At 49.1% G+C, this 119,116-nt stretch overlaps 1 protein-coding gene and 1 long non-coding RNA gene across 4 annotated transcripts; both read right to left on the bottom strand.

Annotated features, from left to right (window-relative positions):
• Positions 1 to 28,555: 28,555 nt before the first annotated feature.
• Positions 28,556 to 32,026, bottom strand: LOC129152163 (uncharacterized). 3 transcript variants are annotated; one of them, XR_008558898.1, is made up of 4 exons: positions 31,973 to 32,026; positions 29,593 to 29,740; positions 29,110 to 29,476; positions 28,556 to 28,617 (listed from the first exon to the last, which is right to left on the bottom strand). It is a non-coding gene; the product is annotated as an uncharacterized LOC129152163 (long non-coding RNA). The 3 variants fall into 3 exon arrangements; XR_008558896.1 differs by lacking the exon at positions 28,556 to 28,617 and having other exon boundaries at positions 28,836 to 29,476; XR_008558897.1 differs by lacking the exons at positions 28,556 to 28,617; positions 31,973 to 32,026 and adding an exon at positions 30,369 to 30,474 and having other exon boundaries at positions 28,836 to 29,476.
• A 14,615-nt stretch (positions 32,027 to 46,641) lies between these two features.
• IL17RD (interleukin 17 receptor D) lies at positions 46,642 to 109,170 on the bottom strand. Its single transcript, XM_008146316.3, has 13 exons — positions 108,947 to 109,170; positions 67,191 to 67,248; positions 62,858 to 62,983; positions 58,603 to 58,721; positions 57,962 to 58,082; positions 54,940 to 54,984; positions 54,698 to 54,849; positions 53,589 to 53,654; positions 52,577 to 52,631; positions 51,992 to 52,102; positions 51,603 to 51,787; positions 47,943 to 48,870; positions 46,642 to 47,225 (listed from the first exon to the last, which is right to left on the bottom strand). Exons 1-13 carry the CDS (start codon positions 109,070 to 109,072, stop codon positions 47,113 to 47,115), a joined length of 2,205 nt encoding a protein of 734 aa, XP_008144538.2. The 5' UTR covers positions 109,073 to 109,170; the 3' UTR covers positions 46,642 to 47,112.
• Positions 109,171 to 119,116: the final 9,946 nt, after the last annotated feature.

The following is a 119,116-nucleotide window of genomic DNA, read 5'->3' on the forward strand; positions in this document are numbered from 1 at the left end:
AGGAGACACTCTGTGTAGGTGGCGGCCTCTGAGGAGGGACCTGGGACTGGCTGGAGGTTACGATGGGCTTCAGTTATACCTGTACTGCTAGCGGCTTTACAAGAACAACAACGAAAGTGTTTATGTAGTGTAGGGTTGCTAAAAACGTTGCAAAGTTAAAAAAAAACAAAAACAACACCACACTGATCATGACAGTGCAATGTGATTAAGCGGCAACAGGGATGCACAGTTTCAGGGGAGCGGCACCTCCACCAGCCTGCGGGCATCACGGATGGAATCTCATCCCCGTGGGGCGTGCGCCCCTGGGTTAAAATGAGATCATCTACGTCGAGTGTTTAGCCAAGAAGACGTGCTCCGTCAGTGGTTGGCGTTATCTATTTTATTTGTATTTCTACCCCATCCTTCCTGGAGGCCGGACACTATGAGAGTTTTGGGGGGATTGTTGGGACAAGACATCCTGCACACCAACTGCCCACGGTCCCGCAGGCTCTCCCAGCGCCCCCAGGCCCTCCCCAGTGCTCCCGCGCACACCTTCCTCACCCACATCCCACCTGTGTGCCGTGTCTCCCCAGCTTCTCCAGGGTTTGTGCCTCCCCAGCTGTGAGCACACTGACAAGTACAATACTTGCTGAACAAATGAACACATCCGGCTAACTGCATTCTGCACCCTAATGAGAGATGACACAAGCCTGCTCAGAATCAGGATGCCACGGAGGCCACCACCACCCAGCTGAAGAAATAAACAGCCCCCAAGTGGAGCTGGCCACCAAGATTCACAGAAAAATGAGGCTCCACGCCACAAAACCCCACAGTACCCACCCGAGCCCTTATGTCGCTCACTCTCTCCAAGGAAGGTGTATGATGGGGACTTAGCTATATTTCTAAACACAATGTCAAGATGCCCCCTGATGAAACAGATGCAACAGGCTAAGGCCACAGTCATACTTGCTCCAGCAAGGACTTTGAACACCCCTGCCAGGCAGCCTTCGGGCTCACCCTCCACATTGAACTACAAGGACAGGCTGGGCCCGGCGTGCCTCAGGGCGGGTAACAGCCCAGGTCTCGCTGCGCGTGTGGAGGCTGGTGGTGTGGGCATGGGCTCCATCACAGGCTCGTTTGGGGAGGGGTGGGGAGGAGGCTGGGCCAGTCCTCAGGGCCTCGTCACGAGTCTCCAGTGTCCCCCGGGAAGATCAGATCCCAGATTCTAGAACGAGGGTCCACTGGGGACACCACAGGGGTCCAGTCCTGTCCAGCTCCAGGCTGCCTGTCCTTAGGCCAAAGGGTGTTCTGTTTTCAACCGGGGCATCACCTCTCCTATGTGATTCAGGTGCGGGGATGTGGGGTACGTTCTCATATTACGAAACAGTTCCAGTGCAACAAATAAGCTTGAAAAATCTTACTTCATGCAAAACTACCACCACCTGCCTGCCTCTCTCCAGGGCTCTTCCAATAACGTCTTCAGTGGACACTCGGGACCCTTTTGTTGACGGACAGGGACCATGCTTATCCATTCGGGGAGGACCCAAAGGCAGGAGGAGGGGGACTCATGGCCGGAGCAGTCTGGGGCCTCCTGTGTGCACTGGCTGCTGTAAGATGGACACTGTCCAAGCAGAGTCGGTCTGAGGGACGCACGCAGGCTGCCCGGGGATCTGGGAGCCGTGGCGTCATTGTCACCACCGTCAGCACTGTCCTCTTCCTCACCACAGGCTACGGGGATGGCGCAGGCACCTGCATGGAGCCCCAAACGCCTGGACCCATTTGCCGCTTTCGGCGACCTTGTGAGGCAGGGACTCTCATCTCCTCACGGATGAGGAAACCGAGGCACAGAGGGGCTCGAGTGGCTTGCCCACGGTCACAGAGCTAGTGATTAGAAGAACCGGGGCATAAGCACAAAAGACAATGGCGCTTGTCCCTCCTCCCCCAAACCAAGTCCACAATGGAGAAGAGTCATGCTAAGTGACCCTAGAAGGCGCCTCGTGTCAATTTCCCCAGCGGGGGATGAAACTGGAATTTTTGGAAAGTTTTCCTGACCTGACCTTCGCCAGCCCGGTTCAAACGGCCTCCACAGAACAGATACACTCCACACCCTCCAACTCGGCTCCAGGCTGGCAGTCGGGTCGCCTCCTCCATCATCCCGCACTGCCTGCGGGGACAGGGCTGCAGTCCTGAGCACCCTGCATGCCCAAAGGGAGCTTCCCAGCGCCTGCAGAACCGTGCGCTCTCCTCCACCCCGGCTGTAAGCGATGCTTCATGAAACGGTGTGTAGCCAGCCACCGGAGACCGTTTCAAATTCTCTGAAATCTCTGGGGCTTTAGCTCAAGGGAGGAGATGACCAAGAGATATCAACAACCTACTCCGAACGTCATTAAGTCACACACGGACGCCGTGGGAGCCACACTGTTGTGCACGTTACAGAGAAGGAGGTGGACTCCGGCAGACGCCGCCGGGCCGTGCTCCAGCAGCCAGGAGTGGACGGCGGGGATGGAACAGCTGAGTGTGCCCGACCCCTGGGTCCCCGCCTGCCAACGTCCACGGTCCCCTGGGCCCTGGTACCTGAGTAAGTACGCAGCCCGACTCCTCAATACAATAAACCTCTCTGGCTAAAGCTTGGCTCCAGCTCTGTGCTCTGACACCAAGTGTCCCCAGAGAAAGACCCTGAGAAGTGGGGACCAACTGTAGCTTTGTGGGGGGCAAATTCTAAAGCCAGTGAGAAAATCCTGCAGAGTCCAGAATCCCCCTGGAAAGCCCCTCAGGAAGAGGCAGCTGGAGAGGAGCTCTCCCCCCCCCCCCACTCAGGAGCCCAGCAGGGCCAGGGCTGGGGGAGGGGGCTGTGTGTTCACCTGCCCTCCAGGTAAAGTCAGCGGTCAGCACAGAGGGGACATACAGACCTGTAACCCCGAGACTCACACACGGGACTGCCCACATTCGTTGGGGCACGTGGGGTGTGGGGCCAGCTTGGAGGACCTGCAGATTCACCACCCCCAATCTCCCACTCTCTCCAGAACATACACTCACTTACATGGGACAGTGGGGTTAAACCGCTGTTTCTTCTTTCTAAGAGCTTCTAGTTTAGTTTACATAACCTAAACACAAGAGAGATGGGATTCCGTGAGGCCATAATGCCACAGTAACATGATTTTCCCTAGCTCCTAAAACATCTACGCTGTAAGTTATACAGTAAAAGCATTTACAATATAGACAACGATTGAGGCCTCGGGCTCTGAAGTAAGACGGCTCTGTCTCTAATTTGAGGCTTCAGGAGCTGGGATGCTGAGCAAACAGGAGGATGGAAAGCGGGGGAAGCACTTCCCGAGAATATGAAATACCCAGGGAGGAACCATTCCAGACCCACCCAGAAGGCAAGACTGTACAGGCTCAGGGATCTCACGAGGCAGCAAACGGGCCGCCTCAGCCACAGTGACAAAGAAAGTGACTTGAGTGACAGGCGCCCCAGACGAGCCCTTGAGCCCCGGCCCCTCCTGCTGGCCCAGACAAGCAGAGGCTGCAGCCCACCGCCCGCTTCCCGGCCCAGACGGAGACCCGGACCGGCTCTGCGAGAGGCCCTCCGGGGCTCCAGACCGCTCCCCGCCTCTCTGAGAGGCACACGCCCACAGCACACACGAGGAATGACAGTGAGCAGTGAGCAACCTGGAGCCCAGCCGGCCACGTCACGTGTGCAGCACCGCCTCCTCCGCCAGCAACTGAACCTTCACCCACTGCTCGGGCAGGGAACACAGCAGGGACACCCTGACACGGTAATGGGACCCTGTCCCTCAGCAGACTGGCAGCGGTCAAGAGCAAAACCCACCCAGAAGTGTGCAGGGGGCAGGGAGAGAGGCATGAAGGAGGACCCGTCCACGTGGTTACAATCGCTCCTGTGTCCAGGGAGGAACAGACCACGGAAGGGGCAGATGCTCCGAAGGCAAAGCCCAGCACTTGAGTTCCGGCCTCTGCTGGAGTCAGAGAGGCTGGTCCCCATCACGCCTCCCAAGGGGCTAGCAAGGTAAATGAGACCACAAACCTAAGCACACTTGGGGGCACAGGCCCCCAAGTGGTTGGGGCATCAGCTGTGATAAAGACACTTGGTAATCACTGGAGGAAGCAGCAGGACATTCGAGTTCAAAACCTCCGGGCAGTTCAATTCCTGCTGATTGCAGGAGGGGGCAGCTGCTGCCGCTACCCAGAACCCCCACCTGGTGGCCTGGCACCCAGAAAACCAACCTTGCCCAGCAGGGCAGGGCCTGCAGACCAGGGTCTTTCGCTGCCATGAGAGTCACAGGATGGCGGAGCCAGGAGGACCCGCAGTCCTCAGAGCCCGCAGGTGTCCTGACGGGGCGGGCACAGGGCCATCCAGCACAGCCACGCTGCGCCCCAGCGCAGACCTTCTGAATCAGAACCTCCACGGCCAGGCCTGAGAACCGACACGTCACAGGCCCTCCCAGGCGACCGAGGCAGCTGGCCCAGCCCCTGGCTGCGGTGGAAACTGGATGGGTCCAGCCTGCTGGCTTATCTGTGGGAGGTCAAGGCCATGCAGGGGTTGGTGGTGCGTTCATTCCCACGCTCCTTCATTCCAGCAGCACCTCCCCAGGGGCGCCCTTGTACCCAGCTCTGAGGAGACGGTTCCTGCCCTACGGGGAGCGGCTGGGTCCACCGAGGGAACTCCCCAGCAGGTGTCCAGGCTCCAGCACCTGTACTCCGGGTGCCGAGGGACCCTGAACCCAGCGGGAAAACAAACGCAAGGCTGACAAGAGGAGGAATCCAGAAACTGACGACTGGACGGCAATGCCAACAGAGAGGCTAGGTCTGGGGAGGCGGAGAGGTGGCTGCTTGGCACAAGGGAGGGAAGATCTGCACCGACTCAGCACCCAGGGCGTGCCAGCCCCTTGGCCACGGTTAGCACCGTCAGCACTCACAACCCCCCAAGGGGGTCAGCAAGCCCCCATCTTACAGACAGGCAGCGAGGCGCAGGGTGTGGGGAAACGCCCGCCCGCGGACCTGGCGCCAAGTGCAGAGCTGGGGTTTGAACCCCGGCAGCCAGAGCGCTTGCTCTTTTCACTATCATCCCTCCCCCTCCTGAGGCAGGACCCCTCCATCCACCACAGCCGAGTCCAGAGGCCCTGAGGGGTGCCCTTGACCTTCCTCTCTTCTTACCCCTTATGCACAAAGGCCTTCTCCCTCCACCCCCTTCCCTCCAGCTCAACTGCTCACACTGCTTATCACCTCCATTTGACCTGCGGAATTTAAACACAAGCCAGTCAGCCAGGTCACTCCCTGGCTCAGCCCTCTGCAAGGGCTTCCCACAGACCTGAAGATACAAATCTTCCCCCCAAACAACTGGCCTCGGCGCCTTCCCACGGCGTGTCCCCACCGTGCCTGCTCCCTCCAGTCCCTCTGAGCTCAGAGGCCTTCAGTGCCCTGACAGGACTCCCAGAACTGAACTGGGTCCCCAGCTCTCCCCAGAGGCAAGGCCACGAAGCAGACGCAGCCCTGTGCTGGCTGAGCCCCTTCCCCCCCCCCACAGGGGCACACAGAAGGAGGAGGGGGCGGTCACTGACTGACCACGGGACTCTGCAGCTGGTCTGAGGCCCAAGGATGAGAGGCGTGAAGGAGGACCCGGGGCGACACAAAGGCCAGGGAGTCAGAGATTGGGAGGACAGGCCAGACTGGGAGAGGACGGCTGTGGACACCACAGAAAGGAGCTAGGATGCGAGCTGTGGGCCTCGCAGCCCCGGGCAGCCGCAGCGGAGGCTCCCAGGAGCAGGGGAGTGATAGGACCAAACTTGCGTCCACACGCTACTGGTGGGACTATCATTTCCTCTCATCTCTTTGTTTGTTTTTGGTGTTGTTTTTTTAATATATTTTATTGATTTTTTACAGAGAGGAAGGGAGAGGGATAGAGAGCTAGAACCATCGATGAGAGAGAAACATCCACCAGCTGCCTCCTGCACACCCCCTACCGGAGATGTGCCCGCAACCAAGGTACATACCCTTGACCGGAATCGAACCTGGGACCTTTCAGTCCCCAGACCGACGCTCTATCCACTGAGCCAAACCGGTTTCGGCTCCTCTCATCTCTTTGGAAGGCACTCTGCCAATAGCCACCAGGACTTAACACCTGCATGCCCGGTGGCCCAGGAATGCCAAGTCTATCCAGGATACGCACTGCAGCCTCCTTTTCCTATTCGCCAAAAGGACCAAACGGCCTCACTGGCCAGCTGGAGAATAAACTACAGCAGACAAGCCCACCATCTGTCTTCCCGACCCTCGGGGCCGAATGTGTTTCAGCGTTCATAACGTCTGCGTTCCAGAAAGGCAATACCAAATACATACGGCACGGGATGTTAAACCCGAGCAGGGTCGGGCATCCGTAGTCAAACACATAAACATTTCTGCCGCTGAGCATGTGACTATCTCTGCCACGTACCAGAAACAGCCTCCTGTTAAATCAGGTCAGGTTTAGTCATCGAGTGAGTTTGCACCGAACTTTTTTTTACAGTTTCTCGATCTGTAACTGTAGATAAGGGGTGCTTTCCACGCACGCTTCCCGGGCCCTCGGGCGCTGAGGCACGTCCACGTGCTCTCCCCCATCGCCGGCCACCACGGCTGACACCTACGGGCGCTGACGGTGTGCCCGGCACTGAGAGCTTTATGTCAATCACCTCAATAAATCCATGTAACAGCACAGACGGTGCCTGGTTACCACTCTCAGGTTGTCCCGATGTGTCCCTCACGGACCCTCTATCATCCAATGAAGACACCGAAGCACCGAGGGGCAGAGCGACTTGCCCGAGGCCACCAGCCCATGGTGCCCCTCCCCCTCTCAGTCCTCGGTGCCTGAGCACTGGCTGCCACCTGCTCCTGGTACAGTGTCATGTCTGGGAACCCAGGCATCCTGGCCTTCACTCTTAACCCTGACACTTTCCTCGTCGTCTCCTGGTGTCTTAACACAGAACACAGCAAACAGGTCACGAAGAAATAAACACGCGTAATCCATCCACGCTGGCAATCAGATCCACACCAGGGCGCGCGTACTGTCCCCAGCAGCCAGCCCATCGGCCTGGAAGTGAAGCAGGACCTCCTGCATCAGAGAGAAGCCGGCAAGAGCACCCAAGCACAAGCACAAACCACCTGGGGCACAGGCCCCGCTCCTGGGCACCACGGTCCATTCAGCGTGGAGCTCTGCCCCAGCAGACCGCGGGCTGCCCCGGGCCATCTGCATGACAGCCTTTAATTTGTTGTTGAGGATCGGCCAGGGTGTGGGTGCTAAGTGATGTGCCTGGGCAGACAGAGGCAGGTTCTTCCTGCTCCCTGGATCCCCTCCAACCACCATCCAGTCATACCAACCACCACCATTTAATCCTCGGCTCCCTGGAAAGCTAGCCGACAGGCAGGCTCTGTTCCCTCCAGGCGAGGGCATAACAGAGAGGCCAAGGAGAACCAACTCGGCAAGCACCAGCTCGATGCACCTCTCCTTTACACCACACAGAATCTTGGAAGGCCACCCTCCCTCCCAAGTGCTGATTCTTTCTGCACCCTTTGGCTGACCTTGACCGGAACGAATGGCAGCTATTGCTCACACGCTACAGGAACACACAGATGGGAGCAATAGCCACGGCCAGCCTCCGGGGCAGGGAGCAGCTCAATGCAAGGGAAACTCGGGCCTCTCACGGGGCCATCCTCACTTCCTCGCCAGCCTGCCCTGCCCTCTGACATTGTTTCATCTCCCCACCCTTCCTCCAAGGACTAGACCAAGGTACCATCCCACTGTACACATCAGTAAAGTAGTTTGCAACATTCATAAAGTACACAGATCTTAAGTGTACAATTCACTAAGGTTTTTAGATATTTACATTCCCATGCAATCACCAACCAAATCAAAATCTACAACATTTCCAGCCCGGTCAGAAGGTTTGTTCATGCCCCTCCCAGCCAACGCCCTACCCTAAGGCTCTTTATTTATCATGGCTGAGTATATTCCACTGTACGGCTAGATCAGTGGTTGGCAAACTGCGGCTCGCGAGCCACATGCGGTTCGAGAGCCGCGGTTTGCCGCTCTGTTGACTATGAGTTTGCCGACCACTGGGCTAGATCATGATTTGCTTATCCATATGGCTATGGATAGGCAGTTGGGTCGTTTCTATTTTGGGGTAATTATGAACAAAGCTGCTATGATCACTCCTGAGCCCACAAGGTCTTGGGGGCTCATGCACTCATGTCTCTTGGGTATATACCCAGGAGTGAAATGGCTGTGACACAGGTCGGCATAGACACTGCCAAAATGTTTTCTAAAGTGGTCGTACCGATTCATATCCTGGTAGCAGTGTATGAGAGTTTCAGTTGCTCCATACCTTCACCCACACTTTTATTATCAGCCTTTTTCATTTTAGCCATTCCAGGTAGACATTTGGTGGTATCTCATTATGGTTAAATTTGTGTTTCTCTGATGACTACTGAGGTTAAGTACCTTTCCATATGCTAATCGGTCATCTGGAATCCTCTTTGGTGACATGTGTGCTCAAGTCTTTTGTTTTTTTAAAATTGGGTTGTCGCCCTAGCTGGTTTGGCTCAGTGGATAGAGCGTCAGCCTGCAGACTCAAGGGTCCCAGGTTCGATTCTGGTCAAGGGCATGTACCTTGGTTGCGGGCACATCCCCAGTGGGGGATGTGCATGAGGCAGCTGATTGATGTTTCTCTCTCATCGATGTTTCTAACTCTCCCTCTCCCTTCCTCTCTGTAAAAAATCAATAAAATATATTTAAAAAATAAAATAAAATAAAATTGGGTTGTCTATTTCTTATTGATTTGTAGAAGTTTTTTACATATTTTGGATATGAGTTGGACATATGTATTTCAAATATCTTCTCCCAGACTTGCTTTTTCCTTCTCTTAATATTGTCTTTTGATAAAGAGTTCTTATTTTTAACAAAGTCCAACTTATAAACTTTTTCCTTTTTGGTAGTGCTGTTTGTGTCTTGTTTAAGAAATCTGTGGCTACCCTAATTTCATGCAGATATTCTTCTCTATTATCTTGTAGAAGTTCCATTGATTTACCTTCCACCTTTAGGTCCTCAACTCCTCTTGACATTTTTTTGTGTATAGCATGAAATAAAGGTGGCTGAGGTATACTTTTAGGGTAAAATTCTATCAGATGTGACCACAAGCCAGACACACAAGAAAGACTCATCTTTGTCACCCCAGAGGAAGATGTGGCTTCCCAGACACCCCCATCCTTTACCGGAATCCTGCAAAGGCATCTAATTCCACATCGCCTCCTGCAGCCCAACAGAATTCAGATATCGATGTTCCTATTGTTTGAATTTCTGGACACAAACCAAACACAAAACACTCTCATCTCATATGAAGTTTCCACAATGTCCCGTAAGTCCATTTTGACAATTGTACATGAGTAAAAATCTTTTAAAATGCAAAATCACCAAGTAGGAATATGCACAGGCACAATGTAAGGTAGCAGCTGGCTGTCAGATCTGCTGATTGCCCACTATCTGCATCTACAGGCTGGGAGCTAGGCCACTGAATGTGACCAGGCATAGCCCCGCTGTCACCATGCTCACAGCCTGGGGAAGAGACAGCTTAAAAATGAGCCCCATCCAGGTGGCTCAGTTGGTTGGAGTGTCATCTCGTACACCATAAGGCTGCAGGTTCAATCCCTGGTCAGGGCTCATGCAGGAGGCAACCAATCAATGTTTCTCTTTCACATCGTTATTTCGCTCTCTCTTGCTCTCTCTCTCTCTCTAAAATCAATGAACATATCCTCAGGTGAGGATTTTAAAAAGTGGGGGAGGAGAGTAAACAGGGAAAAGTACTCAGGAAAGGCCTCCTTTGTAACATCTGAGCCAAGACATAGAGGAGCTGGCCCTGAGAAGGGGGCAATGTTCTGAATAGGAGGAGTAGCATGCTCACAAGCTGAGAAAGGAAGGGATGGGGATCTTGCTGGAACATTTAGGGAATGTAGGTGAAGGTAAAAAGTTTCTTCTAAGAAAGAATCACAAGCCATTGGAGGATTATGCTAGATCTCCGTTATCTTCTTGAACCTGTACAAAAAACGGAGACTGAAGAGCAGTCGGTTAACTAGTCTACCCTAAAATGCTTCTATCACACCATGATTCAGGCAGGCAAAGAAACATAAAGATTCCTCTTGGCCTTGACCATGCAGTGCACACATGTATGCGCGCGCACACACATACACACACGCACACACACACACACACGCACACACACACACACGCACACACCTGCCCCCTTGGTGGTACCTCCAGCTGAGAACTCAGTTTATCCTCCAATCCTGGATGGAACGGGGTCTATACTCAGACTTCTGTATCTCTGCTTGTGACTTCTCAGCACTTATCCCAGCTGTAATTAATGTTTCTTGCATTCATGTGACTATTTGATTAATATCTGTTTCCTGAGTGAGTCTGTCTGTTGACTCCAGAAGAGCAGAGTCTGAGTCTGTCTTGGCCACCAAAGCTTCCCCAGCACCCAGCACACATACCAAAGTAGAAAGAATGTGCCCACCGTACAACTTCAATGGTCAACTCATTTCTAATCTTTTATCTTCCATAGCTTCCCAGTGAAGTAAACCCCAGCCATCATACCACTCATACATACTTGTTGGATGAAGGAATGAATGAATGCCTCCTACTGTAATGAACAAAAAGTAGGTGCTTAATTTTTGCTCTTGATATTAGACAGATGGAGAAAAGGTGAGGAGAGGCCACCTAAACGAATCAATTTCGCCACCAAGTTAGCCCCTCTGATAAAATTTCAGAAGGCAAGAGTTAAACCATTAGCTAAAATAAATTTCCTTTCCCCTGTATTTATCAGGCTTTAACTTTTTGGCCTGTCCTTAACGCTGCCCCATTCACCAAGAAGTGACTGTAAAGCAAGAAAAGGTTATATATTTCCCACAATCTTCTATACTAATAGAAGGGTAATATGCTAATTAGACAGGGCGTCTTCCAGATGTCCTTCCTGACAAAGTCGGGCCTGGGTGAAGCCACCCACCCGCAGTCCTGGGCGCCAGCGGCTGCGGCTGCGGCCCAGAAGAAGGAGAAAAGCTGCCTGTCCCGTGGTACCGGGCACCTGTGGCTGCAGCCTGAGCAAAGGCACCTGCCCACGGTCCCGTGGCTGCGGGCAGCCCCGGCGAAGCCGGCCCGGGTCCCAGGTGCCTGCGGCCAGCCAGAGGGAGGGAAGCCCGGGTCCCAGGTGCCTGCGGCCAGCCAGAGGGAGGGAAGCCCAGGTCCCGGGTGCCTGTGGCTGGCCTGAGGAGTGAATCCTGGGTCCCAGGTATGGGGCAGAGGCAGAGGTGGTTAGGGACGATCAGGCCAGCAGGGGAGCAGTTAGGGGTGATCAGGCACACAGGCAGGCAGAGGTGGTTAGGGGAGATCAGGCCAGCAGGGGAGCAGTTAGGGGTGATCAGGCACACAGGCAGGCAGAGGTGGTTAGGGGAGATCAGGCAGGCAGGCAGAGGGGTTAGGGGTGATCAGGCAGGCAGGTAGGCGAGCGGTTAGGAGCCAGCGGTCCACGATTGCAAGAGGCATGTCTGACTGCCGGTTTAGGCCCTGGTGCCGCCCCAGATGCGGCTGGCCTGGGAGGGACCACGGGAGGTTGGCTCCAGGGTGTGTTCGGCCCATCTCGTGCCCTGCTGGCCACCTTCTAACTAATTTCCTTTCAATGTGCACAAATCCGTGCACCGGACCGCTCATCTCAAATAAAAATCTTAAAAGAGATTTTTCTGTAAAACAAGGCATGTGCCCTTTTACATATAGAAAAACAAAGAAAGCTTTGGAAATGACCATTACAGCTTGCTCCCTAATGGAGCAATCTACATTATACCTATTTTCTCTATTGTAACATTTATGATCACTTGTTCCCAATGGGCCTGGTTTTTTGTTTGTTTGCTTATTTGTTTTAAGCAGGATGCATTATGTGTGTGTGTGTGTGTGTGTGTGTGTGTGTGTGTGTGTAAGTTGATTTCAGAGAGAGGAAGGGAGAGGGAGAAGAAACATCAATGATGAGAGAGAATCACTGATAAGCTGCATCCTGTATACCCCCTACTGGGGATCGAGCCTGCAACCCAGGCATGTGCCCTGACCAGGAATCGAACCCTGACTTCCTGGTTGATGCTCAACCGCCGAGCCACACTGGCCGGGCTGGGCCTGGTTTTGAAATGTCGTCACAGTTTTACAAACATTGGACAGAACTGTCACTACCGTACTCTCAGTGTCCAGCACAGTGAGTGGCGCTCAGTACTCAGTGGGTCTGTTTCATGTCATCCACTCTTCAGCACCTGAAATGCGACACTGCAATTGTATTTAATGATGTCCTTTTTGTTGTAAAACATCATTATCTGTATTTTCCCACTTTTTTTCACAAGCACAAGGAAAAGTTGCTAAAATTCTCTTTAAACCTATGACCTAGAGATAAGTCACATTTTGGAGTCTGTGTGAGAGAGTGTATTAGCATGGTTACCAGTCCAGGCTCCTGAGTCAGCAACTTGTTCAAATCCAGCTTGCCCGTTTGCCACCTGTGTAGCCTTAGGCAAGTTGCTTAACCCTTATAAGCCCATTTCCTCTGCTGTAGAGTGAAACTGATGAGGCCAGCTGAAAGGGCGAGAGTGAGTCTGAAAGGACATGAAATGCCCAGAGCCCTGAGCCCAGGAGCAGCCCAGCAGGTGCTCAATCAATGCAGCTGCTATCTGTGTTTTCAAAAATGAAGCTGCCCAAGGACTCTGGACAACTCCCAGGTTTGCTGGGGAGCCTTCCCAGTGGCCTGCCCAGGAAGTAAGCACACCTGCCTCCACCCCACAGGGAGAAGCAGATCCAGGAAAGGAGGGGCGGGAGGTGCCTGGAGGAAGCCCACAGCAGTGGCCTCTGAGTCATAGCCCAGCCCCTCCCTGCCACATCCCTTTGTCCACTGGAGGCTGAGCTGTGACTCACGGGCTCCAGACCTGGGCTGGGCCATCTGACCCGGGACCCGAGTGACCTGCCCACGCTCACCAAGAACTCTCTGTTTCCGTCATTCTTCACCCTCTGGCCTGGTGGCCTGCCCCTGCCAGGCCAGATCTCAGCCTGCAGTGTCAGATCTCAGCAGGACCCTCTGGGCTCCTGTGGGTGGTTTACGCCCCTCCCCCACCACCACTTCTTTTTCGGTTTGTGCCTGTTTATTCACTGTGTGGTCCACTTTGATTTAACTTCAACCTGTAAACACACGTCCAGGGAGCTCAATGTAGTCTTCACACCCATTCACTCTCTTACACTTTTTTCAAAGTGTGGTGAAATATACATTACATGCAAATTGCTTACCACGTTCACCATTTTTAAGTGTACATTTCAGTGGCATTAAGTGCATTCACAATGCTGTACCACAGTCACCACTATCCATCTCCAGAACTGTCTCATCACAAGCACAGCTCCGTCGCACCCATTAAACAATAACTCCCCATTCTCCCTTCCCCTGGGCCCTGGCAACCTCTGGTCTACTTGGTGTGTCTATGAATTTGCTATTCTAGGTACCTCGTGGGAGAGTAATTACACGACATGTGCCCTTTTGTGTCTGGCTTATTTCATTTAGCATAATGGTTTCCAGGCTCATCCATGTTGTAGCATGTGTCAGAATTTACCTCCTTTCTATGGCTGAGTAGCATTCCCTTGTATGCATATATCACGCTTTGTCTATCCATTCATCGGCCAATGAGCTATTGTGATACTGTGAATAATGCTGCTATGAACACAGGTGGTCAAGAATCTGTTTGAGACCTTACTTTCTATTCTTTTGGGTAAGTACCCAGGAGTGGGACTGATGGGTCATATGGTAGTTCTATGTTCAATTCCTCTTACACTTTTAAGAGTCTGGCACCATAACGCAGCAGCTGCCACGGCTGATGCTCAGGAGCGCTCTCTCTGTGCCACACCACCCTAAGGACGTTGTGTGCATTAACCCACTTCATCCTCAAAACAGTTTTCTGAAGTGGGCTGTGGTTATTTCCATGCCCATTACACAGACAAAGAAACTGAGGTTACCCTGTCAGATGGCAGTGCCAACATCTGAACCCAATGCTTTTACCTTGTTTCTCCAGTTGTGACCCCCCCCAAAAAAAAAAAAATCGAGCTGCTCTGCCTACATGCATTTTCAACCCTGAACAAGGCTTTTCTCGGGTCTTTAACACCTTTCCTTGCTGTGGACTAAAGAAACAACTTTAAAAAAACGGAATGGGGAGATGATCCACACCATGTCTTATTAGTCTAGACCAGTGGTTCTCAACCTTTCTAAGGCCGCGGCCCTTTAATACAGTTCCTCATGTTGTGGTGACCCCCAACCATAAAATTACTTTTGTTGCTACTTCATAACTGTAATTTTGCTACTGTTATGAATCGTAATGTACATATCTGTGTTTTCCGATGGTCTTAGGCTCTACAGCAGCGGTTCTCAACCCGTGGCTCGCAACCCACAGGTTGAGAACCGCTAGCAGAGAACCGCTAGCAGGGTCGCCTAAGACCATTGGAAAACACAGATATTTACATTACGATTCATAACAGTAGCAAAATTACAGTTATGAAGTAGCAACAAAAGTAATTTTATGGTTGGGGGTCACCACAACATGAGGAACTGTATTAAAGGGTCGCGGCATTAGAAATGTTGAGAACCACTGGTCTAAGACTCATTCCTTACCGTGAGAGATCCAACTCCAGCTAGGTTGGTGAAAAGGGAGCAGCTCAAACAGTCAAGCGACCGGATCCAGAGACGATGCGCCCAACCTCCCCTCCTGCTGTGGCCACTCACACTCAGAACCCGGTCCTTACTGCTCTGGGCCCAGGTGCCTCCGAGCATCTCTGCTGCTTCTGGGCGAGTTAGGATGACGCTGGGGAAGCCCACAGCCCGGCCTGGCTGGGCTCCTATGTGGCCAGTCACCACAGGCAGGAGGGTGGGAACCATGACGGGCCAGCCTGGGCCGAGGCCCCCAGCGGGCCTGGGAGAAGTGGGACTCCCTCCAGAGGAGAGGGAGGGAGGCTGGGCACATGCCCAACACTGACACTCACTGTGGAGCAATCTACAACAGCAAGGAATTGGAAGCCGCCCAAGAGTGCTGACCAAAAAAAAAAGGTTAAATAAAGTTGCTACATCCACTCAATGAATCATTTAGCTGTTTAACAAGTAATAATCAGGAAGGCTATGTAGCAACTTAAAAAAATAAAAGGAGGCTTGTGCAGGAGTATGTTGTGGGAAAAGACAGGGAACACACACACACACACACACACACAGAACAATTTACAGGTAAGAAAAAATGCTGGCAAAATTGTGTCATAATAGAGGAATCATAAAATGTTTGTTATACCTATTTTCCAAACTTGCATTTATTGGTTCAACAAATACTTATTGAATGTCTGTTCGGTGCCAGGACAGGTGCTGGGATATGGCAGGGAACAAAATGTAAAAAAAAAAAACACCAGCCCTCATGGAATTTACATTATGGTGGGAGGAGGGGAGACAGACCACAGGCTGAATAAGGAACATACACCCTGTATTAGTGAGTGACAGCAGGAAGGAGGCGGGAGGAGTGTTCACAGAAGCGGTAACAGTTATACGATCACCCGGGACAGTGCGTAGAGGCTGAGGAACATTCTGGTCAGGGGGACCGCAGGTCAAAGGTCCTGAGGAGTCCGATCAGAGGCCAGCGTGGAGGCCAGCGCGGTGGGAGTGGGGTCTGAGGGGAAGAGAAGTGGAGGGGGCGTCAGAGAGGACACGGGCCAGGTGGTGGGGGCTTCCATGCCGACACGAGGACGTTCGTTTTCGCTGTAAGAGGCGAGCTTCCGCACGGGTTTTGAGCAGAGCAGAGGCAGGTGACCTGCCCGGCCCTTGAGAAGGACCCCTCTGGCTCTGAATGGAGAACACACTGGAAGGACGTCAGGACAGAGACTGGAGACCCGACAAGAGACCACCACAGTCACTCAGGTGGGAGGGGAGCGAGGCTGGGACGGGTGGCGACAGCAAGGGCAGGGAGCACTGCCACATTCTAGGTGCATTTTGAAAGTAGACAGTGGGATTTTCTGATGTGTGGGATGAGAGATGCAAGAGTCAAAGATGCAACCCTATCGAAGCATCAGTGGGATGGAGTTGCCCTGAAATGAGATGTGGGAAGAGGACCAGGAGAGCGAGGTGCCCTGGAAGCCAGGTGAAGACAGGGCTTCAGGGAAGAAAAAGCGACCAACCGCAACCAAGGCAGGCTGGGGCCAGAGAACGGGCCATCGGGATGGACAACACGGCAGCCCCTGCAGACCCGGGCCACAGAGGCTCGTGACAGCATTGTTCATAACAGCCAGAGGCGGGAGCAACCAAGTGTCCCTCAACAGACGAGTGAACAAAATGTGTTCTGGATACAATGGAATATCATTCAGCCTGACACAGGCGACAAGATGAACCTTGAGGACATTATGCTCAGTAAAATAAGCCAGTCACAAAAGGTAAGTGTCTTATTTACACGGATTCCACTCATCTTTGGTACCTGGAGTGGTTGAACGCATAGAGAGAGAAAGCAGAATGCTGGTTACCAGGGGCAGGGAGAGGGAGAACGGGAAACTGTCGTGTAAAGGATGCTGAGTTTCAGTTTTGCAAGATGAGAAGGTTCTGGAGATGGTTGCACAAAAACGTGAACACGCTTAACACTACTGAACTGGACAGTTACAATGGTTAGGATGGGAAATGTTATATTGTGAGCATTTTACCAGAACGTTTTTAAGTGAGAGAGAATGGGAGGAAAAGAACTGGAGTCAGCAAGTCCAGACAATTCTTTCAAGAAGTTTGGCTCTAAACTGAAGAGAAATGGGGACAAAACTGGAGGGAGAAGCAGGAGGGAAGAGGGTTTGGGTTGTGCTTTGTCCTTCAGTTGGGAGAAATAACAGCATATTTGTCTGCTGATGGGACCGATCCAGAAGACAATGTTCTTTCACGTTTAAATTACGTTCAAAATAAAAGCTATATTTTGGGGTGATGAAAATGTTCTGGAATAAATAGTTGTGAATATACTACAATCTGTATATTTTAAAGGGTCAATTTTGCAGAATATAAATTATATCTCAATACAAATAAGATGAAATAAAAACTGTAATAAATTTGATGTTATCTGGATACCATGTTCTCATATATAGCCTGAGGTCCCACCCAGACAACCCAGATCCAACAATTACTGGGACCAGTGACCCACAGGGCCCCACAGCTGTGTGGTGGCTTGTGGCACAGGAGAGGGCAGCAACGTCTCCTATGCTTAGGCTGAGACACAAATGCTGCATGAGCACACATGGGCCCCTGCAGAGAGATCCACGGAGCAGATAATGGCTCTGTTTACTTAGGGCCACGAATTCTCAGGTGTCTGGTCTACAAGTGAAAGGAAAGAAAAATCCATTCAACTCAAAGCAAGAAAATCTGTTCCCCCTCCATCTGCCAACCCAAGTTGCACCCCACCCCCTCCTACCCCCGGGGACATGGGAACCGGAGATGGACTCATTTTGCAATCCATCAAAAGTTCATTCTGAAACGTTCTCCTGTTGGTAACACATCACACCCTCGCTTCCCACTGCCTTTTTCCTTTCTTTCGAACAACTTCAAACGGTATCTTACCCCCTGCGATGCTTAATTTTTTGTGTCAACGTGGCTAGACCACAGTGCCCAGGTATTTGGTCAAGCATTATACTAGATATTTCTATGAAGGTGCAGGTATTTTTTAGATGAAATTAATATTTAAATCAGTAGACTCTGAGTAAAGCAGATTGCTCCTCATAATGTGGGTAGGCCTCAACCAATCAGTTGAAGGCCTTAATAAAACAAAGACTGACCTCCCTTAGCAAGAAGGAATTCTGCCAGCGGGCTGTCTTTGCACTCAAACTGCAACTCCTCCCTGAGTCGCCAGGCTGCTGCTGCCCTGCAGACTTGAACCCTCCCCCAAACCTCCATAATCACCAATTCCTTAAAATTCCTAGGAAGAATAACATCTGTCTATATACTGATCAAAGCCATCCCACTGGATACATTTGTTTTTGTATGCAACTTTTAGGTTACAAAAGGGATATTAATTTTGTATCCATTTTGTCACTACTTTTTCAATATATAAGAACTCATTAGGATATTAAATTACACCCTATTCCCTAATCACTACAAGAGAGAGGTATGTGACCTGGATTCACACCAGGAACCTTTTACAGGGCTCAGCCTTTCTGGGTTCAGTCCCAGCTCCACTCCTCACTCGCAGTGTGTGACTCTGGGCAACTTATGTCTCTGTGCCTCCGCCATAAAAATGGGGCTTAGTAAGACCCCTCCAGGAGGTCACTGTGAGGACTAAATGAAATAGTAACATGTAAAGCACATAGTAAATTGTCTAGCAGAGTGGTTTTCAAGCAACAGGTTTTGACCCATTAGTGAAGTACATTTAGTGGGTCTCACAACCATCCTTTTTAAAAAAGCATAAATTCACTAACGTAGAAAAGAATGATCAGAGGCGGCCTCAGACAGGAAAAAAAAAGAAAATAATTATCTGAGGACACACACTAGACATTCACAGGGTAAGTACTGTTTTACCAAACTTTTGCTTTAGATCTGCACAAGGGCATGTTCCAGTCTAGATGTATTTCTTACCATGGGTCACTGCCAAAAACAAGTGTGAAAAGCCGGCCCCCTGCCGAAGCCGGTTTGGCTCAGTGGATAGAGCGTCGGCCTGCGGACTCAGGGGTCCCAGGTTCGATTCCGGTCAAGGGCATGTACCTTGGTTGCGGGCACATCCCCAGTAGGGGGTGTGCAAGAAGCAGCTGATCGATGTTTCTCTCTCATCGATGTTTCTAACTCTCTATCCCTCTCTCTTCCCCTCTGTAAAATATCAATAAAAAATATATTTAAAAAAAAAAAAAAAAAAAAAAAGCCGGCCCCCACTGTGTAATAAGTGCTCAATAAAATCTGGCAGCATCATCATCTCACTCTAAGAGATAAAATAACTTTATTAGCATAATAAAGTAGAGCTGCTAACCTTGGTATCAGCTCTGCCACTCATGTGCTGCAGTGCTGTGGACGAGTCACTCCACCGCCCTCAATTAACTTGCCAACTCTCTCTCCTCAAAGGATTCGGGCGGTCATTTAAATATTTTCTGACTCACAATGCTGGCCAAGGATTAGTGAGGCCCTGCCCAGCCCAGAACTCATGAAATGTGCGTGATTTAAGAAAACCACTTGAGTCTGCAAGACTTCACAGGGCTTTTGTAAAATTAAAGCCATGCTGGAGAGAAACAGTCCCCCCACCCCCGTGGGAGATGTGTCATAGACAGAGGTTGCTCCAGGTCAGCTAAGCTGCACCTTCTGAGGCTAGAAACTCGGCTCTGTAACACGCTTCCTTGTTTTGGGGTTGGGTTATATCATCGTGTTTTTCCCCTAACTTTCCAAGTGCACGTACATGTGCACACCCCCCTCACTGAAGAACGGAAAATAAAATCCCTACAAACCGCCTGTTCTAACAGCTGAGGTAACGGGAGCCTGGTAGACCAAAGGCGCGTAGATTATAAAGATCTCAAAATAATTTCTGCTGCAGCCCTGCCCAGGTGGCTCAGTTGATTGGGAGCATCATCCATACACCAAAGGCTGCAGGTTCGATTCCTGGTAAGGGCATATACCTAGGTTTCAGGTTCGATCCTTGGTCAAGGTTGCATACTGGAGGCAACCAATCAATGTTTCTCTCTCACATCCGTGTTTCTCTCTTTCTCTTTCTCTCTCTCATCCTCTCTCTCTAAAAATCAATAAACAGCCCTAGCCAGTTTGGCTCAGAGTTCAATTCCGGTCAAAGATCGGACCTCAGCTGTAGGCTCCTCTCCAGCCCAGGCCCTGGTCGGGGTGCATGCAGGAGGTAACCAATCGATGTGTTTCTCTCACATTGATATTTCTCTCTGTCTTAGCCTCTCTCTTCCACTCCCTCTAAAAAAAAAAAAAATCAATGGAAAAATATTCTCGGATGAGAATTTAAATAAATAATAAAATCAATAAACATATTCTTGGGTGAAGATTAAAAAAAATAATTTCTATTGCATGTAACTTTTTCCTCTCCAGAAACAAGCTAAAAACTCAGCCCAAATTAATGCATTTTTAATTGCTTCTTTGAAAGACCAGTAGGAAACAAGTCCACCCACCCACACACACTAGCACCGTTGTGTTTAAAATGGCGCTCCTCGCCCCAGCTCAGAGGAGGCTGAGCTGTGAGTGGATTTGCAGGTTGTTCCTGAAGTTTGGGAAACCTGGTTTCTATTAATACTCATGTAGGCTCTTCACTTTTTATTTCTTCTTCCATGAGGATACCATCTTGGACTTGTGCCAAAGCATTACAACTGGAACGTGTAAGTGCATATAGGGGTGTAAACTAATCCTATCTAATAAAGAGGGAATATGCTAATTGACTGTCATACCCTCACAAAGATGGTGGCGCCCACAGCCAATAAGGAGGGAATATGCTAATTGACTGTCACGCACTCAAAGATGGCAGCGCCCACAGCCACAAGATGGCAGTGCCCAGTCCCCTCAGCCCCACCGGGGCCGCAGGCGCACTGCATGGCCGGGCCCACCCCCAGGCGGGTCTGGCCACTCCACACGCCTGCCTCTGGAGTCCCCCAGTCCCCTCAGCCCCCCAGCCGCCCAGGGCCAGCCCGAGGTGCAGGCAAACCTCGGATGGCGGCTGCCCAGCTGCCCAGGGCCACCCAAGGCTCAGGTAACCAGGGCCGGTCGAGGTTTGCGCTGCCGGCAGTGGCAGCAGCAGAGTTGTGATAGGGGCATCACCTTCCCCTGATCGCCGGGTCACCTCCTGCCCCTGAGGCTCCCAGACTGTGAGAGGAGGCAGGCCGGGCTGAAGAAACCCCCCCAACACACACACTCAGTGCATGAATTTTCATGCACCGGGGCCTCTAGTATTTTAATATGTGATAGTATTCCCTTCTTATTTTTTATCCCTTCCTATTTTTATTCCATTCTTCAAACTAAAATGCCAGTAAATTGGGGGCATTGAGGGCACAAAAGTTGCTTAAGCAGCAGAACCTTTTCCTTAAATTAAATGCTACATCTTTGCCCAATAGATAAGACTAGTCAAAATGTGGCCTCAGCCCAATACTGTGAGGGCCCCCAGGTCTCACCAATCTTCCCGAGGCAAGGAGGCAGGGGAGTGTGGGAGGACCAGTAAGGATCTCCATCACGCCCTCCGAACAGAGAAACCAGGTCTGTCACAGGCTCAGCCAGGGCCAGATGGACTCCTATTTCTAATTCAAGAGTTAAATGTTTTATCCAAGGTCTCCAGCCTTAAATTAAACAATACACCGTATTGTGTCACTTTCTTTATCAAGGAGAAGAGAGGCGGACGGCCCTAGTTTTTTGCACAGCTTGAAGGCTGAGCTTCTGAGTGTCTCCTCAGGAGACTCACTCGGGGAGCTGAGTGACTGATGCACGCAAGAAAAAGGTACTTCAGGATCCAGACTTAGTGCTGTTGAGAGGGCAACACTACCACTGACCTACAGCCTCAACACAACCCCTGTCAAAATCCAGCTGCCTGTTCTGCAAAAACTGACCCGCTGGTCCTAAAATTCTTATGGGGACCCAGAAAAACCAAAACAATCATGAAAATGGAGAAAGCTGGAGGACTCACACTTCTTGATTTCAAAGCCTGCTACAAAGCGACAGTAATCAAGACAGTACAGACAGTGGCACTGGCATAAGGACAGACATCTAGATCAATGGAATAGAACGGAGAGTGCAGAAATAAATACTTTCGTTTATGGCCAATTGATTTTTGACAAGGATGTCAAGACAACTGAATGGGAAGAATAGCCTTTCCAACAAATGGTGCTGGCACAACAGGCTATCCACATGCACAAGAATGAAGTTGGACCTCTACCTCACACCACACACAAAAAAAATTAACTCAAATTGGCTAAAAACCTAAATCTAAGAGCTAAAACTACAAAATTCTTAGAAGAAAACTTAGGTATAAATCTTCTTGACCTTGGATTAGGCAAAGGTTTCTTAGGTATGATACCAAAAGTACAAGCAACACAAGAAAAATAGATAAATTGGATTTCATCCAATTAAAATCTTGTGCTTAAAAAAAACACCATCAAGAAAGTAAAAAGATAACCCACAAAATGGGAGGAAATATTTAAAAACCATGTATCTGATGAAGGACTGAATCTAGAATATATAAAGAACACTTATAACAATAATAAAAATATAAACAACCAATTTTTTAAAATAGGCAAAGGGTCTGAATAGATATTTCTCCCCCCAAAAAAGATATATAAATAGCCAATAAGCACATGTAAAGATATTCAGCCAACACAATACTGAAGAACAAAACTGGAAGACTGATACTATCTGACATCAAAATTTACTACAAAGCTACAGTAATTAAGACAGTGTAATACTGGCAAAAGAATAAACAAACAGAACAATGAAACCAAATAGAGAGCCCATATATAGACCCACACTGAATACAGTCAACTGATCTTTGACAAAGGAACAAAGGCAATACAATGGAGCAAAGCTAATCTTCAATAAATGGTGCTGGAACAAACGGACCTCCACATGCAAAAAGTGAATCTAAACACGGACCTCACACCCTTTACAAAATTAACTCAAAACAGATCATGGACCTAATTATAAAATGCGAAAGTATAAAACTCCTAGAAGAAAACCTAGATGACCTTGGGTATGGGGATGCCTTTTTAGATAAACCAAAACACGATTCATGAAAAAAAGTAATTGAAACACTGGACTTCATTAAAATTAAAAATGCTCTGCAATAGATAGCACCGGAGGACTGGAAGACAAGTCACAGACTGGGGGAAAATATTTGCAAAAGACACATGTGACAAAGGACAGTTACCTAAAATATACAAAGAACTCATAAAACTCAACAATAAGAAAAAATAAAGGCCAAAGATCTTAACAGACACCTTACCAAAGAAGATATGATAACCAAAGAATTTATATGCAAATATGCATAACCCATGGACATAGACAATAGTGCGGTGAAGGGCTGGGGGGGAGGGGGGAGGTGGAGGGAGTCAATGGGGGGTAAAGGCAGACAGCTGTAATACTTTCAAATAATAAAGATACATTTTTTTAAAATATTTTTATTGAGGTATTATATGTGTACATATCTTACTATTACCCCCCCACCCCACACCCACACATGCCCTCCCCCCCCCCCCAGAGTTTTGCGTCCATTGTTTATGCTTATATGCATGCATACAAGTCCTTCGTTTGATTTCAAAACTCCCCCACCTTTCCCAAACTTTCCCCCTGTAATTTGAAAGTCTGTTTGATGCTTTACTGTCTCTGTATCTATCTTTTTGTTCACCACTAATAAAGATACATTTTTTTAAAAAAGAAGATATAAAGATGGCAAGTAAGCATATGAAAAGATGCTCCACATTATATGTCACCAGGGAAAAGCAAATTAAAAACAACAATAAGATAGCACTACACACTTATTAGAATGGTCAAAATCCAGAACACTGACACCACCAAATGCTGACAAGAATGGGGAGCAACAGGAACTCTCATACATTGCTGGTGGGAATGCAAAATGGTACAGCCACTTTGAACGACAGTTTGGTGGTTTCTTACAAAACTGAACATGCTCTTAAACCATATGATCTAGCAACTGGTCTCTCTAGTATTTACCCAAAGGACTTGAAAACTTACGTCCACAAAAAAACTGCACATGGCTGTTTGTAGCAGCTTTATTCATAATTGCCAAAACTTAGAAGCAACCAAGATATCCTTTAGTGAGTGAATGAATAAACTGTGGTACATTAGACAATAAAATACTACTCAGCACTAAAGAGTAATGAGCTATATCAAACCATGAAAAGACTCAAAGGAATCTCAAATGCATATTACTATACTAAGTTTAAGAAGCCAATCTGAGAAGACTACATACTGTATGATTCCAAGTATATGATATTCTGGAAAAGGCAAAACTATGAAGACAATAAAAAATATCAGTAGCTACAGTGGGGGTGGGGAGGTGGGATGAATAGGAGGAGCACAGAGAAGTTTTAGGTGAAAACCCTCTGTACAATATTATTACACATTTGTTCAAACCCATTGAAAGCCCAGCACCAAGAGTGAAACTTTGGGTAAACCACCGACTCTGGGTGGCTATGACGTGTTAACGTATGTTCATCCTTGGTAACAAATGTATCACTCTGGTGAATGACCCTGATGATGGTGGAGGCTATGCATGTATAGGAGCAGAGGGTATAGAGGAAATTTCTGTACCTTTCTCTCAATTTTACTATAAACCCCAAAACTGCCCAAAAAATAAAGTTAAAAAAAGATATTCCACACCACTTCCCATTAGGGAAATAAAACTCAAAACCACAATGAGATACCACTTTAAGTGCACTAGGATGGCTGATAAAAAGGATGGACAATAACAACGGTTGGTGGGGATGTGGAATAACGGGAATCCTCAAACATGGCTGGTGAGATTGAAGATGGTGTAGTCACTTCAGAAATCATAGGCAGATCATCAAAATATTAAACACAGGGCTATCATACGACCTGCAGTACCACTGCTAAGTATATGGCCAAGAGAACTGAACACGTATTTCCACAGGAACCTGTACACTCTTCCCAGGGAAAGGGGGAGTCAAGGCAGGTAAAAAAGAGGAGCGATGCTATGGACACTGTGACTAAATGGAAAAAAATTAGTTGGAGAATAAGACTTGTAAAATGAGCCCGTTATGTTGGTTTTCAAAGCTACTCCCAGGTACACACACCTAAATGCAAAAACATAAGAGGAACATACAGCCACCTGATCATAAATGTTCCCTCTGGAAGCAAGCTGAAATGGGGAAGGTGGAATTATTATTTCCTCTACAACTTCCGACTTGTTTGCATTTGTGTATACTAAGGATATAATTAGGGTTTCTCATGCAAAAAAAAAAGCACTTTTCTAGCTGAAACGGAAGGGAAGAGGGAAGAGGCCACTGGAGCTGGGCGTGTGGAAGTCTGAAAGTGGACAAGAGCAGAGGAGGATTCCGAGTAGAGGGACAAGCAGGAGCAAAGATGTGAACGTGGAAACCTCTGGGGTGTGGGGGGGACTGTCAGGCTCAGTTTCATCAGAGGGTCCAGCGGGTGAGGTGGGGTGGGGTGTGGTGAAGATAAATCATTGGAACAGGGAGTTGACGCAGCCAGGTTGCAAGGGTGTTGCATACCCTTCAGGGACCAAGGGCATGGGTACTCGTAAGGACCACTGTAGCCTGGGGGCTGGGGAGACTGGTGTGAGAGCACCGTGTGAGAGGATGGTGGGCTGTTGTGATTGGGCAGGAAGCCTTGATGGCATTTCACACCTGGCTTCTGACTCATAATAAGCTGACCCCAACTCCATTATCCAGATTTGGCTCCTAGTAAGATTGTCTCCAAAAAGGAGAGTGGTAAAATCTCCAAATCTGGTTGCAGGCTCAATCCCCAGTCGGGGGGCGTGCTGGAGGCAGCCGATCGATGATTCTCTCTCACCATTGATGTTTCTATCTCTCTCTCCCTCTCCCTTCCTCTCTGAAATAAATAAAAATATATATTTTTTAAAAATCTCCAGCCCTACCTGGTTTGGCTCAGTGGACACAGCATCGGCCTGTGGACTAAAGGGTCCAGGTTTGATTCCGGTCAAGGGCACATGCCCAGGTTGCGGGCTCGATCCCCAGTAAGGGGTGTGCAGGAGGCAGCTGATCGATGATTCTCTCTCACCATTGATGTTGGGTTTTGTTTTTTTTCTCTCTCTCCCTCTCTCTCTCGAAATCAATAAAAATATATTTTTAAAACATCTCCAAATCTGAATGATGAACTTCCATCGTGTGAGCACACCTTTCCGACAGGAGCACAAAGCAGTGATGCAGCGGCCTGGGCCAGCTTAGTCATCAGATGGTGCCACAGCCAGCCCTTCCTGCAAGCTAGCTGTGGCAGGGACTAGCACTTGTCAAATAATTCTCACTTAATCCTCACAGCAAACCTGTGAGGTAGAGCCAAACATCGTCCCCATTTACAGATGATGAAACTGAGGCTCGGAGAGGCTGGGCACCTTGTCCAAGGTCACTCCGCTAGTAAGAGCGCGGCTGAGATTGGAACACGGGACCCTAACTGTGTTCCAGTTTCTACAACCTCCAGACATTTCAATTTGCTTCAAAGGCAGCCAGTGCACTGCTCCGGCTTCCAGGAAAATATTACTGAGCTCAGAATTGGAGAAGAATTCAGGGCTTGGGATTCTATCCGCAGGAACAGCAAACCTCCATGTGCTGGCTGGAAGTGGAGGTGGGGTTTGGGGACAAAGAACCAAGTTAGACTGTCAAACAACTATCTTGGTCTTTACTACCTGAGCCAGGCAAGACACCAACATGCCTCCTCTGTTCTTCTCCAACTCTGGCCAGGGTCCCCAGCCTCTCTCTCTCTGGAGCATTCTGGTTTTGACTTGGGCTCCATATCCAGCTCTGCCCTGACTTATGGGTCCTCCTTGGAAAAGTCGGGAGACATGTGAGAAAGGAAGGCAATGACTTGTTGTTTCGTGGCCACCAGTGAGCCTGCAGCACCCACCCAACACCCCGCCGAAACCTCACTGTGCCAGGGACTGCGCGTTTGGCTGGGAGCAGAGCTGACTCCATGGGGATGTGCACCCAAGTGAGGCCTGATATTAAACACACGCTTCTCTGGACATCACTGGATAACTCTTCTGGAAAGAGCCTCCTCCCCTCCAGCTCTCCTGACACGACTGAGCAGAGCCTCAGGGAGACACACAGCTGGCTAGTTATTCATCACTGCACATCTCAATCTCCAGGGCCACACGACAGGGATACGAGGGCCTGTGCCACAGGAGAGCTGCAGAGTATGTGAGGGTGTCAGTGCAGAGGCCTCAGCACAGGGCACAGCCAGGCAGACCCACTGGCTGCTGCGCCAGTTCCGTTTCCACAGCACACTGCGCACACACACACACACACACACACTACACACACACTACACACACACTACACACACACTACACACACACTACACACACACTACACACACACATACACACACACACTACACACACACATACACATACACACACACACACATACACACACACACACACTACACACACACTACACACACACACTACACACACACACACACACACTACACACACACAAATACACACACACACACACACACTACACACACACTACATACACACACACACACACACTACACACACACACACACACACACACACACACACTACACACACACTACATACACACTACACACACACACACTACACACACTACACACAAACTACACACACTAGACACACACTCTACACACACACACTACACACATACACACTATACACACACTACACACACACACATACACACACACTACACACATACACACACTACACACACACTACACACACACACACTACACACACTACACACACACCACACACACTACACACACTACACACACACTACACACACACACACACACACACACACACACTCACACACACACACATACACACACACACACACACTACACACACCTCTATCTGGACCTCTCTTCCTTCCATCCTACCCCACCCTCCCTCCGCTAAGGGTGATCTGTATCTTCGTAGATGTTACTTTTTCCAACAAGCTTCCCTGTCACACCTCCTCCCCAATATTACAGATGAAAAAACCAAGATTCAGAAAGGTTCGGCTACTGCTTCAAGGTCACACAACCAAGACCTCATGTCTGAAGCCCCAGGAATCTTTTGCTGTGGTAAATAACATCCATTTATCGATTAATTAACCAATCGATGGGGAGAAGGGAGGCCTGCATCTCCCGGTCCACAATTCTATACATGCGGATCTCATCTTTCCACCAAAGCCTTGCTAGGTGACTCCTTCTAGGTGATGAAGCGATGTAACCGAATGACACAGAAGAGTCCATGTCCGAGACACGTGGACGAGGCCAGCCTCACTGTGTGTAGAGTTTTGATTCCAGCAGTGCCCCCGTAGGCTCATGCACATGGCCCAAAAGGCAGTTTTAGGAAACATCTTCACTCCAGGTCCCACCCCCTGGAAAAGAAGGCACAAGCCTTACGGTCAACCACAAAACACACAACGCTGAGCTACTATTCCAGCCACTCACCCGGACTTGGGAGGGGACGGAGAGGTCCTGCCCACATGGCCTTATTTCCCTCTCCCTTCCCCCGTGAGACAGACTGGCCACACCAGGGATTCAGCCACAACCTGGGCTCCGTATGCATGGAATGGTCTCCCCCAGATATCGACACAACTGCTTCCTCGGGTTTCTGCTCAAATGCTGCTTCTCCAGAGAGACCTTCCCTGATCAAACCAACACTGCCTCCATCCAGTCCCTCTGGATCCCCTCGCCCAGCTTCATTTTCTTCATTACACCGATCACACCCCAACATCATAAATTAGATTTAGTTGTCTGCTGTCCATCTCTGCCACTGGGGTGTAAACACCACAAGGGAGGACCACAGTTGGTTTTCTTGACTGTTGTGTGGCCCAGTGCCAGAGCCCTCCCTCCATAAATGATTCTGTAACAGACGAAGTAAACAAGCTGAGTGGCTAAAGCACGTGTATAGATATGACTTTAACTACAGTCCTCAGTCTTGTTTTTTTTTAATTATTAAAAAGTGTTTTCATATCTAAATGGACAATTTTAACTAAAGTGAAGAAGAAAGAAAAGCTTATCTCCAAACCCCACTCCACCCACCACACTGGTGATGCCCCACGCAGAAAGTTAAACTGACTCAGTGAATCAGAATCACATATAAAAACATTTCACTTTCACTCGAGTTTCAATCTGTACATGCAAGGTGATATGAATCAGACAATATTTGTACAAACCACCAGGATAATGGGTCCAAGGGTTACATTTTTTTAATATAGCTAGAGCCACAATGAATAGATTGATTAAAGAATGATTCAGAAAACCCAGGAGAAGAACAAAAGAGTGAAAGAAACAGCCACACCCTCCGTTCCCGGATCCGCACTCACCCCCACTGCCCAATGCAGTTACAAGTTACCTGAACAACAGAACTTGCCCTTGAAGATCCCTAAACTACAGCAGTTTTCTCTTGATGCCTGAGGCCCCTTCTGATGACATAGGACTCAGTAGCACCCAGAGAGCTCAAGAACCTCTGTGATGGCACAGAAGCGGAGGCAGCTCGCCAGGATGGGCAGTGATGGAGGACGGTGATCGGGCTGCAGAGCAGACCAGGACTGGAGGGGTAGCGTGCAGAAACCTGGAGGCCACCTCTCATCCTCGTCAGGGCGGACACAGGGACTATCTCTGGTCCTTTGCATCCCACATCTTTCCTCCAGTGGAATGGGCTGTCCTGGGAGGCAGTGGTTTCACTGTCACTGGAGGATTCAAGCTCCAGTTAGCAATAACTGGGAAGAAAAGTTGCAGAGGTGGTTTAAGCACAGGTTGAACTAGATGTTAAAGGTCACTTTTAGCCCAGAGCTCCTGACTAATGGCCAGTTCCTTTGCATTTCACTGCTCTTACCAGTTCCCAGTCGCACCTCATTTCACTCAGTGGATGCCCATTCATTCTGTCACTCTGGGGACATTTACTGAGCATCGACTGTGTGCCAGAGGCCAGAGTTCAGGGGTAAACAGGGCAACACTTCTGCCCTCTTGGATTCTGCATTCTCCTGGGTGGAAGCAGACAATAAAACCATAAATAGACACACGAGTAAGACCATTTCAGGTAAGCTCTGTGAAAAAAATGCAATGAGAGAAGGTGACAGAAACAAATGGGGGAAGGGACTGCTTTGGACAGAGGCGCCATCGGAGCGGAAGGGCAGGAAAGTGCCAGACATGAGAAGTGGCGGAAGAGTGTGCTCAGCAGAGGGAAGAGCGTGTGCAAAGGCCCTGAAGAGTCTCCTGACAGCTTGAGCTCAAATTTTCATAAACTGCCTTCCAGCCTAAAGGCCCACCATAGGCCAACATCCCCTACCCCCACGCCCTGCCTCCTCCTTTCCTCAACACGCTTCTTTATCAGATTTCCTCAGGTCAAGCTAGATCTGAATTGTCCACTGGAAGCTGTGCTCTGAGCGAGGGCACGAAGGAACACGTGTGCACCTCCATGTCCAGGAGGCAGAGGTAATACCGACATCTTGACTCCCTAAAATTGTGGGCCTGTCCTGTCCAGGGGGTGAGAACAAACATCTCCGCATCAGCAGTTCAGGGTCCACTTTTGGGGGTGCGCTGGCATTTTGCAGAATATGATGAAAAGGGACCCCTCTGGAAAAACATACACCCGTGCTTCAAGCCCCTCACCTGCATTTCAGGAGGTCCCTGGACCCCCAGGTTCAGAACTCCTTTCTGTGGTCACCACTGCGGTAAGAACCTGAGCTGGTGCCGCCCAGGGAAACTGATGAGGGGGACAATCTGCTGGAGGTGAAAGAATGGGGGGGCTGGGGACAAGATCAGGCCCTTGAGCACCGAAATAGACTCCTACACGCACAGAGACTAGAGAATGTCAGACTGTCCGGGGGCCCAAGCCTACAGGAATTCAAGTGCAACTTTATCCACTCCACCCCAGAGAGGCAAACATCCAGTTACACCCCAGAGCTTCCAGAGGAGGTAAGAGACCCCATTTCTCTTGACAAAGGCCATCTCTAACCGCACATTCTGGGAAACCTTTTGCACAAGGCTGGTGAACCATACCAACGGCTACTGCCAAGCCCCGTGTTTCAGGGCTGAAGGGGACACCACAGCTCCTGTCTGAAGAATGCAGCTCCTCCATGGGAGAAGGGGAAGGCGCAAAAGCTTGCTCACCCTCCTCACTGGGGAGCTAGGGGTGAGCATGCCCTGTCGCACAGGTGTCAGCCGTAACAATAAGAGCAGCTCACACAGGGAGAACTTACCTCCTACCGGGCACAACTTTAGGAACTTGGACCTTCCACAGCCCTTTGCCGTTTGTATTACCATCATCCCCATTTCACAGATGAGGAAACCGAGGCACAGGTAGGTGAAGTAATTTGCCCAAGATTACACAGCTAAGACAAAAACGTGGCACGGCTCTTCACCTGCACACCCTGGCAAAGAAAGCGACTGCACCTGGGTGGTGCCTCGCGTTCTTAAAGACAAGTGTCTGCCGGTGCGTCCGTCCGTCCGTCCGTCCAGGCATTGAGTGAAGCAAGCGTCCTCTAGGAACACGCCGCTCCGCTCAGCAGCGGTCCGGTCCGGCCCGGGCCTGGGCCGCGGAGAAAGCCCGGGCAGCTCCTCCTCGTGCCAAAGCCCAAGGGAACGCCTTTCCGCCCCGGTCAGTCCGCTTCACGCTCAGAAAACGCTCGCCCTCCCCGGCCGCGGGGCGCGGAGGTTCACCTTACCCCTGGGTGTCCGCCGCCCTCGCTGGGGTCTCGGGATCGTCGGGCCGCGCAGTTTGAAAGATGCAGCCCGGCCCCCGGGGGGCCCGGCCCCGCGGCGCCGCCCGGTTCCCCGCGCGCAGTGACCAGTGGCCTTGCGAGCCGCGACCCGCAGCGCCCAGCGCGACGCTGAGCGCGGGCGCCCCGCCGAGGCCGGGAGGCGCCGGGAGGGGGGCTGCGTCCCGAGACAGGTGGCGACTCGCTCCCGGAAGTGGCGCCGGGAACTGGCGTCCAGGAGCTCCAGAGCCAAAGGGACGCCAGTCAGGGTCTCGGCGGGGCGCCGCCCAGGGCACCTGCGAGGCTCCCGGTCCCCCCGCCGGGGAGCGAGCAGAGCCCGCCGCGGGCGCCGAGACCCACGCGAGCGCTGGGAGGTGAGGGCGGGGGTCCAGCTCCGGGGCTGAGAGTCAGGCAGGGGAGGAGCCAGCCCGACTGTCCGCTCCGGGGTGTCTAGCGGGGTGTCCAGCCGGGAGGTCCCGGAGGACGGGTGGGGTCCCGCTCACCTCCTGCACTCACCTCGGCGCGGGGGCAGCTCGGCCCTCGGGGCTGGAGGGCGCACCGCGGCGGCGCTGGTGGCGGCGGCTGCGGGGGCGGCACCCCGGGGCGGGGCCGGGGCTGGCGGCCCTGCGGGCCACGTGGGCGGGAGGCGGGCCCAGGACCCCCGCGGAGGCCGCAACTGGGTGGCCGGGGACCCCGACGCAGTCGCGCCGGGCCCCCGCTGGGCACTCCCTCCTCGCCACGTCCCGCCCGCTCCCGGGAAGGCTAGGAAGGGAGGAGGGAGGACGGGCGATCTGGCCCCCGGGGCATCCCCCGCCACCTAAGCCAGACTCCGGAGGAATGTACCCCACCGGCTCCCGCTCCCCGGCCTAGAAGGCGCCGCGCAAACCGGCTCCTGGGACAGGTATGGGAGCGGGAGGGGACACCCGCGCCAACAGCAGCGGCGGCTGCCCAATCCGCGAGTGCGGGCGCCCTGCCCGCGCCGCCGGGCTGACTCGGAGCGTGCCGGGTCTTGCCCAAGCCCCACTTTCCTGACCGGGGGGTGGAGAGTGCGGACGGGCCACCAGCTGCGCGGGTTTGTGCGCGGGCGCTGAGCCTGACAGAGCTGCAGCCAGACGTGGCGTGGGTCAGCCGTGGGGAAATAAACGTGGGAATCTAAGTAAAACTTTTTTAAAAATATATTGTATTGATTTTTTACAGAGAGGAAGGGAGAGAGATAGAGAGCCCGAAACATCCATGAAAGAGAAACATCGATCAGCTGCCTCCTGCACACCCCCCACTGGGGATGTGCCCACAACCAAGGTACATGCCCTTGACCGGAATGAACCTGGGACCTTTCAGTCCGCAGGCCAACGCTCTATCCACTGAGCCAAACCGGTTTCGGCTAAGTAAAACTTTTTTAAAAATATATAGAATTTACTTATTTCTTAGAGGAAGGAAGAGGGAGAGATAGAAACATCAGTGATGAGAGAAAATCATTGATCGGCTGCCTCCTGCACGCCCCCCACTGGGTGGGGATCCAGCTACAACCACCGGGCATGTGCCCTGACCAGAATCAAACCTTGACCTCCTGGTTCATAGGTGAACACTCAACCACTGAGCCACGCCAGACAGGCTAAAGAAAACTTTTTCATTCATTCATTCACTCATTCATTCATTCATTCATTCAACAGATAAACGCTTACTGTCCTCACAAAGTCAGGAATAAAGAATGCCCTCTACCACAGGCTCCATGATAAAAATACAACATTCATTAGTTGTTTTCATGTGCCAGGTGTGTCTTTTTGGTGTTTCCTCTACTTGAACATTCATAACAGCCCTGTGAGGTGTAGGGCTGTGTGGGCCCCCTTCTCAGGTGCAAGAACTGAGCTTAGAGATGTGAGGCCAGCCCAGGTCAGAGGAGCCCGTGTTGGCTCCGGGGCCAGGGCTCTAAGGGGACCTCACTCTCTCCTGGGGGTGAACTAAAACAGCCTCCTGGCCCCAATTCCACCTCGTGGCACAGTGGGTGAGGGTGTGGGGGGCTCCCTGGGAGGCACCTGTCCTGACAGCTGGGATGTAGCTCTCCCAGCTCAGGCCCTATGACCAGCACGAGGTGTTCAGAACTTGCTCTGGCACAGCTGAGACTTTCTTCGTTGCAGCCCGTCTCTCCTTGCAGGCACTCGGCCTCAGAGTGTTGGGTGGCCTCTTCCTGGCCCACAGCCTGCCTTTTGGGCCCCAAACTGAGCATCTTGAGCAAACCAACATTCACTTCAACAGCTGCAACTTCGTTCCACTTCAGTGTCAAAGGGGCTCCTTGACCCCAAACTCAGTGCCTCTTGACCTATCTGTTTCCTGTTCAAGTAACACACACGCCCTTCCCCGCACTACAATTCCCAGGGCAAAACCTGTATCCAGAGCCCCAGTTCTCAACCTTTCCCAAAAAACTTTGGTAATTCTCCCTGCTCCACACTGTGGAGGATCCCTACTGCAGCCAGCCATGTTGATTAAGTAATAATAACCCAGAGCTCAGCAGGCACTTCAGACCTGCACACCAGCACCTGGTGTTCTACCAGCAGCCTGGTCAAAGATGAAAGTTTTATTTCCATTAGATTCCATGTAACAACGATTCGAGCATCTGCTACATGCCACTGAATTCTGTCACTAAGACAGACACAGTCCCCGACCTCAGGAGCTCACAGCTGATGAGGAACAGACCCCTCCCCCCTTGGGCAGTCAGGGAGGAGGGTGTGGCGAGAGACAGACTGCAGGAAGCGGGGCCCAGATTCAGGCACAGGGAGGCTTCCTGTGGGAAGTGGACCTCGGCTAAGCCCTGACCAGCCTAGGGAACGAGGCAGAGCAAAGGTGGAGAGAACAGAAGGTGTGGACGCCGGGAGGTGAGAGAGCACAGGGCACACTCCTGGAGAGGGGCAGGGAGGGGAGGAAAGGGGCTGGAAGGCCCTTGATGGCCAAGGTGAGACAGCAGACCTTGACCCTTGAAAGGTTCAGGCTGCTGAGTGAGGCACAGATGTAGTGGCTGAAAGTCCCCTGTACACAGCAATGGCAAAGTGCATTTCCATTATTACTAAGGGCAAACTTCTCAACTTCCCCTATTTAATAATTCAGGGTTTCCAGAAATCAGAATAGATCTGCAAGTTGAATCTCTAGATTAAAACAAATCAACTTAATTCCATACGGGTTTATATGCAGTGCCCATCCCCTCCCCTCCCCTCCATGCTTGGCCCTGGGGTAGAAAGGGGAGGGGGAGGACTTGGTCCCTGGATGGAGGTTGGGACTCGGGGAATAGGTGATACACCCAAAGAGAGTCCTTTGGTGGAGGTGGGGAGGAGATGGGCAGGAAATGTGGATTACTCTCCAGTTTGGAAACTGGTAGAGAGGCCAGAAGACATTGATGATCAGTTCATAAAGGTCTCTTCTCAAATTCAGTTCATCACCCCAAACTCTAAAAGGATAGTTAGGAAGGGAGAACCAGGGCAGTCACCTCACTAAATCATCAGTTGAGAAAGCCGGGGTGTCTGCAGGGGGGCCCTGTATGGCCTGTGGGGATAGTGGACAACGCACTTTGACTGATGCCAGGTGGAAAGTAGGGTGAGGGCCTGGAGGTAAGGTACCCAATAGCACAGTCAGAGAAAGCAACTGCATGAGAGGCATGACCAAGGGCAAGGGCAAGACACTGAGACCACCGTCCTGGCCTCCTGGTGCTCATCGGGTCCCATGTTGTGAACAACCAGACATTTAAAACCCACTGATAGCCCTAACCCATTTGGCTCAGTGGATAGAGCATTTGCCTGCGGACTGAAGGGTCCCGGGTTGCTGGCTCGATCCCCAGTGAGGGGCGTGCAGGAAGCAGCCAATCAATGATTCTCTCATCATTGATGTTTCTATCTGTCTTTCCCTCTCTTCCTCTCTGAAATCAATAAAAATATATATTTTAAAAAATAAAATAAAACCCAATGATGATACAATACCACTCATTGTAAAATAATGTAAAAAATACTGAGTATACTGAGAGTGAGAGAAAACCTACCATAATCATACCATGCAATAACCACTGTTAATTTATACCGTTTATTTTTTATTTAATGTAGTGAGTCTTTTTCTTTGTCATGAAATATTCTTCTACAAAGTAATTGTTAAGGGCCAGTTGTTGGTCTACTGTATAAATGTGCCCTCTTCTTTTTAAATTTTATTTTATTTATTGATTTGAGAGAAACATTGATTTGTTGTTCCACTTATTTATGCATTCACTGGTTGAATCTTTTTAAAAACATATTACATTCTTTTTTCTTTTCTTTTTATTGATTTGAGAGAGAGGAAGAAGAGAGAGGGAGAGAAGAAGGAAGAAAGAGAAACATCAATGAAAAATATTGATTGATTGCTTCCTGCACACCCCCCAACCAAGGATTGAACCCACAACCTGGATATGTGCCCTGACTGGAAATCAAACCAGGGACCTTTTAGTGCACAGAAGGAGGCTCAATCAACTAAGCCACACTGGCCAGGGCCATTGGTTGATTCTTCTATGTGCCCTGACCGGGGATCAAACCTGCAACCATGGTGTATCAGGACAGCACTCTAACCAACCGAGCTATCTCGCCAAGTCAATGTACCCTCTTCTTATAATCAAGTAGGAGCCCAGCGTGCGATTCGAAATCGTGCAGCGCTGCCCACCCTCGAGTTGCTGGTCTGGCCCTGCCTCGCTCTCCAGGCCCCACAGCAGCCGCAGCCGCTGCTGATCAGGCCCTCCCCCAGCGCAGGCACCCCTGCCGCCCCACCCCTGATGCTGCGCAGGCAACCTCCTCCTATCCGGTCAACCCGTTACGGTGTCCAGGTTAATTAGCACATTTCTCTATTTTATATATATAAATATATATATTCCAACTGATACTTGGTTTATTCCTCATTTCTCAGTATCAGAGAAATGCTTGGTGATGAAAACCTTTGCACAGTAAACTTTGACTGATATTTCTGGTTATATTCTAAAGAGAAAACCCTAGAAGTGGATTTACTGGAAGGGACATTCAACTTTTCTGCCTGTAGCACTGCTATGGCTCCCACCCACCCTGCTTTGGCTTCGGGAAGATGTGGAGCATCATATTGATGTAGCAACACTAACCTGGTACAGTCTTTGTCCAGGGGATGGTGATGCCTGTGTAAGGATTAAGGTCTTGTTCAGGCCTAAGCAATGCTCTTCAAGTAGCTAATAAAAGGCTTCTTTTAAAGCAAATCCTTTCTGCTCACATAACCCTGGTTCGAGGAACACGAATGGGTTCAATCCAACCTGCCCAGAGGGTAGGACACTTACATAATCACACAAGCTGAGCTAAGCGCTCCTAATGGCATCTGGTAGAACCGAGACCAGGCTGGACAGTGGTCAGGGAATGTTGGACTGCAACAGAGGAAAGGAGACAAGGAGTGGGTGTTTCAGGCAGAAGAAACAGCATATGCAAAGGCCTCAGGGCAGGAACAAATGAGTGAGGAATCTTGATAAAGTCTGGTGTGACCATAGAAAAGAAAGGGACATGGAGAGAAACAGTGTGCAAGGGGCCAGGTCAGAACTTTGGTGTTCACCTCCAGGGCCTTGGCGGTTTCAAACAGGGCACTAGTGCCACCTGATCGAGTAGCCATCTCCTGTGAAGGCCACTGCCAGCTGCCCTGCGGTACCGAGACCTCCAGGAGACAGGAAATCCAGTTCTGTTATCTAGTCCATCAGCTACCCAGGCCAGGGTTGAAGGAGACATATGGAGATCCTACTTTATAGCTACACACCCCTGACCTACTCACTGTGTGCCAGGCTCTGTGCCCAGAACTACACCTAGCCTCACATTCAAGCCTCACAACAGCCCTGTTAGGTATATGACTATGACTCGTTTTCCAGAAGGGAAAACTAAGTCCTAACCAGACCTGCCTACCAGCACACAGCAAGGGGGAGCTGGGATCTAAATTGAGAATACCTAAGACCTCTCTAATCATAATGCTGAAAATTATATAGTAAAATAATCTCATCAATAAGAATGCACAAGCACACACACGTGTGCAGAACATTGAAGTGCATCTAACTTCACACACCAAAGGCAGGACTTGACCGGTTTGCATTCTGCCACCAGGCATGCTCCAGTCTTTCTCTGCTGCAAGTTCTCCATGGCCTGACCTTGCCCAGCCCAGTGGGAAACATTACATCTTGTCTGGAAGCTGACACCTGCCCACTCCCTGGAAGGTTCATGACCAGTAGGAGTGGAAAAAAACAGGAAGGGGGGTCTCCTCCTGAAGGACCATTATTGGATCTCTGCCCCCTTCCAACTTCTGAAAGTCGGAACATTCCCCTGGCCCCATACTGATAGTTGGTTACAGAAATGCTTTTGTTCACATCCAGAGTGGAGTGTGGTCATCTGTCTGGCACAGGGACCTTGAAGCAGCAAGTCTTGATAAATGTGTCTCTATCAGGGCTAGAAGGCAACCAGGAAAAGAGAAGCCTGGTGAATGGAACGTCAGAAGATCTCAAGAGTTCAGGGTCAACTGTCACAGGCTATGTACAGTCAACTATTAATAACCCCCGAATTACTGTCTTAATTTTGCTAGGAGCACCTCCTCCTCCTCAACACCCATCCTTTCCTTTCTAAACCACCACCAAATCAGCTAGGCATGGTCCCTGGGCTGAAAATCCTAAGAAGAGGGAACACTCTCCCACCCATCTCATTATGGCTCCCCAAGTCCAAGACCTGCTCTTGAACAGAATATCTAATAGCCACTATTTACCAAGTACCTAGCGCTTGTGAAGCATGGCCTTGGGTACATTATAGACCTCATCACATTCAATCCTCACAAAATCCTCTGCAATGCGTATCATTACTATCTTTAAAATTAAAACACACACACACATACACACACATATATACACCCCAGAGGCTCAGAGCAGTTTTGCCACAGCCCCATACATAAAAAAAGGTGCAGTCAGGACAGGGATCATGTTATTCGTCACTGTCCCCAGTACACCCTTTAGACCAGGCGTCCTCAAACTACGGCCCGCGGGCCACATGCGGGTGTTTTTGCCATTTTGTTTTTTTACTTCAAAGTAAGATATGTGCAGTGTGCATAGGAATTTGTTCATAGTTTTTTTTAAACTATAGTCCGGCCCTCCAACGGTCTGAGGGACAGTGAACTGGCCCCCTGTTTAAAAAGTTTGAGGACCCCTGCTTTAGACTCTCAAATGTTGTAAAAGGTTGCATCATCTATAGATGTGACAGATGGTGCAATACCCCTCCAGAAAGATGCCAGGGAACCAAGCCCAACAATCTTACTTTCCCTGAATCCAAAGAATCCACTTGAATTTTTTCTCATTGAAAAAGGCCTTGCTCATGTTTTGTCCATCTTTCCCTTCATTGTATTCTCTTCCTATCCTGTTCTTGGACCAATTCTGTTTTTGTTCCTGTGGATGGTGAGCACAGGTATAATGGAGTGAGGTGAAGAACAGTCACTGAGGACCCACTACACCCAAAACAGCAGCTATATTTTGTATCTCCTCCCTTTTCCACCTGCTTAGCTTACTGCCTGTAGTCTCTTACTCAACAAAAGTAAAATGAGGTTTTTTTCCTTCTTAAAGCCTGCATGGGGAAGCTGGTCTCTGCTCCCTCTAAAGTGTGGGCTTCAAAAAAGCAAAGTAAACCCAGTAGGGAAGCCCCACAGATGCTGGCTACTGTAAGAACCCTAAGCAGCTGTAAAAATGGACTGCTTTCTAACACCATGGTAAAAAGTAGGGTTTCTCATGCTGCCCAAAGAGGACCGCCCCACCCCACTAATAGAAAGTATTAGCTATAACTTCTAATGTAAGAAAAGGAAAGGAATTCACTTACTGCAGCACATGCTTAATGAGACTCTTCTAGACGAGTCATTTTAGAACAAGTTGTTTAACCTTGAACCAAATTTACCCACAGTATTTGGATTGAGAAGTGAACCAAGTCACCATAACTTGCTACTAAAGGTTCTTTCTTTCCCCTATAGACTATATTGAGGGACAGGGTAGCCTGTGGGTTAGGAATAAGGATGCTTCAGACATCTGAATACCAGTGCTGCCAATTCCTTGCCTGTGCCCTCAGTAAAGCTACCTAATTTCCAAGCCTTAGAATCTCAAAAATGAGGATGCTATGCTAATAGTACCTTCCACGTGGGGTTGTGGTGACAAAAGGCATGAGGAGCACTCAGGGCAGGAATTAACCATGCTAACATTCAAAGGTTGTCATCGCTTCCTCTCTGCCGTCACTGCCATCACGGGGAAGCTCTCTGTTGCCTTTGACCACACACGGACACTTGGAGTCCACCACTACCTAGATGACTAGACCTTTTCCAAGGTGACACCTGAGCAGCCTAGGCAGGGTTTGCCACAGCGGATATCCTGGCTCTGCCCCTCACCAGCTGTGAAATCAGGAGTCCGTGGCCACCTCTCTGAGCCTTGTCTATAAAGTGGGGACAGCAAAATTACCCACCTTGAAGAGTAGCTGTGAAGATAACTGAGATGATGGCGTGTAAAGCACTTAGCACTCACACCCTGGCTCTCAGAAATAAGGAGTACCAGCAGAGAGCATGGGATAGAACTCAATATTCTGGATGAATAAACAGGAAAAATGAAGGCTATGCCAAGGTATCTGAGGCAAGAACTGGACAGGATTCTCTCCTCGTGGGAACCACGGTGCCTCGTTGGGAGCTGTTTTACCGCTCCTTCTGTTGGAAGGAAGAGAGGGGGAAGGAACAAGTGAACAAGGAAACCTGATTTTTCAAGTCTTATGCTCCTAAGATCTGAACTGCCACCACCATATTCTTTTCGGGTAATGGCCCTCCACATCTGTGGTTGCTTAAATTAGCAGATGCGAAACTCAGAGATATGGAGGGATCATGTGTGCATCTTATCTGATATACTTATGAAAAAAATCCAGATAAGGGAATTCTCCGTTCAAACCCATGTTGTTCAAGGGGCAACTGTACTATGTGCCAGAAAGCACTTCACATTCATCACCCTGTTTAATTCACCTCGCTGGGAAGTAGGGCCTTTGACTGGTCCAGTCTTTGGATGAGAAACTAAGACCCAAAGATGCAGTCAGAGAGTCACAAGGATAGTAGCAGAGCTGGGAACCGGCCCTGAAGTCAATATGCACCAAGAAGTTAACTCAGCACAGAGCACAAAGGAGACAATGTCTGTCAGAAGAATGAGCAGACACCTCTTTTTCTGTGAATGACAGGAAACGTGTTAGTGGCTCCCAACTTGCAATGGCTCTTGTCAAATTTCTGCAAAGAAAGTCCATTTATTCTGAGAGCCAAGTTTCTTCCTGATGTATTCCTGTTCCTGCTCCAGACACCACACAGGCAACAAGCAACTGCCCACAGGAGGGTGAGGTAAATGGTCAAGGCAGCAGCTTCCTTTCCTCTTAAAGTACAAGGCATACTGACCACCCTCGCCTCCTCACCCTGGATACTCTCTCTCCTTCTCAGAGGGAGAGCCCTCAGAAAACTGGGTTAGCAACCCCAGCTATTCAGGAAACAGGAAAGATAATCTAGAATAATGAATCACCACACTCTTAAAACAAAACACTTTATTTGATGCAGAAATTCTAAAAGTACAAAAACAACATTTTGCAAATGTCAGCTGTGATCTACTGTCACCTATTCAGTTATGTACAAATCGAAAAAGACATTGTTTTCAATGTAAAATAATGCTACAGTCTGTCAGTGCTCACTATTCCACCAGACCCCACAAGGGACAAACTTAAAGATGAAGCAAAGACAATGGCAATAACCACCATGTTCCACAGGTTTTCTCCCAAGAATGTGCTAACAGGGAGCTTCTGTAGTAGGAAAGGAAAAAAACTAACCCTGAAAACAGAAGTTACCTACTCTCTAAGTGAACACATTTGATTTTTACAAGTTTTTTCTGTTCACACTCACTTTTTTTTTTCAAGACAAAAAAAACACATCCTTTAAAAAAAATAACAGATGATTACACATTAGTATAATCCAATGGTAATTTTTTTGTCGAATGAATAGAGCAGTCAGCTTTGTCTACATCACTTACAAACAAAAGATTGCTTCTTTGCATCTGAAGTTTTATGTGGCATAAACAGTCATAATGGTTTGCTTTTGTTACGTCTTCTGGGTGTGAAAACACAGTGCTTGGTCAATTCAGAGCCATGGCTGCAACCTTTTAGAACATAAAAGGCCCGTGGGGAGTCTGTGGTCCCAGCTGAATTCTGGAAAGGAACCAAAGAGCAGGAGAGAAGACACTAACCAAAATTCCCAAGAGGTCTTCATTCGACCTCTGCAATTTAGCCTTTAGCAACTGCTGTCTATCTCACCAGTGGTCAAACTGAAGTCTGAACCATTTTAATAATATTGTGAGTCATAAAGGTAATGTCTAGAGATATAAAAATAAAATCCAAAATTGGGAGGGAGTAGTAGCTGCCACTCAGAAGGTAAGAGCTGGTCTTAAAGAGTACCTTGAAGAAATTCAGGAATTACATTAAACACATTAAGAATGTGCACCAAATGTTTAAGCACGGGGGGAGGGGGGCACATACGATTAAGAGTACTGCCACCAAGAAAAAAAAACCATGACAACAAAAATGGCAATCAAACAATCCCCAAATGAATATAGGTGATACATCATTTTATAAAGTGCCATTAAATTTTTAAGTAGTAAATGAAGCTGGGCACAGAAGAATTTCCTTGTAATCCCCATCCTGAGCTTGGCCTTCACAAAGCACCAATGTGAATAAGGCACCTCATTCTATTTGGGCAGTTAAACTGAGTGTGAAGCTAAGAAACAGAATAGCAGGGAAAATTACTAAGTCCTTGGAAAATAAGAGCTATGAAAAATGGCTTAAGTAGGTGGGATTATTTATCATTGAAATAAAAACTCCAGGGGAATGACTTCACTATGGTTTTCAAACACAGGGAAGGTGACCAGCTGTTCTTTTTCCACTGCACTCGGAACAAAAGAAGGCTGGTTTGAATTTCTATAGGGAAGACATACAAAGAACTATCTGATCAGCAGAATAGGTTACAGAATCTCCTTTGCTGAAAATCCAGAATCCCATCCACAGCCATATGTCTGAAATAATTCAGGCGCAGCCTTGTCTGTCATCAGGGGGAGCATGCTAGATAACCCAAACTTTCACCAACCCCCAAAACTCTGAAATTGGAATCAGAGCTATTGGCTTACAGTCAGACTTCCTTTTGTTTATTTTCACCCTGAGCCTGGAAAGGAGGAGATATAGCAAGGATGACCCAATACTCCATGAGGACTCCTAACTACTATCTCAATACCAAAAAAAAAAAAAGCTTTTCTTGGTATATAATTTCACACCTCCAAACCAGAATCAATTCACAGGTCATTTAAAGCAGAAGACGATGCAAATAACTGGCTCTAGTACACACTGAATTCCTTGCCCTATTCCCCACAATGCCTGCTTTTCCTTATTCAGTCTTGGCCTTAGTTCAGAATTGTACATCATCTAAAAAACTTTTTAAACCAAGAGCTAAAATTACAAATAAGGTCCTTCAGGTTGTACAGTTTAAGTGAAATTGTTTCAAATGTCTTATTTTTTAATTGGAAGAACATAAATCTGATTTTAATATTAACAACTGGCTTGCCTTTCTCTGAAAACACAAAATGTAAATAAAGCAATCAAAACTTTTCAAATACATTCACAATCATATCACATTTCTTTGGGGGAGCAATGAGGGAAAGCAGCACTCCAGCCACTGACTGCATTTAGCAAGAGCATTTTCCGGTGGTACCAGAAATCCGTCATTACCGTGCATGCCTTTCATTTCAAATCTTACGAAGCAGAGACTGGTGACAAACTGGCAGCTAGTGGGCCAAATCAGGTCCACCCATGTGTTCTATTGGGTCTGAATGCATTTTAAAATGTTTTATAATTTAGTTGCCAATTCTAAACAAATCAGAATTTTTCATATAAAAACCCAAATTCTCAGCTTCTCTTGAAAGATGGGAAGATCAGGAAACACTTTGTGTCACAATTGGCTGGAGTACCTGCGGCCTGTAGGTAGGAGAGGAGCCCTTCAGTTTACCATGGTCCCCACCATACCCCATGTCTCCCCAACACTGAGAGGACATGTCACTGCCATTTATAATCACACCTTATTTACCATTACACCTGGCCTGCTACACTGGTGTCCCCTAAAGACATACCATCTACTAAATAAGAGTAGCAGTTTTCACCAACAAAATAGAAAAGTCTAATGACCTTCACATTGGCTTGTCCACTTCTCTCCAATAAAGACATGAAGAGTAATTCCTCTCTCTAAGAGAGCCGAATTAAGTGTTTGGGCAGTTGCATACTGCTATAGGGTTTTCTCTCTTTGGGGAGGAGGGTGTGTTACTTCTTCTCCAAGAAAATAGCTGTTTTTTCTTCCTTTTTTTTTTTTGAAGAAAAGCTGCTCAACCCTTTGTAGGGGGAGGACTCTGAAAAAAATCACATAAACCCACATTTTTAGAGATGGTTTTCCTGTTTGTTTACACTTAAGTCAGGAAACCTGAGACTAGAGGTTGGTTAAAAAAATAATAAAAAAGACACATGTGGCTATGAAGACTAAACTTTGACAAACATACCTGAACTTAAATGACTATACATTGGATTCCAAAGATGTCCGTGTTGCTAAAGACATAATTTTGAACTTCTGATCTGGCACTATCTTCAGTTACTGTTTATGTGTCAATCAAAAACTCTGTCTCTTGACTTTATAGGCTGCCCATCTCATTTTTGTCTCAAAATATTTTTACCTGGCTGAGTCACTGACCTGGGCCTGGATCTGACCTGGATCTGAATGACTTCTTTCTAGAGATCAGTGTGGTTCGAAGGCCCAGGACTTGGCCCTCTGGAGTACCTTATGCCGACAGTGTGGGTGGGCTGGTTTCTCCTAGGTGGTCCCTTGTAGTTGACCTGAGAGAAGAGCACACCTTGACCTGGGCTCTCTGTCACCTTTGATCACTTACTCTCTTGGCAAAGATGACTGTGTCAGATGCTAAGTCCTTTCTGTAGGGTATTGTGAGTTAAGATAAAGAACCAATCTTCAACTACCTGCAGGCTTCTTGGTAACCTGGAACCTTGGACTTATACTTGTCTTCCTGTCCAGAGGACACCACCTGAATTAGCTCCACAAGCCACTGACTCAGGATCAAGGACTTCAGATCATCCCTGTACTCTACTTGTTTCCCCAATGTCTAAAAGCCTGTGACTTACAGAACCTTTATCTGAATTCTGGCTTATCGTTTCCACTGTCCTGAACCATGTGAGAGTCAAAAAAAATGGAGCTCTGCTTAAAACAGATGTTTTGCCTTAATCTACAAGGCAATTATTCCCATTCCCAGGATGAGATGGGGGGAGGAGGAAGTGAAACTAATAAGGCAAAACAAGGAAGTTGGACTTACCAACTTATTCTGAGTTGGACATTCCCAGGGTACAACAGTTTGATTTTGTTGATCACAAATATCTGTGTTTTAAAATAAGTGCCCAAACCTTAAATCCAACCTAAAACAGTACCTGATATTTGGACTAGCACCTTTTTTCCCTCCATTTTCATAAGTGAGTTCACTTAGCAAGCTCTCTGCCCACATTAGGAATGCTCCCCTGGCCCCATCCTCCATGCCGTCACTGGGGCCACTTTCTCATAGATGCCTCCTTTCACAAGCAAGGCTGAATATCTATCCTAAAGTGGCCCTTAGCAGTTCCTTTGGAGCACACACCACTTGGTCTCCATAGAAATCTCTCATAACGTTCTGTTGGCAAGTGGAACTGCCCAAGCTCCTTCACAGGCACGTCGAGAATGGGATGGCAGGACGGTCACATGTGGGCAGGAGCTCTGAGCTTGTCCTCTATTTCACGGTGACAACACGGAACGTCTCTTCTCCAACAACATGCCTGGTTTTATGGGGGAGGCAGTTCTGCTGCTCACTTGTCTCTCCCTCAGAGCAGCTGCAGGAAACTCGATGCCAGAGAACAGACAATCACGTTCTTCTCCCAAGAAGCTGCCAGCTGCCTTTACAGAGCAGGAAGTGTGGCATTTGCATCAAAAATATACACAAACCTTTTCTTTTTCTTTCCAGGAGCATGTAATCTTTCCCTTCCCCACCTGCCAAGCATGTGCTTGGAAAGAGAAGTCCTGCCCATCCCACCTCCCACCCCTCCTCGGGATGTTTCTCAGTGTCCCCTTTAATATCAGTCCTTTTTGCTGGTGTCAAAAACATGGTCCCTGGTGTAAATGCTGAGAAAATAGGGTGCCAAATCCAACAGCACCTATGAAAAGGGTGGAAAAGGATGCTCACACCCCGAAGGGCACAGGGAAGAGAAGGGAACTATTTTCCCTTTGGAAACAGAAATTCTATAGGGAAGTCATTCATAAAAACAGAACATTTTCTTTTTCTTTTTATAGAAAATTCTTTCCTTCTAAGCTCCAAATAGCTGTTTTCGATAGGAAGGAGCACGAGAGATAAATCTTTCATTGGGTGAGTACAAAAGAAACACAGAGTGAAACATGAGTCACAGGCTGGGTTGTGGGGAGAATACTTTCAGATTCAAGAACTTAGTGATTTCAGGTCCCATATCTTCTTTAGACAATATTCGAAGAGCACATACATCTTTGGAACAGTTCCCTCCTTTTCACCTTCTTAAAAAGAGGCTTGTCATTAGTCAAAACCAGTTCAGCAGATTAACTGGCCGCCACCTCCACACACTGCTGTATTTCAGTGGATTCTGACCCCGAATATTCTGGACACAGCTTTTTAGACCAGAAGCCAAATGACACATGAACCTCAACTTCCAGTACTAGAGTCCAGTTGTGTATCAGTACCTCAAAAATAAAATTCCAGGCACCAGCATCTGAGATACAGCGCAGTTAAATGTAGCCCAGGAAAGCTGGGCAGGCAGATCGGGCCCTCGCGTGGTGCTACTCAGACCCAGAGGTGGTCCTGGGAGCTGAGCTCTGGTGCCATTGCATGTTGACCAGCCCAACTCAGACAGAATAGTCTAGACAGTCATCCTGGCCCTGCAGCCCCCACCTCAGCCAGCCACGCCACCCACAAATACATAAACACTCATTTTATAAAAGGTGATCATATATTCAGTCACCTTCTTGACCTTTTAAACAACGATGGCATCATAAGTTCCACACCTAAAGTGGGCAGGAGTATCATCTCTAATGACATGGGTTCCAGATAGACTGGCACTTGATTTCTGTGGTTGTGAAGGTATTAAAAGTGCTTTTTCTACAAAGCATTTCAAATCAAAGTAGCCAACAATGAATAGGCAACGTTTGCAGAGATAAATTAAGTCTGAACGATCAGTGCAGGTATTTTCCTGTTTCTTTTTGTATGTTTCCTCTCTACCTCTCAGTATTGGCTCTAACCCAAGGTCTGACCTACCATGGCAAGCTGTTGTCAGATCTTATGGACATGCCTTTCCGAGCTCCATATGGTTTTAGAAAATTGGAGACTTTGCCAAGATATCTGTTAGAGGATAAGGGCAAGGAGAACAAGTACTGGCACGAATTTCACTCCAAACATCCTCAGCTCCAAGTGGGCTACACAACCAGAGAGATGAGCTGGGGAACCAGAGAGGCGGCAGCTAAAGTGGCAATGCTTAGACTCTTCCGTTTTGTTACAAAGGGGCGACTGCGTGGAGTTCACCAGTGTAGCTGCAGCAACCAGGTTCTGCTTTATACACCCCAGAGGTGAGGAGCTTGGACGGAAGGGCAGGAGGGTCCTCCTCACCTAAGAAGAGAAGAGAGAGCAGAGACACAGGTCACTACACCTCACTAGACTGGGCACTCAGACCAGAACATGGCAGACCCTGGGTTTGGACTACAGGCTTCAGGCAAGTGAGGCAGGCATCCCAACCAGCTCAAGCTGCTAAGAGGTCCTAGTTCCCTTGTGGTGAATCAAGGGTTTGCATGCCTGACTCCAGCTAGTCACAGGCACAGTAAGGATGACACGGCATCCTGCAGGGGCTCCCTGGGGAAACGGGGCCTCCCATAGGGCTCTACTTGGATCCTGTGCTGAGCTGTGGGGAGAATACTGCATCCCTAAACCCAGGTTCAACAGATGTGGCTTTAAAGACATGGGGATAGTGAACAGTGTAAGTCCCAACGAAAATCCGGACGCTCATCTAACACTGTTGGGGACCACTGCATTTTGGTATTCGGATGTTTTTGGAGTTTAGGAAGGTGGCATAGTGCACATGTTGTATATTACAAAACAGGGAACTGAGAGCAGTTCACCGTAATTTAGCATCAGCTCACACATATGAACATTCCCATTACCTGGGAGCAACTGAAACTATCAATGCAGTTGTGTTACTTCCCATCAGGTGTCACTGCCAAACAGGTCTGCACCCAAACTAGGAAAGCACTGTCACGGATATCGGAATTAGGAGCAAACGCTGGGCCTGCATGGGAACGGACCCACTGGCACTTGGGGCCCCCGCCTTACCCAGGCCTGAGGAGGACGACACGCTCTCGGTCAGCGAGGACGTTTCTGTTTGGTCCGCCGAGAGCCCTTCCATGAGAGGCAGAGACAGCTCGGAGGAGGGCACGGAGGAGTCGTAGATGCCCGAGTCCCGCGGCATGCCCGAGGCGCCCACGGCCTTCCCGGCGCGCAGCAGGGGCTGCAGGACCGGGGCGCCCGCGGCCTCCGCGGCCTCGTCGGGGCCCAGCTGCTGCCCCTCTGGTGACCCGGGGGCCGGTACCTCAGCCTTGAGGTCACTTTCGGGCCCCAGTTTGCACATGACGTCATTCAGCACCAGGCCCGAGTCGAACTTCTCCAGGACTGGCTCCTGGCAGCGGAGCGGGGGAGGCTGCGAAGGCACAAACTGCTTCTCAAACCAGTCGGGCTCCTCGTCGATGTACTGGTGCATGTTGCAGATGGCCACGTACAGGGACCGGCCCGCCTTGCTCCGGAAGTAGTTCCTCCTGCTGACGTGTCCGAGCTCCGGGAGGCCGTGGTCTCGCGGGAGGCTAGGGTCTCGCGGGAAGCCGTGGTCTCGCGAGTGCAGGTGAGAGCAGAGCTGGGGCAGGTGGTCCATGAGCTTGTACTTGGTGCTCAGGTCCAGGACGCCAGGGACGTCTCCCTCGCAGGAATAGTCGAAGTAGACGGCGATGAACTTGCTGAGCGCCGCCGAGGAGCTCTGCTTGGCCTGGCGGAGCTTTTCGGCGATGGCGGCCACGGCCACCAGGAAGAGCTCCCCTTTCCCCGAGCCGCGGCCGCCTCCTTTGTGCTTGTAGTTCTTCTTGTCCACGAAGTACTTCATGCCTTTGGAACAGACCACGATGATGAACTGGGACTCGTGGATCTTCTGGATGACCCATTCTCTCTGCCCTTCTCGGCAGAGGCTGAAGTCTTCCCATAGGTCCAGAGCCACCTGGAAAAACAGGACCCACACTCACTCATACAGCCTGGAGTGTCGCACAAGGATTGTTACAAAAGGGCACATCAGCCCTGGCTGGTTTATCTCAGTGGATAGAGCGTCGGCCTGCGAACTGAAGGGTCCCGGGTTCGATTCCAGTCAAGGGCACATGCAGGGGTTACTGACTTGATCCCCAGTGGGAGGTGTGCAGGAGGCAGCCAATCAGTGATTCTCTCTCATCACTACTGTTTCCATCTCTCTCTCCCTCTCCGTTTCTCTCTGAAATCAATATATATATATTATTTATATATTTTTTTTTTAAAGGGCACATCATCTCTCCCTTAATCATTAGCAGTTCTAAGGGGACCTGGCCCCGAGGAACAGCTAACAGTCCATGGGTGACGGTCACACAGCAGACCCTCTGCATCATGCCCTCAGTATAGCATAATGTGGGGTCATTACCACTCCTGTCCTACACGTGAAAAGAAAGAAGCACAGAGCTTCTAGCAACCTGCCTAAGTCACACATCATGTGTGAGGCCCTCAAGGGACTTATCAAGTGTGATGCAGAACATTGAAAACGTAGGCCCTGGGGTTGGTCTACCTGATGAGCGAGGCTGCCTACATGGGCGGCAGGTCCCAGAGAGAAAGCTGGAAGGTGATGGAGGGACGTGGGTGAGGGACCCCAAAGTGGGTTGAGAAATGGGGCTCATGTCTGGATGTCAGTCACCCACAATGTTGGATGACTCATGTCCACAGAGTATGACTGACAAAGAGGACCTCCCCAGCCATCTCAAAGCCATGCTATTTACTACTTGGTCAGTGGCTGGAGAGGAGGGTGAACTGCAGTAACATGGCCGTTATGGTTAACTCATGAGTGACCAGCACTTCCCACCATGACTTCACAGTGGTCTACACAGTCACATCCATACACGGCCTTTAACCCCAAAGGGGGTCTGGTAGGGAGGTTGAGGATGGGAGAAGAAAACCAGGCCCCCTCAGAGGTCTTCACCTCCTCAGACCATTTTCATCTGATTCTACTGAAATCATCTCTTGGCAAGTGTATCTTTCTCCTCCTTTCTTTTCTTCTTCTTCTTCTTTTTTCTTTCTTTTTTTTTTTTTTTGGCTAATTCTCACCCAAGGATATTTTTCCACTGATTTTTTTTAGAGAAAGGATGAAAGGGACAGGGAGAGACAGAGAGAGAGAAACATCAATGTAAGAGACACATCGATTGGTTGCCTCCCGCACATGCACCAACCAGGGCTAGAGATTGATCCTACAACCGAGGTACATACCCTTGACTGGACTGAACCCAGGACCCTTCAGTCCGCAGGTCAACGCTCTATCCACTGAGCCAAACCAACTAGGGCTTCTCTTCCTTTCTATAGCTCAGAAACTAATTCCCGATGGTTATGCCCAAACACAACAGCCCAGTCTGTTGAGGGGGGAGGGGATCTGAAATGACTTTGCCTTCTGCTCTACAGTGTTACCAAAGGGAAGAAACCCTCAACATCTATCTATCCACTTGCTGAAAATAATCCTGAATTGTCTTACACATGCCCTAATTCTTCCAACGTTATAAATTTTAAAGTCTAACAGATTATATACCAAGCATTTTGTAAAATGTTCCTATGTTTAGTCCAGCAATTCCATTTCCAGGCATCTGTCTTTGAAAAATCATTAGAAAGGAGGCAATATTGAAGTACTGAGATGTTTAACAATTTGGAATAACATGGATCACGTGGCTGTTTAAAATTGCAGTTTACATAAAGCTGCTAATTGTGTAAAAAGTTATTAAAATGAGACAGAGAAAATAACTCCGACCTATTCAAAATGCAAAACTGTGTGTATGACTTCATCTATGCAGAAAAAGACTGGAAGAAAATATACCAAATAGTAACCATCATTCCTCATTTCTCCAAGTGGAGATTACAGGCCATTTTTTTGTCATATTTTTCTAGTTTCCAAATTTTCTACAGTATTACACACAATTGTTTGCTGTTGTTTTTTAGCACATGTGCTAATCTGCCAACCTCTCTCTCCACCTTCCTGCATTAGGAAACCAGCCCAGCCTTGTAAATACGTTTTTTGACACTAGGGGGCAGCCTCACCACATGGAGAGATTCTGAGAAACCCGCCAGCAGGCACAAATAACCCAACTACATAATTATTGTACAATTCTTGCATTCGTAAGAAACGTGTCCATGAGAGCTTCAAACTTCGCTCTAAGATTAAGACTATATCATTATAGAATAGCTACGTATGAAGAGCTTAAGTCAAAAGAACAGGTAAGAAACCAGAGCAGACCATTTGAGCACTTGATGCATTATTATTTTCCCTTCTTAGCAAAGCTCCCCCACATTGTCAGACCTGCTGCTTTTCTTGCCCTGATCTCTTTGACCTTCCAGTGCTCTGTCGAGTGACCACCTCTCCCGACCCCCACTACATGCTCCCAGGGCAGCTGCCCTTTGGCCCCATACAACTTCCTGCCAGGTGGGTGCCACTCAAAGCTTCTGAGCAGGAGTGTGTCGGGGATAGAACTGAGCATGAGAAAACAGTTAGTGCTGGTGATGAGTAGAAGAGACTGGAAGGAGAGTGCGAGGCTGACCCCAATTTGGAAGCCAGGCACTGCTGGAGGGCAGGTACCACCTAAGGAGGCCTGGAGGCAGGGAGAGGGTGCGGAGCATGTGCCCCATTCCCCCCCCCCCCCCCCAAAAAAAAAAGGTAAGAGACTTGAGATTCCTTACCTCGCAGCCACAGAAGTCCTGGAGGAAGTAGGCGAAACACTGGACAACGTTCATGTGATTCTGGCCATCTTTACTGGAATAGCAGAGGAAGACCTTGGGCCGCGGCCGCAGCCTCTCTCTGGGGAGTGCCGTGGTGTAGGTGGAGGACTCAGAACTCTCTTCATCTAAATGTGAATATATATTTTCTAAATTTGGAAAAGAAGATAAGATGGATAGCTATGAGCAACGCTTTGTCCTGTTCCCTAAGACTGGGGACCTAATGTCATCTTCAAGAAACAAGAGGTGGCACTTCCACACAGAGTCCAGGAGCTATATGGCCTCCCAGATGCCCGCCTGGAGGGACCAAGCACTCGGGCCCTGCCCGTTGGCGGGACACACCACCCACATACCTTGTTGCTTCTTGCGGCACATCACAGTGAAGAGTGTTGCGAATGCCGATATGACGACCAGCGGCACAGTAATGGCAACAGCTCGGATGGGCCCAGCCCACGGGGAGTGCACTGGGAAATTCCAAAGGGAAGGCTGTTAAACTCAAGCAGCGTAACAGCTTCAAAGAGAAACTGTGTTTTCTTTTTCAGTCTAAGCCACATAACAGGTTCTAGGGCCCCTTGACCACCTTCTCTAGTATTGGTTTGGTGATTTTAAAAAGGATTCATTTTGAAGAAACAGTTCAACAGTTAGTTTGCTAACTGTAAATACCTTTGAGTGAGAATTTTGCCTAAGGAAACCTCCCACCACCGCTTTTCTTCCGAGGACAATTGACTATTTATTTAGTTCCAGAAGACACACACCACACTGCCTTTGATCTTCCAGGCATCCACATTAGAGTGGAGGGAAGTCAGATTTGATGGAACAGCCCTTAAGAGAGAGGAGCTCAAGTTTTTGTTGTGTTTTGTTTTTGTAAAACCATTAGGTACAGAGATACCTTGGTATACTATAGTCCAGAGCCACCGTTTCAAACAAAAAAGCCTTACCTGGCTTTAAAGCATAATGCACCACTTTTCTTGTTGTATTAGTGTCATCCACCAGCTGCAAAACAGAGGATGCTATATTATTATTTTAAGTGATAGCATCTCAACAGATTCCATGCTTTTGTCATCCGTGGGCAGTGCGGGGCGGGAGGAAGGAGAACGGGGTGAGGGAAGGGCTGCCGCCTGCGATCATTCACCAGCAGAGGTAGACACGAATGGTCAGACACATCTCTGCTCTACCAAGTCAAAAGTCGTGACTTCTTCATGAATCAAAGGGTTGTTTGTTCACTGATGAAACCAGCTAGTGATTCCACGTTCTAACAATTTTCAACTGAAATGGCATCTTACCACTGATCTCACTGAATGCTTTAAGAGGGTGTGTCTGCTCAAAACCACACATTGCTACAGAGTAATGCAAGAACTAAGTGTTTCTACCAAAATGTTAAGACATGTTGGTTGTCTTTGAATAGGAAGGCTATGGACAATTTTTAATTTCTCTTTCTATTTTTCTTTTACTCCTGTTTTTGCAGTATGTTTGATACTGGCAAAGAAATTACAAGAAGAAAAGAAAAAATTCTTATCATTTACATGCTCTTTTAAGCAGAACTTAGAACTCATGTAAATCTATACAGGACAATGTCAGCAGAAACCTAGAAAAGTATAGGCAGATGTAATGGACATAGCTTTTGCTTTGCTGTTTCATTACTAAAACAAGACATTTTAGAAGCTAAAGTTTTAAAAATATACCTTTGTAAGGAAGAAGGAATATAGAAGTTTTAAATCATGGTTATGTGGACTATATGGTCACATAAAAATATTTATTTTGAGATATTTAATTAAAATAATCAAAGATCAATTTCATATAAACTTTTTAAAAAGCATGTTAAGGACCATGTAAAAATATAACTGCACACCTTCAAGGGCTTGAAATTTAGTGTTGTAAACAGTTGGGATTTTAAATGAACTGGACTCGTTCTGTAGAATTAATAATAGGGCTTTCTTGAGTTATACGTACCTCAATTATATAATCACCTGGAGATACATTTTGAAGGAGGCAGCTGGTTGTCTCTGTATTTTGCTCCTGTAAAGAAACAATACTTTTAAAACTTGCTTCTTGGATAAAGGTCATCAGGACCCCTCTGTTCCCTCCAGAACTGAAGATCTCATATAAACTTTTTATTTTTTTTCAGGAGCCGTCAATCAGACCAGAAAGCAACCGTGCTTATTTGCCACATTATCTGAACTTCACTTTGATAAAAGGCCTGGGAGAGCCTGGGACCCCTGTCATCCTACACACTTGGCTGGTGGTACCCTCAGCAGGAATATTTTATTTGAAAACAAAGAAACTATGTAGTTAGAATACCCTTTACTTAATAAAAGGGTGGGGAGAGAAATCACCCGCCTGTGTTTGTGTTTATTTGCCATAATTTTAACGTGAGCAGAAGGTCAAAGGAGGTGACAGCCAGCAGGAAAGCAAAACTGCACACACACAGGAGCATGCCCAGGAAGCCGCTGGGGTCTTCGCCCACCGCTAACCACCTCTCGGGGCTCCCGGGGCGGCCCCGCAGCCCTGTGAACTCCCATGACACCTTTCCTACTCCCTCTGACCGCCTCCAGTGTAAGAACTTGGTCGCTGAGTTTCTACTTAACCTTGGCCTAGGTGGAAAATCAGTAGCCACTGAAATGCCAGTGACATGGCTCCTACATGTACTTTTTCCACTTACAGCTGTGTGACCTCAGGTTCCCCATCTGTACAGTGGGGCTGACAGCAGCCTGTTTCACAGGGTGGTAGGGCTTCCGTGAGCATAAAGCTTGGTGGCTGCCACACAGTGAGCTCCTGATTAATGTTTGAAATATAGAAGAACAAACTAGAAATGCTTCATTACCTTGGGTCCTTGGTAATATCCTTACCGGGCTACATCACCACCGGGATAGCTGGGGTGTAGGTAATTGGGGAGTGAGGGATGACGGCAAAATGACACACCCAGTGATAATATTCTGGAATATCTACCCACTGCTGAGAGTCAACAACACCTAATGCTCATGCGGAACCATCCAAGTTCCAGGGGCTCAGGGGTCACTTTAAAACACGGAGTGTTCCTTTATGTACACCTGGTGGCCCACCTGTTTACAGGTCTTTCGCTTGAAGGGTCCCTCATGCTTGAGTTTGTAATGAAGATAGAAGAAACGGAAGCCAAAGGTGTGTGGGGCGTGGTTGAAGGACACCTGCATATCCGAACCGTGCTGGGTGATATTCAGGTTCCGAGGCTTCCAGACTGGGAGGAGAAAGGACCCAAGTGAGCACCCCAAGGCCACCCGACACCACCGGGGTGGCCCCACGTTGAGGCAAGAACAGCTCTACTTACAGGGCTTGCAGGCCAGGTTGTCCGGCTGTAACAACAGGTCACAGGCTGTTAACAGAGATACATATTTTTGGTTATCGGACAGTTTGACATTTTTCTTGCCCAACAATTCAATAAACATAAATATGTGGCACTGGGTGCAGCTGGGAAGAGTATGAAATACATCGATTCAACACTGATTTTCAGTGCCGTTCAGCTGTATCTTATGAAAACTTGAAAGTGTACAACCTAAACATGTTAATGCAGTTCACTTTATGACAACAGCACAAAGTCACCCAGATTTTAAAAGCTTGCCAAGCGTTACGCAGTGTCAAGGCCAGCAGCCAAGGGCTGCAGGAGTGTTCGTGCTACTGCCACCTGGAGCCTGCTTTCGCTGTAAACAGAAATGCCGCTGGCCCTGGCCCCCTGTGGAGGTGTTTGGGCACAGGAGATCGAAGTGAGCCCGTTAACTGTCTCCGGCTATTTTAACCTTCACTAGCATTCTAATTTAAAATCCTTTTGATTGAGTCTAAAAGTGACATCAGGCATTTACTAAGGAGTAGTAGCATCCACCATGCTGAAAACCAGGCACCGAAGCCAATACTTTGAAACTATTTCAATGCAATAAAAACACAGTGAGAGAGGCCAAACAGCTAGTTCAATATGCCATGTTACTAACCCAGGGAGAACCTTCTGGAAAAGGTCCATACAATTCCAAGAAAACCAAAGGCAGCCTCAAGGTCACTGTACTGAAATAGTGATAAACACATCTCCTGCCTCCACCTCAGACCCCAAGAGACACACTGACTGATTCCAATGGGAAAAACTAATCTTAAATTATGCCAAGTCTGCCCAGCTGGTGTGGCTTAGTGGTTGAGCGTCAACTCATGCACCAGGTCACCGGTTTGATTCCTGATCCGGGCACATGCCTAGGTTGCGGGCTCGATCCCCAGTGGGGGGGCATGAGGAGGCAGCTAGTCATTGCTTCTCTCTCATCAATGTTTCTATCTATCCCTCTCCCTTCCTCTCTGAAATCAATAAAAATCGTACTTGCCTGGCCAGCATGGCTCAGTGGTTGAGCGTCAACCTATAAACCAGGAGGTTACGGTTCGATTCCCAGTCAGAGCATATGCCCGGGTTGTGGGCTTGATCCCCAGTGTGGGGCATGCAGGAGGCAGCCCATCAATGATTCTCTCATCATTGATGTTTCAATCTCTTTCTCCCTCTTCCCTTCCTCTCTCTGAAATCAATAAAAATATATTTTTAAAAAAAACCATACTTAAAAAATTATGCTAGGTTTGATTTAGGCAAGTTTTTCATGAACACATGCTTTGGATCCTCCCTCTGGTTGTTATGTATGAGGTATCAAGAGATATTGTTAGGTGCTAATGGTCTTTTTCCACTGGAATCTTATTTAATTAAGAAAATGAGCCTAATGGTAAGATATGTACACATACAATACCTCAATAAAAAAAAAAATGTCAAAAAAAAGAAAATGAGCCTAGCCGAAACCGGTTTGGCTCAGTGGATAGAGCGTCAGCCTTCGGACTGAAAGGTCCCAGGTTCGATTCCGGTCAAGGGCACATACCTTGGTTGCGGGCACATCCCCAGGAAGGGGTGTGCAGGAGGCAGCTGATCGATGTTTCTAACTCTCTATCTCTCTCCCTTCCTCTCTGTAAGAAATCAATAAAAAATATATTTAAAAAAAAAATGAGCCTAGCGGGTGTGGCTCAGGGGTTGAGTGTCGACCTATGAATCAAGAGGTCGTGGTTTGATTCCCAGTAAGGGCACATGCCCGTGTTACGGCTTGATCTCCATCAGTGATTCTCTCTCATCTTTGATGTTTCTCTCTCTCCCTCTCCCTTCCTCTCTGAAACCAATAAAAAAAATGTTTTTAAAAAAGAATATGAGACCAATTATTATAAAAATAACTTTGCTGCATAGAAAACAAAAAAAGAAAGACGGACTAGAAGAAAATAGCCAGAGTAAGAGTTCCACAAAGGGAACACTGATGAAGACTGGAGTTGAGAATAAAAGCACCACCGAGGAGGAAGATGGCAACCAGGTCACATAGGAGGGCATGTCGGATCATCTGACCCTGGAACGCCAGACAGAACGGCTGACAGGAAGGTAAGAGAGAACTGCTGCAGCCCTCAGGGTGCCTGGGCACCAAAGCAGCGGTTCAGGGAGAGGAAAGAGACACCGTGTGCAGAGCACATGAAGAGGAGGCCAGGCAGCAAAGAAAACCAGCATGCTTAGGGCTGGAGAGCGTGGATCTGAAGTCAGACTTCTGGGGTTCCAGCTCCAAAAAGCCCTTTGACCTCTCTGTGTGTGAGCCACATCTCATTACTGAGATGGTATGATTAAATTCTTTGTAAGGCTGTCACAGGGTAAGCTGGGCTAATATTTGGAAAGCATTTAGAACAGGGCCTTAGCACATAGGTGCTAATAAATAAGTAGAAAGAATAAATAAATTTCCAGGAAGAAGTGATCACGGGAACATGGCTTTATTTTCTTAATCTAACCCTACAAACGACAGGGAATCACTCACTGAGGCCACCTCCTGATGACAAAAGATGAAATCATTTCATGCTTTACCCCAAAACCAACTTATACTTCTTATTCCTATTTTTTAAAACATATTTTATTTATTTCAAAGAGTAAGGGAAAGGGGAAAAGAGATAGAAACATCAATGATGGAGAGAATCATTGATCGGCTGCCTCCTGCATGCCCCGCACTGAGGATTGAGCCCACAACCCAGGCATGTGCCCTGACCAGGAATTGAACCCTGACCTCCTGGTTCATAGGTCAAGGCCACTGAGCCACACCAGCTGGGCTTATTCCTATTTTTTTCATCAAATGGTTTTAATATATGACTAACAGCATCCTGGGCCAAACCTCAATTCTAAAGGTTGCTTTTCTGGATGTTTTTCTCTGCACCATGCTGGTTTCAGACCAGTATCTGGTGGGTTCTTAAACACAGATCTGTTGAAAATTAAAAGCGGAAGTGTCACCATGGGAACCAGGCAGAAAGACCAAACTCACCTCGAGTTCTGAAAAAGAAAGGGTGATAATTGCTTTCATTTTTAATGGAAGGAAAAGGAACAATCTTTACAAAGTAATCCGTCTCAAACTTCATATTCAGGAAAGGCTGAGATTCCATTCCCTAAAAGGGAACAAAAACACATGTGACGTCATGGAGAAATGACCCACCCTCCACCTACCCAAGAGAGCTCGGGCCTCCCGGACAGTCACCGGACACAGCTCCAGAGCTGGGGACGGGTCCCAGGGAAGGAGGAAGTCAGGGCCATATTTTCTGGATCCAGTTTAGGTTTGGATCCCTCACTAAACATGAAGATCAGCAATGCCGTCTGTTCTTTGGCAAGGAAGCCAGAGCTCGTTAACTCTGAACTTCGAAGATGGTGGGGAGGAGCCCACAGACACTCCCGGGACGGCTGTCCAGCGCGTAACCCGAGAGACGTGTTTACCAGCAGAGGTGCTGGAGGCTGCTCGGAGGCTGCTCGGGCAGTGTGCAGCAGGCTGGCGGTGTTGCCCGCCATTCTCGCCCACCTGGGCAGGTGGGGCGGACCCCACAGCCCCTCCTTCTCCGGTTTCACAGACTCTGAATAGCCCATTCAGACCCCGGAACAATGGTCTTCAGGAGCACATTCCCGCGTGCGACTCACAGTTCTTTTGAAGCTACTGTTGAGCTGCTTCGGGTCCTTTAGAATCAGTTGCTGGCACTGTCTTCCCTCTGACTTCAGCTCCTCCAGTATTACCCGAAATCCTTTTAGGAATTCGATGCCTGAGCAAAGCAGAATGCTTTTATTAAAGGTGGACCTAATTACTTTGGAACACACTTTCCTTCCTCCAAGATTACTGTCCTCTCCACCTGCACAGCAGTTGAAGGAATTCTTACTCTGGCCAGCACATCTGCGTTCACAGGAAGGAAAAACACATCCTCTGCATCCCTCTGGTACAGGCCAGGTGACCTTCTCTGCCACACCATCACTGTTAATTAACCTCTAACCCTTTCACAAGTGCCCACTGCCTCTGTGACGATAGGGTTCAAATGCTTAGACTCAAGTCACAATTGGTCATAAAAAGTCTGCCATGGAATGCATAATTTCTAGGTCATTAGCCAGGGTGTATTCAACTGATAAATCATGGGGCTGACTAGGGACTCTCCCTAAACTATGTTTCCACTTTAAACTTCAGTCCTGTATTTGCTGGCATGTTTCAATGAGCAACATACAAAATTCCCAACAAAGTGTGTGTCTGCACCCAAGGGGTTCCTAGGCCTGAGATGAAATAGACTGCGAGAATGCCAGCGTGATTTACAAAGCGGTTCTTGCTCTAATCTTGCCTGAAAGGCAGGCACCCAAGAGCTGCCCAGTGTGTGCTCTTCATACAGCACAGAGGCCCCAGACGCCCACAGCGCCGCTGAAAGGCGCCGGCCCAGCCTCCCGCCACCTGAGCTTCCCCCGCTACACGTCGGACTAGATGCTTTCAAAAGGATTAAGCTCTGATGTCCACAAGAGCCAGCACCGGGCTCTGTATCCCATGGAGACTGGAGGAGTCCGACGGCAGCTGGAGGCCCCCCCAGCCGGCCTCCATTGGCACGATATCGATTTCGCATTCTTTCTGCACACTAGACAAGGAGACGTTTTCAACCCTTCCCCTCCCAGGGCCAAAGTAATTACACAGGATGCAATTAACCAGGTGGGAAAATGATGGATGGCAAAGGCCAGGGAAATCTTTTTCTCTTTCCAATGGGTTCTCCAATCCTATAACTATTTGATTAAAAGCACATATTTTATGGTGGGCTGGGCAAAGGAACGACAAGTAGAGCTTCCTGTTTTAGGGAGTCTGCACATGGTGTGTGCAGGTAGTGACTCGGTTGTATTTCAAGTACAAAGCTTCCTGCGGGGGTGACACCCAGCTGACCAACAGCCCGAGGTTCGAACATACTGACAAGGTCCGGCAACCATTCAGTAGATTTCACAGAACTCGACTTTTGCGACTCTTCCTCCCCAAAATTTTTTTAAATTTTTTAAAAATTTTTATTGATTTCAGGGAGGAAGGGGGAAAAGAGATAGAAACATCAATGATGAGAGAGAATCACTGATTGGCTGCCTCCTGCTTGCCCCACCCCCAACTGGGGATCGAGCCTGCAAGCCGAGCATGTGCCCTGACCAGGAATCAAACCTTGACCTCCAGGTTCATACGTTGACACTCAACCACTGAACCATGCCAGCCGGGCCTCCCCAAATTTTTTTTTTTAACAAATTCTTATCATTTATATTAAGACTAGAGGCCCGTTGCAGGAAGATTCCTGCAATAGGGCTTCCTGCGGCGGTCTCCACCGCCCTGCCTGCTTCCCTCCCTTCTCTGCCGCCCTGCTTGCTAGCTTCTCCGCAGCTTCACTACCTTCTGCAGTGCTTGGCTTCCTTCTACGCTGTCTTCAGTCTTCGCTCTGCACCTGGATATGCAAATTAACCACCATCTTGGTTGGGTTAATTTGCATACTCACTCCTCATTGGCTGGTGGGCGTGGCTTGTGGGTGTAGCAGAGGTACGGTCAATTTGCATGTTTCTCTTTTATTAGATAGGATTTAATTCATGCAATGCCCCCTAGAACTACTACTTTAACAAAAGCCAGGTAATGAATATGATTTAAAGACCATACATGTCACAATTACATAAAAATTAATGTAATTAATTACATTAATGTACAGGGTGGGAGTGGGTGGATCTAGTCCTTATTATTATTATTTAATTGATTTTAGAGAGAGGGGAAGAGGTAGAGAGGGGAAGAGGGAGAAACATCGATGTGAGAGAGAAACATCAATCAGCTGCCTCCCATATGTGCCCTGACCAGGAATCGAACCTGCAACCTAGGTATGCGCCTCGACTGGGAATTGAACCCACAACCCTTTGGTGCACAGATCGATGCACTAACCAACTGAGCCACACTGGCCAGGGCTCTAGTCCTTATTTTTAAAAGACCTGCCAAGTCTGGGAGTGGGGGAAAGAGACAGCAAATGTAAATCTTAAATCACAGTAACACCTTTATCACAATTCTGTTAGCAGTTATATTATACTAGAAGCCCAGTACACATGAGATCCATGCCCTGGGGGGGTCCCTCAGCCCAGCCCAGCCCTCTCGCAGTCCGGGACCCCTTGGGTGATGTCCAACTGATGGCTTAGGCCCGCTCCCTGCAGTCAGACATCCTTAGCGCTGCCGTGGAGGTGGGCAGCCATGCGCCTGGCTCAGGGCTTCTGGCTGAGTGACGCTCCCCCTGTGGGAGCGCACTGACCACCAGGGGGCAGCTCCTGCGTTGAGCATCTGCCCCCCTGGTGGTCAGTGTGCATCATAGCGACTGGTTGTTCTGTCATTTGGTCAATTTGCATATTGCCCTTTTATTATATAGGATTGTAGTTATATAATGTCCAGCAATATTATAGGACAGCTTCCCTTATAGGAACTTATTTACCCCTTCCCATCACTTATGTCATTAAATCCTCCTAACATCCATAAAAAAAAGGTATTATTATCCCCATTTTATTGATGAAGAAACTGAGGTGTAGAGACACTAAATGACTTGCCCAGGGTCACACAGGAAATTAAATGGCAGAGGTAGGACTCAAACCCAGAATACTCTTAACCCATATGTTTTTCTGGCTCCCAAAGAGCTTCCTTGACAGAACCTCACAGAAACAGATAGGATCTGTCCAGCCTCCTCCCCCCTCACTCCCCCCACCAAATCATCATGCAGGTAACCTACAACCTTCTGCCACACTTTGGTTTCCTACCACCAGCTCACATCTCTTCCTTTCATCCTAAAGAGGGAGCCTGCAATTCATCAGGCCAACCCCTTGGCCATTTAGCCTTACATGGAGCGACCACTGCCCTTTTATCCACAGAGAATGTGTGTATCTTTAAATGTTGAGATAATGTTATTTTTGGAAACCCAGTGGGTTCAGACCCAGCAGTATTGACATGGGTAAGTGAGTCAGGCCCACCGGTCTGACTCATCCTCCCTCTCCCTGCACTCACCTCTCCTGCACTCTGGTTCTTCTGAGATTTATCCCATTCAGATTTTAAAGTTCAGACTTTATTTTATTTTTCCCTTGGCCAGATTTTTTTTCTTTTTAAATACTAAGATTGGGTAGCAATGCCAAAGGACCAGGTTCTGATGATGATAACAATAGCCACAGTTTTTTTAAGAACGCTCTCTAAAAAATGTACTGTATTGTGTCTCGAATTCTTACAACAAACCAAGGGGCAGTCATCTGCCCTTCACAGATGGGGAAGCGGGGGCGCAGTGAGGGCTGGAGGCTTCTTGTTATTCTGGGTTCAGACTTAGGCCCACCTGAAGACAGGGACCCTTCCCAGCGGGTTTGCTTCTCCTCTTCCTTCCTTTCCGTGTGGTTTCTCCAGCCCACACAGTTTAAATAAAAATTCAACTCGTTGCCAACATTTAAAAATGGTTGGTTTCATGGTTTCTCATGAAAACGGGGATTTTCCTGAAAACTCACAGAATGTGCCAGAGCCGGGCCTGCACACATCTGCGAGGCTGGAGACCATTCATGCCGGATGCCAAAGCCCTCACGCCCTCGGATGGGCCACCCATCCTCCCACTGCGGCCGAGACACAGAGGCCAAGCAGGGCCTGTGCCATTTATCACTCACCACTCGAGTGTTTCAAACCCACATCTCTCTCATTAACAGCCGAGGGAACAAAGGAGGAGCCACGGGGCACAGCACCGAGCCGTGAGCGTGCCCCGCATAAAAGCAGGAGGTGTGTCTGTGCCCAAGACAACCAGCGCTACTCTCGTGTCAAGACCTGCCTGGCCCGTGGAGGCCGTGAGGTCTGGGGCCCTCGCACTGGGCACCACCCACCCAGGCCCCCACGGTGGGCTCCATCCTGACCACTTACCCAGGGCCCCTGGGGACCAAAGAATGGTGACTGCCACTTGGTCATGGCAGGCGTACTGGCTGATGGTGATGTTCTGGGCGTCGGCAATCACGTGCTTCCCCACCGGATTCAGGTACGTGGTACAGTCTAGAGAGAGTAGGGAGAAGAATAAGAACAGTCACGTTTACAAGTATTTTTTATTTCCAACTTTATCTTCTCAAATTACACAAAGCATGTCTGTCTGCAGGTGGCCAAATCCATTCTGTGGGCCTCAGAAGCCCAAATGCGAGATCAAAGGTTGACTGTTTGGAAAAGTATAAGATGCTGCAGTGAGATTTATTTATAGCACCAACCCCACCCCCACCCCACCCCCTGAATTAAATCCCAGGACAATGGTTAGAAGTATCCTTTATGGGCTAGAGTTTGTGTGTGTATGTGGCATCAACTTTTTTTTACTATTATGAAATTTTACCCGAATCAATAATTATTTACATTCATTCAATCAATCAGTTTTCAGCATTAGAGAGTCATTTGAAACAAAACAATGGTTGAATAGTCTGGGTTTGCCTGTTTTCAGAAGAACCCTCGAGGGCAAGGTATCTGGGGGAAAAGGAAATAAAATGAGGATGTGACTCCATGGGAGAGTGGAGACTTAATCAACTAGAAGCTGCAAAAGATACTGACTGACTTAGTGATAGGCAACGCGCCTGCCCAGGTTAGCTAGCATCGGCATGGGCAAGGGTAAAGCGTGTGTTCCCACACACCAGGTGCCATCAAAGGCACCCCCAGCACCCACCAGGTCCAGAGTCCACACGGCTGACAAGCAAAAACCCGACCCTTTGGTTTTGTCTGAGGCCATCGTTCACTGCCACCTGTCAATGCAGCCAGGAGCAGCTGTGCCACCTGGTTTTCTAAATACGCCTTCAGAGTCTGCAAGATCCTAAAAGCTGCCAGCAGCCTCCAGCCCGGCGGTGGGCTGGGATTTCTGAGAACGGCCGCAGGCCCTTCCGGCCACTCATTCAGGGAGAGCCACCAGCCATCCCTGGCGTCACCAAGTCATATTCTTACGCTGCTTCGTCTCCGTTTCCCTCTCGATGATTAAGCTTGAAAACCATCTTTAGGATCTGCCGCAACAGGTCTTCAATCCCATCAGCCTGCGCCACCCCTCCGAGGTCGGGCTGTTGTCCTTTGCGGCGAAGCTTCCACGGGTGTTTTCTAAGAAGCTCGCCGAGTCTGCTGCACTCCCCCTCTCGCCACCCCCCAAAACCGGACCGCACAATTGCCATATTCGGGACAAAAAACGTTCACTGGACATTTAAAGATTAAGAGACAATATTAGAAAAACATGAACGTCACCCAGAACCTCCCACCACACAGAAGTAATGGGCAGCCTCCTAAGCTCTGAATGTGCAAGTCGTCCTCCTCCTTTTAAAACGTTCTTATTGAAGTACAACACGCTCACTAAACCCGGAGCTCCGTTTTACAGTCCGCCCTCCACACTGCTTTGTGTCCTGCTTTCTTGCCTGACCACATCAGGTGTTCTCCCATCTGCTTCAAAAACAACCCTCCTACACTGCAATATTACTTCTTCTGAAAAGATGCTAATAATCCAGAAAACTGAATTCTACTTCTGATGAAAATTCAACCTCAGAGCATTCAACATGTGTTCTCTGGGTGCAGGAGAGAATTTTAGAATAGGGGGAAAAAGTAAACATCTGGTGCAATATCCTCATTACACAAGTGAGGAAGCTGCATCTAGAGAGGTCGGCTGGGTGGCACAGGATTCACCGCTGACCAGCCCAGGGTCAGGACAGAAAGCAGCCTTGGATGCTCACGCCGGACTCTTGCCATTCCATCCTCATCACAGAGCTTATTACTCGAACGAGTTCTGAATCAGAAGTATTCAGCCTGCAAATACCCTGGCTGAGCCCCGCTTCCCAGTATTAAAAAACGGCAAGATCCCCTCCCACCTGCAAAGCTCAAACCTTTTCACTTATTGAGGTCAATAATGAAAGAGAAACGTTTGACTTCAACAGCTTTAGGAAAAGACACGTGAACAAGAGAAAATCATGGTTGTTTCCTTTGTTCAACCCTAATGCCAACATTAGCACTCTCCTGCTTTCTGTACATACAATTATGCAGATAAAAAGTCTAAGAATTAAGAAAACTGTCTTACAACCTACTCAAGCATTTCCCCCCTCAGAGCCTGAAGAAGAAATTAGAAATGCAACGCGAAAGGAGGCAAGGAGACCTGTGAAATTTGGTTATGATTTAATGGCAAGGTATTTTCTTTCATTATAACATCAAGTGGCAAAAGAATAGAAAAATAAGATTTTGTAGTTTAATACTTTTGGTGAAAACTTGGTAACTGGCTTTTAGCTATTTCAAACAGAACTAGCAACCAGTCAACTAAGTAATAACAGGAACTTTCTTATGGACGAGAGAAATATATTTCTCAATGGAAAACAATAAATGTACTTTACACAGCCTGGATCCAATTATTAGCAACTCTAATGTTTTAGATTTTGGTTACAAAAAAAAAGTATGCCCAAATGACATTTTGCCAACATGCAACTGAACTTTAGATGTCTCAGGAGTCAATTCCAGTTGTGAATTAAATTCTAATTAAATGCTGCAAAATTAGAAAGAAAATAAGAGATACCCACTGGCACATGGGCCAAATATCTAGTCCCATGAAGAAAACAGTAAGATACTTTTAAGTTCCTCAGGTACAGATCGTACAGATCCTCTTTCACAAATCCCCCTATTAAATCAGAGATGCAAATACTTGTTTGCAGCTGACCGGAAAATTCTGAACTTTTGAATGTAATACAAGATCTGCCAGGACCAAGAACATAGACTAGAAATTAACTTCCTAACTCAAAGAAAGATCCCTTACACATGTCTTTACTTAGCTGAATTAAGTATCGCGGACTTGCAAATCCTTCATTAGAATCACAACATGCACTAAGAACATGCGCACACTGCTAACCTGACATGACTGTTTCGCCTGGAAGTCCCTGGTTAACTTAGAGACCCAGAGACCCAGGCCGGCAACTGCGGGCATGCATTCGACATACATACTTGCATCTCAAAATTGTTGGACTGTATACACCCCCTGGGAAGCCCTGCTCTAGTTGTGATCATTCCAGAGGCCCCGTGTGACCTTCACTCCATCCTTATTACATGGACTCTCATAACCGTCCCCCCTGAGATGAATCCAAGGGCAGGGGTCCCTGAATACTAGTCAAGCTCCTTCTTGTCATTTTTACTTGTAAATTATGGCTCATAAGGCTAAAATGCTCACAATTGTATATAATTACCTTCGTGGGCATGAAAGCCCAAGAAGGGGCTATACATGCTTAGTCAGAAAAAGCACCCCCACCTCGCCCGTAGGAAACACTTCAGCCAGAAAAGGCCACGTAGCCGTGAGAGAAGGGGCCAAAAAGGTGCTTGTGTTCCAACTCCAGTTGAAATAACTTCTAATATTAACAGATGTCAATTACCGAGTGCAGGCCAGCTACCGGTGAGTGGTTGCTTTAAGCCTCAAATGATGCTGAGAACACCTGAGGTTGGTTTGCTTACTTTTGTACTTTACATGCATTAAACTACTACACTCACATGCAAAAAAAAATTACACTAAGGAAGAAATTTTTTTAAAAAATTAATCTTTGTTTGATAATGAGAAAACTGAGGCTTGGAGAAGTCCAATCTCCCGATTTGATCAGTGGGGAACCAGGGCTGGAACCCAGGCCTAAGTCAGAGACGGCAGCCAACCGAAGGCCTATGCGCCAATCTGGAACAGACTCACTTGGCCCACTCTGTGTTTCTGAAAACTTTCAAATAAATGCCAGTATTAAAAAATGTTCATAAAAACATGCAAATCTCCCACTCTTCTTGGAAATCACTTCTGGCTCTCCTCGGGGGAATTCCTCAAGGCCAGAGAGGCTGGGACGGGGAGCCAGGGCTCCTCTGAGGGGACAGGGCCGTCTGTGCCACAGCCCCGACCACTCCCAGCATCCTGTGCCGGGCAGCCTTGCTCACATGTCCCCTGCGGGACCCTGCAGACAGCTGCATCTGTTCCTAAGGACACAGCCACAGCCTCAGGCAATCGGGGGGGGCGGAGGGGGCCTCCATACAGAGCTTCTCCAAACACGACGGAGACAGCTTGAGCTGTCCCAAATTCCTGAGTGGCTTAGTTGAGACGGAGCTGCTTTAGCTCTGCTGACAAACCTGAGCGGGTTCAGAAGATTCCTTCACCCCAGGCCCTGCAGGGTCCTTGATTAAGTGCGACCGTGTAAGCCTTGGATCCCTCAAAGGGCTCCATTCTTCGGAGGTCAAGCCAGTTACTTACTGTCATATCTGAAGGTGATGTTGTGCAGCCCACTGTTTCTGCTAGCCGGCCCCACTCCCTGCGGGAAAACAAGAAAACACGATGAGGAGGGGAGCCAATTTGCTCTTCCGGCACAGATCCCCACGGAGTCCAAACGCACACATGACCGCAGAGACCCAGGCTCATGCCCGTCCTCACTCTTCCCCAGCACCGGGCCCCTCTGGCCGCCCAACTCCCTCCGGCCCAGGAGATTCCCAACTGTGGGCCCTGGGGAGGGACCTTGAGCACTCACTTCCCCTAAGACAATAGGAGCAGGCTGTTCTCCGTTTGGGGCTTAAATAATAACTCATTACCAGTAAAACTGGGAGAGACATGAGTTGCCAGCTGGAGCCCTCCCAGCTGGTTATAAAGCCCTGATTGGTTATAAAGTCACCTAGCAGACACTCGTCCAAAAGCTCTATTAAGCCACGACAGATAGGCAATTCCTCAAGTCTAAGGAAACAGGTTTCTCATTCCAAGACCAGGAATGAGTGTGGGAACAAGCTGTTACTTTTAATGAGAAAATTCTTCTCTGCATCCATACCTTTGCTTGGAATATATAGGGTGGGTTATAAAAGAAAAAAGGACTTTAAAAGGTCTAACGCTGACGCTTGGTGATGTGGCTGTTAGCCATCTGCATTCTTAGCAGCGGGGATAACAACTCCACCAGACTTCCCACTTTAATTACAGCATCCGCAGAGGGAGCCCCGGAATCCTCCCGTCGCCCCGCCTCTTCCTAACCCACCACTTATCCACCATGGGAAAGAGGAGCTACAGCTCTCCCGGCGGCGCGGGCCTAACCGTTTCTGTAATGATCTGCAAATGTGCCGCTCAGCATTAACTACAGAATTCTCCCCAACATGTTAATTCTGAGATGCTAAGTGATGGGAAAATATTTTAACCACACAGCTGAAGTTTCCACTCCATCAGAGGGCTGTGGGGAAAACCATATGCTGGCAGCCGGGTATTTAATGGGCAATTGTTACACCAAGACACAAAGTGCAGAACACTTCTGGGGGAGCCCGGGGTCTCCGACCACAGCCCCAGCACAGGCCTATGCTACAGGCATGCTCACTCTGCTTACCCCGAAGCCAGGCACGCCCGCTGAAACCGTATCCCTGAGCTCCGATAAACGTGGACCCTGGGAAAGCACAGCTGTGCAGAAAGGGACAGACGGGGACACACACACACACACACACACACACACACACACACCGTTCTAATTAAAATGACGAGTACGCAGTCACAGAAAATCTAAATCAACATGACGTACCAGCCCACCATCTCCTGGGGCTCCCCTTCTCCCTGTCACCCTCCTTCTCCAGCTTTCCTTTCCCATCCTCCCTTCCCCCACCAACACAGGAATCCAGAATTTCTCACAAAGAACACTTTGGAAAATGTGGTTACCTTATTAAAAGCCTAAACTCTGCCATCACTGCTTAGAGACGAGGCCAGTCTGTGCAACTAGAGGACACCCAACCCCCAGATGGCCAGGACCAGAGCCACAGAACCAGGCAGGAGGTCAGGAGACAGAGCCATCCCACAGCCCTTCGGTAATGCCCGAGAACTCAACCCCGGCCTTCTCCTCCCTTCCGTCCCGGCCCTGCTTCACTCAGCATCTGCTAAGAGCTGGACATTACCCCGGGGGCAGGGGTGAGCAAAGCAGCCAGTGTCCCTGCCTCAGGAGCGAAGTAGCTCATTCTTCCCGAGGAGAGTGGCTAGGTACGTGCAGGGTCACATGCAGGGCCCACAGGCAAATCTCAACACCCGCCCTCCAAGAACTCTCCGTGTCGACGGCACGCAAGACACACGTAGCGGGGGAAGAGCCATGAAGAAGCAGACAGGGTACGAAATGCCACGGGCAGCGCCTCCGTGAGGATGAACCAAGGATAGGACCCATACCGGGAGCTTAGAAGAGGGAAGGATAACAGAGCTAGAATGGAGAGAAAAGGGCAGCGTCATGGGAGGGAAACAAAAATGCAATTTGAGGCCCACAGTCAATTCCTCAGGCCTGCATCCTCCAGCTGATACCAAAGGCAAACCCCTTCACTCCGGTGGGCCCAGTCTCCTCAACTGGTTTTTACAAAGACAGTTTGCGTGGCACGGCCGGTGTGGCTCAGTGGTTGAGCATTAATCCAGAAACCAAGAAATCGTGGTTGGATTCCCAGTCGGGGCACATGCCTGGATTGTGGGCTTGATCCCCAGCAGGGGGCGTGCAGAAGGCCGCTGATAGATGATGTTTATCTCTCATCGATGTTTCTATCTCTCTATCCCTCTCCCTTCCTCTCTCTTTAAAAACAAATTTAAAAAAATTTTTTTAAAGGATAGTTTGCATGACTTCCCCTGGAAGGAGTGTGAGGAGGACCTGGTGAAGCCACGCAGAGAAGGCACTTTTCGAAAGAGGAACACATCTGTTCAGCAGCCTGCTCCACGGCACACAGGACTCTAGTGACCAATCACCTTACTTGTAGGACTCTGTCAGCTTTTCATTTTTTTCTCGTCCTCCCTGTATTTCTATGGCAACATGGTTTTAACAGGTCATTATTAGGCACTGGCAATGAGCAATGCATGGTGGGAAGGAGCCCAAGTGAGAGGTGCTGTATCCTTCATTCAAGAACCTAAATCCCTCCAAAGAAGGTCTCTGTGACAATGTGCAGACTGTTCCACATGAACTGGCTGCATGTGGCATCCACTCACTACCCACTGAGCTCTCCACCTTGACCATGATGGGCTGAGCACTTGGCCCTGAACTAGACGTGGGTCCTGACCTCAAGGGACTCTGGCCACCAGGGTGCTCTCCTCATGTGCAAATCTGCCCTCCTCCCTCTGCTCCAAGCCCACCTCAGGCTTCCTGTGCCTCCTAAGCCATCCCTGGCGTGTTGCTCCTCTCTCTCTTCTTCCAAACCCCTCTGGGCACAGCACTGCAGCTCAGCACGTTCTCGAGCTCTTCCCTATTCCCAGAGTGCCCTTCCCACCCCCCAAATCCCGCTCCCCCGTGGGCTTCCCACCTCAGCCGAGCCGCTATCACACTGTGATCCTGATCATCAGCCAGCCTGCACACTCACTTGATGTGAGCACAGGAATTTCACTGCTGATGTAGATATAAAACGGTCATTCTAATTCCACAGAAAACCAGATACCCAGAGACCCTGGGGCATCCAAGCCGGGTCGTGGAGCTTGGAGCAAGGACACCATCCCAGGTACCGGCGCTTGCGTGTGCTGTGAAGTCACAGAGGGCCTGGCTTCTCAGGATGTGCGTCAGACGATGGCCCACCGGGCTGTCCTCAGCTCACACCCAAAACTCGCTTGCACTGCTCCAGGGCCCTCAGAAGCCTGAGAAATGGGGTGCCTAGCCAGCCCAGAGAGCCCGACTGTTTTCTTCACACTTTGAGGGACACAGAACAACAGCACCCCAAACGTGCCCACATTGAACCTGTGAGTGTTACTTTACGCAGGGAAAAGAACGATGTTACTAATTTTAAGGGTCCTGGGTTGAGGAGACTATTCTGGATTACCCAGGCGGGCTCAGGTAATCACGAGGGTCCCCATAAAAGGGAGACAGGACGGTCAGAGTCAGAAGGAGGTGTGGTCACGGAAGCAGGAGGCAGAGACAGACAGACAGGCACTGACCTAAAGATGCGATGCCCCTGGCTGCGAAGGTGGGGGAGGAAGGGGCTATCAAGCCAAGGAAAGCGGGCGAACTCCAGGTGCGCTGGGAAAGGCCAGCAGCGGATTCTCCCAGCGCCTCCAGCAGCAGCCAGCCCTGCAGCACCTGGATGTCGGCCCCACGGATGCTCATTCTGGAATTCTGACTTCAAACACTTTAAGAGGGTGCATGTGTGCTGTGTAAGCCACTGAGTTTGTGGTAATGTACCACAGCAGCAAGTCAAAGCTAATACACACATAGTTTCAGCTGCAGGATGAGTGAAATGATTTCGATGTCACACACGCCATGAGCTGTCATTCGCTGCGTCCCGCCCACGCCCACAAGCGTGGGTCCCCATAAAAGGGAGACAGGACGGTCAGAGTCAGAAGGAGGTGTGGTCACGGAAGCAGGAGGCAGAGACAGACAGACAGACACTGACCTAAAGATGCTATGCCACTGGCTGCGAAGGTGGGGGATTCTGGGCCATTAAGACCCCAGCTCCCCAGTGCCGCCACTGGTCATGGCACTCTCTCCCACCCTGGCTGCAGGCAGACACGGAGCACCGTCTGTCAGAGCTGCTGCCCGAGGCGTTGCCATCCTAGATACAGGCTTCGGGGGCCGGGGGCTTGTCTGTGGCAGGAGAGTGGTTAACAGAATGGGCGTTGGGAGTTGCACAGATGTGTGTTCGAATCGGTGCAATTCTGCAGCTGTGTGACCTTGGGCAAGCTGCTAGCCCTTCCTGGGCCTCCCTGCCCTGAGCTATGAAGTGTCTGACTAAAACTGCCTGCAAAGGGCTGGTGTGGGGGCTGTGCGTGAGGACACACACCCAGTGCTCTGCACAGCACCGGACACATCTTGAAATGGTTATGTCTCCATTCCTGCGAGGATTCCTGCCCTGATAAACATGGCGGAAGCCTCCCCTACTGGGGCGTACATGAGGCGGCCGGGGGAATGGATGCTCACAGGAAGTAGCATCTCCAGGTATGATCTGTCTCCAGCCTCCAGACCTTGGCGGTACTGTGGGGAAAGAGGCAGACAGACAGGTGGCAGGAAGCACGGACCACCAGGCCAACCAGTGGGTTCGGCCAATGGTCTTGGTGGGAACTGGGCGACCCAGGGAGTCACCGCTGAGACAGGTGCTCAGATCGGACCAGATCGGCAGAGACTAAAGGCAAGAGGCAAAGTGACCAGAACAGTCCCCGGCCTGGCACACCGTCAGCCCTTGATAAATATTAGTTTTCTGTCTGAATTAATGAATGCTTGACCGAGCCAGATAATGCACACAGAGAACCCAGGAGTAGCAAGCTCGGTGGGACAGGGTGATTTACGGGCTTAGACTCAAGGCCCACACGAAAAACACAGATAAGGCAACTTATAAAGCTGGTCAACAGCTTTGGAAGTTATTCTTCAGGAAACCATTCCAAGCTTTTAGCTACTACACCCGTTTTGATATTTAATAAGCTGACAATTACTAATACTTGTTTGTTGCCTGTTACTGAAAAACTATAAATGCCAGCGCCGTGGCCGCAGGGTGTCACAGCCTTAGCTCATTAACCACCCCCGTTTGCCGCACTCACGGCAGTTTTTAATTTGCTCCAGAGGGAGCGAAAGAAGCAAGCCGCAGGTGCCTGGAGCTCTGCTGTGAACACTACGGGAACGGGAACCTAATGGAGAAAACATCTTTTACTCAGGAAGGAGAGGGGGGGGAAAGGATAAGTGCTCTAAAGGAATAAAATTCAAAAGGCAAAAACCTGCACCAGGCTCCACCCATCTGGCAGAAGCAAAGACCTGGACACAGACAGCCACGGGCGGGCTGCCACGGAGCAGCCAGCAGCACCCCCAGGGGCCACCAGGCGGCCCATTTGCTGAGGGGCCCCGTGCAGATTCTGGGCCATTAAGACCCCAGCTCCCCAAGAACTAGCTACCCACCCGGCTCCACAACAGCTGAACTGCCATTTTGGAAAAGGTGCATTTTGAAAAGGACGGTGCTAAGTATGGCGCCCCCCTGTTCCGATGGAAGGCAGGCCAAACAGTGAGGCTTACACAAGGCTGCTTTCAAGCCAATTAAGGAACTTCCAGAAAGCTGGTAATGTTTTAGGGAACTGACTTCGGGGGAGATGTATACAAAGACATTAGGAAGAGCTGAAGAGGATGGGTTTTTTGTAGGTACGCTAAGTAACTAGTTAAAACTGAGGCCGATTCTCTATTTTCCGTAACCGTTTCTCCATCTCAGGTTTCCAGCGTGTCAACGAGATTACAAAGACAGACAGACGGCTCTGTGAGGCTTAGAAAGAACGGGACAGGCGCCTTCTGCCTATGACCAGTGGACAGGGTGAGGGCAAGCGGCAGACCATGGGGTCAATTTATTCCATGCAGGTTCCGATGGTTTCATAAACGAAGACAGATCCCACTTACTTCGGTTCAAACCTTTAACTTAAAAAAAAAAAAAAAAAGTCGGCAAAGGCAGAGAAGCCCCAGGTGATGTAAGCCGAGGAGAATGCTGGCAAACCCAAAACACAAGGAAAATAAATCACAGAGCCAGCTTGCGCCTGGATCTATTCAAGATATTCGCTCCACATTCCGGGGAGCTGTTCTCTCTCACTCCCCATCTCGATGCAACCAGCTTCAGACAGGAGGGTGCCAGCCAGCTGTCTGATTTGGGGAGGGGAGGTCTTGGATGTCTAGTGGGGAACACACAAGCTCTGGGGGGGTGCCGGTGGGTTCCCACCAGCAATTACCACGTCGGCCCCAAAAGACCCAGAGATCTTAAGCTAATTAGAGAGATTTGCTCAAGGAGGTAGGAAATCACTGCTCCGCAGCATCGCCTGTGCACCAGACCAAAGCCGTAATCATGATTCATCTCTGACATGTTGCTAATCAGCACACACATGTTCCTAATTTCACGCTCCCCAAAGGAGAGCTGAAGGGACAATTGTTTCTGAGCTCTAACATGGAGCCAACCGATGCCAAGTTACCATGTGTCCTGCTTATCAAACTGAGAGCCCCAGTCTTCAGCTAAGCTTCTTTCCCTAGCCCACCCTCCTCCACCCCCCCCCACCCTCCCCCCATCCCCACCCCGCCAAGGAAGTCCGTTCACTCACGCTAAGAATGTGTTCAGGCTTTTATGACTTGTTTCTCACAGAGCAACTTTGCTCTCTTATTTTTCAGTTGAGATCTGATTGACATATAGCATTATATAAGTTTAAGGCATACCATATTTGATACATTTGTATATCACAATATGATAGCAACTTTTCTAAAGGGTGTTGGCCTAAATGGGATTTAATACATTTTAAAATGCCCTCCCCCGCTCCAGGCTTTATGATTTTTGTATTGCTTTGCCATGGGAACATGCACATGAAGTTAAGGGGCGCGCGCGCACACACGCACACACACATGCACACACACACACAGGCACACACACACACACACTGACTTTTCCCCTGTGTTTAAAAACAAAACAAAGATCTGCAGCCTCCTTGGCTTTCACAGAGCAAAAGCCCAGTGCTTTGTCCAATTAGCCTGTTAAGGATCTGGGCTGTGCGTCCTCCTGTGGCTGATCCTCACAAATAGACAGGATTGTTCCACTCTCCCAATTCTCAAAACGTTAAAAGCAAGCCATAAAACACGCCTCTGGACGGAGAGCCAGACCTTTCCCCTCCGCTGCACACGCCACTCCCATCCCACGCAAATGAGAACCGCATGTCAGAGAGCTGGCATCTAAAGGTAACAGTCAGCCATCTGCAGTTTCAAAAGCACACAGACAACTCACGGGCGGATTAGCCGGCTCTCTGTAAATACTGGGTGGGAAGGGAACCACCAGCCATCCAAACACCCACCCTCCCAGAAAAACAGCTCCCTGCTCCCCTCGCTCAGCCGGTGAGGGTAGTCACAAAGACTTCGCTCCAGAGGGCAAAACAGTGATTAACAATGGAGGAAAACTTAAAGCTATAAGCATGCTTGTTATGCCTAAGCTCAGAGGAAATGTCCGGATCAAAACAAAATTACTAATAAAGGGCCTTAGGACCACACAGAGTGTGCACTGAATTGTGCCGACTTCAAATACCGTTTCCGAGGCCCCGGGTCGGAGTCTCCAAATACTGTATCACATCTGGAATTCTGCTTTTACAGCACAAATGCCTGCAGACATGGGGGATTGTGATGTTGCCATGGGGACCCAGCCTCCTCCAGCCAGGCAGGTCCCCAGTGTGCCCCACACATGTGCTTCCTTCAAGGTGGATTTCACGTATTTTGAAATTATGGAAGTCCGCCCTTTTAGGTTTTAGTGCTAATCGGAACATCACAGGCTATGCTAGAAAGCGAGGCGACCCCTTCTGTCAGCCTATTATTTCCGTCCACATGGTGGTCTTGTTCGGAAAGGCCTCCTTAAAATAACAGTGGGAAGCAGCAAGTCAACATTAGGCCCCTTTTCAAAAGTTATTTGTGCCCTCCCCCCCTTCCTCTAGGAGGGAGACAGGCTTCAAGGATCCTTTTTAAACTCTCTTGTTCCCTGGCTGCAGAAATCCAAGTGAATCCACCTGTGCACAAAGCGTCCCCCACTGCCCGCCTGCGGGAGGGGCCCCCGGGCAGGCCCCTCGGTCTGGAAATGAGCCCCGATGTCATCCCAGCAGGGGTACAGCCACGGCATGGGGTGTGCACTTTTAATAGCTGCTGACCCTGTTGTTGTGAAGGGGAGAGGGTTCCCAGAACCCACAGTGGAACCCTGTGAAATATTCCTTATCCAATTTCCCCAGACACGTCCCTGACACAATTTGGGGGCATTCCCAGAGCGCCCCAAGGCCATCGGGGGCTTCACAGGCCCCAGGTCCAAAGCCACGTTTGGACATGAAGCACCCAGAGACCCCACTTAGTATCGAGGGGGTGCATCTGGGCTCCCCTAGGCTGCAACCCCTCCAACAGACTCTTCCAGGTGTGAATTCAGATACACACATCCGCAACCTAGCTCCCCTTAGGTGCTGGCAGGTGCCCCCCCATCAGTCAGCATCCTGCCAGAGCCCTACCTCCCTGAGACCCCGGCTCGAGCAAAATAGTGATGTAGACCCTCATCACTTTCTCCCAGAGCACTCTCCCATTGGTTCTGGCTCAACGGTTCCAAGCCCAAGCCACAGTGACCCCTTCTACTATGTATCTGCCTATCTGCAAGGTGTGGCCGTTCCCAGGAGAGAACTGGCCTAGGCGGAGAGTAAGTGACAGTCACTAAGCCCCTTAGGCCGCTGGGGAAGGCTCAGGCCTCAGGTTGCCAGCCCTGCCCTGGCTGAGTATGACCTTTTGCTTGACCCATTTCCATCTAGTCTCTTAGATACCACATCCCAAAATGTCCCTCTGAGATGCAGCCGGATCTGTGCATGTGTATCTATGTGTGTGCACACACACCCAGCCACACAGAAGAAAGAAAGAAAAAAAAAAAAAGCACCAGGAAGTCAGAGCTCCAGCTCCAGGTGTTAACACTTAGCGCATCCTGCCCAGCCCCCTCCAGCTTCAGGCTGGCCGCCTGGGAGCCGGACACAGCAATTAGGCCCTTCCCGGGCCGGGTGCCTTTGTCCCTTCGCTAACATCATTAGTGTCTGACTTCCTGTGCACAACGGGGGGCCCCCCGGGAGGCAATCGCCGGCTGACCGGGGCAAGGCATTAGACTTCCTTTGTCAAAGACCCTCAAATGTTAACAAGCATGTGAACAAGCCACTCCACCCCCCCTCCCCACCTCAGCCTCTCCTCCAGCCCGCTGATCACTCAGGGGCCATTCTCAACAGTCTTGCTTTTCCCAGGCTCGTGGGAATCCGAGTTACTTGAGAAAACTATCAAGTCTCCGAGTTAACTTCCCAGTCATTCCCCTACCAGCATAAGCCATTCCCATGCACTGAGTGCCCGCCGGCTCCCAAGGCCATGTCACCTGTCCGGCATTCATGAGGGTGAAAACAAAGGTGAAGGTGCTCGGACAACATGAGTCCCAGGCTGTGCAACAGCCAGCGCCCATGAGCACAGGTGTCCCCTTCACGTGTGTGCATGGGCTGAAGCGCACGAGGTAAGGGTGTGCTGAAGGCCTGGGGGTATCCCGAGACTTCTGAACACTGACCAGATCTGAGCGTGAGAGAGCGGGAGCTGCAGTATACTGCAAGCCTGTCACCTTCCCCTCTGTCAGCAGGACTATCGCCACCGGGGTCACAATCGCTGAGATCCTCTCATTTACCCAGCATCCCTCCCGACAGAGCGTCTCAGCTAGCTGTTTATTTGGGGACACGGGTTCTTTTGAGAGTTTGGTGAGAGCTGGGCACCCATGCGAGCTTGCACACAGGGTCTCGGGAGGCTTCGGGACCCGTGAAATCCATCCGGGTCCCTCACCCGGGCCTGCCTTGTCAATAGCTGGGTAGCTTAACAGCAGGTCTGTAGAAAGACATGTAGAGTGGTTTAGTGATCCGAGGGAAACCCTGGCAATTAAAAACAAAATTCAAATGGTGGAGCGGGGTGGCTGGGAGCAAAATCTGTTTTAAATAAAAACTCTAGATTAATGACTCAACCGTAATCCTTTATAGGTCGTATTTGTTACAACTCAGCAATGAACATTTTGTTCAAGATGTTGGGGCTCGTGAGGGTTACAAAGCAGCTATATAAAAGGCAACTACTTCTGCTGTTAAGCACATGAATCCATTAAGAGAGACGGGCTATCGCTTTTCAGATCACAGGTGACAAATGTCATGCCTGCAGTCGGTTTCACTGAATCAAGTTAAAAAATAAACAATGTCGCTGATTCTTATTCCTTTGTTCCCGTCCTAGAATGGGAAGGAACAGAGAGTACCCAGCAGACAGACAGAACAGCTGCTCTTCCCACTGCTGTTCAATGCTCTCTCTGCAGGCTGCGGTGTTTGTGGTCCATACACAAGGCTGGGTTGGGCTGTGGATGCACTGTAAAAGCATCCTGTCTGCCCAAGAGCCACTCCAGGATAATCGAAAACTCCCATTTTCCAAATGAAGAATAGGCTACGGCTTTGACGTCTCCAGACATTCCAAAACCCAGTTCAAGCTTCACAAATAAAACGCTGGTAGACAGAGAAAGGACATCATCGCTTGTCACGATGCCAAGTCCCCCACAGGTTTATTTTGATGAGCCTCACAGGTTTCAAAGGGTAAATCGTCTCACTATTGGTTCTGATTTTTACCGTTGGCCGAACCAGTTTTAAAATAGCAGACCATCGGAAGGACCTATCCCAGCACTAATGATCCCCGCACCTCAGGTCTCCCACTCCTCGGATGGAAGCCAGCAGTCTGCCCTTAGACCACAGGCAATAAATCTACGAGACTCTATTTTTCCTAATTTCCCAATGATACCACATGGAATTCCCATTAAAGCACACACATGCAAACACACACACACACACACACACACACAATGACATACCAATTAAATCACTGTGTGGTTCAGGCCAGGAAATAATTGTGTTTGCCAAGAAGTATTCAGCTTTGTTTTCATTTCCTTGAACAGCTACAATGTCATTCTGAGAAGGAGGGAAAATAATGATATAAAAATGAAGTATCACCGTCTTGGTCCATTTCAGATTTAGATAAGTGTTCCCGTGAGTGGAGGAGGCGGTGCGGAGTTCCTGGGAAGGGAGGTCTTCCCGCACCCCCTCTCCGGCCTCCTGGCATGATTGGCGGGGAGAGGTCGATGAGGAGGTGGGGAGAGGTCGATGAGGAGGTACGGAGAGGACCTCGGGGAGTGTGAGCTGGTGGGGATGGTGCTGCGGAGGCAGACAAGGCAGATGGAACAGCGGCAGGAGCTCACCTCCTCCCTGACTAAAGGGCCTCAGTGGGTTCCTGCTCCTCTTCAATGGGGCTGAGGCGAGTCAATGCCACTCACAACCTTCTAGGCCAGGCAACAGGCAGAAATCAATGCACCTGACCCCTTCCTTAGGCTTCCCATGGAGACGTGTTTACAAAAATCAAAGCAAGATGATAGAAATAAAGTAGAAGCCTGTAACTTTTTTAAAAATATATTTTTATTGATTTCAGATTGGAAGGGAGAGGGAGAGATAGAAACATCAATGATGAGAGAGAATCATTGATCGGCCGCCTCCTGCACGTCCCTCACTGGGATCAAGCCTGCAACTCGAGCATGTGCCCTTGACCAGAATCAAACCTGGGACCCTTCAGTCCGCAGGCCGATGCTCTATCCACGGAGCCAAACCAGCTACAGAGAGAGAGGAAAGAAAGAGCAGGAGGAGAGGGAGGGAGGGAGGGAAAGAAACATCGCTGTGAGAGAGAAACATCAATTATTTGCAAATAAACCTGCAACCTGACCAGGAATCAAACCTTTCCGTGCACAAGACGACACTCAACCAACTGAGCCACACTGGCCAGGGCAGCCTGTAACCTTTTGTCATGAAGTCAGGGTGAAACAGAAACTTACCAGAAAAGATGAAAAGCATTGATTAAGAATTTTTAAAAATAAGAGAGTCCAAAGGTTCTGGTTAAAATGATTTCAAACTAAGACTGAGGAGCTGGGTGGACATGGGGCCAGGTGGTCAGACCAGCAGCAGTGATTGTGGGGCACAGATCTGTGCACTCACAGGTCCCTGAGGAGGAGACGCCCAGACGGGCCTGGCCGCCCCAGGGCATGGTGGCAGGGGGCTGGGAAATGTACCAAGTCTGCTCTGCCTCTTCCCCAACTGCCCACAATGGGTGTGAACCGTGGTTCTCAAACAAAGAATCCAAAGAGTGGGTTTTCAAGTTTCTAGGAAAATGATAGGCTTCTCTTTTGAAGAGGGCTTTTTTATTTTTATAAATACAACAAGTTTAAGGCAAAGGAAAGACAAGTTGGTGGCCTTGGGTGGGATAAAGACAATTCCATGAAGGCAACCCGTGTGGTACAAATGATGCTCAGGTGGGGGATGAGATAGTGGGAAGATGAGGGTCCCATCAGCTGCCGCGTCCTTGGTTAAGTGTGTGGTGACATCTAAGGTCAAGAGGAAAAGAGGGAGAATTGCCCATTTGAAGAGAGAGGAACAAATGTGACATCTTCAGCTCAAAAAGCAAATTTATAGAGAGGTGTCTTGGGAAATTTATCCATCATTTATTCATGAAAAACCGCAGCTAATGCCCCAGAACGTATCCACAGATTCGCAAAGAAATACGCTTTCCACTGGAAGGCCATTTTGAGAGATGGAGAGGTAAGCCACCTCCAGGAGTTTGCAATTCATTTTGGAAAACAAAGCTAACAGACATAAGATTAGAGGCCATAACACGATACCTTATAGAACAAATGTGCTAAGTTATGCAATTGAGTTCTGGGTGAAGCAGGATTTCAGAGAAGGGAGAGAAGGGGTCGAAAACAGAGGAAGGCTGCTCAGGGGCGTGTCCTCACCGAAGAGGCAGGTCTCTGTCTGGACCCCAGGGCATGTCCAGTGTTCAGGTACACCACCCACATGGTACACGTTCAATACACGGCTGCTACTCCTCGGGATGATGTGGAACCCACCTTGTCAGCCGGAGCAGACACGTCCGGCAACCCCATCCCTTGCGTGTTAAACACCCAACCTGGCCTGGAAGCGTGGGCGTCAGAGGGGTGGGATGGACAGCGGCCTCTGTTTTGCGTATGGTGCATCTGGGAGGCAGACAAGACCTGAGCACAGTGGTCCCTCACATGTGGGCACGAGCCTGACCTGGCAGGCAGGAGCTCAGGGGAAGGCAGCAATGGGTCAGGCTGAGAAAGGAGAAAAGAGCGAGGCGATAAGACAGCAGCTTCAAAGGATGCGCCAAAAGGACCAGAGAGTTGAATCAAAGGGATGAGTTGGACCCCAGGGCCTGCGGACTGGAGGTGCCACTGATAAAACAGAAAACACTGGCACTGGGGTCTCACTGCACACAGCCTCTTGTTTTCAAGACAGGCCTGACTCCCTGTCCCGAATACAGAGGGAGGCGTTTAGGAAAGAGAAAAGGGTGTCCTGATCACCCTCCACCTCCAATTTCTATCCATCTTCCCTTCATGACAACAAAATGTCAACAACCTTTGGTATTCATGCCACAGAGGCCCAAGGTGGGCGTCTCCATCAGTACCTCTAATCTCCCCCGGTCACTCCTGCACACCCTGACTTTCCTGTCTACGCCTGGGGTAAACCAGGACCATGCTCTCAGGTACGGCTCCCAAACACGAGAGAGAAAGAAGACTCGGAAACAAGGGCCCTTTCTTAGCTTTTGCCAGCTTTTCATCAAAATCCCTATAGAGCCGAAACCGGTTTGGCTCAGTGGACAGAGCATTGGCCTGCGGACTCAAGGGTGCCAGGTTCGATTCCGGTCAAGGGCATGTACACCTTGGTTGCGGGCACATCCCCAGCAGGGGGTGTGCAAGAGGCAGCTGATCGATGTTTCTCTTTCATCGATGTTTCTAACTCTCTATCCCTCTCTCTTCCTCTCTGTAAAAAAATCAATAAAATATATTTTTTTAAAAATCCCTACAGATCAGAATCACTAAATATAAGCTTTAAATCTGACACGGGCACAAAAGGACAGATACTGTAGGATTCCTCTTATATGAGGTACCTAGCGTCATCAAGCTCATAGCGACAAACAGTGGAATAAAGGGGGTTGGAAGGGGTTAGGGACAGGAAGGGGTTGGGGGTTGGGGGTTATGGGCGGGGAGAATGGGAGTTAGGGTTTGAGTACAGAGATTCAGTTTAGGAAGATAGAAGTCCTGGAGATGGATGGTGGTGACGGTTGCACGACAATGTGAATGTACTTATGCCACTGAACCCAACACTTAAAAGGAATTAAATTGGTAAATTTATGTATATTTTACCACAATTTAAGAAAAAAAGGTTTTGCGCAGAAAAACAACAGTAATAACACAGTGTTGTAGCCAAGTTTGTAGAGGAATCAGGAAGGTGGACAAGTGGAGCTCAGGAGGCCAGAGGTGCACCACAGGTGTCCAGATGTGAGGTGAGAAGGGTGGCAAAGGTGGGAAGGTGATGAAAGGGCTTATGGGAGAGGCATTTTTAAGGAAAAATGGCAGGACCTCGTGACGAATGTGATACAGAAGTGAGGATGAATATTCAGAAGTAACTTGCGGGCTCCTCTTTTGGCATCCTGGAAGATTACTGATCCTATCTAATAAAAGAGTAATAAGCAAATTGACCATCACTCCAACACACAAGATGGCTGCCCCCATGTGGACACAAGATGGCCACCACAAGATGGCCAGCAAGGGAGGCCAGTTGGGGGCGATCAAGCCTGCAGGGGAGGGCAGTTAGGGGTGACCAGGCCAGCAGTGAAGGGAAGTTGGGGGTGACCGGGCCTGCAGGGAATGGAAGTTGTGGGGGACCAGGCCTGCAAGGGAGGGCAGTTAGGGGCAAACACGCTGGCAGGGGAGCAGTTAGGCATCAATCAGGCTGGCAGGGGAGTGGTTAGGGATGATCAGGCTGGCAGGCAGAAGCGGTTAGGGGCAATCAGGAAGGCAGGCAGGCGAGCAGTTGGGAGCCAGCAGTCCTGGATTGTGAGAGGGATCGGACATCGGGCAGTCGAACATCCCTAAACTGCCAGTTGGACATCCCTCGAGGGGTCCCAGATTGGAAAGGGTGCAAGCTGGGCTGAGGGACACACACCTCCGTGCATGAATTTCGTGCACCAGGCCTCTAGTTTTACAATAAAGAGAACACTGGGGATGGAGAATCTTTTCTTCTTCTTTTTTTTTAATTTAATAAATCTTTATAGTTCAGATTATTACAATTGTTTCTCCCTTTTTTCCCCCCATATATCCCCTCCACCCAGTTCCCTCCCCCACTCTGCCCTTTCCTCCCCCCTGCTGTCCTCATCCATAGGTGTATGATTTTGTCCAGTCTCTTCCCGTACACCCCACACAGACACCCCTTTCCCCCTGAGAATTATCAATTCACTCCGATTCTATGCCCCTGATTCTATTATGTTCACCAGTTTATTCTGTTCTTCAGATTTTTAATTCACTTGACTTTTAGATTCACTTGTTGATAGATATGTATTTGTTGTTCATAATTTTTATCTTTACTTTTTTCTTTTTCCTCTTTTTAAATAATACCTTTCAGCCTTTCATATAATACTGGTTTGGTGGTGATGAACTCCTTTAGCTTTTTTTTATCTTTGAAGCTCTTTATCTGCCCTTCAATTCTGAATGATAACTTTGCTGGGTAGAGTAGTCTTGGTTGTAGGTTCTTCCTATTCATCACTTTGAATATTTCTTGCCACTCGCGTCTGGCCTGCATAGTTTCTGTTGAGAAATCAGCTGATAATTGTATGGGTGCTCCCTTGTAACTAACTAACTGTTTTTCTCTTGCTGCTTGTAAGATTCTCTCTTTGTCTCTTGCCCTTGGCATTTTAATTATGATGTGTCTTGGTGTGGTCCTCTTTGGATTCCTTTTATTTGGGGTTCTGTGCGCTTCCTGGACTTGTAAGTCTATTTCGTTCACCAGGTGGGGGAAGTTTTCTGTCATTATTTCTTCAAATAGGTTTTCAGTGTCTTGCTCTCTCTCTTCTTCTGGCACCCCCATAATTCTGATGTTGGTACGCTTGAAGTTGTCCCAGAGGCTACTTACACTATCTTCAACTTTCTGAATTCTCTTCTCTTCTTGCTTTTCTGGAGGCGTGTCCTTTGCCTCTTTGTATTCCAAATCTTTGACTTGATTCTTGCATTCCTCTAGTCTGCTGTTGGGTCTCTGTATATATTTTTTATTTCAGTCAGTGTATGTTTCATTTCTAGTTGGTCCTTTTTCATATCCTCGAGGGTCTCATTAAATTTATCAGCCTTTTCCATGAAATTCTTGAAAAACCTTATAATTGTGGTTTTGAACTCTATGTCCATTTGTTTGTTCTCCTCCATTTCTTTTGTTTGGGATCTGTTTCCTTGTCTCCTCATTTTCGCTGCTTCCCTGAGTTGGTTAGGGTAGCTTTGTGTACTAGGTGTCCTATTGGTTTAACGGCTCAGCCTCCCAGTTACCTGAGGTGGACGCTCTTGGTGCACCCCTTTTTAGACTGTGTGTACAGCCTTGTTGTAGTTAAGTCTTAATTGTTGTTGGTGTCACTAGGAGGAATTGACCTCCAGGCCAATTGGCTGTGAGGACCCGCTGTGTCTATAAAGGAAGAATTGCTGTGCTGGAGACACGTTTATGGGGCGGGACTTGTTCCAGTAGGGCTTTGGCGCTCACTGAGTCTGCCTCTTGAATGTGTCCCTTACGAGCGTGGTTGAAATCTGGTGTCGTTTCACACCGACCACTAGATGCCCTAGTTTCTGGATCTCCAATGGGGTGCAGGTCAGCTACTGTCTGAGACCCCCCAGCAGGAGCTACAGCAAGAACTAGTTTTCTCCTCTTTGCTTGGGGTTTGGCAGTTTTGGAGCAGTTTGACTGGAGCTGCAGTTTATTTGGTTAAGCTGCCACAAGGCAGGCCATTTATATGCAAAAGCCGCTGTGTGGAACCTGGGCGGGTTTGTAGAATGTGCGGGGCGGGGTCTCAGGGTGGGGCGGGGTCTCAGGGCGGGGAAGGGTCTCAGGGCGTCACTAGGCTAGGGTGTGGCAAACAGCGATGGCTGCCGTCAGCCGTCTCTGCCTTTCCGCGTTTCCAAGTCCCTGCGTCCCGTGCTCCAGCGCAGTAAACACTGATTGCTGGGCGCTCCTCTGCAAGAAAGTCACTCTCACTTTCCGACCTGATGGCCGAGAGTCCAGCTTCTCCCCGTAAGTGTCTGGGTCCCCCGCGTGTCCCCAGAGACTGGATTTCAGAGTGATTGGGAGCTTGTCTCCCTTCGGGTTGAAAAAAAGCCACGCGCCCCGTCGCCCGCCACCAGCCCACTACGCGCGCCTCCGTACCTCAGCTTTTCCGCGTTTGTTCTCCTTTCTTTTTCCTTCTTAGTTGTAAATCTACCATTCAGCCAGCTTTCCCGTGGTTCTGGGTGGTAGACGTTTTGTCTTTTAGTTGTATTTTAGAAATTGTTGTGCGCGGCGGCAGTTTAGTTGTTTACCTTTGCCGCCATCTTGGTTCCTCGGCATATAACTTTTTAGCAAAAGAGTTATCTTTGCCTTGCCCAGTTGGTGTGGCTCAGTGGTTGAGTGCCAACCTATGACCCAGAAGGTCGCGGTTCAATTCCAGTCAAGGCATATGCCTGGGTTGCAAGCTCGATCCCCGGGGGTGGGGGGTTGGGGGGACATGCTGATCAGTGATTCTCTCTTCTCATTGATGCTTCTCTCTCTCCCTCTCCCTTCCTCTCAGAAATCAATAAAAAAAACTATTTTTAAAAAAGGATTTATCTTTGCCTTAAGGAAGCTCTGTCCATTGTTTCTATGCATCTAGGTTAACACATCTATGAAATAAGCCTTACCACCTCATGAGAGCACATAATCTTCTCTTTTCTTCTTTAAGGGGGATGTAGAACAAACTGTGAAGATGAGGTGACTACAGCGTATCTTCTAACACTATGTTTTTTGAAACGTGGATTAGAAGGCAGGAAGGCATGCATGATGTCATACTGCAGAACCTTAAGGACAGATGGGCTCGCTAATAGGAGTAAAAATCAACAAAGGACCAGGAACTGGGCTTTGTGAGACTCACCCACAGTTAGGGCATGTGAGGAGGGAAAGAACATAGAAAAAGTGAGATTGGCAAAACAGCAGGGGAAGCAGAAAAGGCCATTAATTAGGCAAAGGAGAATGAAATAAAGTGAAATAAAGAACATCAAATAGGTAAAAAGAATGTCAAGGAGGATGTTTTCAACATGAAAACCACCTTTCTGATTACATGGATCCCTGAGCAAACACTTACCCTGATGGATCGTGTAGAACAGAGAACAACTCCTCCACATAAATTCCCCAGGCTTTGGCTGCGGTTCAGACTCATCCCTGGTTTCCCGTAAAAGTAGGAAGCATATTATTAAGAACCGTCCAAATGAAATCTTTTCATAGGTTTGGAAACGTAGAAAACAAGCGACACCAGCACTGGAAAAGGCCCTGGGAAGACTCGCGGTTCACTGTCTCGGTCCCGTGTGCACGCACCGCACTAGCATTCGGAGGCAAGGCTACCCACCCCGCTCAAGACCTTGCCAACTCCCAGGTCGTGGAGGAGAACACAGGACCCCAAATCACAGTGCTCCCCAATTTCTGCTCAGGGCTTTATAGTTTGAGCCACTGTTAAATAAGCAAAACCTTTTTGCAGTTTTCGAAACAATGCTATCTAAAGAAGGTAGGGGCAAGCAAGGCTGAACTAATCACTAGTTCTAAATCAGGTCGATATATATACTAGAGGCCCAGTGCACAAAATTTATGCTCTGAGGGTGGCGAGGGGAGGTCCTTCAGCCCAGCCTGCACCCTCTCACAGTCTGGGACCCTTTGAGGGATGTCCGCCTTCCGGCTTAGGCCTGCTCCCTGGAGAGCGGGCCTAAGCCGGCAGTCGGACATCCCTCTCACAGTCCGGGACCCCTCGCTCTTTACCACTCGCCTGCTTGCTGATCCTTAGCGCTGCTGCGGAGGGAGGAGAGGCTCCCACCATCGCTGCTGCACTCGCCAGCCATGAGCCCAGCTTCTAGCTGAGCAGCACTCCCCCTGTGGAAGCGCACTGACCACCAGGGGGCAGCTCCTGCATTGATGTCTGCCCCCTGGTGGTCAGCGCACGTCATAGCGATCAGTCATTCCACTGGTCAGTCAATTTGCATATTAGGCTTTTATTATATAGGATGGATTATATATATATATCCATATACCCCAAGCTAACTGATCTAATAGCCAGCATTTAGAATAACCAACAATTTCTCAGAACTCAAAGAAAAATAAAAGTTCAAAAAAATAAGCTACAACATTATTGGTAGGACTCAAAGTTATCAAGTTCAATTTCAATTTAGACCAATCTTTTTTTGTCCAGAGCTCATAAAAATTGTACATTTTTCCACAAGGCACTAATACAAACATTAATTTTTCACACCATCCTGTTTCAGATATTACTCAACACTTGTGGGCATTTGACAGATGCGCCCCCACAGCACTGACAGGCTGGTGGATCCACTGTGGCTTTGTAGCTAACAACCTTCTTCCCCAAAAAGCAGGGGGATAAACAAAGCTGAAATGCGACCATCTCTGAAATGTGATTCATCTCTAAGAGGAGGCCTACAGGAGCATTACACCTCTTGAGTTTCTTTCCAGACACCCAGAGCAGCTCTAGAGAAAGGCATATTCCAGGAAGCAGTAACCACGACACTGGTTAAATGCTTATCGCTAATGAACATCGATTGGGTAGTAACAGAGCTATGGCCATCATAACTTAACCACACTGCACTCCTGTCTTCCGGAAGGTACAACTTCTGTCTTCCGGAAGGTACAACTTCAATTCAGAAACATCGTTTCTAAGGGCATAAAAAAAAGAACTTCTGCAATCACCCGTTTAAAAACAACCACATCCTCTCAGAAGTTTCCCAACATAGCAAATGCCTCTTTATCTCATCTTTAAACGTTCGACACTCTTTTGAAATTGTCTCCATAACAGAAGAACTCCACGCCAACATCCTAGGAGGCTGATATCAATGAAGGATTAACCTCATTTTTCTTAGCAACAATAAGCTTCTAGTAGGTTTGCCTCTTAAGAAGACAGACACTATCTGATAAGAGATACACGGGTTCCACTGCAGATCTGGGCTCAGATCTGGAACATCCTAATCGTACTGTATCTACTAAGAGGGCCTGGTAGCAAGAGCAGAACAGACAGGCCAGAGCTGTGAGCACCCTGCCCCAACTCTTACAGCCGGGAAAGCAGGAAGAGTAATCTCCAAAGGGACACTTGGAGGCCCCTCTGCTCCCTTCCCCGCTCCCACCAAAACCACCACAAACTTTTAGCACCTCCCAAAGGCTTCGGGAGAGGCATAAAGGAGAACGTGCTGGCCTAGCCAAGGACCGTCGAATCAGTGCAATTTCTTTCTTTACAGTTTTATTAAAATATGCAAGCACAGTACTTATAAACAAAGGAGTCATTTCAGTTTTTGCTTGGAAAAATGGGAGCCAATACATTCCTTCTGGGAATTCAGGGTAAGAGCTTTACGAAAACAGTGTCCAGATGTGCTTAGAAATTCAGTCTGTTCTTTCTTTTGGGGAGGAGAGGAGGGAGAAACAAAGGGTGGGAGAGACATTTTATTAAAATTGGGGAAGGTTATTGGTTTTTCTTGGCTCCCACGCTAACCGGCCCTCTGCTGACACACCGAGCACCTGGGGAGGGACCCTCAGGGCATCTCCGTGCAGGGCAGGGCCTGGCGACCTCCGGGCTGCCCGCCGAGCCTCTGGACTCCTCCGCCTTCCAGAACGTCCTGCGTGGTGACAAATGAGGGGAGAGCCTCTGACAGCCAAAGGTGCTCGAGTAAGATTCAAGCCTCTGAGTATTAAAACAACTACACTTGAGACAAACCTTCCCTTTTTTTTTAAAAAAAAATTCTTTTTTAACTGAAATGTTTTGCCAACATCACATCTCAGTTTTAACCAGGAAGCTCTGCTGAGATTTAAAGCTTCCTCAACCCAGAGAGTTAATTCCCAGAGTCCTTTTATGAAGTGCTCTTCCTTCTCAGAAGGGCCGATGCTGGCTCCAGGTACTGACGGTAAATGAGTGTTTCAAACGGAGCATAAATAAGGGAGACAGAGAGGCAGGCATATATTATGAATAAAAAGATAATCCTAATAATAGTTTACATTATCACAAACCAAAGTTTATATGAGCAGCTAAGCCCCCTTTCAAAGCAGAGGGCAGCTGCTGGTAGGGCGGAGGAAATGGTATGTCAGAAATGTGACCTACCTTCCAGTTTGTTTAACTCCGCTGTCAGCCACTGCTTCCTTCCGCCACCTTCCACTGGGATGGGGTGGGCGGTATCCCCTTTGAAGTGTTCTCTTTGCAAAGGCAGAGGGAACTCGCAATACCAGGAGAACCTCATCGCCCCTGTTTTGGGAACCTCCTGGCAAAAGCCTAGTCACCCTCCTCCGTCCCCTGAGGGTGAGAATGGCGACCCCACCAGAGAGGCAGCCCTGGGGACACCCTCTTACTGCCTCCCAGGAGTCAGAGGTCCATGTCAGGATGAACAGTCTTGGTCCCTGGAGGCTGGCAGGACCCTACGGGAAGGAGGCTGGGGCACGGAGGCTGTGCTCACACCAGATCCGCCAAGTCGCTGAGATTCTCTGGGCATCACACGCTCCTGAAAATGCTGACCCCACAGAAACCCCTTTAACCAAAAGTCCTAACATGTGTAATCTGGGTATCTGTCCTCAGTGGGGCAATCCAGCCCTTATTCATAGAGTGTCCCAGATGCCTGAGTGCAAGGCCCGCTGGGCCCTGGGGGAGAGTCTAAGAGGGACCGAGACAAGGGTGAAGGGTGAAGTGCCTGGGAAGGGACACTCCGGTAGGTGGGACAGACGCGTTACTTGATCAATGACTGGGTAAGTGGGCAGGCACCTTTTGGACGGTACCAGCTTCACATTTCCAAATGAGAACACGGGCGCCTCTCAAGCCACTTATCTGGAGTTAAATGTTTCTATACCTACAGGCGCAGGAGGTGCATCGGGACAGAGGAAGTGTCCCTTTCCATGTACCTCCCTCGTCCGTTTCCATTGATAGGAAGCCCATTTCAAGATGTTTTTTCCAGCCAAGAGCTTTCTGCAGAGGTGGAAGCTTCCACCAGCCCAGGGCAGAACAAGGGGAAGGAGCTCCCAGCCAGGAGGGGACTCCAAGGCGCTGGGCCCCTGCCCGCCCTCCCAGCCTCGTGCAGCCGTCTGGCCCAAACACCAAAGCACACGGATGCACTGAGTGAGTCACCGGCTAAGGGCACTGGGGAGACCCTCAAAGACTCGTGCAGCATAACGGACTAGGCATGGTGTCCAGGGTTCTCCTGGCAGAGCCCCGGAGCCACAGGCCAAGAAGGCCCGCCCACTCCCCCCTGGTGTTGGGAAGGTTCAGGGCGTTATCGGGGTGAGAGTCTTTAGATGTAGAAGCTGCACACCCTCCCATGCACATCTGCTCTGCTGCTGCTGCAGGTGGAGGCCCTGGTTTACAGCCACCCAGGGCCTTCCCAGGGCAACCTGTCATCACTCCTGTCTAAGCTCAGAGCTTCCAGAGGGCGTGACCCCTGGAGATAAGGCTCTTCATCAAGTCAGCCTTCCTGGGGGCCCTCAAGCTGCAGGCCCTTCTGGCCTCTGAATGGGTGACCTCTTCCCCAACCCCTCACCATCTCTTCCTGCTCTGGCCTGTGTCACAGACCCCTCTGGAGGTGACCATCTTCCTGACGGCTTATCGGGCTTTCTTGTCTCCTCCTGCCCATCAGGGGACCCCAGCACAAACCTTCCCCTTATGGCTCGTCCTCGTTAGTATAGTGGTGAGTATCCCTGCCTGTCACAAACCTTCCCCTTATCTCCTTAAGGCACGGCTCCGCTTTTCCCTTCGCTCTCTCCCCAGGCCCTGGAGGGCCACACACCCATGTATTCTAAGTGCGAGTCCTTTGCTCTGTCTGTTGAGGTTGGCCAGGATTCCCCTTGGCAGAGGAAGGGGCTCTTCCAGAACGCTCTTATTGCAGCCAGGGGACCCAGGAAAGCAACACCACTCTAACCTGGGCAGGTGGTGATCACTCAGGATGACGGCTCCTGAGCCCAGAGGGGAACCTGAGCGACAGCAAGCCCTGGGTGAGGAGCGGGGGTGTGGACGGAACACTCCTCTCCCCTCTTCAGCTTTCCTAAGAAGAGCCTGGCGCAAAGGGGGGTGGGGCAGGGGCAACAAAATCAATCTCTCAGCTCAGCAATTACCCACATGCAGATTACCTCTAGTCCTTGTTATCGGTGGCTGCCTTTCTCCTGCCCCCGCCACCACCTAGCACGTACCCCGGGTCCTCTCCCCAACAGCTGCTGACAGAGCGGTCCAGGCCTCCGGGACTGTCAACACCCCCATGTAATTCTGAGCTCTTGGGGAGTCTGAGGCAGTGCTCTTGTTTATGGATTCAGTGATTGATTGGGCCCTAAAAGCTCCTGGCCCAGAAGACTAAATGGGTTGAAATCAATCATTAACAGTAGTGTAATGTTAAAAAACAAGCGATACGAGAGGGCCCTGGACCAGGTGAACAAATGCCCAGGAAATGCGAAGGATGGAGGCAGATGGACACCCTGGGCAGCTCCGAATAAACAGGCAAATCAACAATGACCGGGGGGGGGGGGCGGGCCACTGGGCTCACTTTGCAAAAACAAAGCAATCTATGTACGAGTTTTTTAAAATTTCAAAACGATATGGAGGACAAATACTTTGCTTTTGTTAGAAAATATCTGGCCAGCTGGCGTGGCTCAGCAGCTGAGCGTCAACCTATGAACCTGGAGGTCGCGGTTGGATTCCCGGTCAGAATTGGGGCACATGCCCTGTAGTGGACTCGGTCCCCACTGTGGCGCGTGCAGGAGGCAGCTGATCGGTGATTCTCTCTCATCACTGATGTTTCTGTCTCTCTTTCCCTCTCCCTTCCTCTCTGAAATCAATAAAAATATATATTTTAAAAAAAGAAAATATCTGCAGAAAGGACCACACACAGGTGACCTTTCTCGAGAGGGATCAGAAGCAGACACCCAAGTGCAAGAGGCAAAAGTCTGGGTTGAAACAGAAGTGATCAATTCAATACGGAGATGGAGTGGGTAGGACAGAAAAATGACACCCTCTGAATTAAAGGTTCTAGTTATCCCAGTACGAATCATTGCTAAATTCTTAACCCTTTGCACTCGCTTGCTTTTTTCTCGATTCCTGCTACTGATGCTAACCGTGTCGAGTCACACTCGACATCCAAGTGCAAAAGGTTAAGAATAATTCTAGCCCTAACCGGTTTGGCTCAGTGGATAGAGCATTGGCCTGTGGGCTGAAGGGTCCCGGGTTCGATTCCGGTCAAGGACATGTACCTTGGTTGTGGGCACATCTCCAGTAGTGGGTGTGCCCGAGACAGCTGATCGATGTTTCTCTCTCATCAATGTTTCTAACTCTCTATCCCTCTCTCTTCCTCTCTGTAAAAAATCAATAAAATATATATTTTAAAAAAAGAATAATTCTAGTCTGACTGTCCCATTTTCCAGATAAAGAAACCGAGGGTCGGAAGGAAGGGTCACCTGCCCTGTAGTCACACTCAGCTGGGCTGGGATGCCCGGCTCTCTTATGTGGAACCAACATAAATGAGACAGTCTAACAGCATGGCTTCTACCTCAATACCCAGATTTATAAACACTGCAGTAAACTATGAGAAACTTATATGCTATTTATGGGAAATGCATGATCAATGCAAAATCGACCTTGGAAATTATAGATATAGATATAGATATAGATACAGATACAGATATAGATACAGATACAGATATAGATATAGATATATCCAAAGGTTTGCTAGCCAAATTGCTGGTACAAAAAGAATTCCCATGATAATACTTACATTTAATTATTTTCATAATTTGTTGTTAAGTTTCAAAGATCCACTCAATCAATATTCTTATTTTAAAACCCTTGTTTATTCACTTAAAACATTTGCCCTACTGCTCTCTACTAAGCAACATTTCATCCACACCTTCCTTTAATACTACCAGACTTACAAACACTAAAACTTACTCACAAGATAAATCACCAGGTAGCAAGATTTGGTCCTTCTCTAAGAAATTCAAAATGAAACAAGTATGATGTACCACCAAAATAACAGTCAATAGAAATTTTAAATGTCAATATTTTTGAGGCTGTGGGAAAATAAGCAGTTATTCCTCTGGTAACAGACTGCCACTAATCAATCACTAAGTAATTGCTACGTGGCCAATCATAGAGCTAAATGTCTTAAAGATAGTATCACGCTTAGGTCTCAAGACAATCCTGGAAGATAAACTATTATTAACCCATTTTACAGACGAAATTTCCCCAGGTCACAAAAAAACAGTAACAATGGTAGAGCCAGAATTTGTGGACCACATTGGCCCTTTTCCCAAAATACAATTCTTCCCAGTCCTGACCATGATACAGGGCAGTTGGTAAACACGCAGCACGAGCTGCAAGCCCTCGCTCCACTTTGGGGAATGCATGCCAAGCAAACAAACCACCACGGTGAGGGGGGCGGGCAGAAAACCGATCTGCATGAAGATTTCACAGCAGCTTTATAACAGCAATAACCTGGAAACCGTTGGCCAGGGGTAGGGGAGGGTACACGACGTGAAAATATGATGTGGCCACTAAAGGTGGCATGTCTGTGAACTATGTCAATACATGAAAATATCTTTGGAAAACACATTTAAGTTAAAAAATAGCCATAACAAAAATACAGTGACTTCAACTCTACAGCAAGGTGTATCGGTGTGCTCAAGAGTGAGAGAATCGGCATTGACTAGTCAATGACCATTAAGCTATTTTTTCTTTTTGCATTAGTTTGAAGTTACCCATTTGTAAGGGCAAGACAAGGAAACTCTGCTGAAATATGCCATGATTCAGAATGCCCTTCTCTTCCTGATCCAAAAAAGTGACGTTTTCATATAAAAATAAAATTAGCTCTACTAATTTGAAAGCCGTGCCTTAGGCTTTCAAGTAAATCCTATTTTAAAACCAGATTAACAAAACCTCCTTAGTGATAAGCTCATAGCTCATGAAATTTTTTGTTACCCATTTAGCAAATTTATTGAAGAACAAGTCAGTTTACAAATTGGAAACATTATTTCTGTTCACCTTTGGGGTCGCACTAATAAAAGGCTCACTCTCAGAATCTCACTCTTTTACAACACACTGGGGAAAGTAGCACTATTGAAGATAAATCCATGGGGGGCGGGGGGCCCTAACTGTGCCTCAACACCCACTAAGACAGGGCCAGGTGCTCTAGGCATCAAGCGGGAGGTTTATGCCCAGTTTCCCTTTTTAGAAGTTCTCATTCTCCAAAGAGGAGGAGGATATGCCCACGCAGGTTCTTCATCACCCTCTGTCCTGGCAGGCGGGCCAGGCTCACCCTGTCAGACCAGACACCGCCCACCCCACCCCCCAACCAGTCTGTACATCGCTCCCCTGGGCCCTCCAATGGCTTCCTGGAAAGCCTGTGACTTCAGGGGAACAGCAGCACAATTAAAGAGCGTCCGAACTAACCCATCATCTTTTAAGACCAACAAGGTTGGGAGGCTGGGCAGGGAACGGGGCCAGAGACTTCTGCACCGGGGGAAGCCGAGCAGATGCCTCCCCTCGGCAAGACTGTCCTCTGCCTGGGCAGGTCCCGCGTCAGTCTTCGTTCCAAGGTTCCTCTTCCTCTGCCCTTACCAACCCACACGTCCTCCGGTGTCCCGTCTTGCCTAATTCGTGGGATGACTTTCTATTGTCTTTCGAGCACCAAGGACCACTGGGCCCAGTGCGCACCTGGCACAGAGGCCACGCCCCGACGAGACAAAGTCTGCCTCCGAGGGCAAGCTATTCAAGATGGTGGCCTCAACCCACATGTGGCTACTGACACTTAGGTTCGTCTGAGTAAATTAAATTCAGTTCCTCAGTCGTGCTAGCCACACGTCAGCCACGGGGATGGTTACTGGACTGTGTGGGGAAGGACATCCATCGCCACAGGAAGTTCTACTGGATGGTGCTGGTCTGAGAGTTCAGCACCTGCCCGCCTGCCTCTGCAGCTCCAGGTGACACCTCCTCACAGCTGGACAACGCTTCCCACGGTCACCAGGCACCATCTGCCACGTCACCTGACACCTACGTGCTCACTCAGTTTCACCCAGGCAGCATTCTGAGTTCACACCTAGTAGGATGGATGTTTGTTGGTGTACCGTTCCATGAGCTTACACGTGTGTAAATACACAATTAAACGTGTAGATGTATGCATTGGTGGATCCACCACCACAATCAGCACAAACAACAGTTCCATGATCCCCAGAAATTCCCGAGGACTGCCCCTTAGCAGTCAAACCTGCCCTCCACCCCCCAAAAACCCTGCCAACCACTAACCTGGCAGCTTCTGTGAAAACTCAGATTCCTGGCCTTCCCCTGGAAATCCCACTTAAGCAGGTCTGGGGTGAGGCCCGGAATCTCCCCTCACCCACCCCCACCCAAGAATGTTCCTCAGGTGATTCTGGTGATCAGCCAGGTTAGGGAACCTCTGCCTAATCCTAGTTTAATTTAATTATCGGCAAAGCCTTCTCCGGTACCTCGCCTTGCTCTCCTCCCACCCCCACGAGCCGCTTTGTTACACATGGCAGGAGTCCATCTCAGGCCGGGGGCGCGGAAGGCAGGGCACGCCTGGCCGCTGGGGGCATGGGCAGGGAGAGAGCGCTGGCTCCGGTTTCTGGCGGGGACAGGCCTCTCTGCGTCACGTGGCCTCCCACCCTAATCCCTTCCTGGCTCTCTGTGCCACGGAGTCCTCATGTGGAAAGAAAGGAACCACATCAGAAATAACCACCTCCCTCCAGGCTCACCGGGAAGCCATGACTTAGACACCCACGCCATGGCCTGGGCGGCAGGTACCCGTCCTGCGTGTATGGCCACCACACCAGGCTGCCCCTGGACGGAGCTCTCCTCACCCTGACTGCTGACCGGACACCGATGGATGTAGGTCAGGACTCAAATTACAATAAAATTGCAGCCTTAAAAAAAATATATCAAAATGTGTTTTTCCTCGGAAATTCGTGATCCCAAGGGCAAGGGACCAAAGGCCATTTTTTTAAAGGGGAACGTGGAAGAGTTGGCATCATCTCAGAAAACCACCCCTGCTCAGAGAGTAAACAAAGTTACAAACAGGGTTAACCCTTGAGTTCAGCCCCCCACCTCCCGCTCAGCTCCCGCTCTGCTGAGGATTCCTGAAAAACACCGAGAAGTTTAAGATGATCAAAGGAAAAGTATGGCCAACATAAGAAATGCTATCGGTTAACATCACATGTTTATTTAGCCCCACCAAGCCAAAGAGAGGAGATTGTTTGAAAGGGAGAGAATGCCTGCTTAATCAAGTAAAAATGCATTCATTACTATGCTATTCAACTCGGCTTTCCTGAAATCAGACACTTTTGCCCCTAGACCATAAGATTGAAGCGATTTGAAATGAAAATATTTCCTGTCCACTGCTTGCCAGTTTCTAGCCCCAGAGTGATATAACAGATGACATCCAGTACAATAAATGCTTTTATTAACCATAAATTTGAGACTGCTTTAGGGATTTGAAGTGTTGGGTTTCATGCTGAAAAAAATGTAATGTTATCCACAGACCATCAGTGAGTCACAAAAACAGAGGCACAGGTTATGCTACTTTGATCAAATGATGGTCGTCCCCCCCCCCCCCCCCCCCACACACACACACACACAAAATCCTCTTTTGCATTTAAAATCGTAGCTGCCTTCACGGCATATCTTCTATGAGCACCACAATAGTTTAATCATATGTCTTGGAGAGTTTAATGGAAATTCATCCCGAGTGCGGATTTATAGAACCAGCAGCTTCTGTTAAACAGAAAGGAAATTGAAAAGTGTTATGAGGCTATGTGAGCTGAGAAATTCAAATACTAAAAGGGGACCCCTAAATCAGAGTTTCTCACCTCGGCACTACTGACCAAACGGGCCAGATAATTCTTTATTGGGAGGGCCAACCTGTGCACTGTGGGATGTAGACCAACATCCCTGGACCCTACCTACTAAATGCATCTGCTCCTCCCAGCTGTGACAACCCAAAATGTCTCCAGAGATTCCCAAAATCACCCCCAATTTGAGAACTACTGCTCTAAGTCAGTGGTCGGCAAACTCATTAGTCAACAGAGCCAAATATCAACAGTACAACGACTGAAATTTCTTTTGAGAGGCAAATTTTTTAAACTTAAACTTCTTCAAAATAGACTCGCCCAGGCCGTGGTATTTTGTGGAAGAGCCACACTCAAGGGGCCAAAGAGCCGTATGTGGCTCGGGAGCCGCAGTTTGCCGACCACGGCTCTAAGTCAAATTTCAGGCCTCGTTTAGCAAATGCTGCCAGGTTTCTCTTTATACAAAGACAATGTGGGGGCGGGGAGGGGGATCTTATGGCCCCGGGGCTCGCAGCCTCAGGCTCTCTGCCTCAGTGCGTCCGGTTCGGCCTCGGTGCCTCCCCGGCACAGAAATCCTTAGAGCCCCACCCCTTGCTTTGGGAAATCAAAGGCGCTCGGCACTTCCACCAAAACCAAGGGGATAGAGCCATGGAAACAAGAACTTTCTCTCCTGTGACCAGAGCAAACCAGGCAAAGCAAAGGCACCGGGCACCCCTCGGAGGGGAGGCCCACCCCGGCCCAGCCTTTGTGTCGGGCCTGCATTCCAGCACAGGGCCCGGCCCACTGGGCTGGGCCGCCCGCATCCCCGCCAGCACCCAGAGTGCTGCTTTCTGGCCTTTCACTGTCAGGCCGCAGAGGGGACCGGGACTCGGTGCCAGAAAAGAAAATGAAAAGCAAAGTTGAGCCTCTGTGGTCCATTCTCTGGATGCTGAATGTCCCCCTATTACAGCTCGGCATGACATTTCACGGCCAGCAGGGGAGGAGGCCGGTCCCGGACGCGGAACAAATGGCAGGCGCGCAGGCCCGCCCCTGCCCCGCAGTCTCCGGGACTCATGAATAAAAGATGGGGTTTTGTCTCTGCCGTTTCCCTGGTATCCTTAGGAAGAACAACTTGTCGCTTTTTGATGTTTTAACTTACTTTGGAAAAATAATCAATATTAACTTTACGTCAATATTAACTCGGCCCTTGAATCTGGGGGAGGGACAAATAAAAGGAAGAAAGGCCATGTAATTAGGTAGAAGATAGTAATTCCAGCTAAACTAATGAAACTGTCTGTAAGGGACTCTAATAAAGTAATTTAGGCACTACGCAATCACAGAACTAAAAGGCTGGAGACTGACTGACTTTGAGAACGTGTTTTGAGTGAAGTGGCCTTTACTGGAAATAAAGTTCAATGTTTTCTTAGCACAAAGGAAAGAAATGGCTGAATTTTGGCGTGAGGAAGCACTCAAGCGTAAACCTGCCCCGGCCAAATAGAGGTTTTAATAGGGACGCGTTCCCAGTCGCTGAGGGCGACATCGACCACTGTCTGCAACAAGCCCACGTGAATAGCAAAAGCCTTAAGCATTCTCGAGGCACAGAGGTCCTAATTTTGAGCGAGCAATGTTAATTTCAAATAGTTTTTAAAGAGAGATTACAGCACAGCACAAACAACACCCTGCACCTTTTTTTGGACCCTCAGTAAAGAAAAGGGGAAGCCTAATGTAAAGCATGGTGTTTGCTTTTTAAAGACAACACAAGACTAAACTGGCTTACATCATTGGAAAGGTCTCTGTGTACAACAAATGTTTCTCTGTGTACAACAAATGTTTCTCATTGCCATAACCGCGTCTATATTTTTTACCTATGGACACCTAAAATACGACGACTCACAGTATCACCTTTAGAAGGATCTTGCCAAAATATTTAACTTGACCCTAATCATGAGGAAACAATGAGAAATCCAAATTGTGGGACTGTCTACACAAGTGACCTGGACTCTTCAGAATGTGTGTGTCATAAAGGATCCAGTAAAAGGTGAAGGAACTGTTCTAGACTAAAGCAGACAGGCCACCTAAACGTACTGAGTGAGTGGCCTTGGCTGGGCGGCTTAGTTGGTTGAAGCACGGTCCCATACACCGCAAGGTCGTGGGTTCAACTCCCAATCAGGGCACATCCCTAGGCTGCAGAATAGTTCCCCAGTCGAGGCATGTACAGGAGGCAACTGATCAGTGTTTCTCTCTCACATCAATGTTCCTCTCTCTCTCTCTCTTTCTCTGTCTCCCTTCCTCTCAAAAATCAAGAAAAAAACATATCCTCAGATAAGGATTAAAAAAAAAAAAAGTAATCAGTGACCTTGTCTGAATCCAGAATGTGATTCATGAAGGACAATAGGACAACTGAGGTACATGTGGTAAAATGTTAAGAACCGGTGACTCTAGGCAAAGGGGAATTGGTGTTCATTTTGCTGTTCTTTCAACTTTTCCGCAGGTTTGAAAATTTTCAGAATACAAAATACGGGAGAGACAGCACAGTAAAGAGAAGTCCCAGGAACAGGTGGCTGGCTGGCTGGCTGGCTGAGGTCTGGGTGGGGGCTGGGCAGCAACGTCATCTTGCTGTTCAGTTTCAGAAAGTGTAGGCCCCAAAATATTACTACTGTTTTTAAAGGAAAATCATATAGTCCTAATCCAGAATAGATCCAGGATAAATGTAAGAACATTATAACATTCACTGCACTGGGCAGGTACACACACAGCAGACATTTAAGGCATTCATGTCTTACTGCTCTTTAAAAAGTCACAGGCCCCTTTGAAATCCCCATTATGCCTTTGCCGAAAACTCTCCTGCCATTTGTCATCCTTTCTCCTCTTATCGGAATTCCAACGAATATAAAAACTTCTTAGATCAGCTCGTTAAACCTCCCCTTCTGCCCAAACTCTCCCGGGGTTATCCAACCCCATCATTTATTTAATGAGATAAAAGCAATGATGACACTAGTCTTGACCAACTCAAAAACCATCCCCTTATAAGAAACTGTTCCCTTTAAGTAAAAGGAAGGAAGTTCAGTAGATGGGAAACGTGTTCAAGTGCAAAGATACCGGATACGATTTCTGTCTCTCCGGGACTTCCCAAAGGAGGAGAGCAGGAGAGCAGCAGCCTTAGGAGGGTGGCAGTCACCCTCGGCGCACGGGACGCTGGGAAGGGCACTGGGGACCCGCCGCTCTTGCCCCGCCTCGAAGCAGTCTTCGGGCAGCTCGACCAGATGTTACATTTTCTCTGCTTGATTTCAGTAAAACTGCATGACCTCTTTCTCAAATTAAAAAGGCAATGCTATTTTTTTTTAAACCACAGGAGCTATCTTTAGTGAAGGCTTCTAAGGATTTCATTAATTCATAGCCAGCCAACCAGGACTTTTCCCACAGTCTCCCACAAAAAGCCCGGGAAGTCACTGATTGCTTGGCTGGATCTGAATATGAGCAGAGAGGTAAGATCAGAAATATCTAGTTCCTCCCACAGGGAGGCAAGGCATGAAAATCAAAGCCGGGCAAAAACTCATTACCACAGCTGGCCGGCAAACCCACAGCCCCGGAAAGAAGGCAAAGAGCATCCCTGATTCTGGAGGGACCGTCCAGCAGCTTCAGAAGATGGAATGCGTTCCCAAGAGGGGCCTGAACTAAAACGAGGCACGGGGAGCATGCCCACGGAGGGCTGCTGCGAGGGAGGGCGGGCCCTTCCATTCCCGTGGCTTCGCCCAGTCCCAGCCGGGATGCTTAGTTGGTGCTTAGCAGTAACTTTTTACAGACTTTCCTCATCTGCAGGGCAGCAATCTGGACAGGCCAAATATCCTCTTCAAGCAACAGACAACTTGCAAAGTGCACCGCCCTCCGATGCTGGCCCCCATCACGCCTCTATCATTCCCTGCAGCCCAGCAGCAGTCAGTGCGGGGCACACCGTGCCCATAATCTGTGGTGTGAATGAATAAGTAGAGCATATTGTTATGCTATTCTCAGCACCTAATGCAACATGATGGCCAATGTTAACAAAACATAAGGAACGACAACTTCGGAGGAAGTTTTTATTGTAACTGCTCGCCTCACGTGTCACCTCCTCACAGAAGCCACCCAAGATCACCCACCTGTTCAGCCTGCCCTCATCAGCCCATTTTAATTCCCTGCAGAGCACTTTGTCATTCGAGAAACAGAGAGGGAGAAACTGCTGGGTGTCTGCCACTGACCTTGTGAGGCAGCAGGGAACGGGCAGGGAAAGGCCCTGCCTCATGGAGCTGACCTTGCAGTGGAGGGGACAGATGGACAGATGGACAGACAGGAAAGCACTGTGTGTGTCTCATGGTGAAAAGTTCTCTGGAGAAAAATAAAGTGAGGAAACGAGGACAGAGGAGCAGTGGGCTGCTATTTAAATCGGGTGGTGACGTCTGGTATTTTGTTATCCTACTCAGGCCATAACACGGAGAAAGCGCCGAATACTCGCCGAATGAAAGAACGGTCACTGCAGGTCATTCTTAACAAGCCATCCATGTGCCGGAGAAACTTGCCAAGCTGCACCTCACCATTCCTAACAGGCACAGGCAGGCAAATTCAAGGGACCCCATTATCTAATCCCAACCTCCATTGTCAGCTTTCCTGTCCCTTTGCCCTCCAATGAGCCACCCTCCTCCAGCTTTGCCCACATCTCTCTTTCTGCCTAGACTGTCACCCCATGCCCAGGCGGTGTGGCTCAGTGGTTGAGCATCAACCCATGAAACAGGAGGTCACAGTTCGATTCCAGGTTTCGGGCTTGATCTCCAGTAGGGGGCGTGCAGGAGGCAGCTGATCGATGTTTCTCTCTCTCTCTCCCTCTCCCTTCCTCTCTCTGAAATAAAAACAGAAAACAACAACAAACTGTCACCCCTCCTCCTGGCTCCACTCACCAACAGGCCCTGCTCAACGTCCCCTCAGTAAGACCTGACCTCTTCAGCCATCCTGATCCCTTCCTCTAAGTTTCCTCTAAACCACCCACATTAAGCTGCTTCTTCACACACAAATCAAGTTTCCGCGGCTTTTTTCACCACGTCACTGCCCAGGCTGGGTGCATTCTCACCAAATCTGGAAGCATGCCGCAGTGGGTCTGACCGGACTCAATGTGGGCCTTGTGGCACAGGTGACATTCACACGGGGAGGCCAAGCGGTGGTGGAAAAGCCTCACAGGGAAAGGTGGGCCTCCACCAAAGCAGGGGAAACTGAGGCAAGGCAAGCAAGAAGGCAGAGTTACTGGGAACCAACTGAGCAACGGACTGAAAAGCCGGAGCTGCAAAGGTGGGCGCGGAGCAGCGCCTCGGGCACTGGGCCCGCCGTCGCTGCAGAACCGCTCCACAACCTGACAGAGGAGCTGCTCAGTCTCTTGCCTCCTCACTCCACATGAGTGTTTTTAAACTTTAGACACTGAGCAGTGACAGTAAATGCTAACCGTGTGAGTGCCTGTGCCCCACCCAGAGCAAATGGGCCCACTGCAGAGGAAGATGGTCATCAGCTGTCACTCAGCAGGGCCCACAATGGCTGGCTGCGCCTGCATTTGGTCTGGACTGCATTGCATTTTCCTCGGATAAAAGGAGGACCGTTTCAGGAGAGGAGAAACCAGAAATCACCTGGACAGAATAAACCACAGAGAAATTTCTAAACCATATGGCCTGTCTCAGGAAAATGGACCTCCTCGTTCCAAGGAAACCCTCCCTCTATCCCCATCCACCCTCCTCCTCTTGAGTAAAATTGTCCATCCCAGAACAGAAGTCTGGGGCATAGCCAGCATTTTTTTAAAAGGGTTACCATTCAATGGGGGGGGGGGGGGGAGGGTGTCTACAAAACTGACAAAACAGAACACTTGGAAAGACTCCTAGTTTTCAAGAGAATAAAGTACTTTCTAAACCTAAAGAGTTAGGTTTTTAAAGCCGAATCCCTTATGATTTCAAAAGGATTCATTTGAAGTATTCACTTAACGTGAGATGTAAATATCCATCTGAACATTTTAATTAATACTATTAATTTCCCTTCCCTTTTCAAAGTTGCTCTTCCCACTTTATGTGGCATTTCTGATAAGTTCAAGCAAGCTTCCCTACAAAGTATAATTTTTCATGAAAAGCCTCGTGATTAATGTCTATTAGAGCAGTTTAGAGTGAAGAAGCATGCAATAAAATTACAATTTGTTCAACTCCCAACAATACTTGCCATCGACTGCCCTTTCAACTCAAGGTACCAGCCTTATGCAAATAAGACATTTACCATTAGGTTTGCTATAAAACAAATGCTTTTTGAAAGTGCACAGTAGAGGTAGTTTTCATTTGCGCTATTAAATCAGACAATTTATAGGGCAACTTCCGTTTCAGAAGAGAATTACATGTGTGTTCACATCACATCTTTATTCTGTCGTCCATCTAGTGATTTGTTGAGGACAGCTGGTACCTATTAAGTCCCCCCCTTTAAATGGTGTAGCCTTAATTAGCTACATCCACCTTCCCCCAACATTTCCAAACAAGGAACCAAAGAAAAGGGAAGCTGTTTTTATCATGGATACTTCGAACAATGGAGTTGTAAATGTTAAAATAATAGTCTCCATTAGAAACTAACTAGTTACTCCTTTTTTAGGCCCCTTGATAAAAACAAGATACAGATGGAGTTCAAATTTCCAATCTCAGTTACTTAGGTAATTTTTTAATTGTTCAATTTTTCGTTTCCTGCCTGCTGTTATTAATTAAACCTTCTTTTAAGATACTGCTTGGGAAAGGATGAGGGCCAGTCTCCCTGGAGAGAGTCTCGGTATTATTTATGCTACAAACTTCCTACTTGGACTTCTGAGCACATGAGACCAAGCAGACGGAGTCTGCAAGCAGGGAGTAAGCCCAGCACGGCTGTCTGTGAACAGACATCATGCTCTTCCCAGACACTGCAGAGTTTCCAACTTACACAGCGGGAAATCCAGCTGATGAAATCGTTTTAATCTGCCATATGCAGATACAACATGCACTACTTTGGTTACAATTTAGGCTTCCCTTCTCTAAAGAAAAAAAAAAAAAGTACCCATTCATGCATTCAGGACTTCAAGTGTGAATTACGTCAACAGGCTAAATTCTGAACAAGGTAAGGCGCCATCTCAAGGATTCCCCCTTAGATCTGCTTTCCTCTGAGAGACATGCCCGGCTTTCATCTGCAGTAAGACTATCTGTTTCAATAGGATGTGATCACTCCTGGGCTTGTGTCTTTTCAATCAGCCAGTGGCCCTGCGGGGTTTAGAGTGGCAGAAAGGAAGTGGCCTGTGGTTAAACAGAGGAAATACCAAGGCATTTTAATAGAGCAAATAGTCTCTTTACTTCCCACCAGGAAGAGCTTCAAAGGCCCGGGCCCTGGAGGAGACAATGTGTGGCTGGGCCATCAGTTACCTAAACGTGTGGCAGGCCCATTCAGAAGGACCCAGCAGCCAAGACAAACACTGCCCAGGAGGACATTGCCTCCCACCGGTGGGCCCGTCAGGGTACCAGGAGAGGGGGCCCCACAGCACCAGCACAGACAGCCCCCCGGGAGGCAAGGAGACCCTCCCAATGCAAAATGGAAAAGATGTCAGCTGCCAGGCTGGGGTGGCCGGAGCTGCCCCTACCCCAGCCAGTGAAGTTCCCACCTTAGAAATCAAGGGTGGGGGCCCACGCTTCCTGGAGCCTAAAAACCCATCCGTCAGAGGCAGGCGCGACAGGCAGTGAGGAGGAATGAAAGGGACAATTAATTGTTGATGGGCTGGCCCAGCGGCAGCAGCAGACATCTGCTGGGGCAGGGTATGTAAAAGTTTAGTGACCAATGTGGGAAAAGAGGGTTTGAAATGCTAAAAAAACACACACACACAACACCGCATTTTAGGCCAAATGGAGCTTGAAAAATACTCAACTTAAAATAAAGACTTAAAAAGGCATTAGCAGTTCTTTCCTTTGTAGGGAAGCGTCTGTGAGGTTTGAGCTGCTGAGAATACGGTTTGGATCCTGCTCGCCTCGCCTGAGACTGTTTTCCAGACAAGCCCAGCTGTTCTGGGGAGGAACCCGGTGGGAGTGTCAGGTCCCCTTCCCTCGCGGCCTCCTCTTCAACCCCAGGCCAGAGGCACCCACTCAAATTGGGGTGCCCTGCCCAGCTGGCTCCCCACGTCCTCCCTCAGTCCACCTGACCCCCGTTCATTGTCCAGGGCTCTGACAAAGTCTCCACTCTCGCCTCTAAGCCCAAGGAAATGATTTGAAATCAAACTGATTTTAAATGTTTAGAATGGGGCTTCTCTCCCCTTTCTCCTGATCAGGGAAGCCTGTCCCCTAAAGCAATGCCTCTCACCCTTGAGGGAGCATCAGAGGAACTTGTTAAAATGCCAATTCCTGGGCCCCACCTCCCGCCCACTCTTGTCCCATTCACCCTGAATCTGCATGTTAACCAGCTCCCGAGGCAATCCTGATGCGGGAAGCCTCTGGACTCACATTGAGAAATCTTGTTCGGAAGTGGCTGCCGGTCGCATTCACCCAGCTACATCCCGAGTTAATAACTAGCACAATGCCCCCGGCGCTGCAGGGGCTCAGGGTCGAGTGGGGAGAGAAGGGAGGGCTGCTCCAGAGAGAGGGACGGGGGCAGGAGGGCTCCCAGTTAACGCTGCCAAGCGGGTCAGAAGAAGTATCGTCCGTATAAAAATGTCCCTCTGAAAAAATGTGTCCAACAGCACGGAGTCCCTTCTAACCAGGAACGCAGTAAGGGACACACGAGCATGTATAACACGGACAACATGGCCACGGGACAGGCAGACCAGATGCGGGCTGGGGAGCCCCGCGCTGCAAGTGAATGAAAACGCATCCAATTCAGAATCAAACAAACATGCCTGGGCCCACAGCCAAGCAGAGTTCTTGGATCGGCCTTTATCAGGGACCTAAATGTTAACCAGCTGGAACCTCTTCTTTTCCAAGCACCACCCCGTTTCTTCCTACCTTTGGAGATGAAGGATTTGCCTTAAATGGGAAACTTCACTGTAAAGACAATGCCAGCATTCTAGCTTCCCGAATTCCTGAGGCAGCGCGCATTTTGGGGCGAGAAGTTGTGTCCAGGCTGAGAGCCCAGAGAAGGTGTACCCCCGTTGAGGCAGGAAGGTAAGCAATGTTTCTCCTCCCCCGCTGCGGGGAAAGCCACGAAGATAAAAACCTGCACAAGAAGACCCCCCTAATTGTCTGCTCCATAAACAGGCTCCTCAGACCCTCAGCCAGACAACAGGGGAGGCAAACCTCTGCACGAGTCACTGACAGAAAGTGACCCAACACAAACAAACCATCTCACTATCAAAAAGCAGGAGTCCAGACCCAGTGACAATGAGGATGCAAAACTTCCCCGCTACAAGTTTGCAAATTGGTACTTTTGGGGAAAGTGTATTTATTACTCAAAGAGCAACTTTACCTGGCAAGGGCCCTAAGGGATTTTTTTTCTTTTTTTAAGTAGTGGAGGAAGTGTGCCCATAAGTCATTTCTAAAACACTGAGCTGTGTTCAAGATGGTATCGGCCCCTAATTGCACCGCTAATAATGGGGAGGTTGTGAAATCTGACCACGGAAACCAGGCCGGCTCCTCTGAGAGCGGCCCTAAAGGGTGTGTTAGCAGAGCTGCCAAGGGAGGGTTAGCTGGCTGCAGTCACCTTACAAGTCCTGGGAAAATACACATTCCTGCAGGGGCAAGAGTTCCTGGAACAAATGCTTCCTGGAGATCAAGGGGGCTATTCGCTTAGCTCCTCTCCAGCACCCAGGTCTTGCCCCTCCTTCAGGCACTCTCCACCCCGCTGTCCCCCACCCCCACCCCCCTGAGGTTCTGTGTGGCCTGGACCCGTGGGAAGTCCGCTCCTGTTTGCATCACCCATAGTCGACCCTTAGTCTTGTATGTTCACATGGCCCCAGCCATACTTGAAGCAACCTCAGAACTGAGACCAACATCTGTCTACGGACTGAACACCCACTACCGGGTCGGAGACTCAGACATGAATCAAATTCTCAGGTCACTGTACACCAGCACTTACTGGCCAGTCTTTTGACAGCAACTTCTGGAAGAACTTGGCTAGAGAGGTGGGAGCAGGGAAGGCTTCGTGCAGGAAGCGATGCTGGAGCTGAGAGGGGAGGCTGAGGTGTAAAAAGAAGGAACACCAGCAGGAAGAGCATGTGCGTGAGCCTGCTGTGGAGAGGACATCGGAGCCTGGTGCTCTGATCTCCCCGCCCCCCGCTTCTTAAAATCTATCACTGAGCACAGGACTTAGCAGGGTCTAATTGGGTTCAGCCAAGATGTCCAGGGCTCCAGGCTCTGAGGCCGCCACATGAGGTTAGGTGCCTGCCGGAAACTGGTGTGAAGACGCAGATGTGAACAAAGGCAGATGACGTAGTCTGGTGAGAACCAAAGTGCAAGGACCTGCGTGAGAAGGCAAAGCAAGGGGGAATGGCATTCTGGGAGGCCTTCTCAGGGGAGGCATCACCTGAGCTGAGTCTTAGGCCAAGCAGGTTCTCAGAGGAGAAGAAGGCATCCATCCCAGGATCAACATGCCTTCGCAGCAAAAAGGGCACAGGAGCTAGGAAGCTGGGTGAGAGGGGCTGGGCAGCTGGATATGCAAGGCAGGTAGACAAGCTGGATCAGGGCAAGCTGGTGGCTCCATCACATGCACCCAACGGCACGTCCAAGAGGGAAGGGGCTGTGCAGGTCGGGAAGAGCCTACCCTGGAGATGGCCCAGGGGCCCCCGTGCTCATTCAAGAAGGGGATGAAGATGACCCAAGGAAAGGACTGGTGGAGCCCCAACGAGAAGGTGTGGTGGGAGAGGGGTCAGCATAAATGCGAGGCCCTGGGGAAAGGGCACCCCATTGATTCTGTGGGGGGTGCGGGTTGAGAGGAAGAGAACACATTCCCGCAGGAAGAGAGAACACACCAGCCAGGCTTGGCTCCCCACCGCAGGAAGACTTCACAAAAGCTCTGTGTCCTGACACATGAAGCCACTTGGGCAATGGCAGAAAAGCAGGAACTTGGCCTGATTCACCTATGCCGTCATACGAAATCCGGGCATAAAATGCCGGTGATGCTGTTACAGTTATTCAAGAGCCAACCTGTCAGTCCAGATCCAAAACACCGAGGAGGATCAACATGAGATAGCTTTCAGGAAAACGTATAACTGAAAACTGAAGAAAACTTGGTATCTATTTCTCTTTAAATAAACACACAAGTGACATTCTATTAGAATGGGAGTACGGAAATGTGATGTTTTACTCTAACAGGAAGGAGGCTTTAGATTTACCGTGGGGCTGTGAGACGGGCGGCTATGGCCGTCTCCTGGTGCAGCTCTGGGGTTTACAGACATCCCAGCCGCCTGGCTCACACCTGGTCTTCCAAACTGTGTTTCTCAGGATGTGGGGCAAGTGAGCCAGAGGCATCAACCTGTGGCCCGAAAGGGGTGTCAGGGCTGAGGCTCTGATGGTGCTGAGGCCCTTGGGGCACTCCAGAAGCCGTGGGTCAACCCATCCCTCGGAGCAACAGTGCTGGGGAGAAAGCAGGAGATCCCCACTTACTCCCATTTTCCAGGTGAAGAAATTGAGGCTCATGGCTGCACAGGAGCAGAGCTGCCTGAGCACAAAGCCCAGCCCGTGTCCTCCACGCAAGGCTGGAGGCTGTGAGTGCCCCGATGCCGGCCCGCCCTGGCTTCCGCGGGAGGTACCGGGCAGACGGATGCAGTCTCCCGAACCCGGGACCGCAGCGTCGCGGTGCGCCCAGGCCCTCACCCCGCGCCCGTCCGCCCAGACAGCACCGCTCGGGTCCTGGGACAGGGCTCCGAGCACTCGGCGCGCGCCTCTCCAGCGTTGTCTCGGACACCTGACCGAGATGACAAACTCTTGCCTCCCTTTGGCGATGAAAAAATACCCTCAGTTCAAGCTGGGGCGTGGAGTGGGGCGGGGATCATCCGCGAGACTATTCGCAGATGAAGGGGTGAATGGGGAACCAAAATGTCCCAGCAAGTCAGGAGTCGGGGGTGGTGTGAAGGTGGAGTGAGACGGCGGGATTCGAAGGAACAAAGCGGCCGCGAGCGGGGGCGCATCCCTCCCCGGCGCTCCGGGTCCGCTCCTGGCAGTCCCGGGAGTCTGCGGAGCCCGGCCCAGCGATCGGGGGGAAGACGCCCACTCCCGCTCAGGAAAGCGCCCCACGTCCGTCCGGACAGCTCGGAGGGTCCCAACTCCGGGGAGCACAACCCTGAGGCGTCGGACGTCCCGGGCCAGGAACAAAAGATGGGGCACCCTTCTCCCACCCGCCGCCGGGCGCCCCTCTCGCCCGCCTCCGGGGCGCGGGACCCGGGCCCGTGGCCGCGTCTCATTAGCAACACAAAGCCGGAGGGTCTGCGGACCCTTTCCTCCGAGTCGGGGCTGGCGGACGCGAGCCCCCAGAGTGGGGGAGGTCTGGAGCCGCGGGGGGACCCCAGCCCGGCAGCGGACCCCGCAGAAAGCAAGCAAGTCCGCGCGAACTCCGCCGCCCGCGAGCACCTGTGCGCACCGCGCCCGCCGCGCCGGTGGGGACCGCGAGAAAACCGCTCTTCTCCTTACCCTCCAGCCACAGGTGTCCGCGCCCCGCGCTCTGCTGGAGCCCCCCGCGGCCACGGCCAGCTGCGAGCCGTTTAGACAGGCGTTGACAGTGAAGAAGACAGAGCAGAGCTGCAGCCACGGGGCCATGACCGTGCGCTCGTCCACCCGGGCCGTAGTCTGCGCCCCGGACGACCGCTGCGAGCCAGCCCGGAGTGGGCGGTGGCGCCGGCGGCAGCGGCGGCGGAGTGGGCCGTACCACAGAGCATGCGCCGCCGGCCTGTACTCCGCCCCTTCCCTCTAGGCCCCGCCCCCAGCCTGAACTCCTTGGCCCTGGCCCCGCCCCTCCAGCCTGGCCCTCCTTTCTTGGCTCCGCCCCTCCTTCTGAGCCACACCCCTATGGTCACGCCCCAAATAACCTCGGAGAAGTTGGCAGCTGCAGTATTTACCCCCTCACCTGAGGTCTTTTTTTTTTTTTAATGCAAAGGATTTATGCAAGTGATGCCTGCTCCCTTCAAAAACTCGGGAAAATGCAAAGAATATAATAATAACAGTTTTAATAATAATTTAATAATCACCTACTCTTTGCCAGGCCTCTTCTTGAATCCTTCCAACCACACAGGGAATTGCGGGTATTATTGTTATCTCAGTTTTCCGCGCAGGAAAGTTAAGGTAATGTGATGGTTAGAGAAATCCTGGCTGGGACCTCGGACAAGTGACTCCCTCTCTCCACGTTTCTGTTCCCATCCCCTGTAGACTGGAATAAAAATAAGAGTAAGTATCCTAGGCTGGGGAGGATTCTATTGGCTAACACACAGCAAGCACTCAATAAATGCTACAGTCTCTCATTAACTGACTTGCATAAGGCCACACAGCTGGTACCTGAGACTCAAATTCAGATCTGACGAAACCAATGCTCTTGTCAAACTTACCCTTGTGAAGTGGACAGTATCTCTGTCTGGAAGAGGAAGCTCAGAGGCGAGGAGGAGCTAAGATCACACAACTTCTCACCACAATCCTCCCTGCTTTGTTTTGTATATTTGCACTTGAATCCAACCACCATGCTCTTCTCCATTGCTCCCTCCTTTGTCTGGGCCACCACCCCCGTTCTCCTCCACTACAGCTCCTCACTAAACCATCCCCAACCCCCATAGCAGGGGAAGTCAGGGGTTTTACCATGAATGTCAGGGGCTGACATGAGGCCAGGACCACATGGGTGTTGGTGAAACACTAAAGAAATCATGAGGCTGCGGGCTCCTTAGGCTCCTGAATCTATGACATTGCAGCCTAGATATGCTCCATAGTTTATTAATCAATCCCCTTCTGAGTGACTTCTTTTATAATCAGTGATTCAAAAATATCCTCACACATTTATCTTGATTCAACTGTTTCCTAAAGATACACTCCTAGAATCAGAACAGCTAGATGATGCACATTTAAAGTTGCCAAACTGCTCAATATCTCATTGCCATGTTAATTGGCTTTTCTGACCAGGTATTTAGTGGCCATTTGCATTTCTTTCTTTGTCCTGGAGTTCGACTCCAGTAAAAGAATCAGTACTTGGAGCTTAGGATAGAGGGAGGACTTGAGGGCATTGGGGAAAGGAAGAGTGTTTCTCCCTGGGTTTTACTCATGTCACCAAATGGTTGAGTGGCAGGCCTGTAGCCCCAGCAAAGTTCCTTCTCCCTTTCTAGCCTCCACACCCTCCACTGTATTTCCCTCCACCACAGCTCACTGCCCAGGCTGGCAACTGACAGCTCCGAAAACATGTTGCAGAGCTGAGAGAGCTCCAGCTTTTCTAAAGGAGTGCAGAGGACACAAAGGAATGACCAAAGTGTCCACTCTGAGACTCGGTCAGGATGACATACCTCAGGTCAGGGACTGAAAGGCCCTCCCTCCTAGGGAGGCCATAAACATTCCTGTGGGGTGGGGGTGGAAGAACCACATACCTCAAAGGGTCAAATTTGGTCAGGAAATAAAGATAATAAATTGGCATTAGGCAACATCCTCCCCATTCTGGTCTTCTCTTGATTCTTTCCTCTCATCCCCTTTATTTATCCTAACCTTTTGTTAGGGGCAACATTTTTGTTGTTGTTAATCCTCACCCGAGAATATTTTTCCACTGATTTTTAGGGAGAGTGGAAAAGAGAGGGAGAGACAGAAACATCGATGTGTGAGAGACATCAATTGGTTGCCTCCTGCACGAGCCCTGACCAGGGCCTGGACTGGGGAGGAGCCTGCAACCAAGGTACATGCCCTTGACTGGAATCGAACCCGGGACCCTTTGGTCTGCAGACTGACACTCTATCCACTGAGCCAAACTGGCTAGGGCTCTTAGGGGCAAAAATAGAATATTGGAGACTAGTTATGGTTATGGGAAATTTTTTTAATTTATTTTTATTGATTTCAGAGAGGGGGAGAGAGAGAGAGAGATAGAAACATCGATGAGAGAGAATCATTGATTGGCTGCCTCCTGCTTGCCCCCTACTGGGGATCGAGCCCACAACCCGGGCATGTGCCTTTGACTCGGAATCGAACCCAGGACCCTTCAGTCCGCAGGCCGATGCTCTATTCATTGAGCCAAACCGGCTAGGGTTGGTTATGGGAAATATTAATCATGCTCTGTTAACCACGATTGCCTTTTCTGGTTAAAGAAAGGACATTCTAACCTGACTGGTAGTTGTACGCCCCTGGGACCTGGGAGTCAACCTTGGAATGCAGTCCATTCTCATTCAAGACCTGCCTATTATCATGGAAAGATTGATTGACAACCTTGTTGCCCAAACAATGGAGTCCCACCCCAGCCTCCTACTTCCCTGTGCCTGTAATCCCTACTTCCCATGTAATCCTTGTCCTACCCTATACAGGCAGTCCTCAGGTTACGTTGGATTCGACATACGTCATTTAGTGGTTACGTCGCCCCATTTATTTATTAAAAAAAAAAAAAGTTCCATCATTTCGACATATGTACATATGTGCTTTATGTTTTTTATTATTTACTTACCACAAGTAAAGGTCAGGAATTGTTATCTTTTTTTTTATTATTGTTTTTACTGTTTCACTTCATTACTGCTGTGTATGTGCTCTATGTGAGTGACGTAGGTGCTTATGTAGGTGAGTTCCGACTTAGGGCGAAAATCGCATTACCTTGCGCCGTAGGAACAGATCTCTGACGTAACCAGAGGACCTACTGTATAAGCAACTGGCTTATGGGGGGCTGCAGAGCAGATTTGTGGATGATGTGCTGTTCTCTCATACTGCCAGCAGTATTGGAATAAATCTATCTATCTATATATATCTTACCTTATAATAGACAAATATGCAAATTGACCGCACCTTCGCTACGCCCAAGCCACGCCCACCAACCAAGCCACGCCCATCAACCACGCCCACCAGGAAACCGTTGCAGGGACGCTGGGGTGCGGCAGAGCCCAAGGCCCGGAAAGCCGCCCGAGGCTTTCCCGGCCTTAGGCGCCAGCGGGGTGCCTGCTCCAATCAAAGGAGCGAGCCGACCTGGGGGGTCTCCTGCGATCGGGTCGCAGGGACGCTGTGGTGCGGCGGAGCCCAAGGCTCGGAAAGCCGCCCGGGGCTTTCCCGGCCTTGGGCGCCAGCGGGGTGCCTGTGCCGATCGCAGGAGCCGACCTGGGGGTCGGCTCCTGCGATCGGTAGCAGGGACGCTGGGTGCAGCCGAGCCCAAGGCCACTGCCCAGGGCCAAGCCGGGACCCTGAAAGAAGGTAGAAGGCGGTGGCCACAGCCAACGCCTGGGTTCCCAGTGCCGGCAGAAAACTGGTGCAGGCAGCCAGGTGAATGAAGGTCTATTGCACGAATCTTCGTGCAAACGGGCTACTAGTATATATATAAAAGCCTAAGCAACCGTCCAACTGTCCGACCGGTAGCTATGACACACAATGACCAGCAGGGGCAGATGCTCAGCACAGGAGCTGCGGAGCTGCGGTGACTTGGCAGCTGTGGTTCTCGGATGACGCACCCAGAACCAGAGAGGAGGGAGCCCTGATTCCAGGGTACATCACCGGATAACCACCCTCTCGCAATCTGGGACCCCTCAGGGGATGTCGGAGAGCCGGTGTCAGCCCAATCCCTGCAGGCCAGGCCGAGGGACCCCACCGGTGCACCGGGCACCCGGCCTCTAGTGTTAATATATGATCCAACCCTGTCTCTGCTTAATCGGTTCAAGTAGTGACAGGCAGCATGGACCCATTGATTGTCCGGTTACACCAGTGGTCGGCAAACTGCGGCTCGCGAGTCACATGCGGCTCTTTGGCCCCTTGAGTGTGGCTCTTCCACAAAATACCACGGCCTGGGCCAGTCTATTTTGAAGAAGTGGCGTTAGAAGAAGTTTAAGTTTAAAAAATTTGGCTCTCAAAAGAAATTTCAGTCGTTGTACTGTTGATATTTGGCTCTGTTGACTAATGAGTTTGTTGACTAATGAGTTTGCCGACCACTGGGTTACACCTTCAGAATATTTGTGAGGCTACAAGAAGTAAACCTCTTTACTAGGAGCTGAGATAAAATGAGGGGCCAGTTCCCTCCCCACCCGCACCCCAGCTTTTATGGACCACACCTTCCTCCAGGCAACAGGCAACAGCTCAGCTGTGTGGTTGACCAGAGAATGAAGTACTCCCCACGTACAATGCATGGTCTGCCCACCAAGGCCAGGATTGCTTGTGGCCCAGACAGAACTTCATTCATTCCCCCAGCCCCAGCCCTGTCTGAGTCACCTCTCTGCCTCCGGTGCCTGGCACACGTCAGCAGGCAAGAAACTGTTGCTGCCTCCATTCCTGTTTGGAAGGAAGCTGGGAATTAAACAGATTAAATTACTTTAAAATAAACTGTTGACAAAATGCAAATATACTTCTTGAATGCACGGGGAACCTAACCAGATTTAAAAAAATAATAATACTTAAGCCCGGTTGGCATGGGTCAGTGATTGAGCCTCAACCTATGAACCACGAGGTCAGGGTTCAAATCCCAGTCAGGGCACAAGCCGGGTTGTGGGCTCCATCCCCAGTGAGGAGCGTGCAAGAGGCAGCTGATCCATGATTCTCATCATTGATGTTTCTATCTTTCTCTCCCTCTCCCTTCCTTTCTGAAATCAATAAAAATATATTTTTTAAAAGAAAAACATTTAATACAATGTTTGGATTTTGTTAGGAGTCAGATTATTCCCTGAAACACAAGAAATGATAAAGTGATTATAGAAATAATGTGTATCCTGAATCATTTTTAGCCAACTAAAGACCATTTTTATAAATAGGGGTTAGAAGCAGTGGGCCGAAATTCTCATCCATTTTCGGTATTGTAGTCAAGTCGTGTTTTATGTTCTAATCAAGACAGTCTCCCAGCAGGCGAGGCTTTATGCGGAAAACTGGCACCCTCCTGAGAGCCCAGCCTCAGCCCTAGTCCCCAAGGCTGCCTGGATGCCAAGCTTGAAGGGATAGTTTTCATCATCTCTGCTTCACAACTAGGAAGTGAGACTGTCAGGGAGGAGACCCTAGACCAGTGATGGCGAACCTATGACACGCGTGTCAGCGCTGACAAGCGTAGCCATTTCTGATGACACGTGGCCACTGAGGCGGCCGCATGCCGAGGATGAAACATTTGCTGCTCCTGAGGATGAAACATTTGCGAAATAATGTTTTTTCCTCAAAGTGACACACTACCCGAGTTATGCTCAGTTTTTTGGCGAAGTTTGACACACCAAGCTCAAAAGGTTGCCCATCACTGCCCTAGCCTCAAATGACTCTCCGCTTACCCCCTCTTCTCCCCACACCCTGACTTTGCATTGGGTGCCCGCCCCGCATCCTTCCCAAAACGGCCTTGGAGCCACCAGGCCACCCAAGAGGCCCAGGCTCGGGTCGGCCGGAATACCCGGGGCGGATGACCCAACCCTGCGCCTCGAAATCCCCAGACCCGGACTTGGTGCCAGGGCAATGGCTCCGCATCCACGGCCACTTCTCATTTCTTTTCTAAGAGGTAACGAATCCCCGTCTCCATGGTAACCGCCAGGGGGCGCTCCCGGTCCAGATGCCAGACACCCTACCACTCCCAGACAGCACAAGAGAGCACATCTTTCCAGGGCAGCGATTTTCAACCTTTTTCATCTCATGGCACACATAAACTAATTACTAAAACCCTGTGGCACACCAAAATATATATTATTGTTTGTGCCAATCTGACATAGAAATAGGTATAATTTTGATTCTTTCACACTGGAGGGCTACTGTTTTGTTGGCTGTTGTCATTTTTTTTCACGTTCGAAATTATTGTTTAAGGTATTACATCTGCCTCCTTTTCCCCCCAGCTGTTGTCATTTTTGAATTTGACAATCCAAGGGAAAAGAGGTCAGTGCCCCTGACTAGTCAGGTATTGCATCTTTTAAAATTCTCGAGGCAAAGCCCCCAGCGCAGGTGCAAATACTCTCTGTTACCCCAAAACTGGTGCTGTTTCAGAGAAGTGGAGTCCAGGAGGTGGTAAGAAAACCAGGTCAAATATGGGCTTCACTAACCACGTGGCTTTGAGCAGTTCACTTAACCTCTCTAGATGTCCGATTCCTCAGCAGCAGCAGGAATGCTGTGAATGCCGACCTCAGTGGGTTTGTGTGAACCTGAAGTAAACCAATGGCTGCGTGGATGTCACTGCTGCAGGGAGGTGGGCCAGGAGTTGAGGCAGTCTGACCCGGGGGCAGCTGGGACCCAGACAGTAGCTGGGGGAGATGGCCACCTCTCTCCCTTTCGGGAGCTAACACTCTGGTTTGGATCTACACTAGACTGGAAGGCTTTGGACCATAACATGTTTATCATTCACTCACTCATTCATTCACTCATTCATTCATTCGTTCAACAAATACGGAGTGTCTGAACCATATCAGGTGTTCTGCCAGGAGCTGGGGACCAGTGAACAACACAGACACTACCTCTGACAACTCACTGTCCCAGCTGCCATGGAACCTACAAGCAGACATTCCACGGGGACACAGGCATTACTCAGATAACGACAGGACCAGGAGATAACTACAAGTAGATGGGTTGTCTCTAAAGAAGTGACACCTGAGCTGAGGTTCCAAGTATAAGAGCCACTGGGCAAAGGGGAGGGGAGCAGAGAGAGGAAGAGTGTTCTGGACAGAAGGAACAGCGTATGCAAAGGCCCTGGGGCAGTAGGGAACATGGCATCTTCAAAGACCCAAAGAGGCCAGTGTGATTGGAGAGAAGAGAGGTGTGGAGCAATGGTGCAAGGTGAGCTGGAGAGACCTGCAGGGGTAGGCAGGCAGGCCTTTCTACATATATAACCCTGGTTTGAATCTAAAAGTACTTGACACTGGCAGCTTCTGAGGGGTTTAAGGGCAATAATGACGGGGCTGTATTTTGAAAAGGTCCCATTTCCCAAGTGCCAAGCTTGTAGTCACATTTTATACATACTTATCTAATTAATGAATAACCTGGATTGTTGATGAAATTCTTGGATTTAATGTCTTGAATGCAAAAAATATTAAAAAGCCTAGGGAGCCCTAGCTGGTTTGGCTCAATGGATAGAGCATCAGCTTGAGGACTGAAGGGTCCCAGGTTCGATTCCAGTCAAGGGCACATGCCTGGGTTGTGGGCTCGATCCCCAATAGGGGGCATGCAGGAGGCAGCCAATCAATGGTTCTCATCATTGATGTTTCTCTCTCTCTCCCTTCTCTCTCTCCCTTCCTCTCTGAAATCAATAAAAATGTTTATAAATAAATAAATAGCCTGGGGAAAATCCAACCCTACCCAAATATTGCAAATAAATAAAATGCATAAACTTTTCTTACTGTCACTTAAATTTATTTCTACTGTATTTCTTTATCTTAATAGGCTATTTTTACCTTCTTATTTATTGGTTTGAGAGAAACATTGATTTGTTTTTCCACTTATTTTTGCATTCACTGATGGTATGTGCCCTAACCAGAGATCGAACCCACAACCTTGGAGTATTGGGACAATGTTCTAACCAACTCAGCTACCTGGCAGGGCTAGACCATTTTTTAGAACAACCTTAGACATAACGTTTTAAAAAATAATACAGAATTCCTATGTACTCTGTCCCTGGTTTCCTTTATTATTAACATATGACATCAGTATGGTACATTTGTTAAAATTAATGAACCAATGTTGATAACTTATCATTATCTAAAGTCCAAAGTTTATTCATATTTCCTTAGTTTTTACCAGTACTTCATGCATCCCATCCAGATATCCCATAACATTTAGTTGCTATGTCTTAGGGTCATCTTAACTATGACATCTTCTCAGACTTCCCTTGTATTTAATGGCCTTAACAATTTTGAGTAGTGCTGGTGAGATATTTTGTAGGATGCCCCTCCATTAGGATCTGTCTGATGTTTTCTCATGATTAGACTGGATATTATTTTTTATATTAATTAGAAGTTATATATGTACAAAGTTGTTTTTTTTTTAAATATCTTTTTATTGATTTCAGAGAGAAAGGGAGAGGGAGAAAGAAATAGAAACATCAATGATGAGAGAGAACCACCGATCCGCTGCCTGCTGCACGCCCTACACTGGGGATTGAGCCTGCAACCCAGGCATGTGCCCTGACCGGGGATTGAACCGTGACCTCCTGGTTCATAGGCTGACGCTCAACCACTGAGCCACGCCAGCCGGGCTATGTACAAACTTTCAAAGTCTTATTAGTACTAGTAGACGGATCAAATAAACAGTAGTCATCTGACCTGTCCCTTCTGACTCTCACTCCCCAGAGCACCCTCCTTCAGCTCTTTTAGCTCTTTGCTGGCATTGGCTGCCAAATTTCTGAATGGTATTCTGATCTTGCCTTTCTTGACTGGCCAGTTCAGACACTGGCTCCTAACTTCCTGTTCTTTATGACACGTGAGAATTGTGCCTCCTTACATTCCCTTCCTCTATCCACCCACTAAGGTTTATGTTGGATGTCTTCCCTAGCCCTTCCTGAATCGCTCTGACCTGCACAGACCACATCAATGCGCTCTCTTACCCTCAGGCCAATATGGGATCAGGCAGGCAGGTGGGGGGAAGGACAGCGAGAGGTATTTGTGCTCTGGGCTACCTCCCTGTCAGGTGGCTGTGGGGGGCTGAGCCCTGACTCTGCTGCCAGGCACCCTCTCCTTTTAGCTCTCTCTCTTCAGTTTCTGATGGCGGCTCCCCACTTGCCTCCTCAGGTGGGGGTCGGGGAGTAATCGCACCCCCATACTGGGACTTCTCCTTCCCTTGTAGTTTCTTTCCCCTCTCAAATAATAGGGGGATTATTCATTTATTTTTTTTAATTACCAGTTTTCTTACAATATTATTTTGTACTAGAGGCCCGGTGCACGAAATTCGTGCATGGAGGGGCGTGTCACTCAGCCCAGTCTGCACCCTCTCCAATCTGGGACCCCTCGAGGGATGTCCGATTGCCTGTTTAGGCCCAATTCCAATACAGCCTAAACGGGCAGTCGGACATCCCTCTCACAATCCAGGACTGCTGGCTCCCAACTGCTCGCCTGCCCACCTTCCTGATTGCCCCTAACCACTTCTGCCCGCCAGCCTGATCACCCCCTAACCACTCCCCTGCCAGCCTGATTGATGCCTAACTGCTCCCCTGCCAGCCTATTTGTCCCTAACTGCCCTCACCTGCAGGCCTGGTCACCCCTAACTGCCCTCCCTTGCTGGCCTGATCACCCCTAACTGCCCTCCCTTGCAGGCCTGGACCCTCCCAACTGCACTACCTTGCTGGTCATCTTGTAGTGGCCATCTTGTGTCCACATGGGGGCAGGATCTTTGACCACATGGGGGCAGCCATCTTGTGTGTTGGAGTAGTGGTCAATCTGCATATTACTCTTTTATTAGATAGGATTGGTGTTAGCCCCTGTAGTTTCTTTTCACCCTGCCCACAAACTTTTTTACAAAATTCTGCTCCAATTTCACCCCATTTGAGAGCTGTTTCTTGTTGGGAGCTTGACTAAGATACAGTATTAGAATTTTAGTTAAATCAATATTCAGTGTTTATATTATCACAACCATGTAAAACATTATTCACCCATGAGGCAAGCAGTGTTGGGTGAGAGTATTTCCTTTCTTGTTATACTGTGTGTGAGTGTGTATGTGCACGCATGTATAGTATTTACCTGTTTTAAAAGCGTTTGTTTTGTTTCATGTAACCCCCTTGTTAACTCT

The sequence above is a fragment of the Eptesicus fuscus genome, chromosome 18, assembly GCF_027574615.1.
Source record: "Eptesicus fuscus isolate TK198812 chromosome 18, DD_ASM_mEF_20220401, whole genome shotgun sequence".
NCBI lineage: Eukaryota > Metazoa > Chordata > Mammalia > Chiroptera > Vespertilionidae > Eptesicus > Eptesicus fuscus.

Excerpts from the sequence above, each read along its gene's own strand:
- IL17RD (XM_008146316.3), bottom strand. The coding sequence starts at position 109,072 with ATGGCCCCGTGGCTGCAGCTCTGCTCTGTCTTCTTCACTGTCAACGCC. Across the intron at positions 52,632-53,588 it reads CAGGTGATTATATAATTGAG|CTGGTGGATGACACTAATAC; the intron begins GTACGTATAACT and ends TCTGTTTTGCAG. Across the intron at positions 47,226-47,942 it reads GTCGTCCTCCTCAGGCCTGG|GTGAGGAGGACCCTCCTGCC; the intron begins GTAAGGCGGGGG and ends TTCTCTTCTTAG.